General features: G+C 30.3%; 2 protein-coding genes and 1 pseudogene across 9 annotated transcripts; all 3 read right to left on the reverse strand.

The window, feature by feature from the left end:
* Window positions 1-16,776: 16,776 nt before the first annotated feature.
* On the reverse strand, window positions 16,777-18,045 carry LOC119616151 (annotated as a pseudogene).
* A 762-nt stretch (window positions 18,046-18,807) lies between these two features.
* On the reverse strand, window positions 18,808-117,400 carry LOC119616163 (synaptic vesicle glycoprotein 2B-like). 8 transcript variants are annotated; one of them, XM_037972439.1, is made up of 12 exons: window positions 116,981-117,400; window positions 92,661-92,889; window positions 90,031-90,412; window positions 44,681-44,802; window positions 36,449-36,548; window positions 36,138-36,276; window positions 35,873-36,069; window positions 35,664-35,783; window positions 30,711-30,844; window positions 30,486-30,645; window positions 19,033-19,160; window positions 18,808-18,914 (listed from the first exon to the last, which is right to left on the reverse strand). In XM_037972439.1, exons 2-12 carry the CDS (start codon window positions 92,662-92,664, stop codon window positions 18,859-18,861), a joined length of 1,542 nt encoding a protein of 513 aa, XP_037828367.1. In that variant the 5' UTR covers window positions 92,665-92,889; window positions 116,981-117,400; the 3' UTR covers window positions 18,808-18,858. The 8 variants fall into 8 exon arrangements, with proteins under 8 accessions (XP_037828367.1, XP_037828365.1, XP_037828366.1 ...); XM_037972437.1 differs by having other exon boundaries at window positions 92,661-92,867; window positions 116,977-117,400; XM_037972438.1 differs by having other exon boundaries at window positions 92,661-92,867; window positions 116,973-117,400.
* Window positions 117,401-132,588: 15,188 nt separating this feature from the next.
* On the reverse strand, window positions 132,589-140,677 carry LOC119616161 (segmentation polarity homeobox protein engrailed). Its single transcript, XM_037972432.1, has 3 exons — window positions 140,282-140,677; window positions 135,762-135,971; window positions 132,589-133,761 (listed from the first exon to the last, which is right to left on the reverse strand). Exons 1-3 carry the CDS (start codon window positions 140,604-140,606, stop codon window positions 133,238-133,240), a joined length of 1,059 nt encoding a protein of 352 aa, XP_037828360.1. The 5' UTR covers window positions 140,607-140,677; the 3' UTR covers window positions 132,589-133,237.
* Between the last annotated feature and the right edge of the window lie 3,502 nt (window positions 140,678-144,179).

The following is a 144,179-nucleotide window of genomic DNA, read 5'->3' on the forward strand; positions in this document are numbered from 1 at the left end:
TAGTCTGTCAAAACCACAGATGACACAATATCTTCAACTTTTTTGCAATTAACGAAAGTTGCCGTCATAATTTCAGAAATTTGGTAACTACATACATACGTCCTAAATAAAAACAAGTAGGGAAGTATAGTCGGATATGGCCGACTACACCATGGTACATTTTACACCATGGGTATATTTTAAAAATTATTTATTTTTCATAAAAAATTTGTTGAATTTTACCTTAATTCCGATGTATTTAAGCAATTTATTGATGAAAAACTAAATTTCTAAAAGAGGCTTTATGTGAGAGATAGGGTCAAATATGGGCCAATCCTCAAAAAATTGGGAAGAGAGATGTAATAATTTTATATAAAGGTTAGTTATGCTGAATGTCATCGCGATATTAATGGTTATAAGTAAATTTTTTGGACGTTTAAGGCTTCGTATGGGGGCTAGGGTCAAACGACGGCAGACTCAGAAAGTGAGTTTTGGGGTATTTCTTCATTTCACAACATTGGGGTCATTTTTATTTTTTTGCAAAATGCAGTATTACCCCAAATGTAAAAATGTTGAAATACCCCCCAAAAAAAAAAATGTAAAAAAAACAAAAAAATCGTGTTTTTGTTTCCTTTATCTTTGTTCGGGCCATATTTCGTTTTATATTTTGGGGCCATTTTACCTGGGGCTATAATTCGCAGCGCCGTATCATACCACTATAAAAAATAAAAGGTTAAAAATGTACAAGATTAGCTGTGCTGAATTTTGTTCTGCATAAGTCAAAAATAAACTAAGATCGTAATTTTTAAGCGAATTGAATGAAATTATGGCTCAAAAAAGAATTTAAAAACAATTTTTAGTAACAAATCCCGGGATTCGGGATATCCCAATCCCGAAAAAATCCCGGGATTTATTTTGCAAATCCCGGGAGTCGGGATTTTCTAATCCCGGGATTTTCGGATAGGGATTGGCATCCCTAGTTTTATGTCAGTTGCGTTGTCTGCTGTAAACTCGGCGCTGCGAATTATGGCCCCAAAATATAAAACGAAAAATTGCCCCAATGTTGGGGTCAAAATTCATTATGAAGTATAACCCTAACATTTTTTAAGAAAAATCACCCCAATATTAATGAAAAATCTCCCCAAGGTTGAAATGAAAAGTGGGTTAATTTTTCGTAATGAACAATTACCCCAAAAACGTAAATGAAATTTCACCCCATTTAATTTTAATTCAAATATAGTTGGCGTGTCATAAAGTCCAGTGTCATATTTTCCATGGGCGTTATGACTCACTAAATTGAGTCTAGTGTCCATGGACGTTATAACAATTTCAAAAGTGTCACAATGCATATGAGCAATGTAACAAAAGTCCATGGATTTCAAAGAGTCCATTTATCAAAAGAAGGCTTAATTGAGCGAAGCCGGTATTCGAAATACCCAAGAGTTTAACAGAACACTTTTTAAATGGAATCCAAAATGCAACATACACCAAATTTAGGATAAATTCTTTTGGGGGTAAGAGTGTCCCTTTCTTAAAATCTTTAAAAATTTTCAAATACAGTTCTGTTTTAAAAGTGATACAATGTCAATGGACATTATAACACTTTTAAAAATTGTCATAACGTCCATGGACACTATGAAACTTTTTGGTGTGTCATAACGTCAATGAACGTTATGACACCCCACCTCAGACATATGCTAATATATTTATAAAATTTCATATTTAATAATATTTGTTGTATTTTCAAAAAATGTTTGTTAATTTTGAACATTCTTGAAATATTTTTTGTAAAATCGCGCGATAATGAAAGATAACCCCTAATTATTATATGGTTTTTTAGATCCCATAATTCGCAGCGCCGTAAACTCAACTGAAGTTTGGTTGCTATCCATAATCGACCCATAAAACCTTTTGAAGCACATTCTTTTTAATTTACTCAATAATGTATTTATAATGAGCCAATGTATATGAATTTTAAATAGTATAATCTTCATTCCATAAATAAAAACACTGAAAATTTGTTAAGTTAATTTTTGTCTTACAACTTATAATCCTTCCACCAAATTTTACGAGGATTGGCCCATACTTAACCCTATCCCTTTTGTATTAAAGATAATCAATTAATAAATATTACGGTTCCAATATAAAATACTTTCAAAAAAACATCTCCAAACATGGACAACGGTGCAAAACTAAAATAAGAAATATGTTTGCTGATGAAATTCACACATATCTTACTTAAACGTTATATATGTCATTATAAAGTCCTCAGATTCTGCTTTTTAAACTTAAAATCGGTTGAGATTCAACTATGTTACTGACTTATAAATGCTTAAAGCTACGAAAACCCCGCTTTTTACCCGTTACTCAAGATTTTGGAGGTGTTTGGCAAATTTCAAAAACATATTCTTGTTCTACTCGGATCCACCTTTCAGAAAAATAGTACCAGGTATTTATTTTTGTCGTATAGTGCTATCTATGATAACCCGGTTAACCGAAAACCAATGTTTTAAAAAAACCGGTTTGCGAGAAATCAAAATATGCAATAAAACCGGCTTTTCGGTTAACCGGGTAATCGGTTTATAAACACTAGTCGAATTTCATCACTATACTAGTATTTTTATTCAGGAAGGGAGTCTATATCCGGGCTATTTTATTAAGATCGCTGCATTATTAAAGAATTTATGAATGATCCAAAATTATTTTGCTTAACTCCACCACCATCAGTGGTGATAGAGGGTATATATAAATTTGTCATTCAAGGTGCTTAATAAATTAATGAAATTCGGGAAAAAATTCACTATTGTCCTTGGCAGTTTGGTATTGAAAATGAGCAAAATCGGTTTATATCGGACAGAGTTATGAATCAAAATTTAAAAAACTCCGAAAAAATTAAGCTTTTTTAACACATTCTAATACAGCACACAATTTTTTCCATATGAAATCTTGATTCCTGTTAAAAATAAGCGGAATCGGTCCACATTTTCATATACCTCTCATACCAATGTACATATTCTCGGAAAATGCATTAATTGTTAATAACTTCCGGTAGAATGATAATATCTTTACGAACTTTTACAAGTAAAAGTTTTATGTAAATTGAATTCATATAGAGGAATCGGTCCATAATTGGCGGTAGATCGCATACAAGGTCCGCTCCCGAAAATCGGCGCACATTACAAATTACCAAATAATGATATCCATACACAATTTTGCACAAATATGGCCTTTATATACAGAAATGATACTGTAAAATTTTTTCATGATCGGTCTATATTTGGTCATAGGTCCCCTCCCGAAAACCACTAAAACGCACATAATTCATTACCAAATAATGGAGTCCTTACAAATTTAGGCAATTATTGCTTTTATTTTTTCATGATCGGTCCATATTTGGTCTGAGCTTCCATACAATCACGAAAATCACTTATACGCACATAACTCATTATTAAACAATGGTATCCATGAAAATTTTGGCACAAATATTGCTTTTATATATAGAAATTATACTGTAAAATTTCTATACAAAATTTGCCACAAATATTATTTTTGTAAACAAAAATGTAGTTTTAATATTGTTTCACGATCGGTCCATATTTGGTCATAGCTTCCGTAGAAGATCTTCTTCAGAAAATTACTTAAACGCACACAAATCATTACCAAACCATGATATCCTTACAAAATATGGCACAAATATTAATTTAGTTTACATACATTTTATACTTCTAATTAATTGTAATTTGTTTAGTAAAATTAATTTAGTATAAACAAATTCTGAACAACAGTACATATGAGAAATTCTCTTTTTAATTTAAATTTTGAGGTTCAAAAAAATTATGAAATTTTTTTAATACCACATCAACTATATTTTGTGTGGACATCGTCTAACATCTTAGAAGTACAATTATCTTCTCGTGAATAAATTTTAGCAAAAGCCGTCAAAGTTATAGCGGTTTAAAGTTAACATATTAAAAAAATTCCCAAAATTACGTTTTTACCTGAAACTCAAAAATATAAGCGTGGATATAACCCACAACGAAGGAACCAAAATACAAATTTATAAAATTTAACCAAAATATTTAAAATATTCGTGCATAAATTCGCATTTTAAGAGTTTTTTCAACCTCTTCAAAAAATATTTTTTTATAAAACTAAGTACACATTTTTTATAGATTATTTAACATGGTGAATTAATACGTTAATTTACAATCAATAACTAAAAAATTATGCATTTATGTGTGGTAGATTAAAAATTATGAAGATTTAATTTATTTATGCATATATTCGAATGCATTTTTTAAAAAAGAATATAATTTTATTTATTTTAATTAGCGGGAAGGGTGTGCTTCACAAGCACATGAGAAACTTTTATGCAAATATTTTTGTGGTTAGCCAATAACTGCTTGTTTATAATTATCTTCTGCTTCCATTTCTGAATTAAAATGAGTATATAATATAAAAACCGTTAAAATGAAAATCTATATAAAGTTCGGAAATAAATTTCATACACATGACCGAACTTTTTTCAATGCATTTAATGCAAAATTTTACTTTTTTCTAACGGCTTATCGATTTTGATATAAGCATCATTGTCAGCTACCGATTAATGTTACGTGTTACCAAATTAATTAGCGGTTTAGGTGTGCTTCGTCGAATTGTCTTGTAACACAAGAAACACCGCGTTTTCAGCGAATGAGAAATTTCGATAAAATTTCTTTTGTAGCTAACATATCCCAGCTTCTCTACAATTAACTGCTTTTATCATTTTTAAATTTAAATGTATTATTAACGCAAAAAACCGTTAAAATGAAAATCTGTTCGGTTAATTTAAATTTTGTAAAGAATTTATATACATATTTACATGAATGAACTTTTTTAAACTTTTTTAATCGATTTTCATGTTAGCATCATTGTCAGCTACCGGTTGATGTATAATGTCCCCAATTTAAATTAGCGGCTTAGGTGTGCTTCATCGATTTATTTTGTGAAAGAAACCCCGCGTATTCAGTCCACGAAAGGCCTCGATTAAATTTTTTTGATGCAAACCAATTCTTTCTATATAAAGGTTGATTACTGATAAAATTCAGCATTTAAAATTTGTTTATAATGCGAAAATTCTCTAAAGTAAAAAATTCGAATTTTTTTTTGTATTCACTCTAACATCTTTGCATGCTAATATTTTATCGCGGCTTTATGATTTCAACATGTAAAATTTAAAAGTATTTCGATCACGCGATATTTTGGGTATATTGAAGTTACGCTGTTAGTGTGCTTCGCGGAAAAGCCCTTTTTTGAAACTTTTACGTTTGTTTTTCCAATATTTAAGCTTCTCCCTCAGTGATACCTTCTAGAGCACATTTTGGAGATATACATCAAACGACGCGTAATTACAATGTATACTATTTCTCATTTATACATTTTGCATAACCGAAGAGCCGCAAATATTCTATCCAAAAAACTGCAAATTTTGTAAAATTGTATAAATTTGGTTTCAAAACATTGCGACCACGTAATTCTTTACTTATAAATGGCACAATAATTAAATATGGATTATAGCAAAGTATATTAATAAAGTAGCATCACTCGAACAGCTGACTATTTTTTTTAAACTAGATAAATGAAGCAAATTGTCAAAGTTTGTTTTGAAAATTGTTAACATTGTTTACGTCGCCATTTTTAAATTGTGTTTTGCTATTTGTTAAAATTTGTGAAAAGTTGAAAAAGTGAATTAAAAGTGGTTTTAAAGTAGTTTAAAAGTGTAATAAATTGTATAATATATAATAATATAATTAAATCGTTAATATTTTTAACTTAAAAATAATATTTTTTATTTATGTTTTGTTCACATTGTTGTTCAAGGAAATTTTATTTTGACACAATCTTAAATTATTCCAAAAACAAAATACATGTGGTTGTTGTAGATGTTGTTGTACAACAAGAGATGTCGCTACTTTATTAATATACTTTGGATTATAGTCATTCAACAAGTGTATACAGCTTACATTAGCAAAATTGACTTTCTAAGTTGTAAGCCGCCTTCATAATATCAAAGAGTTGTAAAAAAACTACTTGGTTTCAAACACATTTTTTAGAAATTTTAACTTTGAGTTTTTGTTTCTCCAACATGGAACTACTCTCGACCACAAAGTTTTATGGACGTATTCTTTCAAGTCTTGTGAATAAAAATTCGTTATCACTTAATTTTTAAAATAGTAAACGAAAGAAATATTTAATGCATAAAGTTGATTTCTTAAAATCTAAAACAAAAAGAATTTCCCATATATCTAAATTTTCCTAAATATTTCATGTGTGTGCATACCTGAAGTTATTAAATATCTTTAAAGCATATTTATTGTAAGGTGATATAAAATTTTATAGAAAATCGTGCTTATAATGCTGCGAAAAAACTTGCAATTGTAACAGATTTAAAATATTTAAATATTTGCTCGTTGTATTAGAAACCCTATTTCCACAAATATTTGATTAACTAAAAGATTATTAATATAAAAGAAGCTGGTGGAGGGTATTTAAGATTCGGCTCAGTCGAATATAGCTCTCTAACATGGTTATTGAAATTTTGTGAGGGTTAATTTTTTGGATTACTTAAGTGATTGCGACATACTTTAAAAACTAAAAAAGCTATACAAATTCAAATTGTGAAAGCACATACAAAAGGAGAAGGGGCTAGAAGAGGTTGAGTGAACATGGTAAGTAGGTTGATAGGAGGATGTCAAATCCGAAGAAATACACCTAGGCCGCCTGTTGTACACTCGGACCTGTTGTACACTCCTTACCGGATTTAATGTAGTATACATCCTCCTATTAACCTACCTACCTTGAGTGAACATTGTATCTACTACTATTATATATCAGTAGTAAGTACATATATAAATTTCATCTGTTACTTTCTGCAACTCTAGTAACTAAATAATTTTTAGCGACTTCGTCTATTACAAACAGTGTTGCCTAGAGTGGGTCGGTCTCTATGGACAAAAAAAAGTTGTGTCAGTCACCCCCTAGGATTAAAGATATGTTAAAAACATTTCCAAAAATATAAATATTTTTTTTTGCCACGCCTAGAAATACCGCCCTTTTTGTTTTTTATATATTACGTCGCCATTTTAAGTCCTATCGTCACATATGATATATCAATATTTATGGCTTGGCTGTAGCTACATTTCACCCTTAGACGATTTTTAAATTAGACGTAACATTCTATGCCCGACTTCTGATATCTCGGATCCTTCCCCAAAATCTGAAATTGTGGCTATACAATAATAAAGAGCTTTTAGTTATATGAAATATAGGCTTTTGAAATGCTCACTTTTATGCATAAATAGCTATTTTATAGATATTTAAAAATGTTCATATATTCATTATCAACCTTTCTCACAACAAATAATTAATTTGCCAGGAAAAACCGTCGAAAACATTTTTTTTGAAAATGAATTATAAAAATGTTATTTTTTCAGATACAAACCCTTCCAGATCCTACTTCCTATCAAAAAAGAGGAAAGTGTATTATAACCTACAGCACTATAGTGGTTTAACTTTGTCCATCCGACTTGTAATCAAACTACAAGTCGAAATTTTCCAGATAATGCGATGCAAATAGGCTGATATATTTAATTTTACCCAAGCACGAAGTTGTTTGAAAATGGATTAAATCGGTCTATTATTCCCCTAGCCCTCATACAACCGTACTCCTCGAATACTGCTTTGGAGCTCTTAATAATGGCTTCAAGGTCGTTAATTCCCTCTTAAACACTACAATTAGGATGTAATTCTGCATATCTATCTCTTATAAGAACATAAAACATTCCACCAAATTTTTATAGGATCGGTCCATAATTGATCCTAGCTCCCATATATAGTCTCTTTCAAAAAATCAGTTTTTCGTCGATAAGTTGCTCAAATAGTATATCGTCACCTAAAACGCTAGGGCCGTTTGCGTTTACAAGAGAAGCAAAAAACTATTGAAATTGAAAAGTTTGGTTAGTTATGGCCGTTTGCGTTTCAGGTGACCAGAGTTGGGGGTAGTGCACTAAATTTGCAGTTTCCACTAAATGTTAGTGATAGTGCAAAATTTTTCACTATCACTAATAGATATTTAGTGGCGAGTTGAAAAATTACAGCCTAAGCAATAGTGGTAGTGGTACAAGAAAGTTTTTCACTAAAATTAATTTAGTGATAGTGAAAACCCTTTTTTTACAGCTTAGTGCAAATTTTTTTTCTCCACTAATAGGATAGTGGAAAAATATAATCATTCACTAATGTTAATGGAACTTAAATACATATCATTATATTGAATTAATTTATACTCTTTATTACATTAATTAATTAATACTAATATAAAAGTAGTAACAAAATTAAAAGACAAAAGGAAATAGTAATACAAAAAAATACGGAAGTTTCATCAATATATTAATATAACAAATTAAATTAAATACATATTGGTACATAAAATCCTTAGAAATTATTTTTCAAAATTAGAGTCACTTAATTTATTTCTGCGTGGAGCGTCTACCATTCCACTTAAAGAAAAGAGTCGTTCTACTGGAGCAGAAGATGGCAATGGAACAAAAGAAAATGTCAAAATATAAAAAATATATTTTAAGTATTTTTGGAATATTTTTATAAACACAATTTTTTGAGATTTTAGTGCATATTAAAGCATTCATGTAGTGACTGTTAAATATTTGCACTATTTTATTGTAGTGTAAAATTTTCACTACCACTAATGGTTAGTGGTAGTGGAAAAATTTGCACTACCACTATTTTTTTTAGTGGTATGTTTCACTACCACTAATTTTTTTTATAGGAACCTTAATATCATTGTAAAATTTTAAAAGGATCGGTCCATAATTGACCCTATCCCCAATTAAGGTCCCATTCAAAAAATTAACTTAACGCTCATAACTGACTAAAAGAAGCAGCTATAGCGATAAAACTCGACATTAACATATTTAATAGCAACATTAATACTTTTGTAAAATTGTATAAGGATCGGTCCATAATTGACCCTACCCCCCATGTAAGGTCCCCTTCAAAACATGTATTGCAAATTTCATCAAATTATCTTGAAAATTGCGACATCTACTTTGATAACAACGTTTACATGGACACACGGACGGACGGACATCGTTAAATCGAATCAGAAAGTGATTCTGAGTCGATCGGTATACTTTAAGGTGGGTGTAGTACTAATATTTTAATGCGTTACAAATATCAGCACAAACGCATAATACCCTTCCCACTATAGTGGTATAGGGTATAAACACTCTTAACGATTTGGAAGATTCTTACTACAATGTTTTCCACATATACAATACGCAAATTATTGCAAGTAGTGACTGTTAAATATTTGCACTATTTTATTGTAGTGTAAAATTTTCACTACCACTAATGGTTAGTGGTAGTGGAAAATTTTTCACTACCACTATTTTTTTTAGTGGTAGTTGAAATATGTTTCACTACCACTAATTTTTTTGTGGTAGTTAAAATATGTTTCACTACCACTATAGTGATAAAAAATAGTGGAAAATCAAAATTTCGTCACTATAGTGGGATTTAGTGGAAACCTTAGTGCACTAAATATTTAATGCACTACCCCCAACTCTGCAGGTGACGATATGGAAATTTAGACAAAATTCAATATAAATTCTATATTAAATAGGGTGATCGACGCGATTTTTCAACCGGTTTTAAAACCGGTTTTTTCTGCTTTACCAGTGTCGGTTTTTTCTTAATGTTGATTTTTCGAATATCGAATAACACGGTTTTTTCACTTTTTAAAAACCGGTTTCGAATACTTTTATTTGCTTTGTATTCAAAGATTATTTAAATGAAATTTTTAAGTAAATAATACAGCCTGTCTAAATTTTAAAAATATTTGAGTCGTGGAACTAGCGTATATTTTTCTACAGCTTCTTTGGTTAAACTTTTTTGATTTTCCTAATTAATTAAAAAAATTTATTTGTAAAATTGATAACTGTTTGATAAAATTTTATCAATCTTAAGATTATATTCCAATTACAATAATTAATTTACGGCTGAAATTTTATGGAAGTGTTGGAATGCCTATGCAAATTACATAGTACCTTATGTTTAACAGAAGTGTCCCACTTTTTTCCTAATTTTTTTATATTAAAGATATAATGTAAATCAGACGACTAGATCTAAGGTTATAATCTTTTAAACTGTTAAAAATCATTTCGGGAAATGTTTTATTAATCAAATTTAAACATAAACATTAAGTTTTTCAAATTAAAACATATATTTTTTTTATTTATAATGAAAAACCGGTTAACCGGTTTTTTCTGAATTTGAAAAATATCAACCGGTTTTTTTTAAATGTCAACTATTCGAACTATTCGAAAACCGGTTTTTGGAAAATGTCGAATAATCGATCACCCTAATATTAAACAAGTAAGAAATTATAGTGGGGAGGGGCCGACCATATAATACCCTACACCTGTTACAAAAATAAAATGTGTTGTGTTGTTATTGTTGAATAAAATTGTGGACAATTAAGTCAAATTTTGAAGGGGGCTTTGTATAGGGGTTATGGTCAAATGAGACCCTATAACTATAAAATTCATGTTGGTCATCAAGGCTAGTATAGAACTTGGTTTTGTAGGTTTTTGTCGAGATACGAGTATATTAAACATAATTATGAACTTAAGAGCCCTATTCGGCGGGTTCAGTTGTATGGGGGCTAGGTGAAATAATGGACCGATGTTAACCATTTGTAATAGATTTCGTTTTCGATATCATAGAAAATCGTGTGCCAAATTTCATTGAATTATGTTCAAAATTGCGACCTGTAGTTTGATTACAAGGTTTACAAGCCCTATTCGGAGGTTCAGTTGTATGGGAGCTAGGTGAAATAATGGACCGATCTTAACCATTTTCAATAGGCTTCGTCCCTGTGAGAATAGAACCAAATTTCATTGAATTATCTTTAAAATTGCGACCTGTAGTTTGATTACAAGGTTTACATGGACGGACAGACGGACGGAAATACCTAAATCGACTCAGAAAATTATTCTAAGCCGATTGGTATACTTTAAGATGGGTATAGGTCCAATATTATTGTGCGTAGGGTATAAAAATAAATCATATTTTAGTTATGCTCATATCTGGTATCATATGGCCGGCCATTCCCGATTATTCGTTTTTTATTAGTTTTTATTATTTAAAGAACTTCTTTAAAAATATGTAACTATTTAAAAGAATCATAAAATTAATTTATCACATTTTATAAAAATTAGTATAAACATTTTTAAAAATTGTTAAAAAAAGAAACATGCAAGTAGTTGTATGGAAAAAAACATGAAAAACATTTTTGTAAAACTTAGCATAACACTTTAATTTTTCATCGATTTTTATAAAATAAAATGTTTAATTTTTATGTACCTACGTGATTTTGTTATTAATTAATAGAATTAAATGCTGAATAAAATGATATTTCTTTTGTTTAGATAGGGGTAGGATGCAATTTTTGTATTGTAAATTAATTTAAAAAAATTGTTTTCGACCATATCCCTAGCAAATTAATTGTTTGTAGTTTGAACTACACAGGTATTTTTAAATACCTGTAAAATAGCTCTTTATGCATAAAAGTGAGCATTTTAAAAGCCTATATTCTATGTAATTAAATGTACTTTATTCCAGTATAGCCACAATTTTAGATTTTGGGGAAGGATCCGAGATATCAGAAGTCGCGCAAAGAATATGACGTCGAAATAAAAAATTGTATAAGAGTGAAATATAGCTAAAGTCAAACCATAAATATTGATATATGATATGTTATGATCGGACTTAAAATGGCGGCGTAATATATAAAAAACAAAAAGGGCGGTATTTCTAGGCGTGGCAAAAAAATATTTTTTATATTTTCGGAAATGTTATTAACATATCTTTAATCGTAGGGGGTGACTGACTCAACTTTTTTTTTTCGACCCACCCTAGTGTTGCTAAAACCTAATTGCGAAAAAGTGCTAGATTGTTTTGAAAAAAATGCTAGAAAGTGCTAAAAATAAAGAAAAAATGCTAGAAAAAGTGCTAACAAATATAAGGTATTTTAATGTAAAATATTTTAATTTTTAAAACAAACTACATAAATAATATTTTAAGCTTGGTACGCAAATGGACCAACTCCACTTATTATGGGTCGATTTTAATATAGAAGAAATGTTTATAATAACTAGTTTTAGAGTTTGTTTGTACTGATATTTATCACTCAGTTAAAGCCTTTATTATAAGGGACCTTATATAAGGATAGGGTCTATTATGGACCATATACCATAAACTTGTTTGTGTCGAATTTCATTGCTATACAGATATTTTTCAGTCAGTAATGAGCGTTAAAGTAATTATCCGGACCGATGGACCAATTTTTGGAAATTTTGGTCGAGAAGTCTAGGTTCCTATAAAAATATTTTGTGTCAAATTTCATTGCTTTTCATTCAGCATTTAACAATCTTATACGGGGACTAGGGTCAAATATGACCGAAGTTCGCCATACTATACACTTAATTTCTCGGTGTATAAAACTGACTTATGGTAAATTTCATGGAAATTGATTCATATTTAACGAATTTATGTGTATTTAAGGAATTTTCTGGGGTTTCAATTGTATGGGGGCTAGGCAAAAGCTTCAACCATGCCCTTTGTCAGTATCAAACCAACCTTGTCTATAAGAGATATTTGTGGAAACTTTTAAGCTACTTATTTAAAGAAATAAAGAAGTTAAAGATTTGTGGCCGGAATTTACCACCATGCACTGTGTGGCGCGTTGCGCATATTTTATGATTTATTTTATTCAAGTTTTTTGTCGAAAACTTTTTGAAATATATATAATGTGGGATGTAGAGTGGGAAAATTATTTTTTTTTTTGCAACCAGGTATTAAAAAATATATTTCAAAGCTACACCAAAAGACATTATGAGCGATGTCACTCTGAATTGCATAGCATTTCTGGGTTTGACAGACTTCAACTTTTAAAAAAATTAAAGGGGGATCTCCGGATTAAAGATGGTAGAAATTTTAATAAAATTAGTAATAAAACTAATACTAGTACAGAAAGTGTTCAAGATAAACAAATGCTATAGCATTAGCCTTAGCTAAAAAGGGTTGATCTTTCGATGATGGCCAATTTTTTAAAGACGTTTGTATATCTGTCCTCCATCTCCTTGGAGAAGCTGGACAACAGGTTGAGAATTACCATTGTCAAATACGAACAATTATTAGACGGACGGAATACATAGGACTATTTTTAGAACGCAAAATTCAAGACAAAATACAAAATGCGGCATACCTATCAGTACGCTTTGACGAAAGCGTCGATATTTGTGACACAAGTCAGATGATCATTTGTATTAGGACAGTAGACAATGAATTCAAAGCATTTGAAGAAATTTTAAAACTTATTCAAATTTATAGTAATGTTATATATACACACAGAAAAAAGATCGATAAGAAATTGGTTACAATTACCAATATTTAGTAATTAGGCACGAATATTAATTGTATTTACGAAAAAAACTATAAACTCAACATAAAAAAATAGTCAAATCGACTAAAATATTACTCAGTAAATTTTTTACTGCACAACAAACTTTTTTATCAAACCAATAAAAGTTTTTGTTAAATTTTTTACTTATTTTTCGATAAAATAATTTGTTGGTTTGATTATAAAATTTGTTAAGTAATTAGAAAAAAAATTGATAATTATTTTTATTAAGTCATTTTTTTGTTGGATTTAATGCCACATTCAATTGATTTGACTAATTTTTTTATCAAAGTTGTTTTCTTTTCAAATAAAAAAAAATTTGTAAACTATTTTTTTTTTACAAAAAAAAATATATAATATTATATTGTACATTTGAGGAATATAAATAATTTTAAAATAACATTTAAAATTGAGAAATAATTTTTAAATTTTAAGCAACCTTGGTTGGATTATACTATGTTTAAGTTTAACGAGTTTTAATTTCATAATCAGCTTCTCTTTGGTATATGCAACTACGAATTAAGGGAATTGTTACGGTAAACTTTTTTCTGTTTGGGCTCCGGCTTTATCAGTAACTAATTTCTGCTGAGGTGGAAACAAGTAAAGTAGGAAATCTATTCTATATTTCCTACTTTACTTGTAAATATCCTTGATTCCGATAAAAAAGAAATAAAATGTAATTATGTAAATGTTAAAGGTCCATTATATTAAAGTCAATAATATAGCAGCTTACCATCATTGCACGACTTAAAATTTTTCAGCATTGTTGTAACAGAAACGTTTGGTATTTTAGTCTGAAGCAGATGTAACAAATTACATATTTTTCGTAAAAACCCACTTGGTCTTCATTGGTTTAGCTTCAGATCAAAATCTATGTCAATCTGTAAAATTTAAGTTAGTTAAAAATAATCTAATTTATAGTGTACTAAGAGTTAACTTACGGAAGGTTTTATGTATTCAGGACATAATTTTAACATCTCGGATAAAGACTTTGATCCCTCAATTTGCTGAAATCTACATTTATAACATTTCCTCCAATATAAATCCATTTCATCGTTAATATAGTATAATCTTACCTAATTCATTACGCAAATTGATTACGTTTTAAAAGACAAAAGACAGTATTACAATAATATTCCTGAAATTATATAATAGTTAATTTGTATTTATGTATATTTTTGCACAAAATATATTTCAGTGGAGGATGCCAACTAGCAGTCTATCTGGGGGCTGTGGGTTCGATTCCCACCAGAGACTCTGGTCTGCTACACTACAACGGGCATATGGTCATCGTCACCCTACCCGATAAATATGGTTAGAATATAATATTTAATTGTGTTGTAATGGACAAATAAATATCTTTGGCGGATTCAAATGACTCATCACAAAAGGAACTCTTTATTAAACATACCATCTTTATGTGGCTTCCGAAGAAAAATTATAGATGTAAATAATTTAAAAAAATGACGATTATGTATATTTGTTTATAATCAGTCTTCACTTTATGTACAAATGCGTATTAAATTATTACAACTATAATTACTTTTATTTTTTAACAGATCACTCTTAACAAAATACGTCCGTCCACTTTGATTTGCAAAATAAAACTAAACATAAACACAAAAACATAAACAAACAAAAATTAACTTTGATAATTTTACTCGTGTCTTGTTTCGACATGATCTTTCAACAACAACAATCTTAAGCTAAAATATGATTTCCAAAAAAAAAAAGTTTTTGTAACGTCTTTCTAAAGCATAGTAACAGCAAATTGCATAGAAACAGCAGAAAAAGTACAACTAAAAGTCCTCGATTACAAAATTGTAGGTGTATTAATCAAACTGACAATTTTTTTTATTCAAACGGATTAATTATTTTATTAAGTGAATTTATCGGTTGCTATTTTTCCAAAGACTAATTATTGACTAATTATTTTATCAACTTAACAAAATTTTTAATCAATAAATTGTCTAAAAAAATTGTAGGCTCCAGTTTTTTCTGTGAACTGAGGTTTGCACAACTATTAATTTAGTTAACATACCTAATATGTGCTTTATAATAATTCATTTTATTCTTTTATTAAGCACAACCGAATTTAGTTTCATAATAGTTCACTACAACTGAATATATTAGTAGTTACAAACAAAAAAAAAACGTTTAGATCAATATAATAAACCAAATTATTGATTTTTGATTTCTGTATTCTCATACTTCCGTAAATAGTATCGAAATTTCGATTATGTTGAATACCAATTTAATCATGTGTTCCATCTCGGTATCTGATTCGGAAATCCCAACCGTGTAAAATATTCAAATGTCAATTGTTTCTTGACGTTTAAAAATAGTTCTAAAAAAGTAACAACCAAGATCAACAAAAAAATTACACAGTGTTTTATAAAATGTAAATTAATAAATAAATAATTAAAAATTACTATTTTCAACTAAAAAGATATAGTTGTGACAACGAATCTGTTTTCTCTGTGTATCTATGGTAGATACACATTTTTAACACAAAATAAACATAAATAAAAATATACATTAAATAACAAAAATTTGATTTTAAATATTTAGGTATCATTGAGATCTTTTTTTGCAGACCACACATAATGTGGTTCGGACTTACATGTAACTTCTTTACATATCATTATGTTGTTTATTGTGCTTTTATCTAGCTTACTTCTAAGTTTTGTTTTTATTAAACTGTGTGGAAGAGAAAGCAAATTAAAAACAAAATTACATAAATCACCATAATAAAATTCATATAAACCATTTTTAAAGGTACTAACATTGTCCCAAAATACATTTATGCTTGCATTAATATCTAAGGATATATCACTTAGCCTATGTAAGTTCCATTGCATAACAATTTTGTCTGGATCACATTCCACTAAATTCTTAAATTTTAGTATTAAGGGCAATATATTTATTTTTTCTTTGGAAAGAACATTTCTGGGTGTTATTATTTGAAGCAATTTTACATCTTCTCTTCCAAAATCAAATCTAACTTTAATTTGGTTTAAATATTCTACATAAAATTGAAGAATATTTGATTTAACTTCCTCGTTTTCATCCTCATTTAAATTATCTAAAGTCGATATCAATGGATTCGCTTTTATTTAAAAAATTACTCATAATTAACAGAAAATTTGATTTTATATTTGTATAAAGGTATGGAAGTCTGGAGCTTTCAGACTGAAATTCCTTATTTAAAGTGTTTATTATTGTTAAAATATATGATAAGAACAGAAAGTAAGTTTTTATTTTGGGTCCCATTGAATTTGCTATTTCTGCTGACCGAATGCCATTAATTTCTAATGAACATGAAATAAAATAAAGTCTTAGACTATCCCATTGTTCGATGATTCTGAAAATTACACCTTCTAATGAAAGCCATCTTGTTAAACAAATGCCTAAAATTGTATGGGGCTTTACGGAACAATAATCTTGAAATTCGTTAAATACTGTAATTCTTTTGGGGCTATGAGAAAAGAAACTATAAATATTTCTACAAAGTTTTTCTATCTCACCCGGAATTTTTTGCAAGCATAACTGCTACATAAATGCAGTGAATGACAGGAGCACTTTACAAAAAAAATTTCCGTTTCTTTTTTTTAGCAATGTTTTTAAGCCACCAACATTACCTGCCATGACGTTGGCGCCATCTGTTGCTAGGCCTATTAAATTATTAATTGGAATGTTGTTCAATTCAAAAAAATTCATTACGACCTGGCAAATGGAAACTGCATCAGCCTTCGATAGTTCTAACAATGCTAGAAATCTATCATGAACAGTTTTTGCACCGTCGACAAATCTTGCAACTAGAACCAAACATTTTTTTACCGAAACATCGGTTGTTTCGTCCACTATTAATGAAAATTTTTTGGAGCGAAGGTTGGAAAATGTTTTTTCTTGGGCTTTTTTGGCAATAAATTCAGCCGCCTGCGTTGCTTTTGTACGTCCACATTTTAGAAGTCCAGCTATTTGGGAGTCTGGACAACATTCTGCAACCAATGCCGGTAAATAGTCCATTAGCAGGAATGGAAGGTTGTGGGTAATACAAAACATTACCAACGTTAACTCAGCTTGCCAAACTTGTTCCTGAATTTTTGTTTTTTTTATATTTACATATTGTGTTAATTTTATTTGATTTTTTTTACTTCATAGTTATTTATGTGAAAATTAGTTTTTTATGATTCTTTAAATGAGTGCAGTGATTTAAAACAGTTTTGGAGCATACAATGCAAAAACAACTTCCATCCTTTTCTTCCAACCAATCAAAAAGTTGAAGCCACTCACTCCTAAATTTTCGCTTCGTCTTGCAAATTTGACCACTACAAAAAAATTGAATTATAAATATTTAACTCATATTTATTTTCTATAAGTTTTATTACCTGGTTGATGGTTCATTATCATTTAATATTTGGCTATCTTCTTCAGCATTAGTTGCCAGTCTTGGAGTTTTTGAGAGATATCTAAAAATACTACATATTTTAACCATTAAATAAACTGGCAAAATTTTAAAATTACCTGTCCATAACTTCTTGCGACATTTTACAATACAATTGACGAATGTTTTGTTGACATTTCTTTTACGCTGACACTTTATTAATTTCGTTGTTTTCTTGTAAACACAGAGATGTTATACATTTAAAGACGTTAAAAAACAAATATTTATACATATGTCTAATGATTCGTTGTAAAAAAAGATGGTTTAAAAACAGGGTTTCCAACTTTTTTGTTACACAGACATTTTTAATGTCATTTATAATCTTTCAAATTAGAAATTTCCACAACTTTAAATTTTTAAGATATCAATTGTATTTTCCTACCAAAAAATTGATAAAATTTAAACAAACCAACCAAACTACCAATCCTTGCATTTGAAAATAAATACTACCAATTTTGTCCAATTGGACCAAAACGTCAACGCTGCCTCTAACTTCGGCAGTTCTTGACTGATAGAGCTGAAAATTTGGTGCAAATTTCATCCAAATCGATTTTTTGAGTTGGATCACCTGACACGAAATTTCCCATATGTATATAATACTTACATAAGTACTTATGCGTAATGAAAATTACAAAAAGTTTAATTTTCGTTAATTTATATATTTAATATGTACATACAGTTTTTATTACACAAACAATTCAAGTTTCAACAAAAACAATTGCAGAGTAGTTTTTTTCTTACCGCTATTACTTCATTTAAGGATGTAAATATTTAATGTTTTTATATATTATTATAATTAGTTATTTATAATTACTTCTAGATTTATGGAGTCCTTATCATTAGGATTAGGACGAGTGTCTTTTTGAAAAAGATACTTAATTTTATAATTAAATTATTTTCATAATTGTATGTTTGTCTAGTCTAAAGCATCAGACCCTGTACTAGGTAGTAACCAACATAAAAATCCGCTAACTGAAAAAAAAAACAATTAAAATAATTTTATTAGAATTAAATAAGTTTAAAGATTTATGAATGTTAAATATGATTTTAATAATAGTACATATATTTCGATTAAAATCACGAAACTTACTGAACAGCATTGCAGAAAACACAACAATAGGAATAATACAATTGAGGTCAATTAGAAATCCAAATATAAGATTTCCAAGTAAAGCTCCACTTCGACCAAAAGTCATAGACAATGCAGCCGCCATTACTCTAAAAAATAATAAAATGTTTAAAAGAATATTAAATTAAATAAAATATAGAAACATAATTGGAAAAATTAAAGAAACAAATTTTAAAAATTTTAATGTTCACAAACAAAAATTTAAATGTTATCGTGAAAAGTATATAAGATTCGACATAGCCAAATACAAAACTATTAGAGCGGGTTTTTGAGTTGGCAATTAAATCCAATTAATAATCAGATTTGTTTATCTTAAAATAAATTTAATCTAATGCTAAACCCCTTTGAAGTTATTGAGAACAAATTTATACTTCGCAGTGTTGCCATATAAAACAACATAAAATGTCACTGTTTGCTATCAAAACAATGCATGTTTTGTATGTATGTATGTAAATATGTATGTATGTATGTATGTATGTATGTATGTATGCATGTATGTATGTATGTATGTATGTATGTATGTATGTATGTATGTATGTATGTATGTATGTATGTATGTATGTATGTATGTATGTATGTATGTATGTATGTATGTATGTATGTATGTATGTATGTATGTATGTATGTATGTATGTATGTATGTATGTATGTATGTATGTATGTATGTATGTATGTATGTATGTATGTATGTATGTATGCACGGGTTTCAGATCAAACAATATTGTCAGGCCTAGAGCACTTTTAGCTCAGGGAACACCAACGTGATATACGAGTCATGTGACACTAGTTTGTAGGGAAAGAGGGTAAAGAAGAAAGGGAAGTAACAAAAGACGCACGAATCGTAATTTGAGGGGGTTTTTGATATTTCTTTTGTTAGGCTTTCGTAATTTTGGCAGTTGCTATATTTTTGCGATCACTCTAATACATGAATCAGTGTTGCCACAAGCAATATTTTGAATTTAATTTATATGTACATATGTATTTCATTTAATCTAAAAATAATAAATATTTGCTTGTTATATTTTAGTTATTTTAAAAATATATAAATTACAATTACTTGATATTGTAAGTAAAGTTTTTTTCAATTACAATTACTTGTAATTGTAATTGAAGTTTTTTCAATTACAATTTCTTGTAATTGTAGTTTTTCCAATTACAATTACTTGTAATTTAGGTATCACTAATTACAAATTACATGTAATTATAAGGAACAAAATTGTAATTGGAAATTTTTCAGTCAAAATTACAAGAATTTGTAATTTGCAAAACTTCAATTACAAGTAATTGTCAAAACTCCAATTACGATTACAAATAATAGTAATTGGCAAATTTCAATTACAATTAAAAGTAATTGTAATTTAAAAATGTAATCATTATCCCCAAGCATGAAAAATAACAATAGTTCTCAGCTAAACTCATATTTTAATAAACAATTGAGTGTTTTTCGTCAAATTTGTATAAATTGCCAGGAAAAAACTTACATTGAAAAGTAATGAGTTAAAAAGCTAATAAAACCTTTGTTCACTATTCTTCATTAGCATTTTAAGTCATTATTTAACACGGTGATGTCATTGGATGCAAGTACATCCACGCTCGCTTACAAATGGGCATATCGTCTGATACATATGAAACATTGCATATGTAAAATACATGTGGAAATACATATGTAATTTGTTCGATTAGAGCGTGCTCTATTTTCGTATGACAAACATAAATAAAACAGCTGTTTTGCTTTGAAATAAAATTTAAAAAAAAAACAAGTTAGAGTGCTATATTCGGCTGAGCCGATTCTTAAATACCCTCCACCAGCTACTTTTATATTAATACTTTTCTAATTGATCAAATATTTGTAGAAATAAGTTTTCTCATGTCTTAAATAGAAAAAATCCCAAGATTTATTTAATTTTGTAATAAGTTATGAGTATTTATGTGATTTTCTGAAGGGAAGCATGTATAGGACCGACCGCACCCATGTTATGAACCGATCGTGAAAAAATCTTGAAATATAATTTTTGTATATAAAACTAATATTTGTGCCAAATTTTGTATCAATAGCTTTATTTGGTAATGAGTAATGTGAGTTTAAGAGATTTTCGTCAAAGGACCTTGTATGTGAGCTATGACCAATTATGTATATAAAGACAAATTTTCAAAATTCTGTATCTATATCATTATTTGGTAATTAATATTGTGCATTTAAGTGATTTTCTGGAGTTGACCTAGTATGAGAGCTATGACCAAATATGGACCGATTGCAAAACAATTTTATAGCGTAATTTATGTATATAAGAGCAATATTTGTGCTAAATGTTTATATATCAATATTTTGTAATGAGTTATGTGCGTTTATGTGATTTTCGGGAGGGGACCTTTTATGGGAGCTATGACCAATTATGGACCGATCCGAAAAAAACTTCTATAATAATATTTCTGTATATGTGAACAATACTTGTACCAAATTTTATATGGATATCTTAATTTAGTAATGAGGTATGTGCGTTTAAGTGATTTTCGGAAGGGGACCTTGTACGGGAGCTATGACCAATTATGGACCGATCGGAAAAAAATTCCATAGTAATATTTCTATATGTGAGAGCAATACTTGTACCAAACTTTATATTGATATTTTAATTTAGTAATGAGTTATGCGTGTTTAAGTGATTTTCGGGAAGGGACCTTGTATGGGAGCTATGACCAATTATGGACCGATCGGAAAAAAAATTCACAGTAATATTTCTGTGCATATGAGCAATACTTGTACCAAACTTTATATGGATATTTTAATTTAGTAATGAGTTATGTGTGTTTAAGTGATTTTCGGGAGGGGACCTCGTATGGGAGCTATGACCAATTATGGACCGATCGGAAAACAATTTCACAGTAATATTTCTGTGCATATGAGTAATACTTATTGCAAATTTTATATGGATATCTTAATTTAGTAATGAGTTATGCACGTTTAGGTGATTTTCGGGAAGGGTCCTTGTATGGGAGCTATGACCAATTATGGACCGATTGGAAAAAACTTTCACAGTAATATTTCTGTGCATATGAGCAATACTCATTCCAAATTTTATATGGATATCTTGATTTAGTAATGAGTTATGTGCGTTTAAGTGATTTTCGGGAGGGGACCTTATATGGGAGCTATGACCAATTATGGACCGATCGGAAAAAACTTTCACTGTAATATTTCTGTGCATATGAGCAATACTTATTCCAAATTTTATATGGATATCTTAATTTAGTAATGAGTTATGCGCGTTTAAGTGATTTTCGGGAGGGGACCTTGTATGGGAGCTATGTCCAATTATGGACCGATCCAGAAAATTTTTTTTCTCAATGAATTATATTAACATAAGATTTAAATTTGTAAAATTTTGTGAAGATATCAACATTCTGACGGAAGTTATTAACAAAAAACTCATTTTCCGGGAATATGCACTTTTGTATGGGAGGTATATGAAATTATGGACCGATGCTGGCAATTTTCAGCAGAAATAAATATCTTGTGTAGAAACGAATGTATGATGACTTTCATGAAATTATCTTGCATAGTTTTCGAGAAAATTACATCAGAATGTGTAAAAAATGCTTATTTTTTCGAGGTTGTTTTAAATTTTGATTCATAACTTTTCCCAATGTGAACCGATTTTGCTAATTTTCAATACCAAACTGTACCGGATAATAATGAATGTTTTGGGTGAATTTGGTTAAATTATATTGCTTCGTTTTAACGTGAGCGTGTTTTACACAGACAGACAGACGGACGGACGGACAGACGGACATAGCTAAATCGACTCAGAATTTCATAAGGACCCAGAATATATATACTTTGCTGGGTCTCAGATGAATATTTCTTGGTGTTACACACGGAATGACAAAGTTATATATACCCTCTATCACCACTGATGGTGGTGGAGGGTATAATAAATTAAAGAAAATGAATAAATAACATGAAAAAGTAAGTATTTTTAATTTTTAATAAACTAATTTATAATTTTAAAAATTTTTACATATTAAAAAGACAGCTTTGATTACATTTATAGGCTATGTCATACGGAAAAACACAGGCAGGTGTGATAGCAAAAATTATGAATCGTATGTAAAATAACAATTCTGACATACATTCGGAATTACATATGGATAAAAAGAGTGACAGTTTTGGCAATGACCTGACAATAAAAATTTGCCACCACAAAGTAGATTGTCCGTCCACACGGTTGCAAGATATTTGTCAGAAAATCTGGCAATACATTGCAAGACAATTTTCTGACAATATCAAATAATATTATCGGTTCATACGGTAGTCAGAGTTGTCAGAATTTATTTTTGGTGCGCAAGCAGTTTGCCTACATCTTTTCGCTTTTGAGTTTTTATGTGACAATGAGGCCTCACAGTGGAAATTTTTGTTGTTTTCTGATCATAAATCTGTAACTTTTTATCTGTTCAACATAAATGCCTAAAATATTACACTAATAATTTTGACAATATTTCTGATCATATATATTACTTAATATGAGCTGATCGTGTATATCAACAATGGTTGCTTGGTAATATATGTTTAAAATTAAATATTTTTATTGCAACAGTTTGAACAAAAGTTTTGTTGTAATAGCCGAATTCATAATCTAATGTAAATGGTCTTGCATCATTGCATTTGAAAATGGCTTAGTAATTTTTTACAATACACTAACAAATTATGTAGAAGTACTATTCCTACGGTTTATAAAATATACTACACTTAAATACGTACATAGTTTTTATTTACTTAACATTTTGCAACACTTACTGACAGCTCAAAAAATAAAATATTAAAATAAAAAAATACAAATGGAAACAAAAAAATTAAAACAAGTAAGAAATTATAGTCGGGCGAGGCCGACCATATAATACAAATAATTACAATAATAAATTACAACAAGTTAGAGTGCTATATTCGGCTGAGCCGAATCTTAAATACCCTCCACCAGCTACTTTTATATTAATACTTTTCTAATTGATCAAATATTTGTAGAAATAAGTTTTCTCATATCTTAAATAGAAAAATCCTTAGATTCAAAGCTCAAATCTATTACAATTCTAAGATTTATTGAACATTACCAACGCTTGGCGATTTTTATTAATTTGCATGTATGCATGTGTGTGAAAGATTTAAGGATTTTCAAAATACATATATATAATTTTGTTCTACACAAATTGATAATGCAACTAGTAAAATACGGTTTTAGGGGCAGGACCTAGTATGGGAGATATGACCAATTATAGACCGATCGTAAAAAATTATTTAAGCAAAACTTCTGGACACGAAAGCTGTATTTCATTAAAATTTTGTATCTATATCGTAATTTAGTAATAAGTAATGTGTGTTATGAACCGATCGTGCAAAAATCTTGAAATAAAGTTTTTGTATCAATAGCTTTATTTGGTAATGAGTAATGTGCATTTAAGAGATTTTCGAAAGAGGACCTTGTATGGGAGCTATGACCAATTGTGTAAATAAAAACAAAATTTCAAAATTCATTATTTGGTAATGAATATTGTACAATTAAGTAATTTTCTGGAGGGGGCCTAGTATGAGAGCTATGACCAAGTATGGACCGATCGTAAAACAATTTTATAGTGTAATATATGTATATAAGAGCAATATTTGTGCTAAATGTATGGATATCAATATTTTGTAATGAGTTATGTGCGTTTATGTGATTTTCGGGAGTGAACCTTGCATGGGAGCTATGACCAAGGATAGACCGATAGGAAAAAAAATTTACAGAAATATTTCTGTGCATATGAGCAATACTTGTACCAAATTTTATATGGGTATCCTAGTTTAGTAATCAGTTATGCGCGTTTAAGTGATTTTCGGGAAGGGACCTTGTATGGGAGCTATGACCAATTATGGACCGATCGGAAAAAAATTTCACAGTAATATTTCTGTGCATTTGAGCAATACTAGTACCAAATTTTATATGGATATCTTAATTTAGTAATGAGTTATGCGCGTTTAAAGAAGGGACCTTGTATGGGAGCTATGACCAATTATGGACCGATCGTAAAAAAATTTCACAGTAATATTTCTGTATATGTGAGCAATACCTGTATCAAATTTTATGTGGATATCTTAATTTAGTAATGAGTTATGTGCGTTCAAGTGATTTTCGGGAGGGGACCTTGAATGGGAGCTATGACGAATTATGAACCGTAATATTTCTGTGCATTTGAGCAATACTTGTACCAAATTTTATATGGATATCTTAATTTAGTAATGAGTTCTGCGCATTTAAGTGATTTCTGGAAGGGACCTTGTATGGGAGCTATGACCAATTATGAACCGATCGGAAAAAAATTTCACAGTAATATATATATATATATATATATATATATCTTAATTTGTTAATGAGTTGTGTGCGTTTAAGTGATTTTCGGGAGGGGACCGTGTATGGGAGCTATGACCAATCATGAACCGATCAGAAAAAAAATTTTTCAGTAATATTTCTGTATGTGAGAGTAATACATGTACCAAATTTTATATGGATATCTTAATTTTGTAATAAGTTATGCGCGTTTAAGTGATTTTAGGGATGGGACCTTGTATGGGAGCTATGACCAATAATGGACCGATCGGAAAAAAAATTCACAATAATATTTCTGTGCATATGAGCAATACTTGTACCAAACTTTATATGGATATTTTAATTTAGTAATGAGTTATGTGTGTTTAAGTGATTTTCGGGAGGGGACCTCGTATGGGAGCTATGACCAATTATGGACCGATGGAAAAAAAATTTTTCAGTAATATTTCTGTATGTAATATGTAATGTGAGTAATACTTGTACCAAATTTTATATGGATGTCTTATGTTAGTAATGAGTTATGCGCGTTTAAGTGATTTTCGGGAGGGGACCTTGAATGGGAGCTATGACCAATTATGGACCGATGGAAAAAAAATTTCACAGTAATACTTCTGTATGTGAGGGCAATACTTGTACCAAATTTTATATAGATAACTTGATTTAGAAATGAATTATTTGCGTTTAAGTTATTTTCGGGAGAGGACCTTGTATGGGAGCTATGTCCAATTATGGACCGATCCAGAAATTTTTTTCTCTGAATGAATTCTATTGACATAAGATTTTAATTTGTAAAATTTTGTAAAGATTTCGACATTGTGACGGAAGTTATTAACAAAAAACCCATTTTCCGGGAATATGTACTTTTGTATGGGAGGTATATGAAATTGTGGACCGATTCTGGCAATTCTGGCAGCAGAAGTCAAGCTCTTGTGTAGAAACGAATGTGTGCTGATTTTCATGGAATTATCTTTCATAGTTTTCGAGAAAATTACATGAGAATGTGTAAAAAAAGCTTATTTTTTTCGAGGTTGTTTCAAATTTTGATTCATAACTTTTCCCGGTGTGAACCGATTTTGCTCATTTTCAATACCAAACTGTCTAGGACAATAATAAATATTTTGGGTGAATTTCGGTAATTTTTATTGCTTCGTGTTAACGTGAGAATGTTTTATACAGACAGACAGACAGACAGACGGACGGACGGACATAGCTAAATCGACTCAGAATTTCATAAGGTCCAAGAATATATATAATTTGTTGGGTCTCAGATGAATATTTCTTGGTGTTACACACGGAATGACAAAGTTATATATACCCTCTATCACCACTGATGGTGGTGGAGGGTATAAAAATAAAATGGGATTTCATAATGAAGCATTTAAGTTGAATTGTACCTTGCCTCAGATATACTTAAGCCATTTATTGTTGAATAAAATTGTGTACATTTAAGTAAAATTTTGAAGAGGCTTTTGTATAGGGGCTATGGTCAAATGAGACCCTATAATTATAAAATTCATGAGGGTCTTCAAGGCTAGTATAGAACTTGGTTATGCAGCTTTTTGTCGAGATACGAGTATATTAAACATAATTATGAACTTAAAGGCCCTATTCGTCGGGTTCAGTTGTATGGGGGCTAGGTGTAATAATGGGCCGATATTAACCATTTTCAATAGGCTTCGTCTTCGTGCCATAGAAGATCATGTGCCAAATTTCCAGCGGCTTTTTAGCTTTTTAACTTTTTAGCTTTTATATGCATAAATTATATTTAAATAAAACTTATTTTTATATAAGTGGTTAATAATATCAATTGTTCAGTAATGCATTGCATTCGAAAAGAAATATTAGCCCAATTCATGATCTCGTGTAATTTTGCAATTACATTTATGCAATTGTAAATACATATATTCTACTAATTGTGAACGATTTTTATACCCTCCACCACCATCAGGGTATATATAACTTTGTCATTCCGTGTGTAACACCAAGAAATATTCATCTGAGACCCAACAAAGTATATATATCAAATTCTGAGTCGATCTGTCCGTGTAAAACACGCTCACGATAAAATGAAGCAATAGAGTTTAACCAAATTCACCCAAAATGTTCTTCATTTTCCTAAGATGTTTGGTATTGCAAATGGGCAAAATCGGTTCACACCGGGAAAAGTTATGAATCAAAATTTATAACAACCTCGAAAAAAATAAGCATTTTTTACACATTGTGATGTAATTTTCTCGAAAACTACGCAAGGTAATTCCATGAAAATCATGATACATTCGTTTCTACACAAGAGCTTGATCCCTGCTGAAAATTGCCAGAATCGGTCCACAATTTCATATACTTCCCATACAAAAGTACATATTCCCGCAAAATGGGTTTTTTGTTAATAACTTCCTTCACAATGTCGATGTCTTCACAAAATTTCAAAAATTATAATCTTATGTCAATAGAATTCATACAAAGGAAAGATAATTGGACATAGTTCCCATACAAGGTCCCCTCCCGAAAATCACTTAAACGCGCATAACTCATTACTAAATTAAGATAATCATATAAAAATTGGTACAAGTATTGCTTATAGGCACAGAAATATTACTGTGAAATTTTCTTCCGATCTTTCCATAATTGGTCATAGCTCCCATACAAGGTCCCCTCCCGAAAATCACTTAAACGCGCATAACTTATTACTAAATTAATATATCCATATAAATTTGGTACAAGTATTACCGATATGCACAGAAATATTAATGTGAAAGTCTTTTCCGATCGGTCCATAATTGGTCATAGCTCCCATACAAGGTCCTTTTACGAAAATCTCTTAAACACACATTACTTATTACCAAATAAAGCTATTGATACAAAATTTGGCAAAAATATTATTTTTGTATATAAAAATTCTATTTCAAGATTTTTTCACGATCGGTTCATAACAAGGGTGCGGTCGGTCCCATACAAGGTTCCCTTCAGAAAACAGTATTTAACTAACTTTATGTAGAACAAAATTATATATATGTATTTTGAAAATCCTTAAATCTTTCACACACATGCAAATTACTAAATATTGCTAAGCGCTATAAAAATATAAAAAAATGGCTTTTGTATTGTTCAATAAATCTTGGAATTGTAATAGATTTAGGTTGTTTAAATCTTGGGATTTTTCTATTTAAGACATGAGAAAACTTACTTCTGCAAATATTTGATCAATTAGAAAAGTATAAATATAAAAGTAGCTTGTGGAGGGTATTTAAGATTCGGCTCAGCCGAATATAGCAATCTAACTTGTTTCTGTTTCTATTTACAAACCAGATTGCAAAACGTCTCCGGTGCTTTCAGAAGATAACTCAGATTTATATTTGTCGTCTTTGGTCCATTTTTGCTTCATTTAACCTTTTTTATTGTTTTTATACCCTACACCACTTTAGTGGGGATGGTATATTGGGTTTGTGCTGATGTTTGTAACGCATAATAATATTGGTCCTATACCCAAAGTATACCAATCGGCTTAGAATCAGTTTCTGAGTCGATTTAGCTATGCCCGTCCGTCCATGTAAAAATTGTAATAAAACTACAGGTCGCAATTTTGAAGATAATTCAATGAAATTGGTTCATGACCTTCTATTGTCCCAGGAACGAAGCCTATTGAAAATGATTAGGATAGGTCATTATTTCACCTAGCCCCCATACAAGATAATTATATACAAACGTATATATATTCTGGGCCCTTATTAAATTCTAAGACGATCTAGCCATGCCCGTCTGTAGAGTCCGAACGGAAACAGCTAGAGGGTTAAAATTGTACACAAATATTTTCTACAGGTAAGGTTTGTTTGGTATTGAAAATGGTCAATGTTGGTCCATGTTTTCGCATAGCCCCCATACAAGTGGCCCCCCGAAAAACAGTGTAAACAGTCCACATAAAGAGGTTTTATATGAACCAAAATCTCCCTACCAATACCCCCATATAAGGTTCCTCTCAGAAAATTACTTTAAAGCTCATGACTTGCTTCAAAATATCAGTAAATCAACGAAAGTCAACATAAACAAATTTTATCGGAAAATAAATCTCTTTACCATATTTTATGATGATAGGTTCATAATTGACCCAAGCCCCTATATAAGGTCCCCTTCAGAAAATGACTATAACGCTTGCTTCAAAATAATAGTAAAGCAACGAAATTCGACGTAAATAAGTTTTAGGCGAACTAAAATATATGTCCCATATTTTATGGAGATCGGCCCATAATTGACCCTACTTCCCATAAAAGTTTTCCCTCAGAAAATTACTTAAAAGCTCACAACTTTCTTCAAAATATCAGTAAATCAACGAAAGTCAACATAAACAAGTTTTAGAGGAACTAAAATCTCTCTGCCAATTTTTATGAGGATCGGTTTATAATTGTCCTTACCCCCGATATAAAATCCCGTCATAAATTGATTATAACGCTCTTAATTTGCTACAAAACCATAGTAAAGCAACGAAATTCGACGTAAACAAGTTTTCGGGGAACAAATATCTCTCTGCCAAATTTTATGGAGATCGGCTCATAATTGACCCCACCCCCCATATAAGGTTCCTCTCAGAAAATTACTTTAATGTTCATAATTTGCTTCAAAATGCCAATATATGTATATACGAAATTTGCAGAAACATGTTTTATAGAAACTAAAATCTCTCTCCCAAATATTAAGAGGATCTCCCAAATATTCTAACTGTCAAATTTGTTGATGATCGGTCAGTAATTGACCTTATCCCCTATCATGGAATGACATTAACGGCCAAAACTGGCTTAAAAATACCAGTATAGCGATAAAATTCATCATGAACTAGTTTTATGAGATTTAAAATCATTTTGTCAAATTTTATGAGCATCGGGCTATATTGGATTTAAGCTTCTAAGCCTTATATGAGGCTTAGAAATCTTGTTTTTGTTACAATAACAAAATATAAAAATAATTTAACTCAAAGTGCTCGCATTCTATCCAGAAACAGAACCTTAGACTTTCAATGAGTTGTATGTTGTGACGTCTTATAAAATTGTTTAAAACTTTTTAGGCACAAACCTTAAATTCGTAGGGAACAGGTCCACCATTACACAATAGACCGTGCTTATACTTAAAGATGTAAGGGCTTCAAAAATGCAGGAAAGTATCAGATTTTCTAGAGATGTTCTCACAAAATACAGACCTATTGTAACTACTCCTGCCGCTGTTAAACTAAACACTGAAATATGAAATGTGTTAAACTTAGTAAAACAAAATTATTACATATAATATTGCTTATCTTACCTAAGAAGAATTTAATGCCCAATCGATGTACACAGAGAGGTAACCAAAAGCTGGTTGGTATACAGGCTAAACCAATAATAATTGTATGCAGAAATACCTTTTCCTCTACTCCAGCGTCACATGTCACAAACGTCCTGTAATAAAATTGCATTTTTTTCATATTTAATAGTGTAATAAAAAGTAAGAATTAGGGTAAAATATGAACCAATCCTAAAAGCTTTATTCAACAGCGTTTGCTTAGGGGCTTGTTGAAATAATGGACCGATATTAACCATTTTCAATAGGCTACAACCATTCCGATAGAAATGTTTTAGGCTTGTACATAAAATAAATTAAAAAATTGTGTCTCTTAACCAATTATACCCTACACCAATATAGTGGGGAGCTATTATGCGTTAATACTGATGTTTGTAACACACAAAATATTGGTCCTACACTTTAAAGTATACTGATCAACTCAGAATCACTTTCTGAGTCGATTAAGATATGTCCCTCCGCCCTGCTGGCTGTCCATGTAAATCTTGAGCAGGCCGCAATTTGTAAGATATTTTGATAAAATTTTAACCATACGTGTTTTTCGGCACAAGGACGTAGCTTATTAAAAGTTGTTAAAATCGTTCCATCGTTCAATCGATTTTAAGATCATAACTTCGTCAAATATACAGTGGGACCTCGATTTTCCGTGATGATCGGGACCGGTGGCATTCTGTATAATCGATTTTCCCGGTTAATTGAGCGCAAATTTTGGCTAGATTTTTAAAAAATATTTTTATTAATTAATAAATAAATAAATGTACAAATTTATATAAAAACTAAATAATTCAAGGATTTTATATTCATACATGTTTCAAAAATATAAAAAAAAAAATAATTTTGTCAGAAAACAGTAAACAGTAGATAAGGATTTCATATTCATATATCACTCCAAAAATTGGCACAACTAAGTTTGACATAAACGTAAATGACAAAAAAATTTACTTATAACCATTAGTATCGTGATGAAATTCAGCATAACTAAATTTTTATAAATATACATTCCTGTTCCGAATTTTTTTGAGGGTGGCCCATATTTGTCTCTGACTTCCATAAAATCCACTTTTAGAAAATTTGTTTTCCATCAATAAATTACTTTAATACAAATAAAAAATATACTGATGGTGTATGGTATCATATGGTCGGGCATGCCCGACTATATTTTCCTACTTGTTTCCTATTTAATTTTGATTGCCTTTATATTTGTATCTAACTATATATATTTTTTTCTAGGCGAGAATTCCCGGAGTCTCAATAAGATTCAAAATGCATGAAAAGAGTGTATTTTTTAAAAAATACTAACAAAATAATTTTAAAAAATTGTTTTTATTAAGTGAATTTTTTATTAAAAATAGCAAGTAAACTAATATCAGTAACTAGAATTCGTTTCATAATACAATATCATATACAATATACAAATACATAATAGACACAAACTTAAACTACTTTGAACGTATTTTTTCGGAAATGGAAAAATTGAATTTTATTAGTAGTATTTCAATTTGATGAAACACAAGAGTACACATTTTACTTCGATTGTTTTCTACTCCAATTTTAGAAGTAAATTTCGGCATCGGTGTTAAAATCATAGTATTATTTTCCGAATAGCATTAAAAATGTATCCTCGTAATCATAAACGCTTATGCTATAAGAGAAGTCGTTAGATTTTTATTTCATACTGCCAAAACAAAATAAAATGAAAATTGGTATGATTATCAAAAAATCAAATAGAAAATATTTTTTATTTCTACACTATCACATTTAAAATAAAACTACAATTCGAAAAAATTGAAAGAAAAAACATAAATTTTTATTTTAAAGTGGATTTTGTTTGTATTTTTGCTGTGTTTAAATAAAAATAAAACTCTGATAAAACGAAAAAATCCAATCGATTTAAAATTTTTCAAAAAAAAAAAAATTAAAAAATCATACGACTGTTTTATTGCACTTTGTATCTACATAATAATAACACTGTGATACAAAAGTGAAGAAAAATAAAATGCAGGCGTTCACATATACCAATTCTATTTCGTTATAGTCCATAGAGTACGAATATATTTTTAGTTTTCCCCTATCACTTCGTTAACTTACTTTTTAAGAGCAAAAGATGCGAAAAAGAGCCATTTTTGAAGTTTTAAATTTGAAAAATCATAAGTTTAGTAGTTTTCATCCGATTTTCAAATCCGATATTTTTTTTAATGATACAAGTGTTGCCTTTTAATCCAAAAAAAGAAATCCAAAATGTATGGTCAAATGTCTGAGTTACGGTCGTTTAAGTAAAAAAACTCACACTTTTTTAAAAAATTTTCATTTTCATCATGCTCTACTTTGACCATGAGGCAGTGAGTTCATTTTTTATTACTTTCCTGAAGAATCACATAAAGGAAGGTTTCTAAAACTTGTTATTTCATAAAAATCTATGAAAAACTGGATGATTTATGCCAATTTTTCTAATAGCATGTTCCTCGAATTTTTGGTTTTCTCCATACAAATTAATTTTTGTATAAAAATGTTTATAAACATTTTTTAAACTTGTTACAAAGAAAACCAGAAACATGAACGTTTTTGTATGGAAGAAATACGCTATATTTTTATAAAACTTAGCACAACTCATAACCTTTTTCATCGATTATCATAAATTGACCATCATTGGAAACCCAACTTAATGTGCCTTTTTTCAAATGTAATGGCCAACGTAGAGCAGTATGAAAATTAAAAATTGTGAAAAAAGTGTGAGTTTTTTTACTTAAATAGCCGTAACCAAGACATTAATCATAAATTTTGGATTTATTTTTTTGGGTTGAAAGACAACACTTGTATCTTTAAAACAAAATATCCAATTTGAAAATCGGTTGCAAACTACCATAAATATATTTTTTTAAAGTTAAAACTTCAAAAATAGCTCTTTTTCACATCTTTTGCTCTTAAAAAGGAACTAAACGAAGTGATCGGGAAAAATTAAAAATATATTCCTACTCTATGGACTATAACGAAATGGAATTGGTATATGAGAACCCCTGCATTTTTTTGCTGTATCACTGTGTAATTTTTAGTTTTATTTGAAAATTTTGACATGTCGTTTTACTGAATATTATGGTGTGTAGTCAGCTTTAATAAAGAAATTCATGGTTTATTGTTGGAATTTTATATATGCACATTAGCTTAAATAATACTGCTGATTTCCGTAATTCCTGTCCTCATTTGACCCAAGCTCCCATATAAAGACATCATATTTTAAATTCTAATATATGTATATTATAAATCTCCTTGTCTCTCTCCTAAACGGCTGTAGCGAATGTCTTAAAATCTGGAAAATAGTTAGATCTTTACTTGGAGGGTGTTATTGGCTATATTGTTTTTCAATTATCTGCAAATGACGGTAAAATGGGTGAAAAACGGACAAAATTAGTACTTTTGAGCGTAAATACTAATTATTGTCTATAATTAAGCGAAAACATTTCGATTAAGCTTTTAAAGTGCTATACAAAAGTCAGTCCCACAGACCGACGCGGGTATTGGTGTCATAGTTTTTGGAGCGGTTATAGGAAGGTTAATAAATGTTCTACAGGCTTTTTTCTCAAAAAAGTTTTTGTCAATTTATAGAAAGGTATGTTTTAGGACCGGATTTATAGTTCATACTGAGGAAATAAATTTTATTTAAGTTTTGAAAATTATATGAAATTAAATAATCACCCCTATCGCCTATTAATATTTCACGCGAAATATGTTCCCTTTTCGCTTTTTTCGTTCACTAACTTTTTTGGCGTTTAAGTAACTTTCGGAAGTAGTCCTTATATGAGAGCTTTTACAACACAGCAAAAACATGACTTGTACTTACTCAACGACTTTTTTTCAATGACTACTACATATCGTCTGCATTACTTAGAATGATTCAAGTATTGACTAAAAAATAATATTTTATGTAAGTACTTACTTTTTAGTCTTGGCATATTGTTTTTGAGCTTTGTTTTTAACACAAACGATTTTTTTTTGGAAAAACTAATAATAGACGCAGCGGAAGTATCATCGTGGTAAGTCCTTGTCTCCAAGGTCATTCCCGTAGTAAAATAATGATATAAAATTCTATTGTGTAAGTAAATTATAGCATTTAAGCCGCTTACTTTTCAATGTAAGTTTTTGCTGGGATTGATCCGGAAAAAATTTCGCAGAATGATTTATATATGTATAAAACATATTCCAGTCTAATTTTATCTAGATAGATTTATTAATTAATGAAATATGTGAGTCTAAGTGATTTCCGGAAGTGACCATTATATGGGAGCTACAGCCAAAAACGAGCCGAACCCGAAAAAGTTTTGTAGATTGTTTGATGTATACACAAAACATATTCATGTCGAATTTTATAGATAGATTTATTTTTCAATGAAATATGTTTGTGCGTTTAAGTGATTTTCGGAAGTGAAACTTACATAAATGGATGTATGACAAATTGTGGACTGATAAGAAAAAAAATTTCACTAAATAAAACTATAAATACACAAAAGATATTCAAGTCGAATTAACTTTATTTATCAATAACATATAACCTTTTCAGTGATTTTCGGAAGTGGGCTTTATATGACAGCTATGTCCAATTGTGAACCAATACAGATCTACGTTATTAATATGATTTTTATTTTTGTTGATACCGATATACTATATGAGGGAGTTATTAATGATAAATTCATTTGGTTCATTTCTTTCGTTTAGTTTTATATCGATATTGCTTAGATGGCACAATTTTTTATCGGGTTCCCGTTATCCGATTTGGCTAAAATGTTACACCAGTTAGTTATAGAAACTAAGGAACAAAATAAAACCCATCTGAGCAAAATCAATATTTTTTGGACCCCTCTAATGTATGTACATACATATGTATGTATGTATGTATGTTTGTATGTATTTATATTATATACTTACGAATTTGATACAACTATTGATGATACATCACATACAGATGCTGATACGCCGGGATTTAACTTTTCATAGTCATCAAATCTTTGAAATAATTCTGGAAACCATACCATTAATGTGTAGTAACTGTAGATGTAAAAAAGGGAATAGAATACGAATGGAAATTTGTATGACTTCAATGACTCACACACATAAAATCGCAGGGAGCTACTAACCTCGTTGTCAGACAAAATTGAATGGCACATGTTAATGATGTATTTCTTAGATGAGGTTTCTTGCATAGTGTTTTGGTTTGCGACCAAATTTCCGCCAGCAATAACTTAAGTTCTTCGGGCTTACGTAGCCTTAAATTTCGTACGCTTTTCTCACCTATTTTTTCTGAAGTTCTACTAGGAGCAATTAAGCTCTTGCACTACAAGAAAAAAGTCAATGAATTTATAAGAAAATAAAATATGTAGTTATAAGATTTATTTTCCTTACCGGATATTCTTCTGGGTTTCGTCCAGTATTTTTAGTAAACATATATACAAGAATTTTAAGTGCCTTTTCAGTTTCACCATGTTCTAGTAAAAATTTTGGACTCTCGGGAAAAGCAAATAACCAACAACCAAGTAACAAACTATAATATAAATTAGTAATTTTATATTTTTTGAGATATTTTATTACATGGTTGACAAATTAATCATTGTACTTTGCTCTTAAAAATCGGATGATATATTTTTACAAATATATAATATGTAAATTTTAGCAAACTGTATGATTACTGTGCGCCACCTAGTATTTGTACTAACCTGGGAATTGCACAAATTGCAACAAATAGGTTCCAACTATGATAGAAGAATACATCCGATTCCAAATGAATTACTACAGGTATGACCAACCACGCGATTCCTAAAAAATACATAAATTAGTGAATACGAATGACAACTTGTATGACTTCAATGAAGTTTTATCATTAACAAATATTTAAATTACTTAATTAATTAAACAGACTATTAAAGTCTTTTTAATTAATTAAGTAATTTCGAACGAAATCTATTCTAAATTATGTAATTTCCTATACACTTTGTTAATTTGAAATCAAGTCATTTTGTTTAATTTCATTGAAATTAAGTTGAAATTACAATGAACATTTCTGTCTTTGTGTAAAACAGAGAAATTTAATTTAAATTGTGTGAAAAAATAAAAAAGAACATAAAATAGAAGAATTTGTGTAATTAAAAAAAATGTTGGCTTAAGGGGAAAGTATCTGGGTGAAAATAATTCAACGTCCAAAAATACCGGTCAACACACACCTAGCCCCTATCGGTTCTGTGGTGCGCTCCTTTCATGGAAAATGTTTGTTGGTAAAAACAAAACCTTATATGTATAGTGATGAATGAAGAACATTCAGAGACTCAATTTCCTGGACACAATTCCTAAGATTTTCCCAATAAGTGTTCGTAGGGCAGTTATATCAGGAATAATATTACTCACTAGATATTTGGATCTAATTTCGACGAGAGCATGACAATAACAAAGAAAGTGCTCCAGAGTTGCGCTGTCGTTTCCACATGCTCTACACTCGTCTAAATAAGCAAGGGTGATCTACTCAGTTTTTCAGCCGGTTTTAAAACCGTTACTTTCTGTTCTACTACTGTCGGTTTTTTTTTTTCGAATAACAAATAACTCGGTTTTTTTTTACTTTAAAACCGGGTTCGAATACTTTTATTTGTTTTGTATTCAACGGATTAAATTTTAAAGTAAATAAATACACAGCCCAACAAAATTTAAAAATGTTGGAGTCCAGGCGCTAGAATTTATTTTTAATAATTATTTAACAAATTTTATTTGTAAATTTAATTGGAAATACCATACGAAATTGTTTGATAACATTTTGTTTTAAATAAATTGTATCAATTACAATAATAACACAGGCCAACGAAATGAAGGTTTGTGAAAACTTTTGAAATCAATTTGACTGGTTTTAATGTAGTTTAAGCTGCTAAAACCGAATATGATGTATGGTTGTTTTCTATCACCCACAGTTTTCTCGCCAATTTGAATATTTTGTTCATATATTACGGATATTTTATATAATTATAAAAATATATTGACGTTTAAAGGTTAATTTGAATTTTTCGGTGTCATTATAAATACGTTTCTTCATTATTTATTTATCCTAAGTTTTATTTAAATCGGTAGACAACAAAATATTTCCCTATGGTTTCAAGAGGATTTCTCAATATTGCATAGCTTGAGTTTGACCTTCACAGTTTATGGGTTAACATTATTCGATTTTACTAAAAATAGATATACATATGTATGTGTAATATTATCTAAAAAAGTTTTATATAAAATGGATAACAGTAAAGAATAAAACCTGTTTTCCAAAAATTTTAACAAAAAATAGTTTTCTCCGAAATCCTCAGAATTCAATTCGCAGTTACGACTAATATGTGAGAGATATCGACCTAATTTCATAACTATTTTATTCCCTTTCTTATTGTCCATAAGTAACGTGACCAGACATTATCCATAAGTAACGTGACCAGACATTATCCAGCTTTTTAAAGCTTAATCCCGACTTAAACTTCAATCCCGCTTTTTGCTACGAATCCCGCTTTTAACAGGTCAATTGTCCTTAATTTTATTGTAATCAATTTGGGATTTACTAATTAAAAGTTTAAAAATTAAACTTTAAATTAAGAAATTTTGTTAGAAAATAGAATGTCTGTTCATTAACAAAAAATTTTTACAAATTATCAGAAATTGTTTTTGTATTTCAATATATATTTCAAATATTTTTGTGAAAATTAGTAACAACTTTTAGTTATTGAAAAGACAAAGAGATTAAAAAAATATTCTAGTATTTTTTAATAATTTTTCAAAATGTGGGTAAAAGTAGACATCCACTTTTTAAATAACAAAGTTGATTTTTAAAGTTAATGGTCTAAAAAGATTATTTTTTAAGTGACAAGTGAACATTGGCTTTTTGGACCCATGACTTTTAACTTATAAAGCTGGAAAATTGAATTTATTCTCACTTAAAGTGAATGTGTATCTGATCTATCAGGACGCACTAATATTTAACAATATGGAGAAAAACAATACCCCATGTTATACCTGCACCAGTTATGAATATTAAATGTGATTTATTTTTCATAATATATTATCTTCAATATTAACTTGTTCTGATACATTTAAACAATTTATGGATGAAAAACAAACTTTCTGAAAGAGGCTTTATATGGGGGCTAGAGGCAAATATGGACCAAGCCCAATAAAATTTTGTGAATATTTTTATATTTATACAATATTCATTTGTGCTGAATTTCATCGTGATATTTGTGTTTATAAGTTAGTTTTGGACATTCAAGTAATTTTCAGAAGGGACTTTGTATGGCGGCTAGGGTCAAATAAAGTCCGATAATTACGGAAATCGGTAGTATTATTAAGACGTATATAGAACTAATTTTTGCCGTTTTTTGTAGATATACTACAATATTTAACATAATTATGAACTTAAAAGCCCATCATCAAAATATTTTGAAATTTGCGTCCCGTACCTTGCGCACAAGGTTTATATGGACAGCCATCCAGCCGGACGAACGGACATGGCTTAATCGACTCAGAAAGTGATACTGAGTCGATCGGTATACTTTAAGGTATAATACTCGTAACGTATAATACTCTCCCCACTATGGTGGTGTAGGGCTTAATTAGTTCTATTTGTGGTCCCATTCTGATTTGTTTTATTTTTAACTAATATTTCAGAGTGATTTTATCGAATTTTTCTTATACACTATTTTTCCTAGATTTTAGGCAGAATTCTCGAGAAACACATGAAAAATGCTGTATAAAAAGTTTAATTTATACTGATTTTTTAATAACACAGGTCAACAAAACTATGTTTCCTAGATTTTAGGCAGAATTCGCGAGGAACACATGAAAAATGCTGTATAAAAAGTTTATTTTATACAGATTTTTTAATAACACAGCCCAACAAAAATTTTTATAAATCGAAATGAAGGATTGCTACTTAAAATTTGAATCTGGCATTATAATTTTTTTATCATATCAGGTTTTTATTGTCACCATCAAAAGTATATTCAGGGTCCTTATTAAATTCTAAGACGATTTAGCCATGTCTGTCCGTCCGTCTGTCTGTTGAAAGCACGGACGGAAAGAGCTAGAGAGTTTAAATTTTCCACAAATATTTCTTATAGGTAAGGTTTGTTTGGTATTGAAAATGGGGAATATCGGTCCACGTTTTCGCATAGCCCCCATACAAGTGAAAAAAATAACATTTTATGAGTATGGGTCCATAAATGACCCTACCCCTCATATATTGTCCCCTCCAAAAAATGACTTTAACGCCCATTACTCGCTTAAAAATACGAGTCTAGCGCAGAAATTCAATATAAGTAAGTTTCTTATGAGTTAAAATCTACCAAATTTTATGAGGATCGGTCCACAATTGACTCTACTCCCCATATAAGGCCCCTTCAAAAAATGACTTTAACGCTCACTACTGGCTTAAAAATAAGAGTACAGCGCTGAAATTAGACATACGTAAGATTCTTACGAGCACAAATCTATCTACCTAATTTTATGAGAATCGGTCCATAATTGACCCTACCCCTCATATAAGGCCCCATCAGAAAATGCCTTGAACGCACATTACTGGCTTAAAAATGCGAGTTTAGCTATGAAATTCGATATACAGAAGTAAGTTTCTTACAAGCCAAAATCTCTCTACCGAATTTTATAATTGACCTCAATTGACCGCTCATATATATTCATTGTTAAAAAGTTGGACAAAAATATTTTGTTTCTAAAAATTAATATTAATATCGATATATGTACATATGTACGTCTTAGTCGAGTATAATGTTTTTACTTGGTTTGATATTAAGTTTTATTAAATCCAGATTTAATGAATGACAATTTTCAAAATCCCGCTTTTTCAATATATTTTCATTTAAATCCCGCTTTTTAATCACTCGGATCCCGCTTTTATTCCAAAAACATCTGGTCACGTTATCCATAAGTCACATGGATATTTTCCCAAAATTTTTTTTTTATTCCAAAAACATCTGGTCACGTTATCCATAAGTCACATGGATATTTTCCCAAAATTTTAAAATTTGCTTAACAAAATTGGTAAAAGTTTGAAACTGGAGTTTTGAATCTGCCGTCTGAAGGGTTTTGCATTTATTATTTTTATTTATTTATTATTTAAAAAGTTTTTTCATTGTTGGCCTGTGTAATATTTTTATGTAATATATAAATTTTCTGAGTCGATTTAGCTATGTCTGTATGTCTGTCTGTCTGTCTGTCTGTCTGTCTGTCTGTCTATCCGTCCATCCATGTAAACCTTGTAATCAAACTACAGGTCGCAATAATAATAGATAATTCAATTATCCCAGGTACGAAGCCTATTGAAAATGGTTAAGATCGGTCCATTATTTCACCTAGCCCCCATACAACTGAACCCCTGAATAGGGCTTGTAAACCTTGTAATCAAACTACAGGTAATTTAGAAGATAATTGAATGAAATTTGGCACATGATCTTCTATGGTATCGGAGACAAAGCCTATTGAAAATATAAATATACTCGTATTTCGACAAAAAGCTGCAAAATCAAGTTCGCTACGAGCCTTGGTGACCCTCATGAATTTTATAATTATAGGGTCTCATTTGACATTAGCCCCTATTTAAAGCCCCCTTCAAAATTTTACTTAAATGTCCACAATATTTTTCAACAATAAATAGCTTAAGTATAACTCAAGGCAAGGTACAACTCAATTTAAATGCTTTATTATGAAAACTAAATCACATTTCTTTTTTGTAACAGGTGTAGGGTATTATATGGTCGGCCTCGTCCGACTATAATTTCTTACTTGTTTTTTCAAAATGGGACCTTTTTTTGCTCAAAAGGAAGTTTATATAATTTTCTTTAAGGGCTTTATAGTCGCTTAGGGATGCGAGTGGGATCAAAAAATTATTTTTTAACTCAAGAATAAGATTTTTCAATACTTGGCACATGTACCATTAAAAAATTTACAAAAAACCAAAAAATTTGTTTAAAACAATATAATTTGAAGTTTTCACATAAATCAAGAAAAAAATTTAATGTAGCCATTTCTTCGATTTTCCAAAAAAATATGCTTTTACTTGGAAACCGCTCAAATTTCGGAATTAAAGTCCCTCGAAGGTGCTTTCATATGATACCTCAAAAAAATTCTATTAATTATAGTTAAAAATCCCGTTAACACACTAAGAACTTTCAATAAGCGATTGCATAAAAATTTGAACTAGCAGCGAAAAATGCTTCCGGAGTTTGAATACACTAATGTCATGCTTTCAATTTGCCAAGTAAATTATAACCCCCCCAAAATAGTGTAATTTAACAATATTTGATATATGAAATTTAATTGTACTATAAACGAAGACTATAGAAATTTTCTGAAATCGATACATTTATTCACTTGAACCCAGACAGCCGGACTAATTATGTTAAATATAATACCAAACCTAAATCATACTGGCGACTTTGGTAATGATTTGACCTCATTTGACGCAAGTCCGCATTCAATGTCGCAAAAGACTGGAGATCATGATCCACTAAAATAATCCCATAAATACTCCCCTACAAACATTATTCATTACTTGTAGTTGAAATTTTTTTTTCAGTTTATACTATTTTATAATTTTGATGATTATTTATTTCATTAAAGTGACCGACTGGTCGCGATCGATTTTGGGTCTCAACATAAGTATTTTACCTGTTTTAAATTTGGCAAATAACCAAACATTTCTTAAATTAGTTTTATTAAGTTCATATTAATATTATTTTAAATCAGCTGATTGAATGTTTATCACTTTTGGTGATTATGTATTCATATGTCACATAAAAAATTAACACCTTTTTGAGTTATTAATTTTGATAAATATGTGTTTGTAAGAAGTATTAAGATTTTTAAACAATTTAGATTACTTTTAATGTATTTTGAATGATGTTAAATAAAAATCTTTCCGAAATTATTTTATTTATTGATTTTATTAATTATCGACCGTTTTAATCCCGAGGCCATAAACATGGCTTGCATGTAGAAAAAGAAATATAGAAATAATAAATATAGAAATAATGTAGAAATAATATTTGCTTAATTTCAGGTACCAATTTAATTAACACTTTAATAAAAAATCTTTAATATACATGATTATTATTTTAAAATCACATGTATCTATATATTTTCTTTAATCTGTTCATGTAAATATGTATGTATGTGTTCAAAGTAAATTAAGATGTCCGAATTACATGTTTCTTCAAACTAAAAATAATTATTTAAATTCTTCTTCAGCAGCTTATGTTTATGTTTAACAAGTAAGAGTTTTCTATTCGCCTTTGCCGAATCTTATACTTATACCCTTCACCATACATAGTTTAATTTTATAAAATTTATATTTATTTTATTTTTCCCTACTCTATCTACCATTACTTTAGCAATAAAACAAAATATGAAAACAACAACAAACAAAACACAAAAAAGAACAAAATACTTAACTTGCGTAACGCAAAGCAATGCTGTTTTTGATTTGTTTTTGTCAAAGCATGCAAAAATTCTCTTTTTTATGAAATTTATTTTGCATGCCGGAAAGGTCAATTTACGCATAATATGTATAATTTCTTTTTAATTTTGCTATGAACAATAGGTAGTAATAAGTTACATAAATGAAAAAAAAAAACGTATGGTTTTCAAAAATGTCAAATTTTGACCCACTGTTCTTGACCGATCTTGTTGAAAAATTAAGTCTAAAGTTTAAACTCTAAACTATCCTATGGGACTAACACAGTGATTTCCCTTATATGGACAAGCGGAGCCTATTTGCATGTTGCAATCTAAACTGTTTTATATCCTTATTTCTCGGTGGGAGAAAGTGCAACAATTTTCGATTTAAAATAACGTTCCTCATTTTTACACAGTTGAGAAGTTTCTTTTTTAAATTGAAACCTCAAAGGCCTGCAATATCGAGAGGATGACGGGCGCGGGTTTTTCCAAATTAAAGTTTTGTTTTCCGTGACAAGCCGAAGCGGAACATAGGATGTCACAAAGAGGGAACTGTCATCCATAAATAGGCTTATGGATGACAGTTCCCTGCTTGAATTGGCTATGGCCAGAACTGCCATCGAATCCCCATTTTCTTCTAATGCTTCATCAGTTCATCAGATCGACCTCTCCACTTGACTCTGTAACTGTAGTGTTTTCTGTGCTTGGATAACAGGTTATCTTAGCCGTTAAGATACATTTATAGCTTGGAAAAAAATAATTCGATATTTTTTATTCACAAAACCTTTTATAGTTAAGTATTATTGCTTAGTAAGTCTTGTTTCAACGAAAAGAGCCAAAACCTCGTAAAATTTCCACATTGTATGTCATGTGATAATTGTGTTTTTGTAAAAAGAACAGAAAGAAAGAAAAGAAAAGAAAGAAAGGTTAAAGAATTATCACCTTGCGTAATTTTAGATATTTTACGCCTCTTTGTTCTTTCTGAAGACTTGAAAAATTCATTAGCAGGACGACCACGCTTTTGACTAGGTGCAGGTAGTTCTTTTCCAAGAGATTTTGCTTCTAGCTGAATAGTTTCAAGACATTCAAACCATTTTTTATTCTCCCTCGAAGCAAATTGCTTCGATAATTTTTTTTAGTTTTTAATAGGCTTAAATTCTAACAAGTTAAAATTTTGTTGGGTTTTTGGAGACCTTTGTCGCAATAACAAGAACAATTTTCTAATTAATCTTAAGTTTTTTTCTAGGACTATGCGACCACATTATATACAATATAAAAATACCTCCACTTTCAACGGACGCAAATATTTAATCCCGAAAAAACAAAAAAATTTGTTAGAATCGTAAAATTTAGAGTGTTGTCAATAAATTTAGTGCAATAAAGCTTACAAAAAAACACTAATTTTTTTTGATTTTTGGCCTATGGGAGAAACCAGTGTGCATTATGTATAGAAATTTTTTACTAACCTGGCAAAATTATAATTCCAAATGTCCAAAATAATTCCATCCAACATAAAATCTTCTCCCGGTATTTGGTCGGCTGAAATTCTCCTAAATATGGAAATACAATGCCCATGGCGCCTGCTACGCTGTAAAAATACGATATAAAATTATTTAATATAATAAACTAAAAGATATTCAATTAATAATTATTGTTATATTATAACACCCTACAATTTTGAAAAAAGCTTTCACATATCAACAAGTAAGAAAGTATAGTCGGGCGTGACCGACCATATGATACCCTACACCAGTTATAAATATTATATGTGATTTAATTTTCATAACAAAGCATTTATCTTATATTACCTTGTTCCGATACATTTAAGCAATTTATTGATGAAAAACTAATTTTCTGAAAAAGGCTTTACATGGGGCTAGGGCCAAATATGGACTAAGCCCGATAAAATTTTGTGAATATGTATATTTATATAATATTTATTTGTGCTGAATTTCATCGCGATATTTGTGTTTATAACTTAATTTTGGACATTCAAGTAATTTTCTGAAGGGGACTTTGTAATGAGGCCCGATCTCTATGAAATTTGTAAAGGTTATCGAGGCTTGTATAAAACTTAGTTGTGCCGCTTTTTATCGATATACATATATATTAAACTAATTATGAGCTCAGAAGCGCTTTTCGGAGGGTTCTGTTGTATGGGGGCTAGGTGGAATAATGGACCGATTTTAACCATTATCAATAAGCTTCGTCCTTGGGACAGCCAGCCCAACCGATTGGTATACTTTTTACAAATTTTCTTTAAGATTTCATTTCTTTTGTAATCCTGATGAATTGAAATAAATAATATTATTTTGAAGCAGAGGTTCTCAGCTTAATTTTATATTAATATTAGTATCAAGTTTTTAATATAAATTTAGAACTCCATCTTTTAAAATCGTATGTCCTTTAAACTTTTAGGTCCTTTTACAGGGGCATAAGAGCAGATTATGAAAAACTGCGTACACAGAGTTAATACTAATACACACTTTCCTCTGCACATAGATTTTTTTCATGTGTGAAAATGACTGTTGCACGGTGTAATATAATAAACTTTTTATTTATTTTTAATGAAAAATGGCTTTTATAACAATTTGTATCTCACCATTCGCACGATGATTTTTTCGCATGTTTGCGAAAATATTTTTTTTGGAATGGTCCTCAGTTCCCTATCAGCGATTGAAAATCCTGACCTTAGTATAATTTTTAAAAAATAAAATATTTTCGACTTCCTCGAAATGGGTCTCAAAATTTCGGTGATTTTGAGCTGATTACGGGAAAAATAATTTTTAAATTTTTGTAGAATATTTTTTTGTGGGCATATTATTTTCGCTTTTTATCGAAAAGCGTGTCAAAATTATCGTTATTTTTAGCTCATACAGAAAAATATTTAAAAAATAGTTTGGCATTTAATTTAGTCCATTTCAGAATTTTTTAGAATTTTTTGAAATTTACGGAATATCGAAAAGATTGCATTTTTTGAACATATTGTACTGAGGACTATTTCAAAAAAATTGTTTTTTATTTTTCTCGTATTTTGTACATTGAAACGCATCGTTTTAGAGGTATTCCTCCTAAAAAGTGGTCCACGGAACACCCTAGTGAGCGGGTAGAGAAGAATCGGGTGTAAGAAAACAAACATGATTTGGAATTTAAATAAATATTTTGTATACCCTACACAACTATAGTGGGATGGATATTATGCGTTGGTGCTAATGGTTGTAACGTATTAAAATATTATCACTATACCCACCTTAAAGTATACTGATCGACTCAAAATCACTTTCTTAGTCGTTTATTTATGTATCTCGATGAAAGTTCACACAACTAAGTTTTATACAAGCCTTGATTACCTCGCCGAATTTCGAAATGATCGGACTTCATTTGACCCCATACAAAGCCCCCTTCAGAAAGTGACTTGAATATCCGTAATTCATTTATTAACACTGTTATTGCAATAAAATTTAGCACAGACAAATATTATATAAATACAAATCTATCCAGCCCATTTTATCGGGGTCGGTCCACATTTGCTCCTATCCCCCATATAAAGCCTCTTTAAGAAAATTAGTTTTTCGTCAATAAATTGGTTAAATAAATCGGAATCAAGGTAATATTAGGTCGACTACGCCCGACTATACATTCATACTTGTTTTTAAGTCAATTCGGTGAAAATACTTCCCGCACCGAATTAGCAAGGACGGGTGTGTAAAGATTTGGAAAGAGGGTACAACATCTTCTTCTCTGTAATTTAGCTTTCTCATTGTTTTTATTTGATTTATTCTGTTTTGTTCGTCGATTTGGTCTATCTAATGCTACCTAATTTTTAATAATTTTAGTATACTATTTTCTATAACATGCGATTATCGCGATTAGTTAAAATTTCCATAAAAAGGATTTAAAGAACAATGTTCTCTTTAAGATAATGTAATACATATCTTAAAGAGATATGTATTACATTATCTTAAATATTTATTTTTCTCTTATAGAAAAAGTAAAATTTATACAAAACTTCGTCGCCTTTGGAGCGGGAACTTTTCCACGATCGAGAAAAATAATATCATATTCCTTAACATCTGTTCACGCCCTACAAGCTCTTTCTATGGTATTTTTGATATTTGCAAAAATTGCAAAAAAGTCAAAACCCTAATGTACATATGGGAAATTCCATACGATTGTATGTGACATTCGCACGCCTTCAGAGGGGTATAGATTTTGTAAAATTAGGAGTACTTGGAAAACAATTTTGTAATTCTGTTCCATTTAAAGAATACTATATTTGCAAAAGGAATCATCCCATTCGGAAACTTGTTTTCCAAAATATGGATTAAAATATGGCGCTATCATACGTGACAAAAAACGGAAGTGTTTTTAAAGTATATGTAAATATTTACGAAAATCTGCGAATTCTGTAGGTGTTTTTTTTTTTTGTTTTAATTTCTTAAAAAAGAAATTAATATAATTTTATAATGAACATATTTAAATATCGAACGTGACATATCGTATGTGACAGATTTTGCTCCTGATTTTTAGGTTATAAAATATATATTTTAGAAATATATGCATACACACACTTCAACAAATCAAAAGGAGTAGGAAAGTGCAGTCGGACATGGCCGACCTATATACATGTTTAAGAAATTTATAGATAAAAATAAAAAACTGGAGTTATATGGCGACTAGGGTCAAATATGGACCTATCCTCATAAAATTCTAGGGTGTGATTTTAATTCATATAAAACTTATTTGTGCCAAATTTTATCATAATACTAGTGATTAGAGGTGAGTTACGGACGTTTAAGTGGACGGTGTGAAGATAAATATGTCGAATATATACGTTCCACACCTCTGTTAAATACATTCCACATGCTGTTAAAATACGTTCCACACATTCCACACGTTAAATTTAATAAAAAAAATAAAAAAACAAAATTATTTTTTTTTTACATATTAAAAAGAAAATAAATTGATTTAATTTTTTTCATATTTTTTAGTTAAAATAACTAAACAAAATTCACTAGAAGTGTGTAAGTTATAAACCATCCCAAACGTATTTCGGGCCCCTAGGACAGACCTGAATGGGACTCTGACACACATGGTGGGAGCTAGTATGGAGAAGTTCCCAAATCTGGAGAGGGGATTTTAAGTTGTTTCCCAGGGCGGACGCTATAATGGAAATTATTTCTAAATTTTTTTGAACTTTAAGTTCTAAACGTGTTGTGGGCCACCTAGGACAGACCTGAACGGGATTCTAACACATAAGGTGAAAGCTAGAGCAGTGTAGTGTCCAAAACTGGAATGAGGATTTCAAGTTGTTTCTCAGGGAGGGCGCTATAAGGGGTGGAATTTAATTAATTTTGTTTTTTTTTTTTACCTAAGTTCCAACCTTATTGGGGGCCACATGGGGCAGACCTGAATGGGATCTTAACACATAAGGTGAAAGCTAGGACGGAGTAGTGTCCAAAACTGGAAAGAGGATTTAAAGATGTTTCTCAGGGAGGGCGCTATAAGGGGTGGAATTAAATTAATTTTGTTTTTTTTTGTACCTAAGTTCCAACCTTATTGGGGGCCACATGGGGCAGACCTGAATGGGATCTTAACACATAAGGTGAAAGCTAGGACAGAGTAGTGTCCAAAACTGGAAAGAGGATTTCAAGTTGTTTCTCAGGGAGGGCGCTGTAAGGGGTGGAATTTAATGAATTTTGTTTTTTTTTTTTACCTAAGTTCCAACCTTATTGGGGGCCACATGGGACAGACCTGAATCGGATCTTAACACATAAGGTGAAAGCTAGGACGGAGTAGTGTCCAAAACTGGAAAGAAGATTTCAAGTTGTTTCTCAGGGAGGGCGCTGTAAGGGGTGGAATTTAATTAATTTAGTTTTTTTTTTTACCTAAGTTCCAACCTTATTGGGGGCCACATGGGGCAGACCTGAATGGGATCTTAACACATAAGGTGAAAGCTAGGACGGAGTAGTGTCCAAAACTGGAAAGAGGATTTAAAGATGTTTCTCAGGGAGGGCGCTATAAGGGGTGGAATTAAATTAATTTTGTTTTTTTTTTTTTTTGTACCTAAGTTCCAACCTTATTAACACATAAGGTGAAAGCTAGGACGGAGTAGTGTCCAAAACTGTAAAGAAGATTTCAAGTTGTTTCTCAGGGAGGGCGCTGTAAGGGGTGGAATTTAATGAATTTTTCTTTTGTACTTTAAGTTGCAACCTTATTGGCGGCCACATGGGGCAGACCTGAATGGGATCTTAACACATAAGGTGAAAGCTAGGACGGAGTAGTGTCCAAAACTGGAAAGAAGATTTCAAGTTGTTTCTCAGGGAGGGCGCTGTAAGGGGTGGAATTTAATTAATTTTGTTTTTTTTTTACCTAAGTTCCAACCTTATTGGGGGCCACATGGGGCAGACCTGAATGGGATCTTAACACATAAGGTGAAAGCTAGGACGGAGTAGTGTCCAAAACTGGAAAGAGGATTTAAAGATGTTTCTCAGGGAGGGCGCTATAAGGGGTGGAATTAAATTAATTTGGTTTTTTTTTTGTACCTAAGTTCCAACCTTATTGCGGGCCACATGGGACAGACCTGAATGGGATCTTAACACATAAGGTGAAAGCTAGGACGGAGTAGTGTCCAAAACTGGAAAGAAGATTTCAAGTTGTTTCTCAGGGAGGGCGCTGTAAGGGGTGGAATTTAATTAATTTTGTTTTTTTTTACCTAAGTTCCAACCTTATTGGGGGCCACATGGGGCAGACCTGAATGGGATCTTAACACATAAGGTGAAAGCTAGGACGGAGTAGTGTCCAAAACTGGAAAGAGGATTTCAAGTTGTTTCTCAGGGAGGGCGCTATAAGGGGTGGAATTAAATTAATTTGGTTTTTTTTTTTGTACCTAAGTTCCAACCTTATTGCGGGCCACATGGGACAGACCTGAATGGGATCTTAACACATAAGGTGAAAGCTAGGACGGAGTAGTGTCCAAAACTGGAAAGAAGATTTCAAGTTGTTTCTCAGGGAGGGCGCTGTAAGGGGTGGAATTTAATTAATTTTGTTTTTTTTTACCTAAGTTCCAACCTTATTGGGGGCCACATGGGGCAGACCTGAATGGGATCTTAACACATAAGGTGAAAGCTAGGACGGAGTAGTGTCCAAAACTGGAAAGAGGATTTCAAGTTGTTTCTCAGGGAGGGCGCTGTAAGGGGTGGAATTTAATTAATTTTGTTTTTTTGTACCTAAGTTTCAACCTTATTGGGGGCCACATGGGGCAGACCTGAATGGGATCTTAACGCATAAGGTGAAAACTAGGACAGAGTAGTGTCCAAAACTGGAATGAGGATTTTAAGTTGTTTCTCAGGGAGGGCGCTATAAGGGGTTGAATTAAATTAATGTTGTTTTTTTTTTGTACCTAAGTTCCAACCTTATTGGGGGCCACATGGGACAGACCTGAATCGGATCTTAACACATAAGGTGAAAGCTAGGACGGAGTACTGTCCAAAACTGGAAAGAGGATTTTAAGTTGTTTCTCAGGGAGGGCGCTTATAAGTGGTGTAATTTGATTAATTTTTCTTTGTACTTTATGTTCTGGCCACATGGGACAGACCTGAATGGGATCTTAACACATAAGGTGAAAGCTACGACGGAGTATTGGAAGCTACGACGGAGTATTGGACACTACTAACTTTAAAATATTATTCGATTAATCGACAAACATTTTTAAAATTATTTTATGTTCTAAATTGAAAAAATATTTCGTTAAAAAAGAATCGATTAATTGAATAATTTGTATTATATGAAAACCCTAATGCCTTTTCTTTAAAGCATTAAGAAAAAACATCACTTACAAGCATCAAAAACCGTTAGAAAGCAAAAAAATCACATATAACAACAGTCGACAAAAAGTGAAAAAAAACTGACTGGTTTTACTATTTTTATACATGTGTTAGCATGTATGTACATCAGTGAGTCCAAAACCAAAACTGTAGTTGTAGTAGTGAGCTAGAGAGAATTGCACTGACAGAAAAGTATCTTGAACAATAAAAAATATTCGGTTGAATATATTATTTGGAAAGCAATATTATTTGGAAATGCCAATAACATTTAAAACAGATTTTACACTGTAATAATTTGTATTTTATTAGAGTTTCATTGTTTTTAATACAATTGCTTTCCAAAATCTATTGAAAACATTTTTTGCAAGTATTTAAAAAAATAGTTATTAGTTTATTTACGTATTTAATTGTAAAATGCAAGAATTGTTATAAAAAATATAAGCAAATTTAATTAAAATTATTCCGAAAATTAATAGAATTTTAAACATTTTCAAATCATTACACATAGGTCTAGAAATAGGCAATTAATGGCCAAAACTCAAATCGCGTAATTTGAAAGATTCTAAAATGTACTTTTGTTTTTTGGAAAAACTACTACACATTAGACCGCGACAAAAACAAAAGTAAAATATTTTTCATAAATTAAAAAAAGTATATTTCTGAAATGTTGGTATTATTCTTTTCCAACAGATTTTTTAGTTAAAGAAATAATACATTAAACATATTACTTATCTAAATTAATGATGATAATGTAGATTTTACTTGTGAAACGATAAATATTAAAAAATATTAAAATATATGGCTGATGTAAAAATTACATGAGATATATTTTATTCATTACAAAATTATTTGTTTCGAATTTGGATATAGACTTCAGTAAGAAATAAAAAAAAAAATGTTTGAAAGTGTTGAAGAAAATATGAAAAATTAAAATTAGAGATATTTGCATTAATTTTATTTTATCTTATTTTTTTTTGTAAAATATTTTTTTTAGGTTCAAATTTTTATAGTGTCTTGAATTAAGAGTAAAACAAAATGGTTGAAAGTGTTAAGAAAAATATAATAAATCTAAATTAGACCAATTTTTTGGGAAATATTTGCTATTAATTAATTTTAACATAACTTGCCCGTTTAATTACAAATAGGCTGTTTTTAAAGCTTATTTTTGCTTAAAAAAATAAAAAATATCAAAAATACTTCCAATATTTTAATTGGTCATAAAAAGTTAAAAACGCGAAAATTTATATAAACCTATCACAAATTAATACATAATATATTATCAATGAAAAAAAAAAAATATTTGTATAGTTTTGGCTAAAAAAAAACATGATAAGCCAGACCTATGTGCATTACTACGAAATTATACTTTAATACAAAATCATATAATATGAAACAACTTCTTTTAATAATAATCAAGACAAGGATTTGTATGCAAATGCATGTTTGTAGTCAGTAACTCCAATAAACTTTTAATTATTTTTCTTTTCGAATCAAAGAATTTGCTATAAAATGGCATCGATTTGTTGTTGCACATTTTGTTATAAATGCATATTTTGTTTTAAATATTTAAAACATTTTTATAGCATATTTTTTAATTTGTCTAACACAAATTGTGATTTATTTTCTTGATACATATTAAGGGTCTTATTCATAAACTTTTATCAAAGGTTTATAAATCAAATTTTCATACAAAATTTGTTCTATAAACCTTTGTTAAATGTTTATGAATAAGGCAGTAAATATTTTTACAATAAATTTGATATTTACATACATACATATTTAAATTTTTTTTATATTTACTTATTTCAAAATATCCTAACAAAAAAATACTTAGTTCTTTATTTTAAATATACCACTATAATGGTGAGGGATTTTGCTGATAATTGTAACATCCAAAAATATTGATCCCACCTTAAAGTATCGGCTCAGAATCACTTTCTGAAACTTTCCCTGTGTGTCCGTATAAACTGATAACTTGACGATTTGGTACATACATTATTCTCACCCTAGCCCCATACAAAATATCCTTCAGAAAATGACTTTAACGTCCATAATTCACCTGAAGACAATACCAATAAAATTCAGAATAAATCAGGGACCGTAACTGTTATGACTTTTATCATAAAAGTCACGAAATAAGCGTTATTTTTTTTACTTTTATTTTTTTTTTTGCAGAAATAAAATTTATTTTTTGACTTTTATTTTTTCGGGCAGAAATAAAAGCAATTTTTTGATTTTTATTTTTTCGATCATAAATAAAAGTTATTTTTTTGATTTTTATTATTTTGAGCAAAAATAAAAGTTATTTTTTTATTTTTATTTTTTCGAGCAGAAGTAAAAGTTATTATTCGAGCGGTTAAAAAAATTATTTTTTGGTTATTGGAAAATAACCGATTCTAAAGCGAAAACTTTTTTCGCTCCACAAATAACTTTTATTTCTTCTCGAAAAAATAATAGCCAAAAAATAACTTACTTCTGCTCGAAAAAATAAAAATGAAAAAATAACTTTTATTTCTGCTCAAAAAAAAAAAAAAAAAAAAATAAAAATCAAAAATGTAAAAAGCATTTTCTTAAAATTTAGTCTACGATGATCAAAATGGTATACTTGATGTTGTTATTATTCTTTCTATTTCTATTCTATTTTCTTGTAGTTGCTTTCTGTATTTAAAAATTCAAAAATAATTATTATTTTCGGTCCCTGGAATAGGTAAATATAATTTATCCAAAAATACATATCGAGATAGTGGTTGCGTTCAATTGGTACATAATGCGGTAACTCTGTCATCAAGAATCTATTTATATATTTGTTGTCAAAAACTAATGTTCTAAATATCTATAAATATGTACTTATGTAAATACGATAAAAAGAAAAATTTGTAATAACAACAGCAATTTTATTCAAATGTAGTAAGAAAATATTTTTTGGCGCTTATTTTTCACACTTTTAATGATGCACATTTCCCTATTTTATATGGCATATCATAAGTGCATATTTTTTATTTTTTTTAGTGCATGAAAATCCTTGTCTTGTAAATAACTAAAAAGCGCTGGCGCTTTCTTGCGCTTACTTGTATAAAAATATACATTCACTCCAACGCTTAAAGCGAGAGGAAAATCTCTGACTGGTTTTGTTTGTTTTTTATAAATTTGTGACGTACACTGTGTACGTATGTGTGTACGGTACACGAACAAGAGAGCTCATTGCGTTTGTATGTCATAAAAGTGTACGTATGAAATTAAGAGTGCAAAAAATCTCTTTAACATAGCTTTTTGCGTACCACTGATACATAAATTTTTGTATGACACCGCACATCCTATACAAGTGTTGTAATTTTTTGGGAAAATTTTTTTTGTTGTTTTTTTTTTTTTTTTCTTTTACAGTAATTTTTTTACTTTACTTTGCAAAGACACACTAGAAGTTAATGGGTATTGTATAAGAAGAATTTTAGTTTAGAGCTTCATTTCAGAATATTAGTTATTAGAGTGAATATCTGTGAACAAAATGGTTAAAGAGTTATTTATTTATTTAGTTAAAGTATTTTATTCAAATCAAAAATATAATATTCAATTTTCCAAAGAGTTGTTTAAGTCCCTTAACACCGAAAATGGTCTTTTTGATCAGTTTTTTGGTTTCATAAATAAACTTAAAAAAACCGAAGGCACCACATATTTGGTTAAAAGAATTGGCAGTAATTTAAGGAATAAAAAAAGGATATGTGACATTATAAAATCAATCGTAAGTAATAAATGTTGCGATTTTACAATTGTACGATAGTTCTTCTTAGACAATTGAAGAGCTTGTTGCAGTAACAACTTAAGCCACTCGATATGGAAAACTAATTTTATGTGCTAATTTCATTAAGGACAGCTTTTAGAAATTTCATATACTAAATTTAAAATTGTTGTTCTCAATATTTTTATTTTGTGGCATACCGAGTTACTGTAATAAGCCCTTCCATTAATGTCAGATTTTTATAAGTATAAGGGTATAAGATTGTCATTCCGTTTGTAATTTCTACAATATAATTTTTCGATCGTATGAAGTATATATGTACATACATATATTTTGGATCCTTATAGATAGCGAAGTCTATTAAGCTATGTCCGTCCGCCTGTCTGTTGAAATCAATTTTCTGAAGAAAGCTGTCAGACATGCTTTCGAGAAGTTTCCTATTGAAAATCAACAAAGTCGGTACAAAAACATAACTGAGATATGAGCAAAAATCTAATACTACCTCTGAAATTTATTCAACAAATTAGGTATAAATAAAATCAGTTTTTAGAGGATCAGCAAAATCGGTCCATAAATACCGGAGATATGAGCAAAAATCCGAGACAACCTCTGAAAATTTCATAAAAAAGACAATTTTTTTCATGCTTTGATATAAGCAACAACAACAAAACTGCTTATTCATTGAGTATTTCGTTTCATATGTTTGGATGGCTGTGTGTTTCATTGCCTTGTGTATATTGTTTTTGTTTCTTGGTGCATTCAGTTTCGTATGTTTGGATGTCTGTTGGTTTCATTTATTTTGTCTTTGCTTTTTTTTTGAGTATTTCGTTTCGTATGTTTCATTGCCTTGTGTATATTGTTTTTGTTTTTTGGTGTATTCAGTTTCGTATGTTTGGATGTCTGTTAGTTTAATTGCGTTGTGTATTTTGTTTTTGTGTATTTCGTTTCGTATGTTTGGATGTCTGTTGGTTTTACTGCCATGTGTATTTGTTTTTTTGTGTGCTTATTTCGTTTAGCGTTGTTGTTCGTTTTGCTATAGCTATAATAATGATATAAACGGGAAAATGAAATAAATTAAAATTTTATAGAATTGATATTTTTTAAATACACTGTGGTGAAGGGTATAAAAGATTCGGCACAGCCGAATATAGCACTCTTACTTGTTTTTTTGTGTATTTCGTGTGATGGATGTCTGTTGGTTTTACTGCCTTGTGTATTTTGTTTTTTGTGTGTTTATTTCGTTTAGCGTTGTTGTTCGTTTTGCTATTGCTATAATAATGATATACCTAGTCGGGAAAATGAAATAAATTTAAATTTTATAAAATTGATATTTTTAAATACACTGTGGTGAATATAGCACTCTCACTTGTTTTTTATACCCTACACCACTTTAGTGGGGAGGGTATATTGGGTTTGTGCTGATGTTTGTAACGCACAATAATATTGGTCCTATAGGTACCCACCTTAAAGTATACCAATCGGCTTAGAATCGTTTTCTGATTAGCTATGTCCGTCCATGTAAACCTTGTAAACAAACTACAGGTCGCAATTTTGATTTTGGAGAAGATACATGAGATGTTCAATGGTTTCTCTTGGATACAAGTCGCCCCCTTTGGCAGTTAAAGATTTTGAAATACCACTCAGTGCGATTTTTCAAATAATTCTTTGAGTCATTTCATCAGTATTTTTATTTTATATTTTATAATAATATTGATTAAACAACTAATAGTTGAATTTCACTGATTTACACTTGTTCTAGAAATCAAAACTAATTTTTCATATCGAAATTGCTTCAATATTTTCCTTTAAACATTTTTAACACAAATAACTTCACAGTTTCACACAATGAGGATATGATTTTTGCAAATTACAATTGAAAAATACTTAACACGTGTCCCTTTAACAATAAATTCCAAAAAGTAATTAAAAAATTATTTGAAAAACCCAACGAAATTAACTCGAATTCTAAAAATGCAAAATACTTTATTGACCTGCAAATACTGATGAAAAATAATAAAATGCAACAACAAATGCACCAACATTTCTATTTTCATATTTTTTCATGGTTTTCCCATTTTATATAATCTCTATTTTTAATTGAAAAACATAAATTTACTCTTTACCTGTTTATTCGAATTTTATTTATGAACAAAAAACAAAATTCTCTTAAAAAAATGTATGCAAAAAACTTAGTTGATTCACTGTATGTATGTATATACACAAAAAGCATGCACTAACATTCTCTTTTTTGATAAAATTTTCAAAGGTTGTCTTGTATTTTTGCTCATATCTGCGTTATTTATGAACAGATTTTGCTAATTTAAAAAAGAAACTTCTCGAAAGCATATCTGACATAAATATTGAAGATTTAGATTCCGAGGATATCTGGGATCTTCAGGAAATTGATTTTAACCACACAGACGGACAGAACAATAAATAAATTGGGTATGAAATAGGGTGATCGATTATTCGACATTTTCCAAAAACCGGTTTTCGAATAGTTCGAATATCAACAACATTTTTCAGATTCAGAAAAAATCGGTTAACCGGTTTTTCATTTTAAAAAACAAAATCTTTTTTATTTTGAAAAAAATGAACGTTTATGTTTAAATTTGATTAATAAAACATGATCCGAAATGATTTTTAACAGTTTAAAATATTATAACTTTAGATCTAGTCGTCTGATTTACATTATTTCATTAATGTAAAGAAATTGGAAAAAAGTGTGACCCTTCTGATAAACATTAGGAACTATGTAATCCTAGCGTATTCTAAAATCCGAGTCGATCACCCTAGTATTAAACAATAACGAGTGCTATATTCGGCTATGCCGAATCTTATATACCATTCACCTTGTGTTTATAAATTTTTTAACATTTTAATTCTTTTTAAATGTTAAGCAACAATATCGTATTTATTCTTGTATCTAAAATACTCCTTTCTTTCGTATCAACTTCTAATAGTATTTTTTGTTTTTTTTTTTTTTAAATACGGAATTTAAAGTTCTCCAAAATTTATAAATTCGTTACGGTTCAGATTTTATTGAGGTTCAACCTTCATATTTTTAGGATTTTTTTCAACAAGCATTAAATTTGACATCGTAAATTTTCTAAACTATTTATCCGATTTTAATCGTTTTAGTCCCCATTTAAAGCCTATGTCTTGTAGAAATAATATGTAGAATATATAACTCCTCCTCTTTCATTTAGTATTAATGACAATAGGCTTATTAGAATATTTTTTACTTTATATTTACTTTTAAAATTAAATAGCATTTTTATATTTATTTTAATAGAATTTTAACATTAGCACTCCATAAATATGTATCTTGTTTTTCGTAGCATTTACAGCCTGAAAAGAATAAAAATGTCTTGGAAGATTTTAAAAAATGGTGCAATTTAAAGGGCTATTTTTTGCTATATGAGGATGTTTTGAATATTTTAAAAATTAAATTTTCCAACAGTACAAATAATTTTGATAAAATGTCTGTCCATGAAGACCAGGAAGAGAGTAAAGAAAACCAAGAAGAATGTAAAGAAGATCAAGAAGAATGTAAAGATGTTTTGGAAAGTTCAATATCAGTCAGTTTTGATAACTTTGATAAAAAGTCTGTCCATGAATGCTGTATAGTAAAAGACCAGGAAGAGTGTAAAGAAGACCAGAAAGAACGCGAAGATATTTCAGAAATTTCAATATCTGTCAGTTCTGATAATTTTGTTAAAAAGTCTGTCCATGAATACTGTGTAGTAAAAGACCAGGAAGAATGCAAAGATATTTTTGAAAGTTCTGATAAATTTATAAAAGAATTCAGTACAATAGAAGCAAATGAAACTAATGCCGACACATGTTTAGATATATTGTGCAATAATGTTCAAAGTATATATCACATAGAAGTTCTTAAAAATAACGAAATTTCATTTAAGTTCATACAAAATAGTGTTCCTTATAAAATACCTGTAGATTCGTTAGATTATAATACTTCTGATTGTAATACTACTAATTTATCACAATTAGATACAACAACCAATTTATTATCTTCAACAAAGCTATCGGACATAGATATTTCAGAGGATAGTACAAAAATTAAAGAATATAGTATAATACGAAATAAAATAAGTATACCAAAAAATCCGACACAAAATGTTATACTATCTGAAATAAATAATGAAAATACAATAGATTTAAATACTAACCCCTTAAATACAAAATCAAAAAAATCAGTTTATAAATTTTTAATAAGATTTCATTTAAAAAGTCAAGAAAAATTATTTTTAGAAGAATATTTTTTTAATGAAAACGAAATTAGAAATCTTAAAGAATTTACTAAATACATACAAGACTTAGTACGTCAAAATTATAAAAAATTAAATAATGTTTGTCCAATCATTTTCACTAGCCATGGATTCAATAAAGATAAAAGCATAATAAGATTATATGGAAAATGCTTTCATGTGCAATGCCGTAAATATATGTTTAAAATTTGTTTGCGAGAAGCTATAATATCAGTAAATGTTTTTACTACTAAAAATAATATTGTGCATTCGTCTAACAACATAAAACATCAACAAATTCGGGCTGTACGCAGAAAAATTGCAAAAGAAGACCTAAAAAATGAATTTGCGTCTACATACAGGAACAAAAAACTGGCGCGAATATCTAAAGAATTATATAAAGTGGGAAACAGGGATGAATTTTTCTCTAACGAAGTTTCGAGAAAAATGAAGTCCGAAGTCTTGCAAAGATTTTCTCGTCACAAAGATCATTTAATTGATTTGTATTTAATGAAAAATGAAAAGAATTGGAGTTCATTTATTAAAAAAGTCTCAAGCCCACAAGAAGTATACCTCTATTCGAAGGACCAGATTTTATTATTACAGCCCTTTTTGTTAAAATTAAGTCGAGGTACACTTTTCTTCGATGCCACTGGAGGAATTGTACAAAAGTTCGATATGAAATCTAAGCGAGTATTTTTATATACTTTACTCCTCCATGCAGGATGCAAAAAGCGTAAAGGTATATCTGTACCAATAGCGGAAGCGCTTCTTTCTAGCCACTACGAAGCCGATATCAGGCGTTTTTTAATGGAATTGCAGATATATTGTGCTGTCAATAATTTAAAGTGGCCGTTATGCAAGCGCGTCGTCATTGACTACAGTTGGATCATGATAAAAGTATCTATAAAAGGCTTCAACAAAGACATTGAGTCAGTTATAACTTATTTAAAAAAATGCGTTCGTGTTTTACAAAAAAAAACAAAACTCAACTTTGTTGTTGTGCAAATTTGCTGTTATCACATGGTGAATATATTTTCAAACGTTATAAAATCTTATTCGAAAAATGAAGAAAACTCGGCTATGTACAAGAGATTTTTAACAAAAGCTATAAATATTTCCAACCTTAAAGATATATGGATTTGGTTCAAAAATTTTTCAATAATATTGCTGAGTAATACAAAAAATTTAGAATTTCAAAATGCACTAAAAAATTTATATAAATTAGATGAATTGGAACAAACGGAGCGAAACGAATTCGAAGAAAAGAAAAATTATGTTGTAGATGAAAAGAGCCCAAATTATTTAAAAAGTCCTTTTTATAAAAAAGGGCTAAAAATATTTTTAGCAGTTAAAAACAAAATAAATGCAAGTAAAAATAATGGTGCTCCTGTAAATAATTTGAAAAATGAAAAGTTGTTGCGATACATTTTAAAAAAATACATGCCGTATGTTCCCCTATGGAGCAATATAATGGGCCATTTTGTTGATGATACACATTCAAGGATTTCAAATAGCCCTGTAGAGGGATATTTTTCATTAGTGAAGAATATATTATTAAAAGGCCAACGAAATGTAAGAGCATCAGAATATGTTCGTATTTCCAAAGAATATGTACATGCAAAGATTAACGAATTACAAACTACGTATAAGCTACCACAAAATACAGAGGTAAAAAGAAAAGCCACCAAGCCTTCTATATTAGCTGAAGAAAAGTGGAAGAGAACTCCCAGAAAAAATAAGGAAAAATTAAATAAAACAATACTTCATGGGGAAAAACTATTTAAGAAAACAGATGTTTCATTGCCTATATTCAACAGTGATCGTTTTCCAAGAAAAATAAAAGACGTAAAAATTAATGTTGGCGATTACCGACCCATATTTGACAACTTGTATGGAACACCCAAACCTTTCCAAACAACAACTGTATACCTAAATGAATTTGAGTCTCTAAACCCCCGCAAAAATCTTTTTAACAACGTAGTTGAAATATATATGCACATTATCTTGTATGAACTTAAAATAACTGAAATAGAAATTTGCACCTGCGAGCAGGGTATGGCTATCTTTTATACAAAAACTGTAAAATTGCTCGACATTTTTAAATTTAAAAGCGCATCTGGAATAGTAATACCGATTTTATACCGAGAACACTTTACTTTAGTCTACATAAATACTATTGAAAGAAAAATTAACTATATAGATCCATTAGGAGAAAAAGAAAACACCAAACAGGAAATATACTCCACAATATTAAAAGCAATATCGGAAATTGAATTTAGTTCGGGAGAATGGGAGAAGCAAGAATTAGATCATCCCATTCAAAGTGATATTTTCAATTGCGGGGTGTTATGTTGCCAATTTCTTGAGGCTCTTTAAAAAAAACGTAATTTAAATGAAATCATTAACCCAAATGAATACCGCAATATCATGAAAAATAAACTTAGAGCAATGTCCAAAGACCGATCAGATGAATGTTTGCATTGCGAAGGTGTTCCAAATGCATCATTTGTAAGGTGTATTAATTGTAATAGTATGGTTGATAACGAATGCATACAATATTATTATAAAATTAATGATATACAAAATACACAATTTAAATGTTTTTTGTGTACGTATAACACATAAAAATATTTTGAACATACATATATCTACGGCATATTATATTACATATTATTTATAAAAATCATATTCTGGATAAGACATTATTTAATTTCTGTAAAATATTTGAGCTTTTGGTGGTGCTGAAGTAAATTTTTATTTTGTTAATTTATGAATATTATATTAATGAACATGTTACTTTTTTGTTTTTTTTAATGAATTTGTGTTTTGTAGAAATGTTATTGAAGTAGTTTTGTTAATTTGTTAACTTTTATTGTTATTTTAATAGATATTAAAATAAACAATGAAATATTTTTTCAATTTGTTTCTTTTAAATAATTACAGCACTTTTGTTAATAAATTTATAAAACCAAAATAAAACCCTTCTTTCAATATCCAATCGAAAATTCTTCTGATTTTTTCCATATTGTAGTTTAGACATTAACTTAAAGATATTTTCACTTTATAGAATCCCATTCAGGTTTATCCTAGATGACTCGCAATAAGGTTGGAACTTAAAAAGCAAAAAAAGTTAGAAAAAAATACAACCTTTATAGTGTCCGCTAAGGAAAACAACTTATGAGCCCCTTTCCAGATTTGGGGACTACCCCCTCCTAGCTTTTACCCTATGTATTAAAATCAAATTCAAGTCTGTCGTAGTTGGCTAGTAATACGGCTGAAACTTAAAGTGCAAACAAATGTAGAAATAAATGCCACCCCTCTATAGTCCGTCTTGAGAAACCACCAAAAACAAGATCAATAAAATTCTACTCCTTATAGCGTCCTCCCTGAGAAACAACTTAAAATCCTCTTTCCACTTTTGAACACTACTCCGTCCTAGCTTTCACCTTATGTGTTAAAATATCATTCAGGTCTTTCCTAGGTGGCCCGCAATGGAGCATAAACTGCAACAAAATATTGAAATAAATTCCACCCTATATAGTGTCCGCCCTGAGAAAAATCTTAAAATCCCCATTTCAATTTTAGAGACTACTCCGTCCTAGCTTTCACCTTGTGTGTTAAGATCCGATTCAGGTCTGCCCCATGTGGCCCCCAATAAGGTTGAAACTTAGGTACAAAATAAAACAAAATTAATTAAATTCCACCCCTTATAGCGCCCTCCCTGAGAAACAACTTGAAATCCTCTTTCCAGTTTTGGACACTACTCCGTCCTAGCTTTCACCTTATGTGTTAAGATCCGATTCAGGTCTGTCCCATGTGGCCCCCAATAAGGTTGGAACTTAGGTACAAAAAAAAACAAAATTAATTTAATTCCACCCCTTATAGCGCCCTCCCTGAGAAACATCTTTAAATCCTCTTTCCAGTTTTGGACACTACTCCGTCCTAGCTTTCACCTTATGTGTTAAGATCCGATTCAGGTCTGCCCCATGTGACCCCCAATAAGGTTGGAACTTAGGTACAAAAAAAAAAACAAAATTAATTAATTTCCACCCCTTACAGCGCCCTCCCTGAGAAACAACTTGAAATACTCTTTCCAGTTTTGGACACTACTCTGTCCTGGCTTTCACCTTATGTGTTAAGATCCCATTCAGGTCTGTCCCATGTGGCCCCCAATAAGGGTGGAACTTAGATAAAAAAAACAAAATTAATTAAATTCCACCCCTTATAGCGCCCTCCCTGAGAAACAACTTAAAATCCTCTTTCCAGTTTTGGACACTACTCCGTCCTAGCTTTCACCTTATGTGTTAAGATCCCATTCAGGTCTGTCCAATGTGGCCCCCAATAAGGTTGGAACTTAGGTACAAAAAAAAAACTAAATTAATTTAATTCCACCCCTTATAGCGCGCTCCCTGAGAAACATATTTAAATCCTCTTTCCATTTTTGGACACTACTCCGTCCTAGCTTTCACCTTATGTGTTAAGATCCGATTCAGGTCTGCCCCATGTGACCCCCAATAAGGTTGGAACTTAGGTACAAAAAAAACAAAATTAATTAATTTCCACCCCTTACAGCGCCCTCCCTGAGAAACAACTTAAAATCCTCTTTCCAGTTTTGGACACTACTCCGTCCTTGCTTTCACCTTATGTGTTAAGATCCCATTCAGGTCTGTCCAATGTGGCCCCCAATAAGGTTGGAACTTAGGTACAAAAAAAAAACTAAATTAATTTAATTCCACCCCTTATAGCGCGCTCCCTGAGAAACATATTTAAATCCTCTTTCCATTTTTGGACACTACTCCGTCCTAGCTTTCACCTTATGTGTTAAGATCCCATTCAGGTCTGTCCCATGTGGCCCCCCAATAAGGTTGCAGCTGAAAGTACAAAAGAAAAATTCATTAAATTCCACCCCTTACAGCGCCCTCCCTGAGAAACAACTTGAAATCCTCTTTTCAGTTTTGGACACTACTCTGTCCTGGCTTTCACCTCATGTATTAAGATCCGATTCAGGTCTGTCCCATGTGGCCCGCAATAAGGTTGGAACTTAGGTACAAAAAAAAAAAAAACAAAATTAATTTAATTCCACCCCTTATAGCGCCCTCCCTGAGAAACAACTTGAAATAATCTTTCTAGTTTTGGACACTACTCTGTCCTAGCTTTCACCTTATGTATTAAGATGCGATTCAGGTCTGTCCCATGTGGCCCCCAATAAGGTTGGAACTTAGGTACAAAAAAAAACTAAATTAATTTAATTCCACCCCTTATAGCGCCCTCCCTGAGAAACATCTTTAAATCCTCTTTCCAGTTTTGGACACTACTCCGTCCTAGCTTTCACCTTATGTGTTAAGATCCCATTCAGGTCTGTCCCATGTGGCCCGAAATAAGGTTAGAACTTAGGTACAAAAAAAAAAACAAAATTAATTTAATTCCACCCCTTATAGCGCCCTCCCTGAGAAACAACTTGAAATCCTCTTTCCAGTTTTGGACACTACTCCGTCCTAGCTTTCACCTTATGTATTAAGATCCGATTCAGGTCTGTCCCATGTGGCCCCCAATAAGGTTGGAACTTAGGTACAAAAAAAAACTAAATTAATTTAATTCCACCCCTTATAGCGCCCTCCCTGAGAAACAACTTGAAATCCTCTTTCCAGTTTTGGACACTACTCCGTCCTAGCTTTCACCTTATGTGTTAAGATCCGATTCAGGTCTGTCCCATGTGGCCCCCAATAAGGTTGGAACTTAGGTACAAAAAAAACTAAATTAATTAAATTCCACCCCTTACAGCGCCCTCCCTGAGAAACAACTTGAAATCTTCTTTCCAGTTTTGGACACTACTCCGTCCTAGCTTTCACCTTATGTGTTAAGATCCCATTCAGGTCTGCCCCATGTGGCCGCCAATAAGGTTGCAACTTAAAGTACAAAAGAAAAATTCATTAAATTCCACCCCTTACAGCGCCCTCCCTGAGAAACAACTTGAAATCTTCTTTCCAGTTTTGGACACTACTCCGTCCTAGTTTTCACCTTATGTGTTAAGATCCGATTCAGGTCTGTCCCATGTGGCCCCCAATAAGGTTGGAACTTAGGTACAAAAAAAACTAAATTAATTAAATTCCACCCCTTACAGCGCCCTCCCTGAGAAACAACTTGAAATCTTCTTTCCAGTTTTGGACACTACTCCGTCCTAGCTTTCACCTTATGTGTTAAGATCCCATTCAGGTCTGCCCCATGTGGCCCCCAATAAGGTTGGAACTTAGGTAAAAAAAAAAACAAAATTAATTTAATTCCACCCCTTATAGCGCCCTGCCTGAGAAACATCTTTAAATCCTCTTTCCAGTTTTGGACACTACTCCGTCCTAGCTTTCACCTTATGTGTTAAGATCCGATTCAGGTCTGTCCCATGTGGCCCCCAATAAGGTTGGAACTTAGGTACAAAAAAAAAAAAACAACATTAATTTAATTCAACCCCTTATAGCGCCCTCCCTGAGAAATAACTTAAAATCCTCATTCCAGTTTTGGACACTACTCTGTCCTAGCTTTCACCTTATGTGTTAAGATCCCATTCAGGTCTGCCCCATGTGGCCCCCAATAAGGTTGAAACTTAGGTACAAAAAAACAAAATTAATTAAATTCCACCCCTTACAGCGCCCTCCCTGAGAAACAACTTGAAATCTTCTTTCCAGTTTTGGACACTACTCCGTCCTAGCTTTCACCTTATGTGTTAAGATCCCATTCAGGTCTGCCCCATGTGGCCGCCAATAAGGTTGCAACTTAAAGTACAAAAGAAAAATTCATTAAATTCCACCCCTTTCAGCGCCCTCCCTGAGAAACAACTTAAAATCCTCTTTCCAGTTTTGGACAGTACTCCGTCCTAGCTTTCACCTTATGTGTTAAGATCCCATTCAGGTCTGCCCCATGTGGCCCCCAATAAGGTTGAAACTTAGGTACAAAAAAACAAAATTAATTAAATTCCACCCCTTACAGCGCCCTCCCTGAGAAACAACTTGAAATCCTCTTTCCAGTTTTGGACACTACTCTGTCCTAGCTTTCACCTTATGTGTTAAGATCCGATTCAGGTCTGTCCCATGTGGCCCCCAATAAGGTTGGAACTTAGGTACAAAAAAAAAAACAACATTAATTTAATTCAACCCCTTATAGCGCCCTCCCTGAGAAACAACTTAAAATCCTCATTCCAGTTTTGGACACTACTCCGTCCTAGCTTTCACCTTATGTGTTAAGATGCCATTCAGGTCTGCCCCATGTGGCCCCCAATAAGGTTGGAACTTAGGTAAAAAAAAAACAAAATTAATTTAATTCCACCCCTTATAGCGCCCTGCCTGAGAAACATCTTTAAATCCTCTTTCCAGTTTTGGACACTACTCCGTTCTAGCTTTCACCTTATGTGTTAAGATCCGATTCAGGTCTGTCCCATGTGGCCCCCAATAAGGTTGGAACTTAGGTACAAAAAAAAAAAAAACAACATTAATTTAATTCAACCCCTTATAGCGCCCTCCCTGAGAAACAACTTAAAATCCTCATTCCAGTTTTGGACACTACTCTGTCCTAGCTTTCACCTTATGTGTTAAGATCCCATTCAGGTCTGCCCCATGTGGCCCCCAATAAGGTTGAAACTTAGGTACAAAAAAACAAAATTAATTAAATTCCACCCCTTACAGCGCCCTCCCTGAGAAACAACTTGAAATCTTCTTTCCAGTTTTGGACACTACTCCGTCCTAGCTTTCACCTAATGTGTTAAGATCCCATTCAGGTCTGCCCCATGTGGCCGCCAATAAGGTTGCAACTTAAAGTACAAAAGAAAAATTCATTAAATTCCACCCCTTTCAGCGCCCTCCCTGAGAAACAACTTGAAATCTTCTTTCCAGTTTTGGACACTACTCCGCCCTAGTTTTCACCTTATGTGTTAAGATCCGATTCAGGTCTGTCCCATGTGGTCCCAATAAGGTTGGAACTTAGGTACAAAAAAAAAAAAAAAAATTAATTTAATTCCACCCCTTATAGCGCCCTCCCTGAGAAACATCTTTAAATCCTCTTTCCAGTTTTGGACACTACTCCGTCCTAGCTTTCACCTTATGTGTTAAGATCCCATTCAGGTCTGCCCCATGTGGCCCCCAATAAGGTTGGAACTTAGGTAAAAAAAAAAAACAAAATTCATTAAATTCCACCCCTTACAGCGCCCTCCCTGAGAAACAACTTGAAATCTTCTTTCCAATTTTGGACACTACTCCGTCCTAGCTTTCACCTTATGTGTTAAGATCCGATTCAGGTCTGTCCCATGTGGCCCCCAATAAGGTTGGAACTTAGGTACAAAAAAAAAACAACATTAATTTAATTCAACCCCTTATAGCGCCCTCCCTGAGAAACAACTTAAAATCCTCATTCCAGTTTTGGACACTACTCTGTCCTAGCTTTCACCTTATGTGTTAAGATCCCATTCAGGTCTGTCCAATGTGGCCCCCAATAAGGTTGGAACTTAGGTACAAAAAAAAACAAAATTAATTAATTTCCACCCCTTACAGCGCCCTCCCTGAGAAACAACTTGAAATACTCTTTCCAGTTTTGGACACTACTCCGTCCTAGCTTTCACCTTATGTGTTAAGATCCGATTCAGGTCTGTCCCATGTGGCCCCCAATAAGGTTGGAACTTAGGTACAAAAAAAAAAAACAAAATTAATTTAATTCAACCCCTTATAGCGCCCTCCCTGAGAATTAACTTAAAATCCTCATTCCAGTTTTGGACACTACTCTGTCCTAGCTTTCACCTTATGTGTTAAGATCCCATTCAGGTCTGCCCCATGTGGCCCCCAATAAGGTTGAAACTTAGGTACAAAAAAACAAAATTAATTAAATTCCACCCCTTACAGCGCCCTCCCTGAGAAACAACTTGAAATCCTCTTTCCAGTTTTGGACACTACTCCGTCCTAGCTTTCACCTTATGTGTTAAGATCCCATTCAGGTCTGCCCCATGTGGCCCCCAATAAGGTTGGAACTTAGGTAAAAAAAAAAACAAAATTCATTAAATTCCACCCCTTACAGCGCCCTCCCTGAGAAACAACTTGAAATCTTCTTTCCAGTTTTGGACACTACTCCGTCCTAGCTTTCACCTTATGTGTTAAGATCCGATTCAGGTCTGTCCCATGTGGCCCCCAATAAGGTTGGAACTTAGGTACAAAAAAAAAAACAAAATTAATTTAATTCCACCCCTTATAGCGCCCTCCCTGAGAAACATCTTTAAATCATCTTTCCAGTTTTGGACACTACTCCGTCCTAGCTTTCACCTTATGTGTTAAGATACCATTCAGGTCTGCCCCATGTGGCCCCCAATAAGGTTGGAACTTAGGTAAAAAAAAACAAAATTAATTTAATTCCACCCCTTATAGCGCCCTCCCTGAGAAACAACTTGAAATCCTCTTTCTAGTTTTGGACACTACTCTGTCCTAGCTTTCACCTTATGTGTTAAGATCCCATTCAGGTCTGCCCCATGTGGCCGCCAACAAGGTTGCAACTTAAAGTACAAAAGAAAAATTCATTAAATTCCACCCCTTACAGCGCCCTCCCTGAGAAACAACTTAAAATCCTCTTTCCAGTTTTGGACAGTACTCCGTCCTAGCTTTCACCTTATGTGTTAAGATCCGATTCAGGTCTGCCCCATGTGGCCCCCAATAAGGTTGGAACTTAGGTAAAAAAAAAACAAAATTCATTAAATTCCACCCCTTACAGCGCCCTCCCTGAGAAACAACTTGAAATCTTCTTTCCAGTTTTGGACACTACTCCGTCCTAGCTTTCACCTTATGTGTTAAGATCCGATTCAGGTCTGTCCCATGTGGCCCCCAATAAGGTTGGAACTTAGGTACAAAAAAAAAAACAAAATTAATTTAATTCCACCCCTTATAGCGCCCTCCCTGAGAAACATCTTTAAATCCTCTTTCCAGTTTTGGACACTACTCCGTCCTAGCTTTCACCTTATGTGTTAAGATGCCATTCAGGTCTGCCCCATGTGGCCACCAATAAGGTTGGAACTTAGGTAAAAAAAAAACAAAATTAATTTAATTCCACCCCTTATAGCGCCCTCCCTGAGAAACAACTTGAAATCCTCTTTCTAGTTTTGGACACTACTCTGTCCTAGCTTTCACCTTATGTGTTAAGATCCCATTCAGGTCTGCCCCATGTGGCCGCCAACAAGGTTGCAACTTAAAGTACAAAAGAAAAATTCATTAAATTCCACCCCTTACAGCGCCCTCCCTGAGAAACAACTTAAAATCCTCTTTCCAGTTTTGGACAGTACTCCGTCCTAGCTTTCACCTTATGTGTTAAGATCCGATTCAGGTCTGTCCCATGTGGCCCCCAATAAGGTTGGAACTTAGGTACAAAAAAAAAAACAAAATTAATTTAATTCCACCCCTTATAGCGCCCTCCCTGAGAAACATCTTTAAATCCTCTTTCCAGTTTTGGACACTACTCCGTCCTAGCTTTCACCTTATGTGTTAAGATCCCATTCAGGTCTGCCCCATGTGGCCCCCAATAAGGTTGGAACTTAGGTAAAAAAAAACAAAATTCATTAAATTCCACCCCTTACAGCGCCCTCCCTGAGAAACAACTTGAAATCTTCTTTCCAGTTTTGGACACTACTCCGTCCTAGCTTTCACCTTATGTGTTAAGATCCGATTCAGGTCTGTCCCATGTGGCCCCCAATAAGGTTGGAACTTAGGTACAAAAAAAAAACAAAATTAATTTAATTCCACCCCTTATAGCGCCCTCCCTGAGAAACATCTTTAAATCCTCTTTCCAGTTTTGGACACTACTCCGTCCTAGCTTTCACCTTATGTGTTAAGATCCCATTCAGGTCTGCCCCATGTGGCCCCCAATAAGGTTGGAACTTAGGTAAAAAAAAAACAAAATTAATTAAATTCCACCCCTTATAGCGCCCTCCCTGAGAAACAACTTGAAATCCTCATTCCAGTTTTGGACACTACACTGATCTAGCTTTCACCTTATGTGTTAGAATCCCGTTCAGGTCTGTCCTAGGTGGCCCACAACACGTTTAGAACTTAAAGTTCAAAAAAATTTAGAAATAATTTCCATTATAGCGTCCGCCCTGGGAAACAACTTAAAATCCCCTCTCCAGATTTGGGAACTTCTCCATACTAGCTCCCACCATATGTGTCAGAGTCCCATTCAGGTCTGTCCTAGGGGCCCGAAATACGTTTGGGATGGTTTATAACTTACACACTTCTAGTGAATTTTGTTTAGTTATTTTAACTAAAAAATGTGAAAAAAATCAGTGTTTAAAAAACTAGACTACAAGTAGCTGTAGTAACGAAAAATAACTACTTTTGTAGTTAGAAAATGTTCAAAAACTAGCAGCAAATCATTTACTATTACTACTGATACCTTTAGATTTTGGTAGCAGTATTTATAGATGTAGCAAAAAAATAAAAAGTTTGATAGCAGTAGTACAGTCATTAGTATTTAAATGTTTCAATGTAGCAGTTGAATACTTCAAATAGTAGCAGTAAATATTTTCCTGAAGTAGCAATAAACGATATTATATTTTTCAACAATAAAAAATTTGGTAGCAATATTTTCCTGAAGTAGCAATAAACGATATTATATTTTTCAACAATAAAAATTTTGGTAGCAATGCTACATAAATTTTGGTAGCATAAAAAAATAAAAATTTTATTAAAATACGAAAAAAAATTATGACATTCAGAAAAAGGCACAAGTAGCGGGGAAAAATGCTAGGACTTCGATTCGTGGGCCTTCTGAAGACATATTTATATATTATGAAAGTTTCTCATTGCCTTTTTGCAAAAGATATTCAAGGAGGATTTTGTTTCCTCTACTAAAAGGATTCTTGCACATTTATCAAAGAATTATGAATCAAATTTTGTATGAAAATTTGCTTTATATAATTCTTATAAGTTCTAATGTATAATTATTAATGCAATTTCCTATAAGGCTATTTTACAAATCCTTCGACTGAAAATCTTCTAAAAAGCCTTTAACGGAAGACCTTTTTAAGTAAGCATGTAAAATTGAAACGATTTTGCAATGCGGCTGTATGTACTTGTGTCTATAGAAAAATGCCCTTAGTAAGGCCCCAATACTGAATCTTTTTCCCGTTGAGATATGTGTATTTGTTAGTTTATTTTTTTTTTTGTCGAAGTTTTTTGTTTTATTCTATTGCTACATCAATAATTTGGTAGCAATAGAATGATCAACTAGTAGCAAATATTTCTATTGCTACTTATCAAAAGTAGCAATAGAATTATTTATATTTTTAAGCTACTACTCCATTTGTAGTTTATGTTTTATTTAGAACTATTTCTACTGCTACTGTTTTATTACTACTGCTATATTTTGAGATTTACTTTTTTATAAGTAGCAAAAGTTTTAAAAACGTATGATTATAAAACAAAACAAATTCTACTGCTACAACTTCAGACAATTGTTTGGAGCAGTAGTTAAAGCAATAATATAATATTTGGTAGCAACGTAGTTTTTCTAACACTGAAAAAAATTAAATCAATTTATTTTCTTTTTAATATGTAAAAAAAAAATAATTTTGTTTTTTTATTTTTTTATTTTTTTTTATTAAATTTAACGTGTGGAATGTGTGGAACGTATTTTAACAGCATGTGGAATGTATTTAACAGAGGTGTGGAACGTATATATTCGACATATTTATCTTCACACCGTCGTTTAAGTGTTTTTCTGAAATTAAACTTTGAATAGAACTAGGGTCAATGAGGTCCAATCGTTATGAAAATCGGCATAAAGGTTTAGGCTTATAAACATTTTAGATCTGCCGATTTTTGAATAGTAGGGATAGTATTATAATTAACAGAATTATGAGCTAAAAAGTGATTTTTTCGGTTCCGTTTGTATGGCGGCGAGGTGTAAAAATAGACCGATTTAAAAAATTTTTGTCGTGGTTTACCTTTTAATGGAATTGCCCATATGTCGTTTTAAATGAATTTTTTTAAATTAATTTATACCGATTTTATGTTAAAAATTTTATTTTTATTACGAATAAGTAATTAAAAAGGATTATACAGTATGTAGCAGCATGTAGAAAATTACATATAAAAGTTCATGATTTTTTTTTTGAAGATTCTCAAAAGAGTTGAAAACAAAACAAAAAAAATATGATCTAAAAAGTATTTCGTCACCTGGAATGCAAAAGGGCGTAACAACACTTTTCAAAATTTTACAAGAGAAACAAAGAATTAAATAAAGTGAAAACTATTGCTGTTAAAAAAATATATTTTTCTTCCATGTATTATATCCCAAATCAATAAACATGTCTGAATATAAATGTGGCACCAGAAATAGTCTATTGTGTTGTCGTTTTTTGACAATAAAGTTTTAAAAATTTGCGACAACATGTATTTAGATGTAGTGGACCATTTTAAATAAAAAAGTTTTTCAAATTTTGGTTGTTACGCCTTTAAGCATTAAAATAAAAATAAAATATAAAATAAATTTTAATAAATTCTTAGGAATAAGTTTAATACAATTTCCAATGCAGATATTCTAAAATATATTTATATTTTTTGGAATTTTTTTTACATTATTCTGTTTTCAGATAGCGTCAGTAGCAGGCTTGGAGGATAATAACTACATTTTCAATTACAATTGCATACATCTGAAGTAATTCTAATTGAAGCTTTACCAATTACAATTTAATTAAAGTTTTGTCAATTACAATTATTTGTAATTGCAATTGAAATTTTGCCAATTACAATTACTTGTATTTGTAATTGAAGAATTTTGTTTCTTATAGTTACAAGTAATTGGTAATTAGTAATACCTAAAAAACAATTACAAAAAATTTTAATTTTAAACTTCAACTAAAATTACAAGTAATTGTAATTGGTTATTTGTCAATTACACATTACATGTAATTGTAATTGACCATGTAATTAATTGCATTGTGTAATCATTACCCCCTTAGAAATAAAAAAGTGGGAAATATTGCCTATAATCCTAAACAAATATACGAGATTTTTAAGTGAAAAATAGAAATAATAAATAAATTTTCCAATTAAAAAGAAAATTTACTTTTAATGTTTTTATTTTTGTATAAAACAACATTTAATTATAGAACATTTGAAATTACAGGCAACTCCCGGTATAACGAATGATATAAGTCAGGCCCTTTCTTGATTTAATGGACAGAAACCCATTGAAATTAATGTATGAAGTTATTACTTTAAATTTTATTTCAATCAATTAATAACAGCGCACATATTATTCCATTTTGAACATCTGGATTTCCTTAACTTACTTTTATTTGTGAGATCCAAATTCAATCTAAAAGATTGAATTAAACTTCGAAATAATTTGTTTTGCTGTAAAATTGTGTTAATTCAATGTATCCGGTTTAAACTTTATTTAAGCAAAAGCTATCATTAAATTCACATCTAAGATTCAGACCTTTTAGATTATAATGTATGGCGTTTTGATCGATAGGTCAGATATGCTGAATAACTAAAATTAGGAATATGAACGATTTCTTTGATTTTTACATTAGATTCTTATTGATCAATTAAGTTTTAGATATTAACAATATCATTTAATGTCTAAAATTTCTTAAACGTTCGCTATATAAGGTAGTTAATGTAAAAAATTGGCTGTTCGTTATATCGGATTTTCGTTAAAGTGAGATTCGTTATACCGGGATTATTATTTGGTTTAGTATACACTTCACCTTCGTGAGAAGGGTATATATACAGAAGTTTGTCATTCCGTTTGTTTTTTCCGACCCTATAAAGTATATACATTAGGATGGTCCCGTTCGTATGGAGGAAAAATAAAGTGTCGATGTTCTCAACTAAAATTAAAATTTAATTGATTATAAGATAGGACAAAAAGGTCCTTTTTTTAGGTTTTTATGATTTTTTTCATATTTCTTCCAAAGGAAAGATATAAAATTTTGGTATCATAAGAAAGGTCCTTGAGAGACGCTTTCAATGTCATATCAGATTTGTGTAACAGTAAAAGTAATCGAAATTTTCGAATTTTTCGTAAATTTTCAGATTTTTAACATTTTAACATAGAGGAATTTAATATAATTCGTTGAAATTAATACACAATAATCCTCAATAAAATCTACCGAAACGACTTTTTCCGTTTTTCAAAATTCAATCTAGATCAAATTTTATTTAAATTTATCGAAGCCTATGTAGGCTACCAAAACATTGCGAAATAATGAAACCAATAACATATAAAACCGTTATTTAAAAAGCAAGCATAACAAATAAGTAGATGATTGAGATAAATTGTGTTAATATTTTAGTTAAACTGAAAAATTTGATTTGATAACTCCGTCCAACAGCATTTTTCACACACGAACCAAACCATATACATACTAAAGCACATAATTTATGTGGTATAACGGCGTACTCTGTTTTTCATTTTCTGATCGTTCGTCCTTTTTAAAGGACTTTAAAGTTTGATGTACATAGAATTTTAAAAAATTTTTATAAAATATTTGTAGTAACCCTATTATAACAATATGGGTACCAAACGAAAGAGGACAATTCTAATATTTATATCTTGCAATACGTTTCATTTTTTAAGAATAAAAAGATATAAAAAATATCCTTATAAAAATGTATCCTTTATTATCCTTGAAATTTTATAATAATTTTTCCCAAAAAATATATTTATAAAAAAGATATTAGAATGGAGTATATCTCCTTCAAATTTGGTGTTCATATCTCTATTTGTTTAACTTTTATTAATTTTTTTTTTAAATTATCCCAGATAATAAATTAATAAATTATTCACATCAGAAAACTTCTAAGTGTTTTTTAGCTAAAATAATATGAATAAAAATATGAAATTTGACAATGTGAAACGGAGTGTCATTTTCTCTACGATACAATTAAAAAATAATAATAATGTGGAAAACCTTGTAGGATATAAAAGTATTAAAACCACTCAGGATATTATTTTAGTTTTATCATGTCATGTTAAAAATACTTTATGTGGAAGAATGTTGATATTTACCACTTTCAATTGATATCCATTAAATTGTTCTAAATCATATAAGTAGAAGTTTATCGGTTGTATTCATAAAAAGTTAATTTAGGTTTATTAAACATTATTAAGCAAAATCCACGAAAATGGTATTCATAAACGTCAAATAGCTTAAAATACCTTCAATAAACCAATGACAAATAGAAAAAATTTATTGTACGCTCGACCCTACTTTAAGCCAACAATAAGTTGAATTCTTACAAATTTTGTCTCTGATTAAGCTTTTTTCATTAATTTTAGGTTGAAGACGAAAACTAATCATGTTTTATTCTGAAATGAAATCTAAAAATTGTAATTTTAACGTTTACAAATTTGTAAATAAAATTCCAGATAAATTTTAAAAGTTTCTATTTTGGTGAAAAAACTAAAATCTAGGCATTATTGGATTAATAGATGAATATTTGACAGTATTCCAGTTGGTTAGTACTATTTTTGGCAATTTGGAAATGTCCGCCTGTCAATCAAATCATGGCCACAATCATTTTATTTGTCTTTTTCATAGTTTATTCGCTAAATATAAAGCCATGAAGTAATTAAGAGTGTAAATTATATTGATTAGTGTTCTATCAATGCAAAATATCTTCTCCGGCAATAAAATGTAGTCTTTTATCAAAGAAATTTATCAGTATTTGCAAAAATTTATTAAAAATTGCTATAAAAATAAGTAAAAATAACAAAATGTGCAAAGTGATGTTTATTTTGTCACAAAATATTCGTTATTCGAATACTTTTAATTATAATTAAAAATATATATGTTATATTCATTCATCTGAACTAAATATATATTTATTGTAGCCATGTATACATTTATTTTTCTTAAAAGTTCGTTCTTATTTTCAAAAATGTGTTATAACCACAAATATAAAATTAAGAAAACCGACTCAACGAATATTTTATCCTAATTGTTCGCAACACTAACACAGATAATGGCAGCCAAATTGTACAGTGCTGCCAAGTTAAACAATAAACAGCACAATAGTTAATGTAGGTTTATTATTTGTTTATGAATACCACAATTTTATTAATGGCTTTTAAGTCTAAAGTGTACTTTAACTATTGTGTGATTTAAATCTAAAATAAGCATTTTTTATGAATACAACTGTATAGTTTTTATTAAAATATACAAAAATTAGGTATATCAAGGATCTCACCCCTCCTCACCATGAATAAAAAAGGCTGGAATAACTTTATTGCTAATTTTTAGGCAATCATTAGTCCGAAGATTATAGATTAGCTCGAATTATTCGGCATAATCGGTGGGAAAATAAATTTTTTGAGACATTTATTTTTAAACTTAGGAGATGGACGTTTTGTCAAGCCTAAAAGAGTCATATTGTCAACACTATTAAAACATAAATGTATTGCAAGGAAAGAATTGCTCTTAACTTTACTGTATGTTGTATTTTGGATTCATTTAAAAAAGTCTCCAGAATTGGCGGCCTTCGGCCGGCGCAGGGATTTTAAACTTTGGTGTATGGAATACCGGCTTCGCTATATCAAGTCTTTTCATAATAAATGGACTATATGTAATCCCTGGACTTTATGCCACTTTTCTCATGGATATTGAGACTCTTATGAAAGTGTAATAACCTCCATGGACACTATGAACCTGTTTGGTTTACCATAACGTCCATGACAAGCCACCATAAAATAAAGTTGTTCTTTCCAGTGATATTCAATGGTAAATATACAAATTATTTCCAACAAACATATTTTTATACCCACCATCAAAAAAGATGAGGGGTATATTGATTTTGTCATTCCGTTTGTAACACATCGAAATATTGGTCAGAGACCCACAAAAGTATATATATTCTGGGTCCTCATTAAATTCTAAGACGATCTACCCATGTCTGTCCGTCCGTCCGTCCGTCCGTCTGTCTGTCTGTCTGTCTGTCTGTCTGTCTGTTGAAAGCACGATAGAGTCCGAATGGAAAGAGCTAGAGGCTTGAAATTTCACATAAATATTTCTTATAGGTAAGGTTTGTTTGGTATTGAAAATGGGCAATATCGGTCCACGTTTTCGGATAGCCCCCATACAAGTGGCCCCTAGAAAAGCAGCTTTAACAGCCATAACTTGTTTAAAAATACGAATATAGCGATGAAATTCGACATAAGTAAGTTTCTTGTGATCCAAAATCACTGTGCAAAATTTTATGAGGATCGGTCCATAATTGACCCTACCCCCCATATAAGGTCCCCTTCAGAAAATTACTTTAACGCTCATTACTGGCTTAAAAATACTAGTATATAGAAGAAATTCAACATAAGTAAGTTTCATACGAGTCAAAATCTATCTAAAAAATTTTATGAGGATCGGTCCATGATTGAACCTACCCCCCATATAAGGTCCCCTTCAGAAAATTACTGCAACGCTCATTAATGGTTTAAAAATACGAGTGTAGCGATGAAATTCGACACAAATAAATTTAATACGAACCAAATTCTGTCTACCAAATTTTATGAGGATCGACCCATAATTGACCTACCCCCTATATAAGGTCCCCTTCAGAAAATTACTTTAACGCTTATAACTGGCCTAAAAATACGAATATATAGATGAAATTAGACATAAGTAAGTTTCATTCGAGTCAAACGAGGTTTGATGGTGGGTATATAAGATTCGGCATAGCCGAATATAACACTCTTACTTGTTTAATTTAAGTAAATGTGTATAACTTAACTTTAAAATTTTTTTTACAAGAAACTGACAGACTACTCCATAATATTCAATTTAACATATATTTTTTCAAAAAAATTTACTATAAAAATAAGGATATTAAAATTTTAAAGGACATTTTTTTTCTGTTTTTTATTATTTATTTTAAAAATATTTCATTCGTAAGAATATTGTTATTCTCCTCTTTCATTCGATACCCATATTGACCTACAAGACCAAACCAAATTTTAGCTAAATATAATTATACTTACTCTTCCTTTCAAACTTTAAAGTCCTTTTAAAGGAAGAAACGATCAGAAAATTAAAAACAAAAAATGTAGTATAACTATATTAAATATGTAGTTTCGAACGTATATGGTCTGGCTCATGTGTGCAACGATTTTTCCCAATTTGTTGTACGGTGTAATAGAATGAAACCATAAAGTGTTATATATAATTGTAAAGCTAAAGGGCCCTTCACACGGTCACACTTTACGTACGACAAGTCTAATGAAAAAGTAAAATGAAATTCCATTCGTATGACAAAAAAGAGAATAAAGTCGTATGATTTATATTTTTTGTGTTTACACGATTGGTATAAAACAATAACAAAGTAAGATGGAACAGCTGTTTCACTTTTTTTGTATGTGTTTACATAAAAATACATCCCTGATCTAATGCGACTTGCTTGTTTTTTGAATCATTTAAAAAAATGAAGAGAACCATAGGACTGTCAAATTTTCCATCCGTATTTTCTCTCAATGTGTGATGGTTTCATTACATATTGCGTTTAGACGATCCCATCCGTTCTCTTCTACACAAAATTTTGACAGATCATATACATATATTACTTGTGTGCTCGTGTGAAGGGGGCTTAATTACGCGTATGCTGATGTACATATTAAGTAAATATAGCTAGCAGAAAACCTGGGACAATATAGAGTTTAAAATGTTAAAATAAAATTAAAAATATAACTAATTTCGAAAAACGGAAAAAAAAACATTTCAGTGAAATTGTATGAGGTTGATAATGTAATAAATTCAATTAATTACGTTATATAATTCTATGTAAAAATTTGAAAAACTTAATAGGTGTATAAAAATATCCTCCAAGAATGTTTGCGCTCATATGCAGTGCAATAAATTCAAGATAATTTCTGAGTATATTAAACCATGTTTCCTGGGCAGGAAGATACCGGTGACACACAGAGTTAAGTACTTAGGTGTAATCTTTGACCGGAAATTAAGATGGAGGCACCACATAGAGGAAAGGATAAACAAGGCACATCGGCACTGGAGCTATAGGCATGAAATGGCGCCTCAGTCCTACTAGGAGACAAAGTGGGCCTGGGGTTTTATAATGAAGTCCCAGAAACAGAAATATACCACCGTTTACCTAATCACAACACTAGCTTCCAGGCAGAAGTCCAAAAATAAATATTTTATTTCAAAAAAAAAAAAAAAAACAAGTCAAGCTAGTAGCGTGTTATATTTGTCTAAACCGAATCTGAAACATGTACCCACCATCAAATCAAATGTCGTAAAGATAAAGTATATTTTGGAAGGATGCCCTATACATGTGTGCTTATGTATATGTACATACTTGATCATTAGATTAATATAAACGTAAGGGGAATTTTGATAAATAAAAAACTTTTTGGTGTCGAATTCAATCATTACACGGAAATTTTAAAGCCAGTTATGAGCGTCTTTCCCATTTTCAAAACCCAAAACATCTATCAATAATAATTATTTGTGTAAAATTTCAGCCCTCTAGCTTTTTCCATTCGGATCATGTTTTCAACAGACACGCAGACGGACACGGCTAGATAGGGTTAGCTTAAAAATACTGAAAATGTAATGAAATAATCAATATTTCATCCTCAAAGATTGAAAGATTTTGAAAATTGATTGTTTGAAGAGCTAGTTTAATAGGATTCCGTTTTACGTTCAGTTAACCAATAAATAGCAGGAAACATTTGATCCCTAAAAAACAAATTTCAAACGACATATGTACATACACCGACATACACCTAAAACGCAAACGGCCCTATATAACATTTTTAAAATTTTACAGGAGAAGCAAAAAACTATTTAAATTGAAAAGTTTCTATCAACGCGATTTATTTGTAGTAAATAAACAAATTGTTTAATAGTGAAACCTATCATTTGTTATGATAGTAGACAATGGCGTATATAAAAATGGATAAATGGGACTTTTTACCTTTAATATTTAAATGTTTTTGTAGATAGGGCCTTTTGTTTTTTGTCAATAAAATCTATAATTTTGGTCGAAGGAGTCCAATATTTGGTGTGGGCATTTGTTTTGATATAATACATTAGAATCAACAATAAAATCGATATTGAATTTTTGGTTAGTTAGGGTCGTTTGCGTTTAAGGGTGACACATTTCTTCCAATTGTATTCATTGCTTCTAAAGCAGTCAAGAGCAGAATTTCGATTCGAATGCTCGCGTGTATAGGCCTGAAAATTCTGCTGACGCTTCGTTGGCACACGGACACAATGAGCTTGCGTGTTTGGTGTCTCTGTGTTTAAGTCAACGATGTCCATTTCATAGCACAATTGTATTTTTTGGTATACACAATTTTTCTTTCAGTGCAGTTTTCTTTCGCTCACCAATACAACTACAGTTTTAGTTTTGGACATCACTGGTTTAAGTGAAATTTAAACTTGTTTGTTGTTTTGATGTTGCGAAATTTTTCAATGCATGTTATGTTCTATTTTAATACACATAGCAAAAAACATTGAAAAAATGAAAGAGAATTATAAAGTTTTAGAGATAATATTTATTATTTATAAAAATATTTAGATTTTCATGAAATTACATTTTATTTTTCCACGCTTTATTGAAATAATTTATTAATGTATGTTTATGTTAATTTGCACGCAAAATATTTTATTTTGTTTATGAACAACTTTTTACAGTGTACTAATACTAATACTAAATGTTGACTAGAGTACGGTTCTCTGCTGCTTAATACACACAATAAATACTTGATAGTATGTGTGCCCACCACTGTTCTAAAGTGACGTTCTTATCGGTGTTGCCAATAATTATCGTTACTACCATAGAAAAGGTATACATAGAAATGAATCTGAGTATCACAAAACCTATGTCTGCTGTCAAAAACCTAAGTCATGAGAATGTATTAGTTAAAAAATATGCATATAACCCAACATAAACTTTATCGTTTAAAAAGTTTTTATATTTTAGTTGACCAATGTAAGAAAGATCTTCACTAAAAATTATTCTTAATTTTAAATAAACTCTTTGTGTTTGCTGGGTTGGGCCAATATTGACACTTGAAAATAATATTAAAAAAAATAAAAACAATTGAAAAATTTGTTTTTTCCTGAAAATGTTTTAAAGCTAGTAACACTTGCGTCGATGTATTGATGTAGTCCGTCCATAAATTATCCTATTGAATTTTTTGTAAGCGGTACATGATATACAAGAATAGGCTCTTTATGAAATTCGACTCAACAAATTTTATATATACGAAAATTTGACTACATTCATCAATTAAGCAAACATCAATTTCTTGAACATAACTTCTACATTAAAAACTACTATATAACTTATTGCAACTTTCTCGCAATGTAGTAGGGTATGATGTATTCGGAAACATTTTGTACTTTCATATTTTTGTTATTTTATGTAAACAAAAAATAAAAATACTCATACAAGTGTATTAAATTCACACAGAACCTGTACATGTGAGAGAGTAATACTTCTTACTCTCAGTAACAGTTCTATTTATTTTTCTATGGTTTATAGTTTTTTAAACGAAAAAATGCATTAGACTCATGAAATCCAAAGTTATCGTAAAATTTAATGCTTTATCGAATAAAAACTATAACATTGGTTTTTATTATACTAATGTGTTTTTTGCTGTTTTGTGAAAAAATAATAAAACACAAAACATCAAAATATGCACAAAAGGAGTAAAATATGCTCTAATAATTCGAAAAATGCTATAAAAGCCAAATCATGCTAAATTATGAAATTGGACTGAAACGTCCATGAGTCCATACGACGCACCACAAAAAATTGCATTTGCACATTTTGAATTCCCTGTTCATCATGGTAATTATTATAATATGTACCATATAGGGATGCCAAACGGGACTGGCTTTTATATTTCGGGATCCCGGGATTTCGGGATTTTACGGTAATTCGGGATTACATAAATTTAATTATTTTATACATGAAAATCTTAAATCTACATGTTTGTAAAGAAAATTGTTTAATCTTATGGAAATTAATCGACAGAAGATTAATTTAAATTAAAGCAATCCAATTAATTCCAATTCTTAAATAAAAACTTTTAGAATATCATAATTTCATAAATTTGGTAACTACATACATACTTCCTAAATAAAAACAAGCAGGAAGGTATAGTCGGACATGGTCGACTATATGACACCTACACTATGGGTATATTTTAAAAATTATTTATTTTTCATAAAAAATTTGTTGAATTTTACCTTAATTTCGATGTATTTAAGCAATTTATTGATGAAAAATTAAATTTCTAAAAGAGGCTTTATATGGGAGCTAGGGTCAAATATGGGCCGATCCTCAAAAAATTGGGAAGAGGGATGTAATTTTATATAATGGTTTGTTATGCTGAATGTCATCGTGATACTAATGGTTATAAGTAAATTTTTGGACGTTTAAGATATTTTTAAAGGGGGTTCGTATGGGGGCTAGGGTCAAACGACGGCCGACTCAGAAAGTGATTCTGAGTCGATCAGTATACTTTAAGGTTGATGTAGGACCAATATTTTTATACGTTACATATATATATTTTAAAAATGAATTTCATCAAATAGCTGATTGTAATGTATTGATATTAATATTGGCATCAAATTGATTTTCAGAAGAGGTCCTTTTACGATTTCTTGTGTTAATTTTGGTGCAAATTTGCGGCCTAAATAGAATGAGACTATAGACAAAGAATGTGTATACTTTTTGGGTCTACGACGAAATGAAAAAATAAATTTGTATGTACTATATATGGTATAATACCACTTTAAAAAATGAAAGGTTCAAAATGTACAAGATTGGCTGTGCTGAATATAATTCTGCATAAGTCAAAAATAAACTGAGATCGTAAATTTCAAGCGAATTGAATAAAATTATGGCTCTTAAAAGAATTAAAAAAAAATTAGTAACAAATCCCGGGATTCATTTTGAAAAATCCCGGGATTTGGTATATCCTAATCCTGAAAAAATACCGGGATTTATTTTGCAAGTCACGGGATTCGGGATTTTCTAATCCCGAAAAATCCCGGGATTTTTGGGATCGAGATTTCGGGATTGGCATCCCTAGTACCATAAGACCATATAATGTGAACCTTGAAGTCATTTTAAGGAGGCAGAACTTATGTTTAGTCGAATTTTATACATACCTATATGCTAATGAGATCTAAATTGCTATTCGGATGGTTAAAATGGGCTAAGTATTTTTGTGAGTTTTAGTCAACTGCTACATATTTATGTATATTAGAGAGTCCCGTGGACCACTTTTTAGGAGGAATACCTCTAAAACAATGCGTTTCAATGTACTAAATACGAAAAAAATTTGAAAAGGTCATCAGTTGCCCACCGGCGTAATTTTGAGTTTGTTGCGGGAAAAATAATTAAAATTTTTGTTAGTGCATATAAATTCTGAAATGGATTGAACCAAATGCCAAATTATTTTTTATATATTTTTCTGCATGAGCTAAAAATACGACAATTTTGTCACCCATCGAAAAAAAAGCGACAAGAACATGCCTTTTGTAGACCAAAAATATTCTACAAAAATTTTTAAATTATTTTTCCCATAATCAGCTCAAACTTACGGATTGAGACCAATTTCGAAGACATCAAAAATATGTTATTTTTCAAATATTATACAGTGGTCAGAATTTTCAATCGCTGGTAGGAAACTGAGTAGAATTCCAAAAAAATATTTTTTTATATTTCTCTTGTTCAGTACCAAAGAATAAATAAGAAATGAAACAGTTGTCAAAAGTACCTAAGTCTACTGTCATCCGGTACCTAACTCTAAGAATGTATTAGTAGATTTCTCAAGTCAACATAGTTGCAAAAAATCGTATTGAAAAATATTGAAAAAAAAATATTACATTTCAATTTATACTTTGAAAGGTTTCTTAAGATATTTTCCACATATTTTATCTACAAACATTTTATAAACACGTCATACATTTGTACATTTGTTTTTTAATCTTTAATATTGAAAAAATAAATTATTTATTTGAAATATCTTTTTCGTTTACCATACGAAAATTTACAACATTGTTTTTTTTTAGTTTTAATTTCAACCAACAAAAATTCAATGTCAAAAAATAAAAAATATTTTTTTTCGTTTGTAAAAAATATATTATTTTCGGGCTATTAAATGTGTTTAAATTGTGCAAAAAAATTATAAAATATAATGTTAAGTGATAAAAAATATTTCAAAGTGCTATTATCCTCAAATTTTCGCGAAAAAGTTTTGAAGTTTGGAGAGAGAATAAAATTTTTACATATGTGTTGGATTTACACAGTACTCGTCTGTGAGAAGAGCGTAATGTTATTGTTGTAAAAAAATGACAGCGTTTCACTTCCCAGTTGGAAAAATGATCGTAGACGACATTGTCTTCGACGATTCATGCAAGACATTTTCGAATTTGTCCCCTATCGCTGAAGTTGGCTAAACGACAATGTGTAAGAAATCTTTGTTAACGACAAGATTAGCGACAAAGACCTGTTCGTTGTCGTCTTTTAAATCCTATTAAAGACGAGATGAGCGACTGTGTCTTTAATATATTCTCCTATAAACGATGTCAAAGACATGAAGTAAGACAACGCCTTCAAAATAGTCCTGTATCAAACAGAAATAATGAAAAGATGGGCGACAAGGTCTAGAATATTGTCATTTAACTTACTCTGTTGACGACTATATGATCGATAAATTCTTAAGCGTTGTCTTCTGGGCTTTTTTTATGAAGACACCATAGAAGACAATCGGCTGTATTTATAAAAACTTATTTTAGGTTTATTAAACAATTTTAGGCAAAATTCAGGAAAATCGTATTTATAAACGTGAAATAGCTTAAAACACCTTCAATAAACCATTGACAATTAGAAGAATTTTATTGTAGGCTCGACCCTTCTTTAAGCCAACAATAACTTGATTTTTAACAATTTTTTTTCAGATAAAGATTTTTCCGGTAATTTTAGGTTGATTGCGAAAAGTAATTACGGTTTCTTTTAATATAAAATCTAAAAATTCTAATTTTAACGTTTACAAATTTGTAAATAAAATCCCAGAAAATTTTTAAACGATTATATTTTGAGGAAAAAACTCAAATCTAGGCATTATTGGATTAATGCATGAATATTTGACAATATTCCAATTGTCCAGCACTATTTTTAGGCAATTTGGAAATGCCCGTCTGTCAACCAAATGATGGACAAAATCATTTGATTTGGCTTTTTCAAAGTTTGTTGGTTAAATATAATGCCATAAAGTAATTAACCATGTAAATTATATTGATTAGTGTTATACTAATGCAAAATATATTCGCCGGCATTAAAATTAGTCAAATATCAAAGAAATTTATCAATATTTGCAAAAATTTATCAAAAATTACAAGCAAAATAAGTACAAATAAGAAAATGTGTCATAGTGATGTATATTTTGTCGCAAAATATCCGTTATTCGGATACTTTTAATAATAATTAGAAATTATATGTTATATTTATACATCTGAACTAAATAGACATTTCTTAAAGCCATATATATATTTATTTTTCTTAAAAGTTTGTTTTTATTGTCAAAAATCTATTATAAACAAAAATATGAAATTAAGAAAACCGAATCAACGAATATTTTATCCTAATTGTACGCAACACTAACACATAAAATGACAGCCATATTGTACAGTGCTGCCAACTTAAACATAAATCAGCACAATAGTTAATATACGTTTATTATTTGTTTATGAATATCACAATTTTATTAATGGTTTTTAAGGCTAAAGTGTGCTTTAACTATTGAGTGCATTAAAAGCAAAATAAGATTTTTTTATAAATACAAGCGAATGTCTTTAAAATCGTCATCTATATAAGCTATTGAGAGAATAAACTCGTATATACTTCTCTCTATTAATTATATTACTGACAGTTTAAGACAGTGATGCCAAGTGTAGGGATTTTTCCCTTTTTGTAGGGATTTTTTTAAAAAATTTCACGTGTAGGGAAAAGGGGAAAGATTTCTTACTATTGTCAAGTTGTAGGGATTTTTTCAATTTCATAGTTTTTATCAACTAAAAATATACTCTTTCATGTATTAAACTTTAAAATTAAAAATGAAATCAATTTTAAGTGTATCGTTAGTAAAAATTCCGCTCGTAATTTCTACAATATGTGTACCTATTAGGGTGATCGAGTCGATTTTTCAACCGGTTTTAAAACCGGTTTTTTCTGCATTACCAGTGTCGGTTTTTTCTTAATGCTGATTTTTCGAATATCGAATAATCCGGTTTTTTCACTTTTTAAAAACCGGTTTCGAATACTTTTATTTGCTTTGTATTCAAACATTATTTAAATGAAATTTTTAAGTAAATCATAATACAGCCCGTCTAAATTTTAAAAATATTCGAGTCGAGGAACTAGCGTATATTTTTCTAAAGCTCCTTTGGTTAAACATTTTTGATTTTCCTAATTAATTAAAAAAAATTATTTGTAAAATTGATAACTATTTGATAAAATTTTATCAATCTTAAGATTATATTCCAATTATAATAATTAATTTACGGCTGAAATTTTATGGAAGTGTTGGAATGCCTATGCAAATTTTCTAAACAGGGCTTTTAGAATAAGCTAGGATTACATAGTACTTTATGTTTAACAGAAGTGTCCCACTTTTTTCCTAATTTTTTTTTATAACCTACACCACTTTAGTGGGGAGGGTATATTGGATTTGTGCTGATGTTTGTAACATACAAAAATATTCGTCCTAGACCCACCTTAAAGTATACCAATCGGCTTAGAGTCGATTAAGCTATGTCCGTCCGTCTGGCTGTCCATGTAAACCTTGTGCGCAAGGTACAGGTCGCAATTTTCACGATAAGTGGATGAAATTTGGCACGCACGTTTTATTTGACCCAAGGAAGCCTATTGAAAATGGTTAAAATCGGTCCATTATTTCACCTAGCCCCCATAGAACAGAACCCCCCGAAAAGGGCTTCTGAGCTCATAATTATGTAAAATATACAGATATATCTATAAAATATGGCACAACTAAGTTTTATAGAAGTCTTGATGACCCTGCCAAATTCCATAAAGATCGGGCCCCATTTGACCCTAGCTCCCATACAAAGTCCCCTTCAGAAAATTACTTGAATGTCCAAAATTAACTTATAAACACAAATATCGCGATGAAATTCAGCACAATAAAATATTATATAAATATATTCACAAAATTTTATCGAGCTTGGTCCATATTTGCCCCTAGTCCCCATATAAAGCCTCTTTCAGAAAATTAGTTTTTCATCCATAAATTGCTTAAATGTATCGGAACAAGGGAATATTGAAGATAAATGCTTTATTATGAAAAATAAATCACATTTAATATTCATAACTGGTGTAGGGTATCATATGGTCGGCCACGCCCGACTATGCTTTCTTACTTGTTTATTTTAAAGAAATAATGTAAATCAGACGACTAGATCTAAAGTTCTAATCTTTTAAACTGTTCGGGCCATGTTTTATTAATCAAATTTAAACATAAACATTATTTTTTTCAAATTAAAATATATTTTTTTATATATAATGAAAAACCGGTTAACCGGTTTTTTCTGAATTTGAAAAATATCAACCGGTTTTTTTTAAATGTCAACTATTCGAACTATTCGAAAACCGGTTTTTGGAAAATTCGAATAATCGATCACCCTAGTACCTATCGCTACAAGCCTGGCATAATCCAAAATTCGGGTTTCTTGAACTGAGGTCTAAAAAACATGCGACATACTAAAATCTTTCATATAGATTTATCAAATTTCTAATATGTCTATTATTTTCGATGTGAAAACGATTTTTTGTGAACGTAAAAACTAAAACCCACGTTTTCGTGAATATTAGATAACTAAAAATTGAATTTCAATTTATATGAGAAACATATTAAACTCAACTATCTGAATTTGGATTTTTAAAATCCCTTGATTTGTTTAAAAGTTATCAAAGAAAATAGTTAAATGTCATTAAATATTCTTACCCTTTTTTCTTGAAACTACTTTTTTGGATTATGCCAATCCTGTAGGGCGATATATTCTGACTCCTTATAGATAGAGTAGTCGGGGGCTTAATGCAGTAACTCAGGATTGAAAAAAATAATTTCATGTTCTGAAAATTTATAAAAGTAAACCGCAAAAAGTAAACGCAAAAGTAAACCTTATTTAAAATAATTATATTAAATTTTATTAAATTTTTTGTTGGGGGCACATAAAATAAATTTTTAACATCGAATCGTGATGCTGCCATAAATCTCTCAATTGTCTTGTTTTTTTTAATCTTAACTGAAGAGTCAGGGTTGGAAGATTTGTATGATGTAAAATTGAAAGTAAAAATTTAAATTCTAGAAACTTCATTCCTAAAAATTAAACAAAAAAAAACATATATATATGTATATTATAAAACAGCTAATATTTTAGTTTTTTATGTTATTTGTGTATTTTTTTAAGATAAACTTGGAAAAAATGGAAAAAAGTAGTGTAGGGAAAAATGTAGGGAAAATAAAAAGTGGGTGTAGGGAAAAAAGGGATTTTTTCTCATAAGCGTAGGGATTTCTGAAAAAAATCTCCTGGCATCACTGGTTTAAGATAATATGTCTTCAACGATGTCTTTTAAATAACTCTATTGACGACAGTATGAGCGACTAATCTTAAATATTTTCTTCTAACAAATACACACGATGATGATATGAGCGACAATGTCTTGGATGTTGTCTTATATTGGACTATACTGACGGCAAGATGAGCGACATTGTCTTGCAAGTTGTCCCCTATTTAATTCTATTTGATGAGAGTCAATGTTTCTATGCAGTGTGATTGCAAAAAAAAAAATGTAAAATAACTGCCATTTGAAAAAAGGGCAAAATAAAAAAGTAAAAACTCATTTGAGTGCGAACAGTTGCATAAGTAAGAGTGTTTTAAAGTGTTTAAAAGTGAAATTAAAAGTGTTATCAAAATATATTTAATTTAATAATAAATACGGAAATGTACTCAAAGCTTTATATGGTGAGTATTTTTAAGACATATTACTTGGCAATAAAAAAACATATCTATAACTTTTTAAAATTCATATTTTTTAAACAGAATCCGCAAAAAAAGAGGGATATACCTATGAGGAATTTATAAAAGATTTAAGAGGTATCTTTCGTAGAATCAAGAATACTTACAATAAGGAAAAAGCTAGACAATACAATAAAGAAAATTTAAATAATTCTCAATAACACTTTTTATAACAATTAATATGTTTTTAAAAATGTATTCAAATGAAATAAATATTGTTTTTGAATTAAATGTGATATTTTAAAATATTTTTATTCAACTTAAAACATTTTCTTTTAAAAAATAAAGTGAACGACAAAGCTTAGGACATTGTCACTCATGTAATCGTTGACGCCAAAGTGAATGATACTATCATCAATATAGTCGTTAATTACAAAGCTGAGGACATTTTCGCCCATATAATCGTTGACGGCAAAGTGGACGATATTGTCGCTAATTTAGTCGTTAACGACAAAGCCCATATAATCGTTGACGACAAAGTGGATGATCTTGTCGCCCATATAATCGTTCACGACAAAGTGGATGATATTGTGGCTTATATAGTCGTTGATGATAAAATGGTGGAATTAATCTATATTTTTGGGTGAAGGACAAACTGAGCGACATTGTCTCTCATCTAGTCGTCCACGATTTTCGCGACACTTGTTCGAAAATGTCTTTGACGATTTGTTCCGGCTGTCCTACATTTGTTTTCCAGGACTTTACATTGTCGTGTACCCATCGTTGAGGATGTCTTAAAGACAAGCCCAACTGGGTTGTTTATTCTTTGTTCAGTACATTAATACGCAACGATTGAGAGGTATTCCTACAAGAAATTCTTAAAAACGCTGTTCTCGGGACACTCTAATGTATATATTAATATTAAAAGGGACACGAAAAAATATTTGAAACTTACTTGAATCCATTGAAAAATCGTATGCACAGAAACATTAGATAATACGGTGCTATTGATGACAGTAAACCGCAAATTCCATCTGCTATTAAAGTTGCAATAAGTACAATTTTTCTCCCTTTGGTGTCGGCCAAACATCCCCAAAAATATGAACCTAGAAGCATTCCAAGCATGGGTGAAGCAGACAGCCATCCTTTATCTTGAGATGTCATTTGAAAGTCGCATGTCGCTGATGGAAGAACAAATGATAATATGGTTACACCAATAGCAGTATTTAAGTAAATTAGGCCACATATTGTCAGCAAAAGCAAATGAAACTTTCCAAATCCAGTTAAAACTAGAGCATTTTCATAATCACTTGATAAGTTTTCCAGGAAATCGAGACCTTAAAAGATTTAAATAAAAACAAATAGATTATAGGAAACAACTAAATACATATATGTATATTTATGTAAGGATGTATATTGTAGGCATTCATATGTATTTGAAAACGTGCTAAGACAACTATGAACATCAAGTTTTGTAAGGTTTGAAAATCGTTAGTAAACAAATATTATTATGGTAAGGGAATTTGTTATAAACCCACTAAAGCTTAATAACCCAGCAAAATCTCTACTTACCCGGTAAATAGGCAAGTAATATAGGAGCAAAGTGTACGTACTTACTTTTTGGGTGAATAACTACTTATTTTTGTTCGACGATGACCAAAAAATAAGTGGTTAAAAATGTGCTTACCCGACTTTCCTGGATTTCAAACAGGCTTTACAGTTATTTTCTGTGATTATTAGTCTGTTCTCTAACTCAATGCTCCTTTTACAAGTTACTTTATCGTGCTATTTTATTCAAAAAACTTCTAATATTGACCAGGGTTAGAATCATTAAGTAATTCTTTTTTAAACATACGCGCTACTAATTGGCTACTAATCCTATTTAAAAATATTAATTAATGTTATTGATAACGACCACACATTACCAAGTAATATATGAAATAACTACATTACTCATTAACAAAATTTGAATATATTTTGCTGAGAACTAATATTTAATGCTATAAATGATATTTTATACAAGAAATTAATATCGATTCCTAAAAGCATCTATGTACAATAAAACTTTTTTCACGTCGAACATGGAAAAAATTCCAAATTCATTACAGTTTAGATTTTACCAAGGTTCAAAGTTCACATTTTTTAGATTTTTTTTTTTCAACAAGCATTAAATTTGTCATCGTATATTTTCTAAACTATTTATCCGATTTAAATTGGTTTTGTCCCCAATTGTTTAAAAATTTAAAATTTATTTTTGTGTTCATCAAGAAATAAAACTGTAAATATTGAAAATGATGTGGATTATTTTACTAAAAGTTTATTTACTTGGAATCCCCTCATTATCCCAATCTGAAATTTGTATATTTTGTTGAGAACACTATAAGCAATTTTATGTGAAGAAATAAAGAAAATGGAAGGAACCTTTTTTAAGATATCCTTGACTAAAGGACGTCATTTAAAAACATCTTTATTTTCAAACTATAACATTATAACAAAAGTATTGTTAAACTACAAGACATAGGCTTAAATTATTGACTAAATTTCATTATCCCAATCTGAAATTTGTATATTTTGTTGAGAACACTATAAGCAATTTTATGTGAAGAAATAAAGAAAATGGAAGGAACCTTTTTTAAGATATCCTTGACTAAAGGACGTCATTTAAAAACATCCTTATTTTCAAACTATAACATTATAACAAAAGTATTGTTAAACTACAAGACATGGGCTTAAATTATTGACTAAAACGATTATAATCGGATAGATAGTTAAAAAATACGCACTTATAACCCATTTACACTACAGCGAAACCTGAGATTTCGAGCAAATCTAGTTGGTTTTTACTACTACTCAAAATCTAGTAAAAATGGAAATGCAGAAATGTTTTTTGCCAAATTGTACTAAAAAATACAACGCTGCAGAAGAAACAAATAAAAAAGTATAGTCGGGCGTGGCCGACCTAAATCAGTCATGAGTATATCTAAAATGTGTGTTATTTTTCATAATAAAGCATTTAGGTTGAATTTTTCGTTAATTTCGATATATTTTTGATGAAAAAAATATTTTCTGCCATAAATGGAAGCTGGGTCATTTTAAAAATTTGTGTGGAAATGGGACACCGAATCGAAATTCTGACGGAAAGGGGCAATAATGCAGACAATATGCTAAATTATTACATGACGTTTCTAGTACTACTTTTCGTAAAAATATTTTAGGCAAAAACAATTTTATGGCCATTTTATTAGAACATTGACCAACATGAATACACTTTTGCTCGCCACTGTACATACATAATTATTAGGAAACCTCATTATATTAAAAATAAAAGCTAAAAAAAGTTCGGGTGTTGACACTATGGTGAAACACATAACATGAGTAATTACATATGCATACAAATTATTACAAATATTTCAATTACAGTTGTAAATTATTTTAAACACTTAAACAAGATTATTTCAAGATTTTTAGAAGTAAGCGTGTTACGTGGTGTTAACCTTTCACCATTAATATGTAAGTATGCGTGCAAGGATATAAATATTCATGGAAATAAAATAATAAAAACAATATTACGATTGATCAACTTACTCATCCTGTATTTGTACTTGTAGATAGGTTCACATTTATCCCCCTCCAGTTTGATTGAATTGCTGATTGGCTCCGTCGGGACAAAACGAAGTTTATTTGCATGTAAAATGTCTTTTGGTTTTAATTAAATTATCATATATTTTTATATACAAATGTATACGAATTTGTATTTTTTTTTAATTTTTGTTATTTGTTTATACTAAGGAACTGAAATGACTACTTGTTCACACTTGTTCAAACAAATAAAAAGAGGAATTGAAATGTGTTTGTATTGAAACCAAGATAATTAGTGCATCCAAATGTTTGTATGTTTTTCTTTGTGTTGCACAGTGATATAAAAATGCAAAAAGAGGGAAATAATTGTAGGTCTGTTCATTTACTTTCCCAGTAAATACTTGTAACGAGAGAGTAAAATCAAAATTTATAAAATTACTCTCAAAATTAGTAAAAAATAAATAAACGCTTTACTTGTAAAAACTTGCATGAAAACAAAAATGTAATTTTTCAACCGTCGATATTTTTAAAAATTTTGGTTTTAAACTAGAATTAAGGCTTCCAAAATAGTTAAATCTGCATTTTACGTAATATAGAAATAATTTACTTCGCAAACATTTTTATTTTAAAACAAACACAAAATTGTTGGCTGGCTAAAAGGTAAACAAAAGACAGCTGTTGAATTTTCTATAGGATAATTATTACTAGTACAAAATAGAACTTGTAATAATTGGCAGCGAGAGAAAATGTTTACGCTCTTGTGCCTCGTTTCTGTATTTTTCTCGAACCGAGAAAAGAAAATGATAGTTTTCTAGTTTTTAACAGGGTTATTTAATCTATTTTCAAAATGTACGCAATGAAATATTTAAATTTCTTGTGTTCGCCCCGTTTTCCGACAACTTTTCTCGATGCAAAAAATACAGAAATTAAATTTATACAATGCTTTTGATAACAATAAGTAAATTTGAAAATTTGTCTTTTCAAATTTACAATAGCCTTTTCAAACAAAAAGGCATTTAGATATCAAAAGTATTTTTTAATGTATTATATTCTTATATAGCCACTATCCGTAAAAGGAATGCTCTTAAGTCAAATATGGACAGAGCTCTTTTGAATTAACAAAATATTAATTTTTAAAAACAAAATATTTTTGTCCAATTTTTTAACCTTAAACATATGGGAAATTCTTTTTTTGTTTTAGATTTTAAGAAATCAACTTTATGCATTAAATATTCCTTTCGTTTAATATTTTGAAAATTAAGTGATGACGAATATTTATTCACAAGACTTGAAAGAATACGTCCATAAAATGTTGTGGTCGAGAGTAGATCCATGTTGGAGATAATAAACACTTTAAGTCAAAATTTCTCAAAAAACTGATTGAAACCAAGTAGTTTTTTTACAACTTTTGGATATTGTGAGGGCGGCTTACAAATGAGAAAGTCAATTTTGCTAATGAAGGCAGTATACACTTGACGAATGACTATAGTCTACGTATATTAAATTGTTGTGCGAATTATAAGCAAAGAATTACGTGGTTGCAAAGTTTTGAAAGCAAATTTATACAATTTTACAAAATTTGCAGTTTTTTGGATATAATATTTGCGGCTCTTCGGTTATGTAAAATTTAATGAGAAGAAGTAGACAATGTAATTACGCGCCGTTTGATGTATATCTCCAAAATGTATTCAAGAAAATATCACATTGGGAGAAGCTTAAATATTGGAAAAATAAACGTGAAAGTTTCGAGAAAAGGGCTTTTTCGCGAAGCACACTAACAACGTAACTTCAATATACCTAAAATATCGCGTGATCGAAAAACTTTTAAATTTTACATGTTGAAATCATAAATCATAAATTTGTTATTTTTTACTTTAGCGAATTTTTGTATTATAAACAAATTTTAAATTCTGAATTTTATCAGTAATCAATCTTTATATAGAAAGAATTGGTTTGCATCAAAAAAATTTAATCAAGGCCTTTCGTGGACTGAATAAGCGGGGTTTCTTTCACAACAAAAATCGATGAAGCACACCTAAGCCGCTAGTTTAAATTAGGGACATTACACATCAACCGGTAGCTGACAATGATGCTTATACGAAAATCGATAAGCCGTTTGAAAAAAGTACGGGTTTTCATTAGATAAGTATGAAAAAGTTCATTCATGTAGATATATAATTTCTTTACAAAATTTAAACTAATTGGACTGGTTTTCATTTTAACGGTTTTTTGGATTAATAATTCATTTAAATTTAGAAATGAAAAAAGCAGATAGATATTTCATCAAAATTTTCGTGGCGTTTCTTGAGTTACAAGGTAATTCGACGAAGCACACTTAACATTAATCGGTAGCTGACAATAGGTCTGTTCGCGTACTTTCCAGTAAAAAATATCCAGTAACTTTATGATAGAGAGTAATTTTTAATTTACTCTCAATCAAAAAAATAAGATAATAGACAACGTTGATGTGCTATTAAAAAACTTCATCATTTTTTGAACCCCAAAATCTAAATTAAAAAGAGAATTTCCCATATGTACATGGTAGTAGGGTTATAGACCAATTGTCGTAATTGTCCAATTGTCGTAATTGTCCAATTGTCGTAAAATTTAGAAGATAGATTTCGGTTTGTATAACACTTAATTGTTTAGACATGGACATGGTTTAATCGTCTTAGAATTTAATAATGACACAGAATATGTATACTTTTATGGGTCTATGATCAATATTTCGTATGACAAATAGTGAATATAAAAATAGGCTAGAGGTAAGCTTAACAACTAAAAAACTTTTCAAATGTAATTCAAGTATTATTTATTATTATTTTCATGCAATTTTTAAATCCAATTCTAACTATTTTTATATTTTTTTAATTCACCTGAAAATTAAACATTCATATGTATATTATTTTTAACGGAATTCCAATTCGATCGTACACAGAAAAAACTAGAGCTCTAAAATTGGAAACAATTTTATTTGTATTCAATGAAAAAGTTGTTGTTTAAAAATTTTGTTAAGTTAATAAAATAACTATTCAAAAATTGACTTTGGAAAAATAGCAACCGATAAATTATTTTAATAAAATAACAAAAGTTAACAAATTAAAATTTTTGTTTGCTCATGGAATGAAACTTATATTTTAGGAAAGGGCTATAGCCGGGGGTTAATTAAAATTTTTTTCTTATACGTAAAAATTTTGAGATAAGGTGGTTTTAATTTCAGTAGTGCTGGAAAAATATTTGAAAATGAGAATTGATGTTTAGGTGCTTGCACCTGTTTTGAGAATCTAACAATCAACTCAGAAATAAGGCAATATACATTGAAATTATCCCACTTTTAACCAGATTTCATTTTTTTGGCCCAATTTTTAGTAATTTTTTTGATACATTTTTTAAATTAAAACAAATAATAAATTTCGAATATTTTATTGACATTTTATTCCTTAAATAGAAACTTACGGATCTGAATTTATCCCTCATTGTTCATTTATTACATTCTCTTACAGTGTCTCACATAAGTATTCGAATTTGGTTGTACTTTGAAAAGAAACATAATTTAATAATATTTTTTGTGTGTGAAATGAATAATTAAATTTGTTATATTGTCTAGAGAGTCCTAAGGTATAATATCAAACTCTTTAAAATTTGGAAAAATTACATTTATATATAATTTTATTGGTACAATCTTTGAAAAAATAAAAAAATCCTATTATTTACCTATTATTTTATCGATTCCGTTATCCGATTGGACTAAAATTGAACATCATTTAGTTTCAGACACTAATGAACAAAATCAATTTCTTGGAAAACAAAAATAAAAAAAAAACAAAATTTGGAAACAGTGAAGAAATAGCTATCTAAACTCCTTTAGATAATTTTTTCTAGTACCAATAGAAGAAAAGCTACACTCATTTGAATAAAATTCTGTATGACCAAAATGTCCAACTTTGACCCCCTCTAAGTACGGCAGTTCTTGACCGATAGAGCTGAAAATTTGTGTCTGGCCTACTATCCAAATCGGAAGACATTGTAAATGTTGGGTCACTTGTCAAGAAATTGCCCATATATCTAAAATATTAAAACATATATTAATATACTTAGAAAGTTTAGTCGGGCGTGGCCTACCATATGATATCCTACACCAGTTATGAATATTACATGTGATTTATTTCCATTTAAACTCCGTATCGCGAGAGAAATGAATGATATTTCTTTCTCTCTCACGCAAAATCAAAAGTCGGAAACTTGTTTTGTTTGTAATTAATACGTAGTTTCTGAAACGAAAGTTTCTACATATGTGTAGACATTAAGAAAATGTTCAAAAGAGAATTAAAAAAAGTTTCTCATCAAAAGTTTTCCAGTGTGGACCAGGCAAAACTAAACAACTTCATAACTAGGGTTTCGTTCCCGGGAAGCGCCGGGAAAAAAATTCACGGGAAATGTAGTGATTTTTATCTTCCCGATTCCGGGGAATTTTAGTCGGGAATCCCGGGAATTAAAATCTAGTAAAAATGCAACCATGTTTATTGTAACACATTTTATACAACAAAAATGGACAGGTATTCCTTCAAAAAGATGCCCGCGGGACACTTCAATGCAGACATACGCATATGTATGTATTTAAAAAGAAAATAATAAAGTATTTTATTTGCTTTATTTAAATAATGCTTGGCTACGTTTCGTCAGCTCTACTACCGTTATTTCTAAAATATCGCTACCGAATTAATTTTTCCTATATTTAAAATACCCTTTTATCTCACTACCATTACCGCTAAAATAACGTTACCGAAATAATCCAAATGCCGTTACCCTTATCTTTTCACTGCTTCAAAACTATTGCCAACCCTGATTTTATATATACAATTTTCTAAGTTACAAAAATTCAATAAAACATCGCATAAACGCTTTTTTAATTATTTTTTTATTTTATAGGGAATTCCCGGGTTCCCGGGAATGTGAATATTTTTTCCCTGATTCCCAGGAATCAAAAAACGTTGGAAATTTGGAAACCCTATTTATAACCAAAGAATAAATAAGAAATGAAACGGCGTCAAAAAGTACCTAAGTCTACTGTCAATCGGTACCTAACTCTAAGAATGCATTAGTAGTATTCTCAAGCCAACAAAGTGGCAAAAAATCGTATTTTAAAATATAACAAGTTAGAGTGCTAAATTCGGCTGAGCCGAATCTTAAATACCCTCCACCAGCTACTTTTATATTAAGACTTTTCTAATTGGTCAAATATTTGTAGAAATAAGTTATCTCATGTCTTAAATTGAAAAATCCCAAGATTTAAACAGCTTAAATCTATTACAATTCCAAGATTTATTGAACATTACAAACGCAATTTTCTTTATATTTTTATAGCGCTTAGCGATATTTAGTAATTTGCATGTATGCATGTGTGTGAAAATTAAAGGATTTTCAAAATACATATATATAATCTAAAGTGCTTTCAGGGGCAGGACCTAGATATGACCAATTATAGTCCGATCGTAAAAAATTCTTTAAGCTAAATTTCTGTACATAAAAGCTATATTTCAGTAAAATTTTATATCTATATCGTAATTTAGTAATAAGTAATGTGTGTTTAAGTGATTTTCGGAAGGGAACCTTGTATGGGACCGACCGCACCCATGTTATGTGCCGATCGTGAGAAATCTTGAAATAGAATTTTTGTAGACAAAACTAATATTTGTGGCAAATTTTGTATCAATAGCTTTATTTGGTAATGAGTAATGTGCGTTTAAGAGATTTTCGTAAAAGGATCTTGAGTTATGCGCGTTTAAGTGATTTTCGGGAGGGGACCTTGTATGGGAGCTATGACCAATTTTGAACCGGACGGAAAAAATTTTCACGGTAATATTTCTATGTATATGGGCAATACTTATACCAAATTTTATATGGATATCTTAATTTAGTAATGAGTTATGCGCGTTTAAGTGATTTTCGGGAGGGGACCTTGTATGGGAGCTATGTACAATTATGGACCGATCCAGAAAATTTTTCTCTGAAAGAATTCTATTGACATAAGATTTTAAGTTGTAAAATTTTGTGAAGATATCGACATTGTGATGGAAGTTATTAACGAAAAACCCATTTTCCGGGAATATGTACTTTTGTATGGGAGGTATATGAAATTGTGGACCGATTCTGGCAATTTTCTGCACGGATCAAGATCTTGTGTAGAAACGAATGTATGGTGATTTTCATGGAATTATCTTGCATAGTTTTGGAGAAAATTACATTAGAATGTGAAAAAAATGCTTATTTTTTTCGAGATTGTTTTAAATTTTGATTCATAACTTTTCCCGATGTGAACCGATATTGTTCATTTTCAATACCAAACTGTACCGGATAATAATGAATATTTTGGGTGAATTTGGTTAAATTATATTGCTTCGTTTTAACATGAGCGTGTTTTACACAGACAGACAGATAGACGGACGGACGGACATAGCTAAATCGATTCAGAATTTCATAAGGACCCAGAATATATATACTTTGTTGGGTCTCAGATGAATATTTCTTGGTGTTACACACGGAATGACAATGTTATATATACCCTCTATCACCACTGATGGTGGTGGAGGGTATAAAAAAAATGTTACATTTAAATTTATACTTTGCAAGGTTTCTTAAAATATTTTGCACATATTTTATCTATAAACATTTTATAAACACGTCTGTTTGCCTTTTAATCTGTAACATTGAAAAAATAAATTATATACATATTAAAATCTTTTGTTTCATTTATCATACGAAAATTTACAACATTCTCTTTTTCAATTTTAATTTCATCCAACAAAAATTTTGTGCAAAATATACTAAAACGTAATGTGTGTGTTAAGTGATAAAAAAATACTTTAAAGTGCTATAATTAAAAAATTTTCGCGAAAAAGTTTTGAAGTTTTGAGATAGAATAACATTTTTACAAATGTGTTGGATTTACACAGAACTCGTCTATGAGAAGAGCGTAATATTTTTGTTCTAAAAAAATTAAAGAGTTTCACTTCTAGATATTGTTCATAACTACCTTTTTGTAATGACTTACTGAAGTCCATCTTTGTAAGCGAGCGTGCTATGTACATTCCTTTAATAAGTAAGTAGTGAAATGTGTTTTTATTAAAATTGTATACCCTACACCACTATAGTGGAGAGGGTATTATGCGTTTGTGCTTATGTTTGTAACACTCAAAAATATTGGTCCTTCACCACCCTTTTTGAGTCCATTTAATTATGTCCATCTGTCTGTCCGTCCGTTTGTGTATCCATGTAAACCTTGTGCGCACTCTACAGGTCGGAATTTTCAAGATAATTTGGCACATACTTTTCTTTTGACCCAAGGACGAAGCCTATTCAAATCGGTCAATTATTTCGTATAACTTCCATACAACCGTATTCCCCGAATAGGCTTTTGAGCTCATAATTATCTTAAATGTTCTTGTATCACTCCAAAAATCGGCAAAAATTAGTTTTATATAGATTTTAATGTTATTGCTGATTATATGATATCCGTCATACTAAGTTCTCTTCAGAAAATGACTTGATGGTCAAAATTCACTTATAAACCCTAATATCAGATGATATTCTGCATAAATAACTGATGTAGGCGTAAAACTCTCTACCAAAATTTATAAGGAAAGGACTATATTAACCCCCACCCCGCCTATAACCCCACTTTTAGAAAATACCTTTTTTGTCAACAAATTGTTAAAATATTTCTGAATTAAGGTACAAATGAAATGAAATACTTTATTATTAAAAAATAATCAAAATTTGTAACAAAATCACTGATGTAGGGTATCATATGGTCGGCCACGCCCGACTATAAATTCTTACTTGTTAACTCATTACTTTTCAATGTAAGTTTTCACTGGGTATAAAGAAAAAGTGTTTAGTAAACATATTGTTGCTCCAATATAAAACAAAATTTTATTTTATGTACTTCTGGGACTGTCAAAACAATTAAAGCAAATTCTGCAATTTTAGTAAGTAATTAAGTACTTATTCCCAGCAGACTCGTCTTGCCACTAAAATTGTTTTACTAAAAAGAAGATTCTTATGTTGCACTTTTTATTTATACATACATATAAAAATTTATTGTAGCGTGCTAGCGTAGTAAGTAGAGTTTGGGGTTCGGGAAATTCCGTCCGGGAATTCTCGGGAAAAGTGTGTCGGGATTTCCCGGGAAATTTTTTTAATCATTCCCGGGAAAACGGGAAATTTCAAGTTAAAGTATTTTTAACATGTGTGGAAAACTAGCGATTTTATAATTTTTTAACGATTTTTTTTAAAGTTTAATGTTTAAACTTTTTCATTTACCTTTAAAATAACAACAATATATGACTATTGTAGAATGTGCTATCTTACTACTAGAGTTTGGGAATTTCCGGACTTTTTAATTTCCCGGGAAACGGGAATGAAAAAATTAATTTCCCGGGAATCGCGGGAATTTATGTAAAACTTATTTTTTAACTATAATAACAACATTTTTTAACAAAACTGGCTACTTTTTTATAAATTTAACGATAACTAAAATATTCTGTCTTTTAAGAACAAGTGAAACCATTTTTTTAAATATTCATGCAATATTTGTAAAATATTTTTGGTTGAAACAAATGTAAAAGCTCCATGTTTTGGGGACTTTATAAGTGCCAAATATGGCCCAATTTTTCATATTTTATATTATATTTTCTGGGTGCTTAAAATTGTTTTCCAGGAGACCACGTTAAGACGTGGACCAATATTGCTCATTATCAATAACATAAATTGTTTATCAATAAAGAATATTTTATAAAATTTAATCTTCCTAGCCCTTAATCCTGGGCTAAGAATATATGAATGTACATATGTAAATACTTTACGGCCGACATCGGCAGAGCGTAAAATTTTCTTGCCTCACTAACACCACTTTTTTGCATTCTTTGCACTGAAAGAAAAGTTTGTAACATTTTTTAGTGTTGTATAGTGTACTACTTTACAGTGTACTCTATATAAAATGACAAAGAAACGTTAAATTTTTGATTTTGTATGAATATATGTTAGAAAAAAATGAAAAAATGCCATCGGCAACGCATTTATTTGCAATTATATATTTCTGGAAATAACATAGTAGCGGTATTACATTTGTTTGGGAGTTTATGCCGATAATTAAACTTTTTTAAAATTTCCATTATTTATCACATTCCCTCAGAAAAAATAAAATTCGCCAAACGGAAAATTCGCTTTACGGGGTCTAGTTAAAGTATGTATAAGAACATGGAATATTTATGTATTAGAGCAGACACACGCGAAGAGCAACCTTAAGAGCTCTTTGATTTTCCCTTATTTACACGTACGTACGCCATTCTCTTAATTTTGAAGTTTTTTGATTGAGATACACACAGAGAAATATCTGATGTTAAACATGAATATAAGTTCCTGTTTGGCGAATTTTATTTTTTCTGAGTGAATGTGATAAATAATGGAAATTTTAAAAAAGTTTAATTATTTAGCCCTGATAATATTTTCACTTAATTGACATAAAGACCATCCATATGGATGCAAAACATCTTGGAGGATATTTTTATACACTTAACAATCTATTATTTTTTAAATTTCATAAAATCGTCCATTATTTATTTAGTTTTAACTTCACGGAGTAAATATTAAGGTTCACCTTATATCTTAAATCGCAAATAAATGCGTTGCCGATGGCAATGCACAATAATAATAGTTCATGCTTCATTTTTTTTAAACATATTTTCATATAAAATCAAAAATTTAACGTTTTTTTGTCATTTTATATAGAGTACACTATACAACACTAAAACATGTTACAAACTTTTCTTTCAGTGCAAAGAATGCAAAACAAACACTAAAGTGGTGTTAGTGAGGCAAGAAAATTTTACGCTCTCCCGATGTCGGTATTAGAGCATTTTCACTGACTGCTAACTAGCAATTGTACATTCTAAGATTAATTTAATTTTTTATTTTTTCCATATAAAAAAATAACCTCTTCTGATGACGGCAATTTGATTTTGATTTCTTAATAGTATGCATGTATTTAATTGTCATATATACATATCTTTACTCAATAAAACACATTATTATTGTAAAAAATTTTGTCTTAAACAAAAAAATCGCCAAAAAATTACACTTTTTTAATTCATATGAAAAAGCGTGATCACGGTAAATGTTTTAAAGAACAGTGATTTACAAATCACGTTTGATAAGAATGACGTTTTTTAGAAATCACTGGATCGCTCATCTTCAGCACGTATGTTTACATATTTAGAAATTTTTGATTTATTTAACTAATGACAAATCTGCCCCATCCCTTTGGCGTTTTTAGATATACCATGGATGTGGTGGTATCGACGTTTTTGGTCATTGTGGAAATGCGTGCATATGTATGCATGTACATATTTATGTATGTATGTAGTATGTACTATATTTGTATATTACGATGAAAGACTGAAATAAATGTTTACAGTTTTTAGAAATATCTTCCATATTAATGGGATAAAATATTATTTTATTAATGGTGAAAAGAGTTTTTTTATTGAATAAATATATAAAAAAAAAAATGGATAAATTTTCAAAACCTTTTTTTTATTGGAATAAAACTTAAAAACTTTTTTGAATCTCAAAAAACTTGCAAAAAAGGAAAAACTTGACATATGGTAACACTGTGTACACTAAACATATTTTTGTTTACAGCTATTACATTTTCAGTGTTGCATAACGCTTTTCTTGCATAGCGATTTAGATCCACAAAGAGTTCCACCATCAAGAAAGTTTGAACGATTAAAAATAATATATAATTATTTCGATCGCGACTTTGATAACTGGATTTTATGTATAAATACGAATCAAATTGATTTTATGTAATAATTATAATTTAAACATTGTATCCGTGCTACACAATTTTGGTATTATGAAAGGGTCCGACAATATATCACTGGACGTACGTGTAGTTATTTATTTTTAAGTTAATTTCACACAATTTGAATTATATACCCACACTCATACATAATGTATGTATGTATATGTATGAACATATTTACTTTTACTCACACTTGTGGGTTAATGAACACTTTTTCTCCGCACAAGTTTGAAATTAATTTCACTTTTATTTTCTATTAAACTTTATTTTGTAAATTAACTAAGTTCGAACCCCTATCGAATTCTTCGTATTGTGTGAACTTGATTGTTGACCGCAACACAAATGTTCATTTTCACAAAATGTTCGTTTTTATTACTTCCTTAAAAACGTTAAGCATAATTCACGGCTACAACAATTGTGTCAGACAGGAAAAACAACGTCCTTTGTCCTAGCATGGCACAATAAAACTAAAAAAACCCTGTACGAATGCCATCAAAAGTCACAAGTTGTCGGCCATCACGGCAAGAGCAAGAATGTCATAATAAATGGGTTGGGCCGTGCCGACCTATGTATATGATTATATACATACATATATTTGGGTAATATGTATCTATCTGTCTTCATGTTTGTTTGTGTCTGTATTTATTTACCCAATAAACATTTTTTAATTATTCTAAACTTTGTCTGATTCACTTTTGCAATACTTAAATGTCTATATATAGATAGATGGATAGATGGATAGATGGATAGATAGATAGATAGATAGATAGATAGATAGATAGATAGATAGATAGATAGATAGATAGATAGATAGATAGATAGATAGATAGATAGATAGATAGATAGATAGATAGATAGATAGATAGATAGATAGATAGATAGATAGATAGATAGATAGATAGATAGATAGATAGATAGAAATATTGTGTATATTTTGAAATTGTGTGAAAAACTATCTAAATATAATAGGATGTTTATAACATAAGATCGAAATTAAAAAAAATAAAACTAACCAAAATTAAGATTTCTTTTTTATCATAAATGCGAAACATTAAGAAAATATTCTAACCGAAACCAAAAAAGTGTTATGTGGGTATTTTTATATTATTGTTTTATTCCTTTATACATACATATCCTTCGATATTATTATACGCTTTAATAACCAAGTTTTTATATGTATTGTACTTATGTACAAATATGTATGTATAGTACCCAGCGAACACAAATCTAAATATTCAAATTGAACACAAAGATAGTATACATTGATATACCATAGAGAACTTTGAAAATGTCCCCACTTTAAAATATTTTGCTTTCACACTTTCTAAAACAGTCAAACCAGTAAAATACTTAATTCGCTATTATATGTAGGTTTTAATTTACATAAACCCTAAACTGAAAGTTTATGTACATATATTTCACTATTAAATAGTATTAATCTTTAAATTATTAAACCATATTCTCTAGAAATATGCACCATTGATTTCATTTTTATACCCTCCATCACCATTAGCGTTGCCAAACCGAACATCCCGATTCCCGAAAATTCCGAAAACCGGGATTTTTAAAAATGATATCCCTAGGAATTTCGGGATTTTTGAATCCCGATATGTGTTCTCATTTAATTCGGGCTCTACATGCTCAATTTCATGTTTTTAGGTTCAATATTATAGAGAATTCAAAAAGTACCTTATGAAGAACGGAAAAGTACCAAAAAGTCCCCTTTTATGTGTTCTCACTTAATCCGGGCCCTACATGCTCAATTTAATGTTTTTTGGTTCAATATTATAGAAAACTCCAAAGGTACATCTGTATATTCAGTTTCATGTTTCTAGCCAATGACAACACACTGCTTCATTGCCTTGTTTTTATAAACAAGCAAGTACAATAACAAAATTTACCGTATAATTATGTGTGTTGTTGTTTGTTTATAATTTCTGTCTCAGCAACACAAAAAAATAAATTTTTGTTGAAATTTTCAACTGTTGTCAAAGATTTTTGCTCATATCGAATTTGCTGATTTTAAATAGGAAACTTCTTGAAAGCATGTCTGACAGAATTGTTGGAAATTTGGATCCCGAAGATATCTGAAGTCTTCAGAAAATTGATTTCAGCAAACATACAGACAGACGGACATAGTTTAATCGACTCCGCTACATATAAGGGCTCGGAATATATATACTTTATAGGGTAGCAAAATTATATTATAGAAATTACAAACGGAATGACAAACTAATGTATACCATTTTCACGAAGGTGAAGGGAATAAAAAGCGTAACTTTAAATTTGGAGATACATATTTGTAATATGTTGTTTATTCTTTATATTTATTCGATTGTCTTCGCGGACTACGATGTTTCTACGGACCATTAGAGTTCCGCGGGGCATCATGAAATAACTACCCAAAACAAAAATTAAATAACTCCTCAAATTTGGGGACTTATTTCATTCTGAAATAACCCGACATTATGAAATAATTCGACATTTGGAGATTAAAAAAATAACAAATTATAGCAGAATATTGTTTATTCTTTATATTTATTCGATTGTCTTCACGGGCTAGGATGTTTCTAAGGACCATTAGAGTTCCGCGGGGCATCATGAAATAACTCCCCAAAACAAAAATTAAATAACTCCTCAAATTTGGGGACTTATTTCATTCTGAAATAACCCGACATTATGAAATAATTCGACATTTGGAGATTAAAAAAATAACAAATTATATTATAAAAAGTAGGTCGCGCGTTCTTTCTAGTGGGACTCGGCAGTTTAATATATTTAAATTTAATCGCTTAATAAAGATTAATAAAATAGCCGTCCTACGGCCGGATGCAAAGATTTACAACTCTATAACATATACCGGCGGATAGAGAGGCAGATAAAAAAAACCACCACTACACACACACTATTGGCATTTTTTCAATGAAATTGCACTGAAAAAAATATTTGGTTATTTTTAATTTTGAAGATTAAATTGCATTACTGTAAAATGCGAATATTTATAAACAAAATGTAATCAATGTACTTAAGAATGATAATTTCTTCACATAGAAACAACATTTCTAATTAAAATGTACAAAAAAAGTATGAAACAAGATGAACTTATTTACTTTCATTTTTATGCATTCTAGAAAATTATTTAGGGTGTACATTGTTTTTGTAAATTATGCTCTTGCTTTTGCAAGTTGTTTTTGTTTTTTCAAGTTGTGTTTGCAATTTCTTTAACAAAGCGACATCAACCAGCTTTGTTGAATGCTGCCAAGCAACTAAATAAAATATTTGTATTTTTGATGCTCTTGTTTAGAGGTTCGTATGCGATCGTGTTGTGTACATGTAATTTGCCGAAAATCTTCGTTGTCAGAACAATACTAGCGCCACTGTTGCCAATTTAGCTATTTTCTCGTCAAATCTAGCGATTTTTAATCCCATTTTGCGGGGAAAAATATGATTTAGCTATTAGCGGGAAATCTAGCGATTTTTCTTTAGATTTTAAGGCATTTTTATTCATTATACCCTACACCACTTTAGTGGGGAGGGTATATTGGATTTGTGCTGATGTTTGTAACATACAAAAATATTCGTCCTAGACCCACCTTAAAGTATACCAATCGGCTTAGAATCGTTTTCTGAGTCGATTAAGCTATGTCCGTCCGTCCGTCTGGCTGACATGGACAGCCAGCCAGTCCATGTAAATCTTGTGCGCAAGCTACAGGTCGCAATTTTCAAGATAATTGGATGAAATTTGGCACGCACGTTTTATTTGACCCAAGGACGAAGCCTATTGAAAATGGTTAAACTCGGTTCATTATTTCACCTAGCCCCCATAGAACAGAACCCCCCGAAAAGGGCTTCTGAGCTCATAATTATGTTAAATATACAGATATATCGATAAAATACGGCACAACTAAGTTTTATAGAAGTCTTGATGACCCTGCCAAATTTCATAAAGATCGGGCCTCATTTGACCCTAGCTCCCATACAAAGTCCCCTTCAGAAAATTACTTGAATGTCCCAAATTAACTTATAAACACAAATATCGCGATGAAATTCACCACAATAAAATATTATGTAAATATAAATATATTCACAAAATTTTATCGGGCTTGGTCCATATTTGCCCCTAGCCCCCTCGGTAAATTAGGTTAGAATATAATTTCTAATTGTATTGTAATGGAAAAATAAAAATTACTTTTATGCCGAAAATAAAGGATCGATCCATAAAGGCCAGCATTTCGAAATTCAATTTATCTTTACAACATTTCTAAAGCAATCTGTATAGGGTCGCATATCGAAATTAACCTCAACTTGACATTTTTCCTAACCCAAAGTGAAAATATTTAACATAAAAAAAGATTCTCTTATGTGTTTGTTATAAGATGTGTTTGTATCACTATCCCATTCCTACGTATGTATGTATATAGATTTTAGCGATAAATCGCTGACTTTTTAGAATAATATAAAAAATCTGAAAAATTTAGCTAGTTTTTTTAGCTATTTCTTTTCAGAATCATATAATAAATATTATTTTGACGATTTATCGCTAAATTTTTCAAAATGTCTTGAATTTAGCTATTTTCTAGCTATTTTTCAGTCGACTTTAGCGATATTTTTGGGAAAAAAGTTGGCAACAGTGACTAGCGCCGACGTCTGCTCTATAATATGTCCAACACCGGCTTCGCTTAGTGAGGATTTTCTAAATAGCCGGCCTAAGGCCGAACGCTCTTGATACACTGAGAGTGTATTCTTAGCGAAGCCGCTGTCCAATATACTTCAGAGGAGAGGAGGATTTATTTCATATTTGAATTTTGAGGAATTATTTCATAATGAAATAACTCCCTATTTTAAATGTGAAACAATAACCCAAAAAGTGAAAAGAGAAATTTAGATTAAAATTTCTTTCTTTGTAGAAAACACCTACATATCGCACACCCAGTACAAAAGTGACTTATCTGAAAATGTGTATTATGTTGTTAAAAACAGTTACACCTGGTCCACACTAGGAAACTTTTGTTGAGAAACTTTTTCTTAATTCTCTTTTGAAGTTTCCTTAATGTCAACACATAGAAACTTTTGTTTCAGAAACTACGTATTAATTGCATTGATTTGTTGTTGTACGAATGAGAAGAATAACAAAACAAAACAAGTTTCCGAGTACGAGAAACTCCGTACCGCGAGAGAGATGAATGATACTCTTTCTCTCTCACGCAAAATCAAAAGTTTCCCAAAAAAAGTTTCCTAGTGTGGACCGGCAATTACATATGTCTTTTTCAATGTCTCAATTGGTATAAAGTAGCATTTCATAAAAATGACTTATTTTTAGTTGTGTCTGAAAATATAATGGTAGTAAATATCTACTGCTAAATAGTCTTAACTCGAATTGCGACACTTTTAATAAAATTAATCTTTGTTAGAGTTTATATTGATTAGACTTGTGTCAGTTTAGCTAATGAAGATAAGTATGATGATGAATATAATTAAAATTCTAAAGATTTCTGTATACAAAAGTAATATTTGTGGAAAATTTTGTATAGAAATTTTCCACAAATATTATATTTGTGCAAAAATTTGTATGGATACCATTATTTAATATTGTGTAATGTGCGCTTAAGTGATTTTTGGGAGGGGACCTTGTATGGCAGCTACGGCCAATTATGGACCGATTCAGAAAATGTTTCATCTATATGAATTCAATTGACATAAAACTTTTACTTGTAAAAGTTTGTATAGATATTGTCATTCCACCGGAAGTTATTAACAAATAATGCATTTTCCGGGAATAAGGACATTTGTATGGGAAGTGTATGAAATTGTGGACCGATTCCGCCTATCTTTAACAGGAATCAATACCAAACTGCCTAGGACAATAGTGAATCTTTTGGCCGAATTTCATTAATTTATTTAGCATCGTTTTTACTTGAGCGTGTTTTACACAGACAGACGGACGGACGGATATAGCTAAATCGACTCAGAATTTGATAAGGACCCGGAATATATATTCTTTGTTAGGTCTTAGATGAATATTTTTTGGTATTACACACGGAATGACAAACTTATATATACCCTCTATCACCACTAATGGTGGTGGAGAGTATAAAAAGGCTTAATTTATCCTTAACAAGTGTGTGCGTTATATTCGGCTGTGCCGAATCTCATATACCCACCATCAAACCGTATACCTTAAAAGGAATGCTCCCCTATAAACATCAGGGTGATATTAATCATCAAATCAACTGAAGAGGACCTTATATGAGAGATAGGGTAAATAATTTGCCGTTTTTCATAAAAAATTTTTAGACCAATTTTGGTTCAAATAAAACATCTTTACATCAAATGTCACTTCTCGACACTTTCCGCATGAAATTAGGTAGGAAGATTTACGTTCCTATAAATGTTTCTTATATAAAATTTCATAACTGTTCACGTATTTTTAAGTCAGCAAAAATCGTTAAAGTAATTTTCTTATGGACCGATCCTCAATACATTTGGTAGAGAGGTTTTAACTCGTATAAAAAATATGTGTGTCGAATTTCTTCGCTTTTCTATATTCTGTATTTTTAAGCCAGTAATGATCGTTTAAGTAATTTTTTGAAGGTCACCTTATATGGGGAGTAGGGTCAATTTTTGACCGATCCACATAAAGTTTGATAGGGAGATTTTATATTCATTGAAACTTATGTGTGTCGAATTTCATCATTATACTCGTATTTTTAAGCCAGTAATGAGCGTTAAAGTCATATTCTGAAGGGGACCTTATATATAATATACCCCCATCTTTTTTGATGGTGGGTATAAAAAGGCTTAAAAGGCAACACTGGTAAACACATACAGATAAGTGAAACAGCAATTTTCATGTTACTTTGCTATTGTGTTATACCAATAGTGTTAACGCAAAAATACGCTTTACAGATTGATTACAATGGGAACCACAACCGCTGTCGACAATGAGTTTTCATACATTTTGTATGGAGATCAAAATATCGTCTTGTGGTTGGCGATATTGTGGTTGAGATAGATTCTATTCTACTCAGAGTTGTCAACTTTAAAATTAAAAAAAGCACCAAATTGTAGGAAAAAAACGCTTATTTCTCGTCAAAAAGTACTAAGATATAAATATTTTTCAGTTTTTAGAAAAAAAATTGTTTTTGTATGTACTATTAAAAATTCTAATTTGTTCTTAATTCAGCCATAAACGAAAAATGGTAAAATTTGGTTGAAAGACTTCTTTCGTATAACACTTATTTTTTTCATCGCTGTACTCGTATTTTTAATTTAGTCATAAGAGTAAAAGTAATTTTCTGAAGCGGACTTGCGGATAGGTCAATTGTGAACCGATAAAATCGTAAAATTTTGTTTTTTACAGAACTTGTTTCTATGGAATTTCATCGCTATTTTCGTATTTTTAAATAAGCATTACTCGTATTTTAAATAAGTAAAACCTTTCCTGAAGAGAACCTTATACAGGGACTAGTGTTTATAAAAACCCCTTTTGGAAAACCCGGTTTTTCGGTTAACTGAAAATTTACCATTTCTAGAAAACCGGTTTGTCTGTTAACCGAGCATAAAAAACCGGTTAACCGATTTTATCTTTAAAATATTATAATATTTAGTTGAAAAATGTAATTTTGCGAAATATTATTAATTACTTAATAAGATATTTGCGCTTTTTAGTATAGATATACAGATCTGAAGATATTATTGATTCGTTATTTATATGAAAGTTGCCATAGGAGGGATAAATTGAACTTTGAATATATAATTCATCTATATCAATAAAAAATTTTATGTCCATGACTATCGAGTATAAATAGTGTTCAGGCTCGCGACGATTCATCGGGAACGGAAGTAGACGACGACTGTCTCGACATAGACATTGAGCCGCTGCTTTAATTGTGACCTCCCTCCGCTGGCTACGCCTGTGGTTGTTCAAATTACTGTGAATGACGCTTAGGAATATTGACAGGTGTCATGGCGCTTAGGTTGACTGACTTCCTGTCATTACAGTTTGTGAAAAACCCCAAAGCATAAATTCTCGGACAGCGACAACACCATTATGTTTTGATAAATAAAGTCCGTTTTGAGAACGTTTGAAAAACTTCTCTATTTTTATTATACTCACGCAGTAAACAAGTAAGTGCATCCTGTATAAATAACAAATTTCTTCATATAATGGTTGGAATTTGTTTAAATAGTTAATTTTTAAATGGTTTAAATGACAACTTTTTACTAATTTCCTGATTGTCTGAAATTTTAAATCTCCATTTTATATACATAATATATGTTTAGCATTTCTTAACATTTGTTTAACAATCTTAGTTTTGTTTTCATATGGACAAACGGAAAATAATGTTTAGAATTATCTGTCCAAAATTTTTAAAAATCACAGTAAAAAATCAAAGAAAACACACAATTTGTACTAAAAAATTGATTTTTTTGAAACCGGTTAACCGAGAGTTAAAAACCGGATAACCCGGTCAACCGAAAACCAATGTTTTTAAAAACCGAAATATGCAATAAAAACCGGTTATTCGGTTAACCGGTTTATAAAGACTAACAGGGACTATGATCAGTTATAGATCAATCATCATCAAATTCGAATGAAGTATGTATTATGTTCCTTAAAGCCTTTTTACGTCGATTTTCATCGCTGTTCTCATACATTCTGAAGGTGGCTTTATATATGAAGGGTAGTTTCAATTGTGGACCGATCCTAGTAAAATTTGGTAGACCGATTCTGTTTTATATACATCCTGTTTATATCGAATTTCTTCACTGTGCTTATTTTAAGCCAGTAATGAGCGTTAAATTAACTTTCTGAAGGGTATATATGGGGGGTAGGAGATTTTGGGTCATATGAAACTTATTTATGTCGAATTTCGTCGCTATTTTCGTACTTTTAAAACAGTTAAGTCTGTTTAAGCTGTATTTTGGGGGGCCACTTGTATGGTGGCTATTTGGAAACTTCAATTTTCAATACCAAACACATTGCAGCAATAGGGCCAGGCTAGATCGTCTTAGAATTCAATAAGGACCCAGAATATATACATATACTTTTGTAACCAATATTTCGATGTGTTACAAACGGAATGACAAAATCAATATATATATACAAAATCAAAATATTATGATGGGTATAAAAACTAACAAATATGTTTAAACCAATAAATTAAAATAAATATATTCGTAAAGAGATCAAAATTCGAAAATTTATATCGAGAAGTGTCTTGAAAGCCCTTAAAATATTTTGTTCAATAATACCGTCGATCTGTGCCATTTTTGAAATAACCTCTTAAATCAATCAACAATTAAATAAAATTCTTTTTACAGGAAACTAATATGGGTTAAAATATTAAATTATTTATGAACGTACCGGGAACAACGATAATACTAAAATATTGTGTTTAGATTATTTTATGTTTATCATTTAACTGTATCAAGAATAACGATATTTTAAGTAAGTTGTCTAATAATTACTTTGTTCAAGGACTCTTTTAAAGAGTTCTGAGTGCACCAAAATTGTTCTATGGAAAGAACAATTCACAAAACTAGTTCCAGAGTCCTGAAAATATTTCTATTATTTCACCTAGCCCCCATGCAATTATGCTTCCCATATAGGAATTGACTTGAACGTCCTTAATTCCCTAATTTGTATGTTAGTTATCGGACTGTTAGTTAACAGACTTTATTTACTTTACCTAAATAATAGAAATAGGAACAGAAAAACACTTTCATTTAAAACACATAGAACCTACAATTTCAAAATAATAGAACAGACAATATATTTCACAATTTCAAGAAAATTAAAAAAAAAAATAAATTAAAACTATTTCAAAAAAATACTTTATAATTTCCTAAAAAAATATAAAGTTACAGTTAAATTTAGTGCAACCAAAGTTTATGAAAAAGCACTGGCACTAACTCGATATTTTTAAAAGCACTAAAAACAGTACTAAAAGCATTAAGTTGACAACGATGATTGTACTTTTATTCCGCTCTCTAGCGATCTTCTCATTGTTCTATTATTTTTATGTTATAGCGTTGTCATATTTTGCTAAAAATCATGCAAAATTGCAAAAACTGGGTTGTTATAATGCGCATTTTTCATGTTTTATTATTAATGGAAGATATTAAATGAAATGAAATAAATATAAATTAAAATGAGAAAACATATTATATCTGTTGCCGTATTTTATTCTGAATAATTTATTCATATATATTATTATTTCTTAAAAAATAATAATAATTTTAAATAAAAGATCATTTTGCATTGATTTTTTGTGGTCAGTCGACAGTCGCTTAATTTTAATTCGTCGCTTGCACTTTTTATGTGGTTTGTCGACAGCGGTTCCAATTGTAATTACATACATTTTTTTTTAATACGGATGGAATTTCATTTGATGTTTTATACGATATATATATATATATATATATATATATATATATATATATATATATATATAGAACTTTATGTTCTATATCGATGCGATAATACAACCTCCTTCAATGAACGCCCAAATTAGACCGATTCTATAAACACATAGACAGCAGCAGGCGGCACAGCAACATGACTGCTGTTAGCAGTAATGTTTGTTGAAATCAATTTTCTGAAGACCCATAACTTCAACAATTTCGTCAGACATGCTTTCCTATTTTAAATTAGCAAAATCAGCAACGGAGATATGAGCAAAAAAACCAAGACGACCTCTGAAAATTTTGTAAAAAATTAGAATTTTTTGCAGAAGACTCAAGAAAACAACATGAAGCTTTATATGGTATATCTTACAAGAACAACATACAACTTAATTTGCTTATTTATAAAAAGAAATAACGTTACGTATGAGGCGTAATGTTGTTATCGCCAAAATCAGGGATGGAAAATTGTGTGGGAAATGTTGTTGGCAGCAATGTTCTTTTGACGCCCCAAAAAAATAAAAATTAGTCCATGGAGGCAGCAACAGCTAATGCAATACTGCTGTCAAAATTTATTCTTATAAGAACCTGTGTATTTTATTTTTAACAAATCTTCACCTTTTGTTATCTGCTCTGCCTGCCTGTTCGTCTATATAAACCTCTCAATTAAATTACATCAATTTGATAAAATATTGAAAATACTCCTCCTTTACCCAGCGGTTAATATGAATTCATTATTTCGCCTGCACTCAAATAACCGAAACTACCAATTTGGCCTTTTTAGCTCATAATTATCAAATATACTAGTATCTCGCAAAAAACGGCAAATTTCAGAAAATCAGATCTTCGTCAATAAATTGCATAAAAAATAATGTATTAGTAATTTGGTTCCTAATTTTTAGAACCTTTTAATATATCATCTCTAAATTTAACATTACAAAGCAATATATTTATATATCACATTAAACTAAGGAAAATAATTTCCGGGAATTTCCGCACAATTTCCATGAAAAACACTATTGGGTAGTTGTTTTATTTCTATTCAGCTATCACAGCGTAAAGATCGTGTGCGACTACTCTTACACATGAATAAGTGTTGCTATTTGCAATAATATTTTTTTTAAATGTACATATTTCAATTAATTAAAAAATGAGTTGAAATTATATTGGCGCCAAAACAAAAATTTGGAGTAACGGTATCTTAGAATCAATTAAACTTTAATCTTAGTTGGGAACATTGACACTTTATATTTCCTTTATAGAAATGGGACCACCCTAATGTACATAGGGTGTACATTAGGGATATAACTAATTTGGCGAAATTTTTGGCATATCACCACGTGATTGCCAATGTTGTATAAGTAATGAAAATAATTTTTTTAGGTTATTTGGAATCAAAAACATCACGCACCAACCCCAATCTTAATATAAACCAATTATTTTTCAAGTTTTTCTTTTTATTATTTTAAAATTTAAATATTTATATAGGGTAATTTTTTCCAAAAAATTATACTTTTGTCATATCGCGACTCATTACTGCCTATATCTCTGAACTTTTTGATTTTTACGCAAATATACAATTTGACATCCCTTAATCAAAAAGTCCCCAGGAAAAAGTAATAAGTTAAAAAGCTAATAAAACCTCTTTTCACTACTTCTTCAATAGCATTTTAAGTCATTATTTTAACACGGTGGTGTCATTGGAGGCAAGTATTTCCACGCTCGCTTACAAATAGGGAGTTAAAGAAGTACTTGCAATTTCTTTTACAAAGAAGTTGTTTAGTAAGTTGTTTTATTTTTTAATAAAAAAAAGCTAGAACACGAACCAGGGACATCGGTTTGTTAGTCAATTGTTCTACTCACTGCACTACTGCTATTTTATTGCGCGTCAAATAATGGTTTTCACATACAAATTTTCTTTTTTGTAAAACACAATTCTTAAAACGTGAATAAAATTAAATTAAATAAAACAAATGTCAATAGTTATATCCCTAGTGTATGTATGTATGTATGTATGTATGTATGTATGTATGTATGTATGTATGTATGTATGTATGTATGTATGTATGTATGTATGTATGTATGTATGTATGTATGTATGTATGTATGTATGGATGTATGTATGTATGGATGTATGGATGTATGTATGTATGTATATATGTATGTATGTATGGAGAAACAATAAGGAGCCGACCCCACTGAAAATTTAAGCTTGGTTCATTCTAAGAAACCATTTCTCAAATTGTTTGTCCAATGAAATCATAAAGAGTTATATATACTTATGTTCATATATAAATTAAAAAGTTATGAAATTACGCGTATAATGATTTATTGAAATATTGACGTCAGGGCAAAAATTATAAGAACTGGTATCTCAGTAACTTCCATTTTTGGGAACATTGGCCATCACGTTGTGGTATGCCAAAATTTGTTATATCCCTAATGTACATATGTATATCCATCCAAAACAAATCTATTATTTATGCACATGTCTAATTTATATTTAAATATATTAAGTCAATTAAACAACATATCAGACAGATTTTGTCATTATTTTTGCATCTTACAATTAAATTCGACGTCACAAAATTAAATTTCTAATAAATAAACAAGTATAAAGAGAATGAAATAAATAAATTAAAACGAAAGCAAAAAATAATAATTGTATTAGTTGTGATGCTGTTGCCAAAAAAGAAATTCCTCAATAACAAGATTTCTATTTTTTATTTGTTTGTCATTTTCATTCATTTAAAGCGATCTTCGAGCGCGTTCAAGTTTAATGTCATTCGATGTATGTATGTAAATGTCTACATATGTATGTATGTATGTACAATGTACATACATAAATCGAATGTAAATGGGAATGTCTGAACGTGTGAGTGGGTATTTATTTTATTTTGTAAAAAGTGGCAAAATTTTAAAATAAAATTTCGTAGTTCCTTTTTAAATTTATTTAATCATCACTTCAAATTAATTATGAAATTGCACCAATATGTCTTTTAACATATTTTGAGTAGTTCCTATTTTGTACCAGATCTTCATACCTACATACATATGTGGGTAGTCGTAATCATAATCGTAGCTTTTTTAATATATATTTTTGTATTACATAACAGAATCTTCTTTTAATGATAACATATGATTATTAATTTAGTTAACATTTATTATTTACAACTATTTTTTCTAAATATATTTTCAATAATCACTTTTTCAGAAATGTAAGGATTCTATTTAAGGCATTAACTTAATTTCACAAATAAATGTATTTCATTACACGCAATTCTACAAAGCGTCGTGTATATTTATTATTTATTTCACTTTTTAACTTTTTACATAGAATATCTACTAGATATATTATATAGACGTATATATAGTATTTAAAATTGATACACTTTTAGATTTTAGTTCTATGAACAGACACGTATTTAGATCACGAAACAATCCGTTATGACAAAAAGTTTGATGAGAACTAAAAGGGGTTTTTGAATAAAACGGAAATGTACTATTGGCGAAATTCTGTAACGGACACATTTACATGTATACAGTGATAATAAAATATAAATTTAAAGGTACAGAAAAATATATGTAATTACAGTGTCTCACATAAGTTTCTTATTTTTAAATTCGATTATAGTATTATTTAAATAAATTCAAAATTATTGAAATTTGTTACCCATAATGTTTAAGAGGCAGTTATTTAACAATGATAAAACGTGTAAAAATGTTAGCTCTCTTAGATAGGACCGTTTACGTTTTAGGTGACGATATGTAGTTGTAAAGAGTTTAAGTGTTGCCAGAAGTTCCTTTAAGTTCATCGACTAAAAAGTAGATACAAATTTTTAAAAAAGAAAAATAAAGAATTTAATATCTATAAAAACTAATTTTACATTTGTATAATAATTAATTTATGTTATTTCTTGGATTTTTGAACTCATGACATTTCTATGTTTTTCTCTCTGAGAACATAGACCTTCAATTTGGTCGCAAAGTTCTGTTCACAATTAGTGTATATTAGCACTTATGACTTACAACTTGATTATGAATTGAACGAGTGAATTTTTTATTCTTAAAAAAATTGAATATTTCAAATAGTTGTGTTCTACACTGTATGTATCTGAATACATATGAACGTGTAAATGTTGACAAACCTTGCCAACCCAATTGCATTATTTGTATGTGTGATGTTGGACGTATTCATCAAGATTTGTAAATTGGCTCAAACTGTGGGAACATTTTTGTTTTCTTGGTCATTGACAACGTAATATGTATGTACATAGTACATACATACATACATACATATGCATCAGTTAATGTAAATAACAATGTTTTTTTATATAGTATATCTTTTGATGTCGTGTAGATATATTGTACTATTTCGTCAATCTTTTCATAAACAAACGTACAGATGTACCTAAGGATGAACCCAAACAATTATTGTTAATATTATCAACTAAAATTAAAGGTATTTCTAACCATTTTCATAGTTAAGTAATGTTGTATAGGGCATCGCATGTCAAGGCTTCGGAAACCAGCGTAAACGTTATCCGTTTGGACAAAAAATTAACACCATGTGAAAATCTGTCCCCTTAACGTCTCCTCCAGAAAATGACCCTAATAAAATGCTAATAAGAAATTACACTACGGCATTATTTTATACTCATAAGGAGTCTAGTAATGACCTTCTTTTAGTATGATATAGAAGTACTTTATTTTAGGCTTTGTTATTTTGTTTGCAGATTTTATTTGATTGCGAATTAAGAATTGTGTTTTACAAAAAATAAAATAAAATTGAATTTGTATGTGAAAACTATTATTGACGCGCAATAAAATAACTAAACAGTGGTGCATTTGACAATATTCCGCCCATCAAAAATGATGGGCGGTATATTAATTTTGTCATTTCGTTTGTAACACATGGTATATATATTCTGGGTCCTTGTTAAATTCTAAAACGATCTAGCCATGTCTGTCCATCTGGCTGTTGAAAGCACGAAATACGAGTATATCTACAGACAGAGAAAAAAATATACAATTGACACCAAATTTTTCAATAACATCCGTTGTCAAGTATATACATTAGACCGACACACTCTGTATGGAAAGCAAAATTTACCTTGCTTTGTTTTATGATGATTCCCAAAATATTTTAAGTCTAGCGATGGCCGTTCGTGAGCTGGACCAAATTAGAAAAAGGTATTTTTCAATTATTTTATTTAAATTTTAGTTTTGTTTTGAAACAATATATGTGGTATCGTTTGAAAGGGATTTTAAAGCCGCATTCAATGATGCATTAATCATAAATAACCGTCTGCTCATAATTGTCATATTCCAAAAAATTAAAATTTAGAAAAAACTGTAAAATTTAAAAAATTAACTAAAAAGGGCCTTTTTTGTAACCGGTCAAGCTCACGAACGGCCATCGATAGACTAGAAATATTTTGGGAACCATCATAAAACAAAACAAAAATTTTTTGATGCTGGGTAAAATTTTGAATTGAACATGAAAAATCATGTTCCCCATATGATATTTTCTTGAAAACTGTCCAACTGACGAACGGACAACACTAAACCCAAAATATTTTGGGTAACATCATATTACATAACAGCGAATATATTGAGGGGGGTAACTCAAGCACCATTTTTTGTGAGTCGGTCTAATATACATACATACAACAACAACATTTAATGTTGTCCACTCAACGTTGTCAATATTGCAACAATTCGTTGTCGCAATCTAAATTGTATGCACATCCCTTGTTTCTATTTCTGATTACTAAAAAAATGCCTGACAACTAGACTTAATTTCCAATCCATTGATATATAAAATGTCTACCGTGTCGTTTCACATGTAAAACTAAGGAGGAAGTAGTTAATATCTCATGGTAAAATTGCAAAATAAAATTGTTACAGCAAAAATGAAATAATACGCAAACGTCACGTATCTAACACAATGATGAAAAAAACAAAAGGAGGCAATTTTACCTTGTGATGTTAAATGTTTCCTAATTAGTTTTACATGTGAAACGGACAAGGTAGACATTTTATATATCAATTATTTATATCAAAATAAAGCCTCCTTCGCAAATATAATCAGAGAAGAAGTATTATAATATAACTATATGTTCAGAAGAGATTATAAACGAAATTCAGGATTGGAGAGTTTCGAACGAGCGTTCCTTTTCTGACCATCGGTACATAAGATTCGAGGACAGCCACCCACTGCGAGAGCGGAGGTCTGCCCAACAGAAACCCTGGGTAACTGGGGAGATCCGAAACCATGGGAAGACTCTTCGCAAACTAATTAACCGGGCACGGCGTAAATAGACAGCAGTATACTGGGATGAGTATCGAAATGACGTATCGAAGATAAAACAATTCCTATCCAAAACTCCAACCGGAATCCATGATCGATGACACGGGGAGGAGGATATAAAGCAGACAATGAAACTCCTAATGGATTCTCATTTCCCACCCGCTGTATCGAATAACATAGATGAACTGATATTGGAGGAAGGAGAGCCTAATATCAAAATAGTTATTACATCTGACATGGTTAAAGGGGCATCAAGAGCTTTGCTCCCTATAAATCCTTCGATAGCAAACTATATATAGTACACTGGCGGTATGCATTGACATCGAAGATGCCTTCAATAACGTGCACACTGATACTCTTATCCAATGCCTAGACCAGTTTTATGTTGACCGGGTGCTCCGCAACTGGATCAACTACATGCTAAGGAACAGATATAAGCTGCGAGATGTCGATATAACTATCAGGAAAAAGGTATTTCGCGGTATACCACAGGGTGGCATTTTGTCATCTTTACTCTGGGTAACCACGATTAATACCCTCTTAAGGACCCTAACCGAGAAAGAAAATAGATGCAGACGATGTCGTAATACTTTTAAAGGGAAAGGATACAAATTACTTGTGTAGAAGAGCTAAGGAGGCTCTGAATACGGCCTTAAGCTGGGCACAACCAAGAGGCCTCAATGTTAACCCGGCGAAGACGGAAATCCGTGCTTTCACAAGAAAGACAAAAATTTCTACGTGTACTGAACCTTGCTTCCTGAGCAATAAGATACCGGTGACAGACAAAGTTAAGTACATAGGTGTATTCCTTGAATGGAAATTAAAATGGAGACACCACATAGAGGATAGCTGGGCGATATGTAGGAGAACTATAAGCATGAAATGAGGTCTTAGTCCTACTATGACAAATTGGCTTTATAAAAGAGTAATTAGACAAATTCTAGCTTATGCTTCAATAATCTGGTGGACTGCTTTGTACAAAAAGTGTAATATTAAACTATTACAGGGAGTTCAGCGTACATGCTGCTTGGGTATAAGTGGTGCCATGTGTACTACTTCAACCAAGGCTCTGGAAACGTTGCTAGATATTCCACCCATTGAAATATATTTAAGATATGAGGCGGCGCTTTCAGCCGAACGGATCTTTACTTTAGGCGAACTGGCCAAAAGCGGTTATAGGACACGTCATCAGTGTATACTGAACACATTGGAAGGTTATACACAATCATCGTGCCCGATCGCATACCAGACACAGAATATGTCGGAAACTTTGAAACGCTGATCCCAGATAGAATGTCTTGGTCAACCGGAACATTAGAGCAAATACCACTAAGAATCCGTTGTTACACGGATGGTTCTAAATTAGGGGACAAAGTGGGTCTGGTGTTCTATATTGAAGATCCAGAAAGAGAAATGTACCACCTATTACCTAATCATAACACAAGCTTACTGGCAGAAGTTCGATCAATAGCGGAATGTGTAAATTGTATAAGAATGAATGTGGCGCCCATAGGGCTTAATATATTTACCGACAGCCAGAAGGCAATTAGGGCGATATCTGGTGATATAATTAAATCTAAGACCGTATTGGATTGTAAGAAGCTTTAACTGAATATTCTCCCAGAGGTAAGGCGTGCATCATATATGTACTAGGCCACTCGGGAGTAGTCTGCAACGAAAGGTCGAATGTAATAGCTTTAAAGGAAAGGGAGCTCGAGGTAGTTAACCTGACAAACGCAAAACCATTCGACGCAACAAAATCCTATGTGTCTGAGTGGACACATAGGATTGCGAGCACATCTATACAAAATTGGACGTTTGGATTCAGACGAATGTAGAGCTAGTAGAGAACACAGTGAAACTCTGGAGCACTTTTTTTGCCACTGTAAGGCATTCGTCCGACATTCGGATTTAGACGAATATAGAGCTAGTGGAGAACACAGTGAAACTCTGGAGCACTTTTTTTGCCACTGTCAGGCATTCGTCCAAGTTAGATTCAAGCATATTTGAAGTGATATTATTCCGGAACTAACATTTCTGACTGGTTAGAAAACTCTTAGGAATTACGTCCAGGAAACTGAGTTTCTGAACATTGAAAAATAATACATGCAGTGATTTTTTTGTTTTTTTTTTTTTCATGAAAAGGAGCGAACAACAGACCCGATAGTGGCCTAGGTGTATTTCTTCGGATTTGATGTAGTATACATCCTCCTATCAAACTAACCTAACTTAGTTTTACATGTGAAAAGGACAAGGTAGACATTTTATATATCAATGGATTGGAAATTAAGTCTACTTTTCAGAAATTTATATATTTTTAGCAATTCAGAAATTCATAGAAGACTTTTTTAAAAAAAGTGGCAAAAATAGTTTTTTGTTGAATTTTTACGAAGAAAAAAATTTAAAAATTTTACAGTTATATAGACTTTCTCATTGAGAATCTAAAACTAAAAAGAAATTGTAAAAAAAAAAGTTTTGAAAAATCCCTAAAATGGGACTTTTTAGTTTTTTGGCTACCAGGGCCGGGGTTATCGAAACCCTTTGCGAAATAATTAAGAACATATTGGGTCATCTAAAATTGGTTACTATTCATATCTTTGCGATTTGAGAATTTTAGGATTATGTTTGAATTTTATGTAAAAAATAGGCATTTTTTTGCATAGACCTGGTTCCTCGTTATAAAAAATTTTGAACTTATTTTTTACTTAAAACATTTTGTGTAATGCTAGCTTTTCAAAAAGTATAAATTCTTTATATATCTTCATAGAAATTTTTAAAGATGACTTAAAAATAAAAAAACGTACTTTTTCCCCAAAAAATGGACAAGGGTGGGTAAAAAAGTTAAAAAAATTTCATTTTCAAATGCAAATATCTGCTGAAATCGGACCACAAACGAAGAAATGATATATGATAATATTGTTACGTTTTGCATTTTAAACACCAATTAGTTTAAATTTACAACTCTTTATTTACACAAATTTATATAGAAAACTGTAAGGATGTCTATTTATCTTTAACACATGGAGTTATACTGAAGCACACTTAACTTTACGACGTTTTATAACAGACTGTGTTTATTAAAATCACTCACTTAGTGTTGTCATACCAAGCGTTCATTTAGAAATTTCCTGAATATGGAATTTTTATAAACAAATTTTCATAATCATAATGAATTTTGAAACTGATCGTTTAAACCGTTTTCCTATGCTATTAAAAAATTTCTGAACTTCCAGTAATTCTGTGGTTTGAAAAACAAGCCCTTACTACATTGTGGTTTGGAGTGTGACAGTAACATCCATTTAAAATTAGCGGTTCGATCAAATCTGGCTTCTATTTCGGTTACACTTTGGCGAGCTCACAATCCGTATTTTTCCTATAATTATTTACTGCCTCTGCTGAAGATCATTCGCCAATCGTGGAACCCGACCCGTCGATGTCTTCACCGACGGACAAATCAGGCATTCATTGCACGGTTGAACAGGGGCCTCCATTATAACATGGCCACTTTTCACATATGCTTGTTCTAACATTGACTCACATTAAAGCCTCTTACAAGGCCCTCACTTTCACAACCGACGTTTAAGGGTATTTCAATGTTTCACAAAATTTTCATAACTTTTCGTTCCTTACACAAAGTAATGCCATGACTAATGACTTGCTACTGTGCAGTTTCTCTGAATATGACCGATCCTACCGCAGTTATAGCATTCTGTTTTGACTCTATTTCGTTTCTCATTTAAAGCCTCCAAAACTGCCTCCTTTGTTAAATTTATCTTATTTCCAGAGACAACTTCGAGTTTGCGTACACTGCATAATTGTGGTCTTGAAATTATTTTCGCCGTTTTATGTGCCTGCGCCAATGAGACGCTATCAGGAGAACGATGACTTCGGTGTGACATATTATTTCAGGATTGCGAATACCATTCACAAATGCCTCTATTTTCCAATGGTCCAAAAAACGGATAGTTTAATAAGCTGTAGCAAACGATCGATTTCCTTTGGAAAGTACTGTAGTGTTTCATTGGATTTCTGCACTCTATTGCACAATTCCATTCGGTATATTACGTTATAGTGACTGACTGTATGCTCTCAAGAATTACAGCAGCATTGCCTTTTAATGCAGTTACGGGCAGAATTTCGATTTGAATGCTCGGGTGTATAGGCCTGAAAATTCTGCTAACGCTACGTTGGCACGCGTACACTATAAGCTTTCGTGTATTGGTGTGTCTGTGTTTAAGTAAAATGAAAACTTGTTTGTTGTTTTGTTGTTGCAAAATTTTTTATTGCATGTTATCATAACATTGCAATTTACAAAAAAATACACTTTTTAAAATTTTGACCTAAAATAAAATTATTTAGCCTTTATTACAATTTGAAGAATAAATATTTTTTTTATATTTTTTAATACAGAACTAGTTCTAACCTATGAATATAAATAGGTCTAAGTACAAAATAAATGCCTCATTCTTCTAATTAATGTTTTTTTAAGCCAAAATTTAACGAAATCACAATGTTTGAGTCGAAGGTTGTCTAGAAATATATTTATATTTTCAATTATTGCATGTTATTGCAGAAAAAATATCACATGCTAATTCAACAGACACGCTGGGCAAATTTGGACATTTTTTTAAAAGTTTAAATTTATCGAAAACAAAAATAGAAAATATCGTTTTTTTATATCTGTTTATTATTTGAAATTTGTTATATTACATTTAATAAATACATGCCATCAGCTTTACAATTCATAACAAGTAAGAGTGTTATATTCGGCTATGCCGAATCTTATATACCCACCATCACACCTCGTTTGACTCGAATGAAACTTACTTATGTCGAATTTCATCTATATACTCGTATATTTAGGCCATTTATAAGCGTTAAAGTAATTTTCTGAAGGGGACCTTATATAGGGGGTAGGTCAATTATGGGTCGATCCTCATAAAATTTGGTAGACAGAATTTGGTTCGTATTAAATTTATTTGTGTCGAATTTCATCGCTACACTCGTATTTTTAAACCATTAATGAGCGTTGCAGTAATTTTCTGAAGGGGACCTTATATGGGGGGTAGGTTCAATCATGGACCGATCCTCATAAAATTTTTTAGATAGATTTTGACTCGTATGAAACTTACTTATGTTGAATTTCTTCTATATACTAGTATTTTTAAGCCAGTAATGAGCGTTAAAGTCATTTTCTGAAGGGGACCTTATATGGGGGGGGGTAGGGTCAATTATGGACCGATCCTCATAAAATTTTGCATAGTGATTTTGGATCATAAGAAACTTACTTATGTCGAATTTCTTCGCTATATTTGTATTTTTAAGCAAGATATCGCTGTTAAAGCTGCTTTTTGAGGGGCCACTTGTATGTTTGTAGCTGGAAGTAACGGGTTTTAAAATAATTTTTTAATAATTTTAAGTGTTTATTTTTCGATGTCATAAAAAATTTGCGAAAAAATAGTATGAAAAAATTACATTTTGGCCAGAAACCAATGTGCATTGTTATGTTCTCTTTTTATACACATAGCAAAATATTTAATACTAGCTATACCCAGTGTGCTTCACTACACTAAAAGCAAAATAAAGAAAAAACTCACTTAATAATTTTGAAGATTCTAACTGTAATAGTTTTCCAGATGTATAATTTATTACAATTCGCTAATTTTTCCGGATGTTTATTAAGATTTTAATGTAATCGATGAAAAATGTTAAAAAATTTTATAGTTTCTCTGATAAATGAAATTCATATAGGAAGTGCCAAGACCCTTTTGAAAGTCCGACCGTTCATATGAATGTCAAAGTTCTTTATGTAGAATTTGAAGATTCTAGCTCTAATAGTTTCTCAGATATACGAATGTTTCTGATTAATTCATATGGGGTCTCATAGTCCGCCCTTTCTTCTCCAAAATGTTCAGATATATAATAAAGTTCTTCTTGCAAAATTTTAAGAATCATGTTCTATTAGTTTCTCAGATAAACGAAATTTTGTATTTAATTCATATAGGAGGCGCAAAGTCCCCCCTTTGATAGTCCGCCCGTTATTCTCTGAATGTTCACATGAATGTCAAAGTTCTTCAATTAAAATTTGCAGATTTTAACTCTAATAGTTTCTCAGATATACGAATTTTTCTATTTAATTCATATGGGGGCTCCAAACCCCCATGATGAACGTCCGCTCCTTTTTCTCCAAAATGTTCAGATGAATATTGAAGTTCTTGGTGCAAAATTCGAAGAATTTAGTTTAATTAGTTTCCCAGATAAACGATTTTTTTATTAATATGGGTGCCGCTCCCCTCATGGGAGTCCGTCAATTTATTTTTCAAAATGTTTACATGGATGTTAAAGTTACTCGTGCAAATTTTTAAGATTCTAACTGTAATAGTTACCAAGATTAACGAATTTTTGTATTTTATTTATATGGGAGGTACCACGCCCCCTAATGGTATTCCGCCCACTTTTTGTTATAAATAATCATATTGACACTAAAGTCGCTCCGACAAAGTCAGTAGTTTAGCCTCCTATAAAGTACAAACAAACAAATAAACAAACATACATTGATTTTTATATATGTATATAGATCTAACACGTACCAATCAAAAAATTGGCTTTGAATTGTTCAAAAAGTACATTTTAAAAAAGTTACAAATTATTCACCCGAATTTGGATATAAGTAAGGCTTGGAATCCGAGATCCAAATTTAATAAAATTTGGCACAAAATTTAATAAAATAAAAATTCCCACTTTTGGTACTTTTTTTTCTTCCTAGTGATGTAAAAAAAAAGATTTATTCCAAAAAATGCATATTGGGAGCCTATAAATAAATATTCATATAGACAAACCAATAAATAGGAAACAATGTTTTACAAAAAAGTACCAAAAATAAGTAAGATTTTTACCCATTAAACGTCCGAACGCTACTCTTTTATATATAGAAGATTAATTGGAATAATTATTATTTTTATTAAAAATATGGATGGTCAAAAATAATTGTTTAATTATGAAAAACATGAAAAAGAAGAGAATTATAATTTTTTATAGATAATGTTCATTATTTATAAAAATATTTAGTTTTTCATGAAATTAAATTATATTTTCCCCAATTTATTAAAAAAAAATATATTTAAATAATTTATTAATTTAAATTTATATGCAATATATACTTGATAGTATGTGTCTGTCCACCACTGTTTTAAAGCCATAATCAGCTCTATAGCTTTTACTTTATTGGTAAGTAGGCCAAAAACTGGTGGTTGCACAACAACGCGGAGAAAAGTTTGAGGAATATGCTGTAGGGACAACCACAAAACTTGTGTAGGAGAATCCCTGGTGCGTGGGAATCTTAAATTTAAAAATAATATAAAAGTTACAGTGCACATTGGGGCAAACGTACTTAAAACATGGCGATTAATAAACTACAAGGTTTTGATATATGTGTTTGGTATCAATGAAAAAAGAATTCCTGTATTACAATTATGTAAAATTATAATAACCCATCGAACAATTTTAGGAGGTAATTACCAAAAGATTAAAAAAATATATATGTTTTTGTGTATCAACAATTATATTTAGGAATAATTGTGACTTTTTTTATGCACATTTATATGTTTATTTAGGAACAAATCTGACATACAGCTTACCCTCTTTTAACGCTGAAATCCTAGTTTAAAATCGGTTTAAAAAATTACTTAAAAATGTACTATGGCAACTCTGGATACATAAATTTCGGCGTATTACTAATTTCTAGCAACAAATAAGAGTCCAAGCTACAAACTGTATTTTACATGAATTTTATAAATTGTAATACTGTGATATAGCTTTTTAAAATTAATATGAATAAAATTTTACATTGGGGGAAAATGGGTTTAAGCGGTCTAGTTCTCAGATAGGCAATTTGTGCCAAAATTTTGATATTGAATGTGTTAATATGTTTTTTTTTATTATTACAAATTTGATCCCGTTTTTACATAAATGTTTATAAAATTATACACATGTATTAGCAACTAATTATTTTATTCTAACTTGTTAAAAATTTGGACTTTTTATAACAAATTAGCGTGTTTTCTTCATGATAAACATACACTTATTAAGAAACTGAATTCAATTATTTTTTTGTTAGAATTTTTCTCCGACTTTAACCGCTTGAGGGTAGAAAACAATGTCCATGAAAAAACTAATGACGGGGTTGCATGGAGGGAAATGTCAGCTTTCCAGCAATATAAATTTTTCTTTGTAAATATAATTTTTAATTATTGAAACCATTCCGATCGAAATGTGTGACAGACTTGTATATTAGAGTGGGTTGCAAATAGGCGTTTCTCTCGGATCAACTTCTAATAGTGAAATTATGTTGTATTTTAACGTCAAAAGGAAGACTGTAAAATATTATTCAATTATTTTGATGGTAAAAGCCCGCGCATCGCCGCCAAAGTTTGTAAATTACACTTTTTGGAGTTTTTTCACAAAATGAGGCCTTAAATATTAATTATTGCACCATTTTATAGCAAAATCGTAATGCCTTTCCAAATAGATAGAAAAACTCAAAATTGGATAAAAAAAATTTTTACCGAGAATTTTGTGATTCTGAAGACACATAAAATTTTCACGAAATTTTTTTTTTAGTTTTGAAAAATTTTACAAAAAAATATTATGTTTATCTTTATAAGATTCATAAAAGTGCTAGTACGAATTCAAATTGGATAACGCTTGCTCGGTTTAGTCGGTTGTAAAAAAAGAGCCATTAATTTAACAACATGTCCAAAACTCCATTTTCAAATTTTAAAAATTTTTTTAAATGGATTTTAAAAAATTAAAGTGTTCTATATTGGATATTATAAAGTATTTATATAAGAATTGAACACAAAAAGAATGAGCTCAATACCTCTCATGGTTTTACCGTACCTGCGATGTGAAGTTGAAGGATTTCGGGAAAAAGGCAATTTTTGCCAATAATTAAGTAAAAATTATATTATTACCAATTGTTGCTTAATTTTGATCAAGTAAATTGCGATTATTATTTTCGAGTACATGAAAAGTAATTTCTGATAAAATTTCTGAAATTAAAAATCAATAACCCTCTAAACACCGGGGTCAAAATCAAAATTTTGAATATTTTATGTTCTTGAAGAAATAAGAGCATGATGTTGTTAATTTGTTGATGAATATTGATGAAACTTTTTAGAAGTTATTTTTACTACATTTAAATAATACGATAAACCAAATACTGGATATATATCCATTACTTCTTTAAGAAAATTAATTTTACAAAATTTCTTTTAAAAAGTGTTTTTTTAGTGTTTAAAAAAATTGGTCTTGAATTGACCCCAAGTACGACAGAGGGTTAATTTTTGAAGAAGTTTGATTCCTAGATTTCTGGATAGATTTTCGTGTAGTTTGTTCAAATGTATTCATAATTAAATAAACAACATTTTGCTATTTTAAATGAAGAATATTAAATATACACAAATTTGATTTTGACCCCGGTTTTTAGAAGGTTAATGATTTTTAATTTCGGAAATTTGATCAAAAATAACTTTCTATGGACTCGGAAATAATAATCGCAATTTACTTGATCAAACTTAAGCAACAATTGGTGATAATATAATTTTTACTTAATTATTGGCAAAAATTGCCTTTTTCCCGAAATCCCTCAACTCCACATCGCAGGTACGGTAAAACTATGAGAGGTATTAAGCTCATTCTTTTTGTGTTTAATTCTTATATATATATCCTTTATAATATTTATAAAATTTTTTAAAGTTTGAAAATGGAGTTTTGGAGATGCTGTTAAAATAACGGCTTTTTTTGAACACAGACTAAACCGAGTAAGCGTTATCCAATTTGAACAAAAATTCGTACTAGCATATTTATACAAGCTTCCAGGCAGAAGTACGAGCAATAACGGAATGCGTAAATTGGATAAGAATAAATATGGCACCCACACCACTTAATATATTGACCGATAGCCAGAAGGCAATTAGGGCGATATCAGGTGATAGAACTAAATCTAAGACCGTATTGGATTGTAAGAAAGCTTTAACTGAATACTTTCCCAGAGGTAAGGTTCACATCATATGGGTACCAGCTCACTCGGGAGTAGTCGGTAACGAAAGGGCGAATGTAATAGCTTTAAAGGGTAGGGAGCTGGAGGCAGTTAACCTGACAAACGCGAAACCATTCGACGCAACAAAAGCTGAACTATAAATATGGGTGAGAGAATCCCATAAGGCCTCTTGGAATAATGAAACAGTGGGTAGAACCACGAAGATCCTATGGGGTGACCCTGAGAGCAAGACGAAAAATCTCCTCAAAATGAGCAAGTCTGAAGTTAGTATGACGGTACGTATTCTGAGTGGACACACAGGATTACGAGCACATCTATGCAAAATTGGACGTGCGGATTCAGACGAATGTAGAGCATGTGGAGAGGACAGTGAAGCTCTGGAGCACTTTCTTTGCCACTGTCAGGCATTCGTCGAAGTTAGATCCAAGTATCTTGGAAGTGATGTTATTCCGGAAATAACATTCCTGAAACTGAGTTAATGAACACTGAAAAATAGGGAACTGCTCTTTTTTTCATGATAAGGAGCGCACAACAGGCCCAAAAGTGGCCTAGGTGTATTTCTTCGGATTTGATGTAGTATACATACATCTTCCTATCAACCTACCTACCTACCTAGCACATTTAAAAACTGAAAAATTTTCTTATATTTACTTTTATGTGTCTTCAGGATCACAAAATTCCGGGGAAAATTTTAATAACTTAAAACTTTTTTAACCAATTTTGAGTTTTTTTCTATCTTTTTGGAAAGACAATTTTGTAGACATTACGATTTTGCTATAAAATGGTGCCATAAATAAATTTTTTAAGCCTCATTTTTTCCCATATAAACGCATTTACAAACTTTGGGGGCGATGCGCGGGCTCTTACCCTCAAAATAATTGAATAATATTTTGCAATTTGACGTTAAAATACAACATAATTCAACTATTAGAAGTTGATCCGAGAGAAAAGCCTATTTTAAGCGAGCGCGGAAGTACTTGCCTCCAATGTCATCACCGTGTTTAAATAATGAGTTTAAATGCTAATGAAGAAGTAGTGAAAAGAAAATTTTTATGAAAAGTAGTACTTATTTTCTACAATAAAATTGTATTTTTACTTTGAGATAGCATATTAAAACAAGTATGAATTTATAGTCGGGCGTGGCCGAGCATATGATACCCTACACCAGTGATTATGTTACAATTTTTGATTATTTGTATTATTTAATTTCATTTTTACCTTAATTCAGAAATATTTTAACAATTTGTTGACAAAAAAGGGATTTTCTAAAAGAGGGGTTATATGGGGACGGGAGTTAATATGGTCCTATTCGTAAAAAATTTTGTAGAGGGATTTACGCCTACATTAGTTATTTATGCAGAATATCATCGTAATATTAGTGTTCATAAGTGAATTTTGACCATCAAGTCATTTTCTGAAGGGGACTAAGTATGGGCTCAAAAGCCCTTTTACGGGGTACGGTTGTATGGGGGCTATACGAAATAATGGACCGATTTTAATCAATAGGCTTCGTCCTTGGGTCAAAAGAAGAGTATGTGCCAAATTTCATCTAGTTATCTTGAAAATTGCGACCTGTGGAGTTCGCACAAGGTTTGAACACACAGACGGACGGACATATCTAAAAATAGCGCATAATACCCTACACACTATAGTGGTGTAGGGTGTAAACATTTTATTCAAAGTGGAAAGTACACTTTTTGGTATAATTACCAGACATTGACAAAGAAATATGGCATCAATAACTCAATTCCAAAATTTGAATTATCACTTTTTAAAAATATTGTTTTGAACTTTTTAAAAGTATTAGATAATGTGTTCGAGTAATAGAAAACATCCTTGCAAAAAAATTTAAAAACTTTTCTGCTGACCTGACCTGAGTGAATCCGACTAACTAATAAACAGAGAAAACAACTGTGTTTAAGTCTGGGAATGTTGGGTAAGCGAATTTGTAACCAATTATTGTTCGAATCACGTCGAACAAATATAAGTAGCTATTCACCCAAAAAGTAAGTACCTCCACTTTGCTCTAATATTACTTGCATGTTTATCGGATAAGTAAAGTTTTTCCTAGAATGCATCCCAAAATTAAAAAAGATTACCTAAAGTAGGGGCAAGTTTATTCCATATTTTACATCCTATACTTTTAATCATAAGTACAGTACTGTGCAGAAAAGTATGGGAAAACTAGTATTTTATTTTTAGAATATACATACATAAATATTTACAAAAAATTTTAAATCTATACAAAAACATAAAAACAATTTTTATATACATATGATTGCAACATACATTTCAATGATTTATGTATTTATTGTTGCGATAATTAGAAATATGATTACAGTGAATTTAATATTGTTGCAAGTTTTTTGTAACCGCGTGCAATCATAAATGTTTTCTTTAGATGTATTTTTGTATACCCACCATCAAAAAAGATGATGTTTGAAACGAATCTACCAAATTTTATGAGGATCGGCCCATATAAGGTCCCCTTCAGAAAATTACTAACGCCCAGTACTGTTTTAATAATACGAATATAACCATGAAATTTTACATAAATAAGTTTCATATGAATCGAAATCTTCCTACCGAATTTTATGATGAACGGTACGTAATACATACATATGTTCAGGGTTTGAAAAACGGAAAACATTTTTGTTAATTCGAAAGAGCTCGTTCCATAATTGACTTAAGCTCATTCCAAGTATCCCCCTGGTGTTTATAGGAGGGTATTTCTTTTACGGTATACGGTTTGATGGTGGGTATATAAGATTCGGTATAGCCGGATATAACACTCTTACTTGTTTACTTACATATGTATGAACTAAGTAAATATTTAAAGTGTATAACTAGTTAAATAATAAATATTTAAAAATTAGATATCAGACAATTGTATAAAATTAACAAATATAATCTTAATCCAATAAAAAAAACTAACACTATGATGGACTTGTATTTGCAATAAGACCAAGTGCTTGGTTATTATTTGTAGATTTTAATGAAATATTTGGTGTATTATCGCCGTGAGAATTGATTAGATAATTGTTGGCTGCAGATAGACTTTTGGGGAATAACAAGTTGTTTGCAAAACAAAATGCGGATGCATAGTAGGGAGGAAATATGGCTGGAATTGTGGCTGACGAAGGTGGCGGCGCAGTATTAGGTGGTACCACCAAATTTGAACTATTTACAACATTTGTTAAGTAAAGATTATTTTCATACACTCCTTGGCGTTGAGCAATCTTTAAGCGGGATGTTAGCTGTTTTTTCCATTTAGTTCGCCTATTTTGGAACCATGTCTTTATTTGTACTTCTGTTAAATTCAATGATTTTGATAGTTCCATACGTTTGCTGACACTTAAATATTTATCTTGTTTAAATTCATTTTCCAGTCTTTCTAGTTGTTTTGCACTATAGGCCTGACGCGGTTTACGGTCTATTCCTTGTTTGCGAAATCGCTTTGCTGTAAAATGAAAGGAAATTCGAATAGTTAATTAGTTAAAAAATACATAAACAAAAGTTTAAACAGACTTCTAAAAATGTATTTCATAAATGTATCTTCCTTAACTTAACCCTCTTAATTATTTTATAAAATTCCCCATATGATAGCAGTGTTTTTTGTTTCCAAATCAAACTCTAGGTGGACAAAATTAAAAAACATGTATCTTCTGAATTTGAAAAAAGAACGTTTTTTTTTGTAGCTAACATGTTGCTCTCCTCTAATTCAAAAGGTTTTTTTTCAAATGGGCTTTTTGTTCTCATGAGAGAAGCGCGAGAAATTCAAGAAATGTTACCAAAATTAGTTACTTTATTTTCCAATGTGTAGATGTCAATTATATTTTCATTTGAACTATTTTTTTAATTATGTACTTATATTAAGATTTGTACTTTTAAAGGAAATTCAGAATTTATTACTTTAATTCCTAATTAAAGGATTAAAATTTTTTTCCCATACCATTATCTAAAACAGTGTACAATATTGTAGAAAATAAAATTTATTATAAATTGAATGTTAATTTCGATGGAAGGCAAACACTTTGATCATTTTGTCATTTACTACGGCCGTTTACACATTTATTAGATTTATGTTGAGATGTCATATATCGATATTTATATGAACATTTCTAATTTTAATTTTCGGAACTTTGGCTTTAGTGGAGAATTTAAAAGAGTGACTTGTGTATTTCTTGTAGGGTCAAATATGGACTAATCCTCTTGAAATTAGATAAAACTTTTTTTCAATATCTTCACTATACTCCTACATTTTGGCGTGCTGTTTCAAACCAAATGGCTAATCAACATATTTATCAGTGTTTAAACTGTATTTCGGGAGGCAACAATATTGCCCATTTCCAACACCAAAGAAAATTTTTAATATAGAAGTTATGTGGAAAATTTATCCAGCTCTCTCCGCTCGGACTTGCTTTTAATAGAAAAAATGTCTTAGAATGTAATAAGAACGTAAAATATACAAACTTTTCTATATTCGGGGTCAATATACCCTCACCATTTTTGATGGTGGATAAAAAAATTATATATGGCAAAATTGGCATATTTTTTTAACATCGCCAAAAAGGTGTACAATTATCAGGCCTGTCACAGAATTCCATTCCGATCGAAAGTGGAATTACATATCTTTCCTAATTTTCTTCTTCAAAAAAAGAAAATGACAACTTTTTCAGAATGAAACCACTTTACATTTTCAACATGAAATTGTTGTTATTTAAGTTTTTAAGTTTAAGTTATTAAGTTTTTATCGATTTATTTACATGTTATAATTCCACTTTCGATCGGAATGTAATTCTATGACAGGCCTGTATAATTTTATTAATCTTTTTGTAACACATTATCAGGAATCCAAAAATATCATCCAAAAAATTTTTTTAAGCGCATTAAATACACAGTAAAAAACTAAAAATATGATCTTAAAATTTAATATACATACATATATCCTCAAAAATAAATGGAACTACCTGATTTTCCCACAAAAATGAAAATTTAGAATTCTAATATACTACATATTTTTATTTTTAATATTTCTAACAAATAAACCAAATTTAGTATCACCATATGCAAATTTAGTATGTATCTTAGAATCAATTAAATTTTAGTTAGGAACATTATATCTCTAAATAGAAGAAATTAACTCTGGTGCTCACAAAAATTCATCAGCTACACGAAAAAATTTATACACATGTAATTAGCTTTGGGAGGAATTTTATATTATTTCAAATTAAACTACTCGAATTTAAAATAAATATATCGTCACCTGAAACGCAAACGGCCCTAACTAACCAAAAATTCAATATCGATTTTATTGTTGATTCTAATGTATTGCATCAAAACAAATGTCCTCACCAAAAATTGCACTCCTTCTCCTGTAAAATTTTAAAAATGTTAGTTAGTGCCGTTTGCGTTTTAGGTGACGATATGTACATATGCATATGAAGAAGTAAATAATACCTTGGAGTCCCATTAAATGATGATGATGCAGATGATTAAAATGTGTTCCGATCATTGGTTTTGTTGGCAGACCAATCCAGTTGCTATAAATAACAGGAGCAGAGTTTAATCCTCCATAATTTACTAATGGATGTAAACGTTTTATAGTATTGTCGTAGGAAGGAATTGAGGAGACGTCATTCTTTAAAATATTTCCAAGATCGTAAGATGCTAAAAAAAGAGACAAATATTATAAAACTCTTACATAATAATAATTTTAACATTAACTACAAGTTTGGCATAATCCTTTAGAATGACTCATTCCAGTCTTGTAGTAAATGAGCGATATGGGTAGTTTTATTTTTTTCGAACTGATTTCGTACCTAACCCACTCTGATTTCAATGAAAATTTTTAAAACTGTTAATATTTATTTAAAGTTTTTTTCTCAATCATGATGTTTTATATCGTAGAATTTCTAAACTAATATCAGTATTGCATCATGAGGTGTCTCAAAGAAATTCCTTTTAATAATATAAACCCCTAATGGTCCCATTCAGACATTTTTACCATGCATGATCCATTCCTGATTACATAGTAAATACTAAAATGGATCATGTACTCCAATAATATTTGCAAGGAATTACTTTTGGGATTTTATATAACACATAGGTGCATTACGTTGTCCTCACCTAGGACATCGCAATGGAATATATTTTTTTTCATGTCCTATTCTTTTATGGAGTATTCTTCACACCCGAGTGTGAAGTGGCCTCAATTTTTGCAGGGTATATGTATGTAATATACATATTCCCACAAAACTAAAAATTTTGTATCAATGACATTAAGTTCATTGGTATAAATTGTGTTTATGCATGAGTATTTATTTGCTTTAAACAGTTTGGTGTAAAATTTTACTATTTTGCATCAAATAGCACGTCTAAAGTACAAATAATTAACCAACTAGTTGAACACTTCAATCTGATTGCATTTAACACTTTCAAGACAAATAAATAATCCGTTCGGTTTTGCCTCAATTAACATTGTACACATCGGATTAAAATGTTTACATTTTGAGGAACTGAAACACAAATAGTTCTGAGCATTTTAAAAGTGTGAAAATTTTAACAATCTTTACAAATGAGTAAATATAGTGCTCCTATATGCATAAATAGATTTGTACTTATGTATGTACATGGTGTAAGTATTAACTATACCCGGTTTTCTTCGTTAGCCTTTTGAAAAGTAATATTTTATTTTATTTCCTTTTATCCATATATAGGATCCATATAAAGGATGAAATTATTAAATTGATAATTTTTTATTTATTCCCAAGCCAAGTTTTTGAGTCAAAATATTTTTTTTACATCCACTAAGCAAAAGCATCCGACTAAGCAAAAAACGACCATTTTGAAAAATAGCGGTAAATTAAGTGGCAAATATTTGAAAAATCTTATTCTGAATTAAAAATATGTTTTCGATAGATATCCCACTACCATTCCATTAAGGAAATTGTATAAGTTGTTTTGTTTTATTTTTTTGGAAACAGTGAAGAAATATGTAGCTATGCATGTAAACTCCTTTGGACACTTTTTGCTAGAACCAATAGGTGGAAAATTACAGTCATTCGAAAACAACCCGGTATGACCAAAATGTCCAACTTTGAGCCCCTCTAACTCCGGCAGTTTTTGAACGATAGAAGTGAAAATTAATGTCTGTCCTACTATCTAATAACACTAACCTACTACCTAATAGTACTAACCATTTCATACAAATCGATATTTTGAGTTGGGTCACTTGACACGAAATTGCCCATAGGTATATTGGAAATTCTCAGGAATTTGAAGGAATAATATATTTAAAGGTCATTATTTACCATTTTTCAACTTGAAAATTAAAACACTATATTATATTCAAGGATCCTTTCCTTTAATTTGATTCATATATTGAAATAAGGATAGAAACTTTTATTAAATGTTTATGTCCTTAAAAAGGAAAAGTGGAAAACTAAATAAACAGGTTTTCTGTATAGGATTACTGCTTTCACGCGTATTTCGTTTTGTTCAAGTTCAACAAGTAAAGTACAGTATTTTACTAAAATTAATTTGCTTATTTATCAAGAAATACATTTTTTAATATTAGAGTAATAATATAATTTGTTCAACGGCTTAACTAATAATGATATATAAACAAATTTTAAGTATGTGGTAAACAATACATAACGTTTCAACACATATTTATTTAAGAAACAAATAATAGAAATTCTCAAGGATATGAAAGGATGAAATATATAAATTTTTTCGTCCTGTAAAATAAAAACCAAAAATAGATTTGATTTCCGAAGATTGTCATCTTTCATTTGATACCCATATTGACGAAAATTATTCAGTAAAAATATTTTAATAAATTTTAATATCCTTAAAACTATGGTATATATGGTCTCGTTCAGGTCCAATAATTGCTGTTGCACAGTGTAATCAAAAAAGCCTATTTTATTAAATGAAATTCAAATTAGTTTGTAATACATGTAAGAAATTGTCATTTTTTTAATAACAATAATTTAATTTTTATTTAGTTTTTTGTTACGCCCTTTCACATTTCAGTACCGTAATACTTTAATTTTTTAATTTGAATTACCAATATCGTAAAGTAACGACAAATATCGGTTGCATTGACACATTTTCAATTCTTTAACTTTTTAACGACATTAGAATATTTTAACGACAAAGATCGGAAAAATATGTCAATGTCCAAAGTTTCGTATTGAAATATTTTCAAAATATAAAATTATTAACGTGAACTTTTTATTGGTGAAATGGAGTTCTTCGCGCTGTTTTAACGACTCAAATATAGCGAAAAACAGGGGTTTTATGATGTCATTGGATTGTAGAACAAATATTTCAGATTAAATGAAATACCCACTCACAAATTCACCTTAAAAATGCAATTGCTGTTGGCCTTTCTTTTGTAAATAACATCTTAACATTCTTTTGTAAATAACATCTTCGCAGACCCCTTGAGCAATTCATTTAATTTCCCGGAACCTCAAAATTAGTGTATGAAAGTTGGTTTTTATTGTTTCCAAAATGTATAGGAAAATGGACAGATTTCAACACGTTTAGTTTTTTACTAGTTGTATGGATTTTCTGATGTTAGTTTGATAATATTGGTGTATCACGTCGGAAGGGTATATTTAAATTTAAAATTTAACTGGATCAACATATTGAAGACGATTTTCGGCTATGACGAATCTTATATATCCACCATCAAATCATATGACGTGAAAGGAATATAAATAAACTATGATATTTTTGAATCTATGCTTTTGTTATTATCGGAACAATTTTCTCATTTATAAGATTTATGTTGGTTTTTTTATGATAAGTATATGTATGTACATTAGGCTAATACATGGTGAAGGGCTTTTAGGAGTTCTTAAGTCAATTATGGCCCGAAAAAAAAAATTAATTTTTTAAAACAAATAATTTTTGTCCTATTTTTATAACCATAAACTGTTTTTTTTTTAAGAGGGGTTCTTTGGAGGTAGCTTCAATTATGGACCAATCCTCATCGGTTTGGGTAACACTTATTCTTCAAATTTCACCGCTGTAGCAATTTCCTGATCCCTTAATGGGGTAGGGCCAATTACAGACTGATGCTCATAAAATTTGCTACTTTGGTTCTTACAAAACTTGTTTATATCGAATTTGATCTCTGTTATCGTATTTTTAATTAATTAATTATGGGTCGATCATCATTATGCCGAATTTTATCGCATTATGTTATTGAAATTTTTAAACAGCTTAACGTTCATATTCTGGGGTCAATTTTAGGCCGATGCTCATAAAATTTAGTAGGTAGATTGTGGTTCGTATAAAACTTGTTTATGTCTATGGGAAAACGTGGACCGATATTGCCGATGTTCAATACTAAACAAACCATACCTATAGGGAAAATTTGTGTAAAGTTTCAACCCCTTAGCTCTTTCCGTCCGGACTCTATCGTGTTTTTAACAGACAGACGGACGGACATGGCTAGATAGTCTAAGAGTTTAATGAGAACCCAGAATATATTGTATATATGACTAATATTTCGAGGTGATTTTTTTGATGGTGGGTATACAATACACATTGGACATTCATGTGTATATCTGGCATAAAGAATTAAATGTTTTAATCGATAAATTCTGTTTTAATTCGCAATTAAGAAGAAACGTTTGTAAATTACTATATTTGTATTTTTATTACGTAATAAAAAATATACATATGTATTCACAATAAAATGCTGAATTTCTTCGAAAATTCGAAAGTTAAAGTCGTGTAAGCTCAGCACTTTTAAATATGTATGTAGTTTTCGAAAAACGGGTGACATAGCATAAGCGTTTAATGCGTTTTAAACTCATTATACTTTTGCGCTTTTTATGTTTGCAGGTATCGATAAATTTGCGTATTTATGCAGTTCGTTAAAAGTGTTATTTTTAATTTAAATACTATTGTTGTATCCAGTTATATAACACAATATTACATAATTACAAGTCACTTACAAACTTCCGGAGATAATTGACTGGAAGAAGATTTTGTAATCGTTGTTGTATTACTGTTGTTTATCGATGATGTATCTATATTATATTTATGTAAGTTATTCGATCGTCCCAATATGCTATCTATGCTAAAGGGACAATTTCGTTCAGATTTCGACGACGTTTTTGAACAAGAAATATTTTTACTTAATTGTGGATTTTGATCTTCTATATTGCACGGAGTTTCACTAATATCACTACAATTTAATTCGGAATCACAAAAACTTTCTATTTCATCTTCGGAAGTTACAAGTTCCGTTTCATCACCGCTTAAATGGTTGCGACTCATTTTTTTGATTTTCTTTTTTTTTTCTTTTAATATCAATAGCGGAAATTTCAATTTTAAAAAGTTAACTAACTAATCGGTTCTTAATCACTTGTTAAGTACTACTGAATCAGTTATGATTATGTTGTTAAATTGAACCATTTAAAATCCCCTTTAGAACACAGTAATCAAATACACAACAAATTTTTGTATTTGTGTGTATGTAATAGATATACATACAAACATACTCACGTCTTACTTAAGTAAGACAGACTCCGCCCAAATACGAGAAAGAAAATCAAAATATTTACAGAATTAACACACTTTAGAGTTGATAACATTTATCCATTCATCTCCACCACCCATTCGATGGCGGCTTGAGAGTAAGAGAGATAATAATAGTCCAGCAGGGATGCTGCTTACTTACCAATTGGAAAAATGAATACAGTTTTCATATTCTTACATCTAATGCCCACGAGTACAAATGATGTTAATATACATACACATAAATACATGTCAATTATACACGTATGTACAAATTCAATGTATGTATTTAGTAGATACCAGGTGACCACCAGCATTATTCGATAAAAATTACAAATTAAGTTGTTATGGTTGTTTAAAATTTCAATTAGTACTAGCAAAGGTGTTAATATACAATTTCGTTAATGATTTACTCCAATTAGAGTTTACTCTTCCATGAATTTTTTGATCTACACTATATACAATAGATTTTATACCCTACAGCACTATAGTGGGGAGGGTAATATGCGTTTGTGCTGAAGTTTGTAACACCCAAAAATATTGGTTCTATACCAATCGTTTCAAAATCTTTTTCTGAGTAGATTAAGCTACATCCATGTAAACCTTATGCTAAATGTTCTAGTATCTCTTTATATGGATAGGCAAATATTTACTCTTTTACACTTTTTTGCTAACAAATTGTTTAAATATTTCGGAATTAAGAAATAAACAAAACATATTAAATGGTTTATAAATAAAATAATTCACATTTTTTACATAAGACTCGTGGAGGGTACAATGCCATGTCCGACTATACATTCTTATTTTTTAAGTATGTATAAATTAAATTAAATTAAAAAAACGTGCGTAAATAAATAATAAATATTTAGGTAATTCTTTAAAACTATTTTGATCTATAAAATAAAAAAATGTTTAGCTCTTAAATGTGCACTATTTTCATTCCCGAGAATTGTTAAAATATATTTTCATTCCTTGTAAATTCATTTAAAAAATATAACCGGTATTTTCAATAAAAGTTTCTTGATCCTTAATGTTTTGAATGTTAGATCTTATAAAGATCTATATAAGTAAAGATTATAAGTTTATATTTAAAGAAAATTAAAAAGTTTATTTTTTAGTGGACACATGATTTCGGCAAATTTGTAATATGAACATTAGAGGTGTCCAAAAAAATATTGATTTTGTTTGGATGGGTCTTTTTTGTTCATTAGTGTATAAAACTAACTGCTGTTAAATTTTAATGCAATCGGATAAAGGGTATCCGTGACGGAAATCTAATGAAAAGTGTAAAATTGGGTAAATAATAGATAGGACTTTTTTTTATTTCATCAAAAATTTAGCTATTAAAATTATCTTTTCTTAACTTTTTTACCAAATCTTATCTTTTAGAGAATATTATCTATACAAAGAGGTATAAAACATATATCTACAACAATCAATGGACAAGCAACAAAGTTATTGACAATATCTCAAGCCATATATTAACAAGTAAGAGTATTATATTCGGGTATGCCGAATTTTATATACCCACCATCAAACCGTATGTTGTAGAAGGAATGTTCCCTATAAATATCAGGGTTATATTTGGAATGGACCAAAAATACACTACAAAAAATTTAAGATTTTTTCCCCGTATTTTTGAGACCCATTTCGAAAAATCGAAGATATTTTATTTTCAAAAATTATACTGAGGTCAGACTTTTCAATCGCTGGTAGGGAATTGGGGACCATTCCAAAAAATATATTTTTTATATTTTTCGTATTCAGTACATTAATTCGCATCGATTGAGAAGTTTGCCTACATGAAATTCTTAACAAGACTGTTCCTCGGGACACTTTAATGAGCATATGTATATGGGCGGTTGGGTCAATTATAGACCGATTGTCGTAAAATTTGGTGCATACACAGATTTCAGTTATAATATAGCACTTATTTGTTTCGATTTTCATCACTGTACTCGTACTTTTAATACAGTCATGAGAGTTTTTACCGAATTTCGTCGCTGTACTCGCACTTTTATAGTAGTAATTAGCGTTACAGTAATTTTCTGAAGGGGGCCTTATATGGAGGTAGGGTCGGTGATGGACCGATCCCCATAAAATTTGGGACAGAGATTTTGGCAAGTAGGAAATTTACTTATGTCGAATTTCATCGCTATACTCATGTTTTCTAGTCAGTAATGAGCGTTAAAGTAGTTTTCTGAAGGGGACTCCATATGGGGAGTAGGGTCAATTATATACCTATCCTCATAAATGTTGGTGGAGTGATTTTGGCTCATATGAAACTTCTTTATGACGAATTTCATCGATATATTCGTATTTTTTAGCCAGTTAAAGTAATTTTCTGAAGGTGACATTATATGGGTGGTCAATTATGGTCCGTTATTCATAAAATTTTGTAGAGAGCTTTCGGCTCATATGAAACTTATTTATGCCGAACTTCATAGCTATACACTTATTCTTAAAGCAGTAATGACTGTTAAAGCTGTTTTTCGGGGGCCACTTGTATGGGGGCTATGAGAAAACGTGGACCGATATTGCCCATTTTTAATACAAAACAAACATTACCTACAGGGAATATGTAAAATTTTAACCCTCTAGCTCTTTTTGTTCGATCTCTATCGTGTTTTCAACAGACAGACGGACGGAGATGGCTAGATCGTCTTAGAAATTAATAAGGGCCCAGAATATATACATTTTTGTGGTTCCATGACCAATATTCCGATGTGTTACAAATGGAATGACAAAAACAATATACCCCGCAATTTTTTTTGATGGTGGGTATAAAAAATCATGCATTTTTTACATTGTTTAGTCTTTGTTTTGCATGCAGATGTGATAAATATGTATTAATTAGTCCGATCTGACTTAAATCGAACAAAATAAGACCCATCCAAACGAAATTAATATTTTTCTCCTCTAACATGTATACATACATACAGTGCCGGCAAAAAAATAGAAACATGAAAATGTTTTATTGGAAAATCTATTTTCCGCCAAACTATGTGATAGAATATGTAAAATGAAAGCTATTTATGTATTCTTTCTTCTGTTACTCAGGTATTATAGTTTTTTTTTTGACACGGGAAATTTTTATTTAAATTTAACTGAAAATTTAAAATTTAAAAAATAATAGAAACAAATTATTATAATGCATTGGGTAGGTAGCAAAATATTAAAATATTTTGTTTTTTATTTCTTTTTTAATATAAATGTATTTCTGAAAATTAAATAGACTTTTTGCTTAGATTTTTCGTATTGAAGTTGGTTACCTGCATTTTCTTGAGTATATGGACCCTGAAGTCTGCATCGAGGGTATCACTTTCCAAATAT

The sequence above is a fragment of the Lucilia sericata genome, unplaced genomic scaffold, assembly GCF_015586225.1.
Source record: "Lucilia sericata isolate MDLA Ls3-8-SP2 unplaced genomic scaffold, ASM1558622v1 Contig000060F_arrow, whole genome shotgun sequence".
Taxonomy (NCBI): domain Eukaryota; kingdom Metazoa; phylum Arthropoda; class Insecta; order Diptera; family Calliphoridae; genus Lucilia; species Lucilia sericata.

What these genes read in the sequence shown, in the direction of transcription:
- LOC119616161 (XM_037972432.1), bottom strand. Translation starts at nt 140,606, where the DNA reads ATGAGTCGCAACCATTTAAGCGGTGATGAAACGGAACTTGTAACTTCC. An exon ending in TCAATTATCTCCGGAAGTTT is followed by an intron (nt 135,972 to 140,281) that starts GTAAGTGACTTG and finishes CTCTTTTTTTAG; the next exon opens with CATCTTACGATCTTGGAAAT. An exon ending in TCATTTAATGGGACTCCAAG is followed by an intron (nt 133,762 to 135,761) that starts GTATTATTTACT and finishes TTCATTTTACAG; the next exon opens with CAAAGCGATTTCGCAAACAA.
- LOC119616163 (XM_037972439.1), bottom strand. An exon ending in GAAACCCAGAAGAATATCCG is followed by an intron (nt 36,070 to 36,137) that starts GTAAGGAAAATA and finishes TTTTTCTTGTAG; the next exon opens with TGCAAGAGCTTAATTGCTCC. An exon ending in CTGTTCCCTACGAATTTAAG is followed by an intron (nt 19,161 to 30,485) that starts GTTTGTGCCTAA and finishes ATTATTTTTTAG; the next exon opens with AGTAATGGCGGCTGCATTGT.